The 133,167-nt window shown below is 49.7% G+C and overlaps 6 protein-coding genes, 3 non-coding genes and 1 pseudogene across 14 annotated transcripts; 3 read left to right on the top strand and 7 right to left on the bottom strand.

Annotated features, from left to right (window-relative positions):
* Positions 1-24,725: 24,725 nt before the first annotated feature.
* Positions 24,726-24,827, bottom strand: LOC115836453. Its single transcript, XR_004031536.1, has one exon. It is a non-coding gene; the product is annotated as a U6 spliceosomal RNA (small nuclear RNA).
* A 10,900-nt stretch (positions 24,828-35,727) lies between these two features.
* On the bottom strand, positions 35,728-36,851 carry LOC105740117 (annotated as a pseudogene).
* Positions 36,695-53,502, top strand: CCDC65 (coiled-coil domain containing 65). Its single transcript, XM_003252206.3, has 8 exons — positions 36,695-37,218; positions 37,693-37,860; positions 47,506-47,675; positions 48,510-48,648; positions 49,818-50,015; positions 50,226-50,444; positions 52,469-52,621; positions 52,707-53,502. Exons 1-8 carry the CDS (start codon positions 37,087-37,089, stop codon positions 52,980-52,982), a joined length of 1,455 nt encoding a protein of 484 aa, XP_003252254.1. The 5' UTR covers positions 36,695-37,086; the 3' UTR covers positions 52,983-53,502.
* On the bottom strand, positions 53,497-57,807 carry FKBP11 (FKBP prolyl isomerase 11). Of its 3 annotated transcripts, none has more exons than XM_030816652.1 (6): positions 56,839-57,807; positions 56,585-56,650; positions 56,100-56,187; positions 55,762-55,795; positions 55,318-55,388; positions 53,497-53,798 (listed from the first exon to the last, which is right to left on the bottom strand). In XM_030816652.1, exons 1-6 carry the CDS (start codon positions 56,965-56,967, stop codon positions 53,521-53,523), a joined length of 666 nt encoding a protein of 221 aa, XP_030672512.1. In that variant the 5' UTR covers positions 56,968-57,807; the 3' UTR covers positions 53,497-53,520. The 3 variants fall into 3 exon arrangements, with proteins under 3 accessions (XP_030672512.1, XP_030672514.1, XP_003252256.1); XM_030816654.1 differs by having other exon boundaries at positions 53,497-53,738; XM_003252208.4 differs by lacking the exons at positions 56,585-56,650; positions 56,839-57,807 and adding an exon at positions 56,313-56,578 and having other exon boundaries at positions 53,497-53,738.
* Positions 57,808-67,833: 10,026 nt separating this feature from the next.
* ARF3 (ADP ribosylation factor 3) lies at positions 67,834-89,819 on the bottom strand. 2 transcript variants are annotated; one of them, XM_003252207.3, is made up of 5 exons: positions 89,578-89,819; positions 72,590-72,830; positions 71,650-71,760; positions 71,305-71,429; positions 67,834-70,758 (listed from the first exon to the last, which is right to left on the bottom strand). In XM_003252207.3, the coding sequence occupies exons 2-5, from the start codon at positions 72,735-72,737 to the stop codon at positions 70,597-70,599; spliced, it is 546 nt and encodes a 181-aa protein (XP_003252255.1). In that variant the 5' UTR covers positions 72,738-72,830; positions 89,578-89,819; the 3' UTR covers positions 67,834-70,596. The 2 variants fall into 2 exon arrangements, with proteins under 2 accessions (XP_003252255.1, XP_030672511.1); XM_030816651.1 differs by lacking the exon at positions 89,578-89,819 and adding an exon at positions 88,366-88,792 and having other exon boundaries at positions 70,336-70,758.
* Positions 89,820-93,048: 3,229 nt separating this feature from the next.
* Positions 93,049-93,147, bottom strand: LOC115836525. Its single transcript, XR_004031597.1, has one exon. It is a non-coding gene; the product is annotated as a small nucleolar RNA U13 (small nucleolar RNA).
* A 4,477-nt stretch (positions 93,148-97,624) lies between these two features.
* On the bottom strand, positions 97,625-105,271 carry WNT10B (Wnt family member 10B). Of its 3 annotated transcripts, none has more exons than XM_030816649.1 (7): positions 105,125-105,271; positions 104,296-104,519; positions 103,757-103,905; positions 102,760-102,873; positions 102,393-102,655; positions 100,242-100,615; positions 97,625-98,832 (listed from the first exon to the last, which is right to left on the bottom strand). In XM_030816649.1, the coding sequence occupies exons 4-7, from the start codon at positions 102,831-102,833 to the stop codon at positions 98,374-98,376; spliced, it is 1,170 nt and encodes a 389-aa protein (XP_030672509.1). In that variant the 5' UTR covers positions 102,834-102,873; positions 103,757-103,905; positions 104,296-104,519; positions 105,125-105,271; the 3' UTR covers positions 97,625-98,373. The 3 variants fall into 3 exon arrangements, with proteins under 3 accessions (XP_030672509.1, XP_030672507.1, XP_030672508.1); XM_030816647.1 differs by having other exon boundaries at positions 104,296-104,893; positions 105,137-105,271; XM_030816648.1 differs by having other exon boundaries at positions 104,296-104,864; positions 105,137-105,271.
* Positions 105,272-107,838: 2,567 nt separating this feature from the next.
* Positions 107,839-107,942, top strand: LOC115836423. Its single transcript, XR_004031507.1, has one exon. It is a non-coding gene; the product is annotated as a U6 spliceosomal RNA (small nuclear RNA).
* A 2,703-nt stretch (positions 107,943-110,645) lies between these two features.
* Positions 110,646-114,952, top strand: WNT1 (Wnt family member 1). The gene is made up of 4 exons (XM_030816650.1): positions 110,646-111,078; positions 111,803-112,056; positions 112,759-113,024; positions 113,485-114,952. Exons 1-4 carry the CDS (start codon positions 110,975-110,977, stop codon positions 113,971-113,973), a joined length of 1,113 nt encoding a protein of 370 aa, XP_030672510.1. The 5' UTR covers positions 110,646-110,974; the 3' UTR covers positions 113,974-114,952.
* Positions 114,953-127,357: 12,405 nt separating this feature from the next.
* DDN (dendrin) lies at positions 127,358-131,624 on the bottom strand. The gene is made up of 2 exons (XM_030816644.1): positions 131,293-131,624; positions 127,358-130,880 (listed from the first exon to the last, which is right to left on the bottom strand). Exons 1-2 carry the CDS (start codon positions 131,499-131,501, stop codon positions 128,951-128,953), a joined length of 2,139 nt encoding a protein of 712 aa, XP_030672504.1. The 5' UTR covers positions 131,502-131,624; the 3' UTR covers positions 127,358-128,950.
* Between the last annotated feature and the right edge of the window lie 1,543 nt (positions 131,625-133,167).

Below are 133,167 nucleotides of genomic sequence, written 5' to 3'. Positions count from 1 at the left end.
TTAAACAAACCACTGATTGTCTGGGAATCAAGACCGTACAAATAAGGACTCCTGGAGATTTGTGATTGAAGGAAGACCATCTTTGGGCAAAATTAAGGGTAGTCCCTTTCCCTTGTCAAGCCCAGTGTCTCTGAAGCGTGACCTGGGCCTTGTTTCATCTGAGCTTTACTTTTTTTTTTTTTTGATACAGAGTCTTGCTCCTTTCACCCAGGCTGGAGTGCAGTGGCGCAATCTCGGCTCACTGCAACCTCTGCCTCCTGGGTTCAAGCGATTCTCCTACCTCAGCCTCCCGAGTAGCTGGGATTACAGGTGCCTGCCACCACACCCGGCTAATTTTTGTATTTTTAGTAGAGATGGGGTTTCGCCATGTTGGCCAGGCTGGTCATAAACTCCTAACCTTAGGTGATCCACCTGCCTCGGCCTCCCAAAGTGCTAGGGTTACAGGCGTGAGCCACTGTGCCCCAGCGTGAGCTTTACTCTTAATTCACAGTTGTTGCTGCCCCACCCAGGGATAGTTTCCCTGTGATAAAGGATGCTTGAAAGCCTTTCACAGACCCAAAGGGACAGATCTCTAAGAGTGAGATTTCCAGTGCCCACCACAGGCAGTAGGAGAGTGGATGTTGTTTTGAGAATACAGCCTAGCCAGTGTTCCTCCAGTCAAACCTCGTGGCTCTGGGGCAAAGGCCTACACGTGCTCTCCACCCATGTCCTAAGCTCCATTCACTTCCAGGGATGGGGAATGGCCTGAGGGAAACTTCAGGGTGGAAAGGCGTTATCCAGGTGTTGCCATTAGCTGGCTGCCGTCTCTCCCAGGCTTTCTGAAGGTTTCTGCCCTTTACCTCCCCTCATCCTCCACCCTCAGATAATGTTCTGTGGATAGAATTTGTCCTCTTCTTGCCCTTTCCAGCAGCCTGACAGCCTCTCTGAGCTGTCTATAAGTGGGATTTGGGAGAGTTCCAGGAACAGCTGTAAGATCATAGACTGCCTCAATCTGGAGTCCTTTCCCTCAGCCTGACCTTCTCCTTCTGTATCCTCCTGTCCCCTACCTTCAGTCTCATCTGGACTTAGTTCTGGAAGCATCAGTAGAGTTCCCATGCATCCTCTTTTTTTTTTTTTCGAGACAGAGTCTTGCTCTGTTGCTCAGGCTGGAGTGCAGTGGCACAATCTCCGCTGACAGCAACCTCCGTCTCCCAGGTTCAAGCAATTCTCCTGCCTCAGCCTCCCGAGTAGCTGAGATTACAGGCACGTGCCACCACGCCCAGCTAATTTTTGTATTCTTAGTAGAGATGGGGTTTACCCATGTTGGCCAGGCTGGTCTCAAATTCTTGACCTTGTGATCCGCCTGCCTCGGCCTCCCAAAGTGCTGGGATTACAGGCGTGAGCCACCACGCCCAGTCCCCCATACATCCTCTTAACCCTTAACTGAGGTCCCGCCAATCACAGCCCCACAGGTGTTAGCCTTCTCTCCATGTTCTCTACCAGCCTCCTCCTACACACACCATTCGTCCACCACTCCAAATAAACTTTCAGAATAAGTAAAAATTGTTCCTGCTAAGCAAACAGCTTCTTCTGGCTTCTAAGAACATTGCCATTCCTGAGCTCCTCCAAGACAGAAATTCTGAGAGCTGGTGCCAACACTGATTCTTCCCTGGGTGGCTGCATTTCAGGGTCAAGTAGCAGAAGGCCCCAGCCATTATACACAGCAGCCTCCACCGTGGCTGAGGCCCAAGATGTGTCTCCAAAGATATTTTGTGGGTCATATGTTTATGAGTTTTGGTGGAAAGGGTGTTATGTGTGTGAGAGCATGTGTGTTAGATCAGTGGGCAGGGAGGTAACAGGAAAAGGATAGAACTAAAGTTCAGCAGGTGTAGGCCTTGGACCTCGCTCTGCCTTTAACAAGCTGTGTGCCTTTGGGTAAGTTACTTCCCTCTCTGGGTGCCTATTTCCTTAAATGCAATGTGAAGGATTTAACTAGAGAAGGAGTTTTTAGATGTTATTTAGTTTATTTATTTATTTGTTTGTTTTGAGATAGAGTTTTGCTCTTGTTGCCCAGGCTGGAGTGCAATGGCATGATCTTGGCTCACCGCAACCTCCCCCTCCCAGGTTCAAGCCATTCTTCTGTCTCAGCCTCCTGAGTAGCTAGGATTACAGGCATGCACCACCACGCCCAGCTAATTTTTGTATTTTTAGTAGAGATGGGGTTTCTCCATGTTGGTCAGGCTGGTCCGGAACTCGAGACCTCAAGTGATCCACCCACCTTGGCCTCCCAAAGTGCTGGGATAACAGGCGTGAGCCAGCGCGGTTGGCCTAGATGTTATTATTATTATTATTTTTTAGCAGTTAGACTCGCTCCTCCAGATTGGTTTAAACCTCTTCTAAATAACTTTATTTCAAACTCCATAGCCAAGACCAGGTGTTGTGGCTCACGCCTATAATCCCAGGATTTGGGGATGCCGAGGTGGGAGGATCACCTGAGCCCAGGAGTTCAAAACCAGCTTAGGCAATAGAATGAGACCCCATCTCTACAAGAAAAATTTGAAAATCAAATAAAAGTCTGTAGCCAGATTAATACATTAAAGTGGCTCTTCCGGGCCAGGCGCAATGGCTCACACCTGTAATCCCAGCACTTTGGGAGGCCGAGGTGGGCAGATCACTTGAGGTCAGGAGTTCGAGACCAGCCTGGCCAACATGGTGAAACCCCATCTCTACTAAAAATACAAAAATTAGCCAGGCTGGTGGCGGGTGCCTGTAATCCCAGCTACTCGGGAAGGTGAGGCAGGAGAATAGCTTGAACCTCGGGAGGCAGAGGTTGCAGTGAGCCGAAATTGCACCACCGCACTCCAGCCTGGGCGACCGAGGGAGATGCTGTCTCAAAAAAATAAACAAGCAAACAAACAAAAAAAGGAAAGGTGGCTCTTCCCTATCAAGATCAGAAAAATTTCCAACAAGGTTATAGTTGAGAACATTATGCCAAGGTGGAAGAAGCCAACCACAAAAGACCATATAGACTGTGTCCGTTTATATGAAATGTCCAGGATAGGCAAATCCGAAAAGACAGAAAGTAGACTAATAGTTGCCTAGGTCTGTGGGGTTGAGGAGGAAATGGGGAGTGACTGAAAAACCATCGAATTGTATAGTTCAAACTGGTGAATTCAGGGTAGGCACAGTGGTTCATGCCTGTAATCCAACACTTTGGGAGGCCAAGGCAGGCAGATCGCTGGAGCTCAGGAGTTCAAGACCAGCCTGGGCAACATGGTGAAACTCTGTATCTACAAAAAATACAAAAATTAGCTGGGCATGGTGGCCTGTGCAGGTGGTCCCAGCTACTCCAAAGGCTAAGGAGGGAGGATTGCTTGAGCCTGGGGAGGTTGAGGCTGCAGTGAGCTGTGATCATGTCACCTCACTCCAGCCTGGGCAACCGAGTGAGACCCTGTCTCAAAATAAAATTTAAAAAATAAAATAAAGCTACTGGTCTGGATAATACCCTCTGGCACAAATATGTGTGTGTATACCACATGCTCAAAGTTCAGGGCTGCCCTATCTTTTTTGGTTCTGATTACTCTGATAAGTTCCCTATCTGGGACAGTGGCATAATATACAAAGATGTTCCGGGTTGTAACAAATTAAAATTCATGCTGACTTGTACTAGAGAGTACACAAGCCCCATACTTTCTCTGCCCTAGGGATTCTTTGCAAAGAGCCGGCAGGCACGCTGCCACCTGCATCTCCCAGAACAAGGTCCATTATCCCCTTCCCTTCATATGACGCAGGTGCTCCACTCCTCAGTCCTAAGCGATTACTTGTGATCTCAGGGGTCTCTGGTCCCTGGCACCTGGGAACACCTGACCTTTTGACTGCTGATCTTTTAACTGAGCACTCTAAGACACAGTCCTGCCTTGGGGGAGTTTACAGCTAAGCAGGGAGACAAGAAAGAAGCCGGTCAGGAGCAGTGGCTCACGCCTATAATCCTAGCACTTTGGGAGACAGAGGCAGGTAGATCACTTGAGGTTAGGAGTTCAAGACCAGCCTGGACAACATGGTGAAACCCGTCTCTACTAAAATACAAAAATTAGCCGGGCGTGGTGGTGCATGCCTGTAGTCTCAGCTACTGGAAGGCTGAAGCAGGAGAATCACTTGAACCCAAGAGGCGGAGGTTGCAGCAAGCCGAGATCATGCCACTGTACTCCAGCCTGGGTGACAGAGTGAGACTCCCTCTCAAAAAAAAAAAAAAGAAAAATCTGCTAATTTTTTTTTTTTTTTTGAGACGGAGTTTCGCTTTTGTTGCCCAGGCTGGAGTGCAATGGCACAATCTTGGCTCACCGCAACCTTCGCCTTCCAGGTTCAAGTGATTCTCCTGCCTCAGCCTCCCGAGTAGCTGAGATTACAGGCATGTGCCAACACACCCAGCTAATTTTGTATTTTTAGTAGAGAAGAGGTTTCTCCATGTTGGTCAGGTTGGTCTGGAACTCCCGACCTCAGGTGATCCACCCGCCTTGGCCTCCCAAAGTACTGGGATTACAGGCGTAAGCCACCGCGACCGGCTAAAATATCTGTAAAAGCACTTCAAAGCCTGGGCATGGTGGCTCACACCTGTAATCCCAGCACTTTGGGAGGCCAAAGCGGGCGGATCACCTGAGGTCGGGAGTTCCAGACCAGCCTGACCAACATGGTGAAACCCCAGCTCTACTAAAAATAAAAAATTAGCCGGGTGTGGTGACAATTGCCTGTAATCCCAGCTACTCGGGAGGCTGAGGCAGGAGAATCACTTGAACCTGGGAGGCAGAGGTTGCAGTGAGCCAAGATAGTGCCATTGCACTCTAGCCTGGGTGACAGAGCGAGACTCCATCTCGAAAAAACAAAAAACAGAACAAAAACTGGGTCTCAATTTGTCGCCCAGCCTAGAGTGATGCAGTGGTGAGATCATAGCTTACTACTACAGCCTTGAACTCTGGGGCTCAAGTGATCCTCCCACCTCAGCCTCCCAAAGTACTGTGATTAGAGGTGGGAGCCATTGTGCCTGGCAGACTAATTTCAATAAGAACACATGCCATGGTGGAACTGTGGCACATCCAATAAATGAGTGTTAGAAAAGACTTAGGATCTGAGCTTACATTTGGTGATTTGGGGAAGAGGTCAAGGAAGTGAGGCTTTTCTCAGGATTGGATGCTGGTCAGAAAGTGAGGTATCCAGGAGGCAGAGGCTGCAATAAGCTGAGATCGTGCCACTGCACTGTAGCCTGGGTAACAGAGCGAGACTCCATCTCAAAAAAAAAAGAAAAAAAAAGAAAAGAAAAAGAAAGTGGAGTATCAATAAATCTTCTGTCCTGTATAAGGTGGGAGGAATGAAGCAAGGCTAAGTGTGATTGGCAAAGAAGCAGCATTGGCTCATGTTAGCTTGGATGCATGGATGGTTGGTTATTCTTGTGGTTTGGACAATGTTCTTGTTTCTGTCTTTGTTCAGATATGATTACTGAGAGATCTTGTTTCTGTCTGGATCTCTCGAGGTCGGTCACAGCATTGCCTTGCCTGATGTTGGTATTCTGTGAAATGCTTACGAGGAAACCAAAGCATTGCTGAGACTGCCAGGCAAGTTCCTGGCTGCCGGGAGCTGCTTTCTCCTTCTCAGCTCCTCTTCTGTTTCTCTTCCTGGGAGCTGAGCATTGTTACATAAGTGGTGAGAGAGCTAAAGGAAAAACAAAAAGAAAGAGAATTTTCCAGTAAAACTTTCTGGAAAAAGTAGCACTGAGCTATGAGGCAAAGCAAGAATAGGATGCTGAGAGGTGGGCCAGAGTACAGGGAATGTTCTAGGAGAATGGGATGGCTTGGAAGCAGGAGAAGGAGGCCTGGGGAAGAGGACCAGTGCATGTGTGTGTATGCATGTGTGAATAGGAGGAGAAAAAACAAAACAAAACAAGCCACCTGAGCTGGACTAAGAATGAGGAGGGAGGCTGGGCGCGGTGGCTCATGCCTGTATTCCCAGCACTTTGCAAGGCTGAGGTGGGCAGATCACCTGAGGTCAGGAGTTTAAGACCAGCCTGGCCAACATGGAAAAACCCTGTCTCTACTAAAAATACAAAAATTAGCCAGGCATGGTGTGTGTGCCTGTAATCCCAGCTGCTCGGGAGGCTGAGGCAGGAGAATCCCTTGAACCCACGAGGCAGAGTTTGCAGTGAGCTGAGATTGCACCACTGCACTCCAGACTGGGCGACAGAGTGAGACTCTGTCTCAAAAAAAAAAAAAAAAGAGGAGAAGAAGAAGAAGAAGAGGAAGAGGAAGAGGAAGAGGAAGAAGAAGAGGAAGAAGAAGAAGAAGAGAAGAAGAAGAAGAAGAAGAAGAAGAAGAAGAAGAAGAAGAAGAAGAAGAAAGAAGAAGAAGAAGAAAAGAAGAAGAATGAGGAGGGAAGACTGGAGCCTTCTCAAACTAAAAAAAAAATTAGGAGGAAGGTATGGAGGTGGCCGAGGAAGGGGCCAGGTGCAGTGGCTCACACCTGTAATCCCAACACTTTTGGAGGCCAAGGCAGGAGGATCGCTTGAGCCCGGGAGTTGGAAACCAGCCTGATCAACCTGGTAAGACCCATCTCTACAAAATTAAAAAATGAAAAACTAGCCGGGCACGGTGGTGCATGCACCTGTAGTCCCAGCTACTCAGGAGGCTGAGGTGGGAGGATCACTTGGGACCAGGAGGTCAAGGCTGCAGTGAGCTGTGATGGAGCCACTGCTCTCCAACCTGGGTGACAGAGCAAGACCCTGTCTCAAAAAATAAAATTAAATTAAACAACAACAACAACAACAAAAACAGAAGAAGGCGGTGAAGACAGTGGTGGTGAAGAAGCCTGTGTTCTGTCTGGTTCTGGCTGAGTTGGGGGTTGGGAATGGAAGCACAGAGAGGAGCAGAGGGCAGCTGAAGGGAGCTCAGAGTAGCCACACTTGGAGTCAGGAGACTGGAGACCACACACACAGGCCTTCCTGCCTTCTCTTGCCACTACCCCAGGGCTTGGCCAAGACTAAGGTGAACACTTGCTGGGTGAGTGGGAGAGAGTAATTCCAAGGCAGGAAAGGACCTCGGGAGCACAGGAGTGAGTTGGGAAATGATGTGGACCCTGAGCCAGGCCTACTTCCTCTTCAGTTCCCACCTCCTCATCCTCCCAGGTAGCAGCAATTCCCTCACCTGTCTTACCCTCTTTTTTTTTTTCCTTCAGACAGTGTCGCTCTGTCACCCAGGCTGGAGTACAATGGCACAATCTTGGCTCGCTGCAACCTCCACCTCCCGGGTTCAAGCGATTCTCCTGTCTCAGCCTCCCCAGTAGCTGGGATTACAGGCAGGTGCCACCACACCCAGCTAATTTTTGTATTTTTAGTAGAGATGGGGTTTCACCATGTTGGCCAGACCGGATTTGAACTCCTGACCTCAGATGATCTGCCTGCCTTGGCCTCCCAAAGTGCTGGGATTACAAGCGTGAGCCACGGTGCTCGGCCTGTTTTACCCTCTTTGGATCCTCCTCCTTCTCACCCCCCGTGACAGCCTCCCTGGGGATGCTCTTGCATCTACTCTCCTGGGCCCCTCTGGGAGGTCTTTCTTGATCTGGCAAAGGTGGACATAGTCTAACCCTCCCCTGCCCATCCCTGGATTTCTTGCCTGCAAAAGTGAGGTAAACCAGCTATGGTAGGAAAATGGCTATAAGGAGATTTAGTTTCTCTATTTCTAAATGGCTAGGTTAAAAACAAACACAAGAGGCTGGGCACAGTGGCTCATGCCTGTAATCCCAGCTAAACCCCTATGAAAAATAAAAAATTAGCTGGGCATGGTGGCACGTGCCTGTTATCCCAGCTACTCCGGAGGCTGAGGCAGGAGAATCACTTGTACCTGGGGCGTCAGCGCAAGACTCTGTCTCAAACAAACAAACAAAGCACAAGAAACTACATAGATAATGTTCATCCTCTGCCTAAAGTATTCCTGTGGCATCAAGTCCACTTTTTTTTGAGACAGTCTCACTCTGTCACCTAGGCTGGAGTGCAGTGGCTTGATTATGGCTCACTGCAGCCTCCACCTCCCGAGCTCAAACAATCCTCCCACCTCAGCTTCCCAAGCAGCTGGGACCACAGGCATGCACCAGCACACCTGGCTAATTTTTGTATTTTTTTGTACAGATGGGGTTTCACTATGTTTCCTAGGCTAGTCTCAAACTCCTGGGCTCAAGGGATCTCCCACCTTGGCCTCCCAAAGTGCTGGGATTACAGGCCTAAACCACTTTGCCTGGCTTTTTTTTTTTTTTTTCAATTGAGTCAGGGTCTCACTCTGCCATCCAGGCTTGAGTGCAGTGGTACGATCATAGCTCACTGAAGCCTCAATCTCCTGGGTTCAATCAATCTGCCTACCTCAGCCTTCTGAGTAGCTGGGACTAAAGGCATGAGCCACCATGACTGGCTAATTTTTTTATGTATTTTTTGTAGAGACAGGGGTCTCCCTATGTTGCCCAGACTGGTCTTGAACTCCTGGGCTCAAGCAATCTGCCCACCTCAGCCACCAAAAGTGCTGGGATTACAGGCATGAGCCACCGAGCCCAGCCATCAAGTCCATTTTGAATAAAATCCAACTTGTTATCCTGGTTCCTAGAGCCATACATGACTTATGCTTGCCCCGTGGCTGACCTCATCTCCTGCAGTTCTTCTCTCTCCAGCCATATTGAACTTTTTTTTTTTTTTTTTTTTTTTTTTGAGACAGAGTCTCGCTGTTGCCCAGGCTGGAGTGCATTGGCTCGATCTCGGCTCATTGCAGGCTCCGCCCCCCGGGGTTCACGCCATTCTCCTGCCTCAGCCTCCCGAGTAGCTGGGACTACAGGCGCCCGCCACCTCGCCCGGCTAATTTTTTGTATTTTTAGTAGAGACGGGGTTTCACTGTGTTAGCCAGGATGGTCTCGATCTCCTGACATCCTGATCCGCCCGCCTCGGCCTCCCAAAGTGCTGGGATTACAGGCGTGAGCCACTGTGCCCGGCCATATTGAACTTTTAAAAATTCCTCCAATAATGGCTTTAAAACTTTTCTGTTCACAAGTCACAGTCAGAAATACATGTTATATCACAATCCAAAACATACACTCATGCTATATTTAGAGATATAGATATATGAATATATATCACACTATATATATATCTCTGCATGCATATATATATATATATATATATATGTCTCCTAAAGTTTCCTCAAACATTTACCTTTACAATGCATTCTGATATTTTCTTTTCTACTTCTTTTTCTTTTTTTTTTTTTAAGACGGAGTCTCGTTCTGTCACCAGGCTGGAGTGCAGTGGCTCACTGCAACCTCTGCCTCCCAGGTTCAAGTGATTCTCCTGCCTCAGCCTCCCAAGTAGCTGGGACTACAGGAGTGCGCAACCACGCCCAGCTAAATTTTTTATTTTTAGTAGAGACAGGGTTTCACCATGTTGGCTAGGATGGTCTCGATCTCCTGACCTCGTGATCTGCCCGCCTCGGCCTCCCAAAGTGCTGGGATTACAGGTGTGAGCCACTGTGCCTGGCTACTTCATTTTTTGAATGCTTGTCAGGACTCACTACATTGATTTCACTATCCACTGTGCTCACACACCAAGCTTATACTCAGGGCCTTTTCACTGGCTATTCCCTCTACCAACAATGCTTTTCCCTCTGACTGCCCCCATTGGCACCTTTTCATCCTTTACATCTCAGGTTAAGTGTCTCCTGTCTAGAGAAGTCACCTAGCCTGAAGTAGCCACCTGATCCTTCTCTTTCATGTTCTCAGTATGGCCTTTATCACTCTGATATTTTTCTAGTTTATGTTTTTTGTTGACCTATTTTTCTGTTGATTGTCTTTCTCCCTCACTATGATAAGGTGGACTCTGTAGGTGCCGTGACCTTCTCACTTTGGTATCATACCTAGAACAGTGCCTGGGAACAGCAGGTACTTGGTATTATGAGTAGGCTGTGGGAATGGGCCTAGTCAAGGGGCCTCGGCATTCTCCTCTATACAGTGTGAGGTCGGAGCCACTCCCCAAGAGCCCCTCCAGCTCTGTCAACCCAGTTTTCCAAGAAGCACCAGAGGATGTGCCCCAGAAACCCAGCGCTGGGCCAGTGGGTGGGACAGAGATGGCCAAGCAGTTAACTGAAGCCAGATACTGAGAGGGGGCCTTGCTTCCAGGCTGCTGAAGGCCAAGGATATAAACCCAGGCCCAAAACAAAGAATGGAAAGGCAGAACTGGGGCCAGCCAGACATCATGAAGACAACCGTGTTGATGTACTTCCCGTGTGCTAAATGCTCTGCCTGCATCGTCTCATTCAATGCTTGGTCCTCTGAGGGTGGAAGAGGTGGTACCAAACATCATGATGCATTCTGGCTCCGGAGTCAGCCAGATCAGATTCAAAACCTGACTACAACACTTGCAGACGCAGCACAGATGGAGGATACAGGCTCGGGCCACAATGCCTGGGTTTAAATCCTGGCCCTGCCAGTTACTACTTATATGACTTTGTATGACTGAGTAAATCACTCAGCCTCACGCTGTGCTGTTTTATTGAGACGGAGTCTCACCCTGTCGCCCAGGCTGGAGTGCAATGGTGCGATCTCAGCTCACTGCAACCTCTGTCTCCTGGGTTCAAGCTATTCTCCTCCTTGACCTCCCGAGTAGCTGGGATTACAGGCTCACGCCACCACGCTTGGCTAATTTTTTGTATCTTTAGTAGAGATGGGGTTTCACCACGTTGGCCAAGCTGGTCTCGAATTCCTGACCTCGTGATCCACCCCTGCCTTGGCCTCCCAAAGTGCTGGGATTACAGGCGTGAGCCACCATGCCAGGCCCTCACTGTGCTTTCTTATGTATTTTTCCTTTTTTTCTATTTTATTTTATTTTATTTTATTTTATTTTATTTTATTTTATTATTTTATTTTTGAGATGGAGTCTCACTCACTCTGTTGCCCAGGCTGGAGTGCAGTGGCGCAATCTCAGCTCACTGCAACCTCCACCTTCCAGGTTCGAGCAATTCTCATTTTTCAGCGTCCCAAGTAGCTGGGACTACGGGTGTGTGCTACCACGCCCGGCTAATTTTTGTATTTTTAGTAGAGATGGGGTTTCGCCATGTTGGCCAGACTGGCCTTGAACTCCTGACCTCAAGTGATCTGCCCACCTCAGCCACCCAGAGTGCTGGGATTACAGGCGTGAACCACAGCTCCCAGCATTAGCTTTCTTATGTCTTAATGGGGGTACATTCATTGCATTAACTCATGCTCTTTCCAGCACATCTCTGGAAAGCTTTCCTGGGGATTAGGAATGCTAAACAAACTTGGAATCTCCCACTGGCTTCCATCCTACCTGACCCTGTGGGCTGCTGGCCTCTGAGTACAGTTCGCCGGTTGGAAGGCTCAAAGCTGAGGTCTGAGTCCAGGGTTCGGCACTTAACTAACTTGCGACCTTAGATCAGCCACAGCCTCTGGGAGCCTCAGTTTTCTCACAAGCACTTAGGATTTTCTGTGCCAGGGTTTTATCCACAGCTGGAAAGTTCTGAGAGCCAGCCTCAGTTTCCCCTACCTCAACACTTTCTCTTCCCTGAAGGAGAGAAAACAGAATTGCCACAGAGAGCCCTAAACTCTGTTAGCATTAAGAATCTTGGCCAGGAGTGGTGGCTTGGCCAAGATTCTTAATTCCAACACTTTGGGAGGTCGAGGCGGGTGGATGGCTTGAGCCCAGGAGTTTGTGACCAGCCTGGGCAACATAGGGAGACCTTGTCTCTACAAAAAATAAAATAATTAGCCAGGCATGGTGGTGAGCACCTGTGGTCCCAGTTACTCAGGAGGCTGAGGCAGGGGGAATCACTTGAGCCCAGGAGGTTGAGGGTGCAGCGAGCCGTGATGGCACCATTGTACTCCAGCCTGGGTGACAGAGTGAGACCCTGTCTTGAAAAAAAAAAAAAAAATCTGCTGGGCTCGGTGGCTCATGCTTGTAATCTCAGCACTTTGGGAGGCCGAGGTGGGTGGATCACCTGAGGGTAGGAGTTCAAAACCAGCCTGGCCAACATGGTGAAACCCCGTCTCTACTCTCTACTGAAAATACAAAAATTAGCCAGATGTGGTGGCAGGTGCCTGTAATCTCAGCTACTTGGGAGGCTGAGACAGGAGAATCACTTGAACTGGGGAGGTGGAGGTTGCAGAGAGCCAAGATTGCGCCATTGCACCCCAGCCTGGGAGACAAGCGTGAAACTCCATCTCCAAAAAAAAAAGAAAAAAATCTTTTTTCCTCTTCCAGCTTTCTCCGGGTTGAATAATTAAAATCCTTTTTTTTTTTTTTTTTTTGAGACGGAGTTTCACTCTTGTCGCCCAGGCTGAAGTGCAGCGGTACAATCTCGGCTCAGGTTCAAGTGATTCTCCTCCCTCAGCCTCCCAAGTAGCTGGAATTACAGGTGTTGGCCACCACGCCCGGCTAATTTTTGTATTTTTAGTAGAGATGGGCTTTCACCATGTTGTCCAGGCTGGTCTTGAACTCCTGACTTCAGGTGATCCTCCCGCCTCAGCCTCCCAAAGTGCTGGGATTACAGGTGTGAGCCACTGCGCCCAGCCAAAAAATCCCTCTCTTGCCCTCACAAATCTAATCCTCAGTTCTTTCCCACATCTCTCCTTTGCCACCTCCCTGTATCACCTGTGTCTTCTGACACCGACAACACCAAGTCCAGCTTCAAACCCCTCTGTCTGGGCTTTGAACTGAATTGAGCAAGAGGGCTAAGAAATAACCCTGTGTCCCTTAGACCTCCCAGATCCAGGGAAACAATGGCTCCATTCCTGAGGTCTTTGCCACCTGGAAGTCACTGTGCTAAGTGCTGTTGGGGCTCAGAAACCAATATGCCAAAATACAGTGTTTTGTCATGCTGAACTGAAGAAGCCTCAAGGTCTCTCTGACCCTCTCCCCACCCACCGTCTCCCAAAGTGAACTTCCTTTATCTGCCTAAGATCCAGACCCACCAAAAGGAACAACTGTTTTTTCTTCCCCTCTCTGTAAGAACAAGAACCTAAGTAACCACACCTGAACAGACCCTTTTGCAAGATAATGCACAGGACAGTTTCTGTTCCCCAGATACATTCCTTCTCCCTAGAAATCTCCTCAACAGAATTCCTCTTCTCCTGCCTCCCATCCTCTGTTTTGCCAGGATGGGATTCAAGCTCCTGAATCCCACCAGGGAGTGGGCAATCACCGTGATTCTCCTCATGTACATGTGTTAAATACATTTGTATGCTTTTCCTCCAATTAATCTGCCTTTTGTGATTTGATTTTTCAGCGAACCCTTAGAGGAAGAAGGGAAAAGTTTCTCGTGGCCCCTACAGTGCCCTCCTTGCATGATCTCATATAAACCTTTCTGCAACTCTACTAAATATAATGCTATTGTATTAATGATGAAACCTAAACATAATCGGTGGGGTACAGGGTTCTAGGTTCATCTGACTCTGTTAGGGAAACAGCATAGGAGAACCAGGGTGACACCATTTAAAAATCAACTCCATATTAAAACTAGCCAGGCATGGACCAGGTGCGGTGGCTCACGCCTGTAATCCCAGCACCTTAGGAAGTCAAGGGGGGCAGATCACTTGAGGTCAGAGGTTAGAGACCAACCTGGCCAACACGGTGAAACCTCGTCTCTACAAAAATACAAATATGAGCCGGGCGTGGTGGCAGGCGCCTGTAATCCCAGCTACTTGGGAAGCTGAGGCAGGAGAATCAGTTGAATCCAGGAGGTGGAGGCTGCAGTGTGCTGAAATCATGCCACTTACTGCACTCCAGCTTGGGTGACAGAACGGGACCTTGTCTCAATAAATAAATAAATAAATAAAAATAGAACTAGCAAGGCACATTCCTTGCCAGTCACAACCCATGGTCATAAGATGTTTATGGCTAAGGAAGCAGCTTAATAATGCCTGCAAGGACAAACTCCTATCACAACAGAATGTCTAAATACCCTGAGACTGGATAACAATTATGCTTGTCAGATAGTCATGGTTATGCTTTTATGTACTTATGCCCTAAAAAAGGAATAATAATAAGGATAGTTTTCTTTAAATCAACAGAATAACACAATTTGCCATGCTATCAGTCCACCCGTATATAAGAAGAGCTGGCTGGGCGTGGTGCCTCATGCCTGTAATCCCAGCACTTTGGGAGGCTGAGGCAGGCGGATCACTTGAGGTCAGGGATTCGAGACCAGCCTGGCCAACATGGTGAGACCCCCGTCTCTACTAAAAATACAAAAAGAATTAGCTGGGCATGGTGGTGCACACTTTTAATCCCAGCTACGTGGGAGGCTGAGGCAGGAGAATCACTTGAACCCGGGAGGTGGAGGTTGCAGTGAGCGGGGATCATGCCACTGCACTCAGCCTGGGTGACAAGAGTGAAACTCAGTCTCAAAAAAAAAAAAAAAAAAGAGTCGGCGCATTCCTCCTCTTATTGCTTTCTAAGGATGCCCTACTCTGTAACTGAGTAACTTTCAACCAACTATCTCTTCTCACTGCACCCTGTGGCTTGCCTTGAATTCCTTCCTGCACGAGATCCAAGAATCCTCTCTTGGGGTTTGGATGAGGACCCCTTTTTCTGGCAACAACTTCACAGCTCATTTGAATCAGGGTGCTACTGCAGTGGGACAAGCCAGAACCACAGGGATAGACTTGCCTTTTCTGAAACAAGGGGAAAATGTCACAGTGGGAAAGGAGGAAGAATTTCTAGAAGGGAAACAAGACAAAAAGGATAAGGAACCCAGAGACTCAGAATTGTGTCACAATCTGCATGTATCAGTCCAGCCTGGGTGGGGATATACTCAGTACTGAGGGGACAGGAGAGACAGAGAGATGGGAGGAGGGTGGGGTAAGTCTGGGAATTCTCAACAGAAGGTAAGGGTGTGCTGGGGGGTGGGAGTTTGGGAACAGGAGACAGGGTTGGAGAAAGGTCAGGGGAAGAAGTGGCCCCACCCCCATGCCTGCGGAGAACCGAAAGATCAGGAAGGTGCTAGCGTGTGAAATGTGTTTATTTTTTCCAAAGGCTAAAAATACAGTGAAAAGGAAACACACACACAAACTAACCTAACCAGAAATGGGGAAAAGTGGTCAAGGCGACGGCTGAGAAATCTGAGACAAGAATTTCAGGAACTGGGATAACTCAGTGACCGGAGCTTGGAAATTCCACCCCATGAGGAGTCTCTGGAGAGCGACTGCTTCCCATCAGCGTCTGGAGCACTTTCCAGCAGGCTGAGGTGGAGCAGAGAGGGAAAAAGAGAAGGAGCCAGGAGGAGGTGAATGCCCCCTATTGAGAGGGCAGACCTGTTACCTCCAGGGAATGTGGGTATAGGATGGATAAGGCGGGGACCCTCTATTTAGCCCACTCTCAGAGTAATCATAACTGTCTTAACAACAACCCCTTACTAAGATGCCAACAGTCTTGTGAAGTAGTATCATCCCCACTTTACACAGAGACGCAGAGAGGTTAAGCAATTTGACTGAGGTCTCACAGCCGGCAAATGGCAGTGCTAGGAACCCTTCTGAGATCACAGAGCCCTTTTCTGGGGATCTAATGAAAGCTATGTACCCAGTACCTAGGAAAAAGCCTTATAATGAACTTACACGTATTACATTCAATTTCAGGGAGTTCAAAGAGCCCTGAAGCCCATTCCACGGCAAAGAAATCGGACAGTAGGCCAGTGTTGAATGATCTCCCACCCTTATCCCTGACCCCACAGTCCAGTAAACAAAGCGACAGTGCATATGGGGGAGGGGTGGCTTACAGCAATTGCACACCATCCCTTCCTTGGAACCTCTACTGGCCTGGGACCTGGGTTTTGCCCTAGCTGATCTGAGAGGCCTCCCCAGCCTGCTGTGGCATAAGGTGGTGATCGGGGTGGCAGCTGGGAGGGGGTAGGCTGGGAAAGCCATAACAGACTTTGTGGGGAAGCCGGAATTGTGCTATACTGGAGGACAACACTTCTTCCTCACCCCCTCAGGGTATCCTTTTTCGGGCTGAGATTTGGAACTGCCCGGCCTGGAAGATGAAGGCCTCTTCCCTTAATTAAATGCCCAGGGGTTGCTATGGAAACCAGAGCTTCCAAATCCTGGCCAGACAATGGGGAGAGGAGCTGTCTCCAGCCTAGACGAGTGAAGCTTCAGGGGCCTTGCTGGGGACAGGAATGGGGCCAGAGGGTGAGAAAAAAGGGGGTGCCAAATGAGAAGCTCAGCCTCCTCTCTCCCTGGAGCTCGGGGAGTGGGCCTGTCAGAGCCAAGGGGTCTGAGACAGGGGCAACCCTCCTGGAAAGGAGAGGCGATGGGGGCGGGTAGCTGGAGCCAGGCACTGCCCAGAACTGAACACCTCCTTTGTTCCCAGAGGAGAAAGCCAGCCAAGTTGCTAAACAAAGGGAAGAGGCCAGAGGGCAGACAGCTAAGCGATAAGGCCTGGGACCGCAGAGAGCTGAGTCACGGAGCCCCAGAGACGAGGGGAATCTCCATGGCCCCACTAACAGGCAGGACACGCAGCAGGCCTGCATACGTTGCCACGCTGACACACACAGTCACGGTGATCACACGGGACACACAGGTGTTCCTACAGAAACACGGATCTTTGAAGACACTCGGATCCCCTGCTCCTTTGTCCCCAGCCTCTCCTCTGGAGCCCATGAGTCTCCCTCCTTTGGAATGTTTATGGAAGGCAGAGGGCAGTCCTCGCTTTCATAAGCGTGGGCTCCCACAGGTGGGAGAGCTGCACGGAGGGTTCGGGGACGTCAGGTCATGGATCCTGTAAGTTCACTTTGAGAGGAGAGACCCCCGTTTGGGAAACATCACAACACAGATCATTCACTTACGTGCCAGGTACTGTGCTGAAGGCAATACAGTCTCTAGCTTAATGCCCCCTACAACTTTGTGAGGTAAAAAATGACTGTCCTCTTTTACTAGAGAGAGGAATCTGAGGGGAACTTAGGTAAATCAGGCACGCACTCACAGCCGGTAAGTGGAAGAGCTGGGATTAAACCCAGGTTTGTCTGACTCTTCCCATTTTTCCTACATTTGCTTCAAAAACTTCTTGGAAACTTTTCTGAGTGAGCCCACTCTGTTCTCTCCCTTCCCTCTCCCACTCGGTGTTACCTAAATACTTCTCTAGAAGCAGTTCCCAATTTGCAAGCTGGTTATTTAAAGGGTTTATATATAACTTGGTTGTTTGGAACCCAGACACATTTTTCCCAGAGACAAAATGTTAAATGGGCCTGGCGCGGTGGCTCACGCCTGTAATCCCAGCACTTTGGGAGGCCGAGGTGGGCGGATCACAAGGTCAGGAGTTTGAGACCAGCCTGGCTAACATGGTGAAACCCCATCTGTACTAAAAATACAAAAAAGTAGTCTGGAGTGGTGGCACGCACCTGTAATATCAGCTACTCGGGAGGCTGAGGCAAGAGAATCGCTTTAACCTAGGAGGCGGAGGTTGTGGTGAGCAGAGATCGCACCATTGCATCATTACAGCCTGGGCGAGAGAGCAAGACTCCATCTAAAAAAAAAAAAAAAGTTAAATGGGTCCAGAAAGGCCACTTGACCCAGAATTAGCTGACAATGCTACATCTAGTTCAGGATTAGCCTGGGGACCCAACCATCAGTAATAATAGTGTTTTCTGGGAAATATATCTGGTTACAAAGTGAGAAAGAAACAGCTTTTCTCATTTTCTCCTCCCTCATCCTGCCACATCTGTATTGCATTTACTGGAGTGCCTGGGGGAATGAGAATAGATGGCAAATCTGGTGCTGACCAAAGGGAGTTTCTTGAGAAGGGTAGAGAAGAAGGGTAGAGAAGAAGGGTAGAGGCCAGGCGTGGTGGCTCATGCCTGTAATCCCAGTACTTTGGGAGGCCAAGGCAGGCGGATCACCTGAGGTCAGGAGTTTGAGACCAGCCTGACCAACACGGTGAAACCCCATCTCCACTAAAAATACAAAAATTATCCAGGCTTGGTGGCAGGCACCTGTAGTCGCAGCTACTCAGGAGGCTGAGACAGGAGAATTGCTTGAACCCGACAGGCGGAGGTTGCAGTGAGCCGAGATCGTGCCACTGCACTCCAGCCTGGGCGACAGAGCGAGATTCCATCTAAAAAAATAAATAAATAAATAAAAATAAAATAAAAAAGAAAGAGAAGAAAGGTTGAGAAGGGAGTTTCTTGAGAAGGGGAGGAAAGGGTTGAGAATCCAAGCCTTCCTAAGCTGAAGGAACTGTTGAGATGGCACAGTGAAAGCTGAGGGCAGAGGGAGAGGCCAGCAGGACAGCTGTCTGTGCCTGTTTCAAGGACACAGGTCCAGAGGGCCAGTCTAGGAATGAGGGGTGATAGGTGGTCAGAGTTTTCTTCAATAAGAAGAACTTTCTAACTATTAAATCTCTCCAAAAGCAAACGGGCCTCTTGGTGAAGTAGTGAGTTCTCTGCTGCTGGGAATATTCAAGGAGAAGGTAAATAGCCTGTTGAACATATGGTGAAAGGAAAGAAGCATTGGACGAGTAGACTTCTAAGATTTCTCTAAATTTATAAACCCATTTAGCAAAATGTTATATAGTATCTCCATGTGCCCAGCACCAGGCCAGAAACAAAGTTTGTAGCAGGGGTTCTTGCCCTCATAGAGCTTATAGTCTAATGGGAGAGTCGAGCATTGAATAAACACAACTGATATATTTTTATTTTTATGTATTTATTTTTTAGTGACAGGGGTCTTGGCTATGTTCCCCAGTCTAGTTTCAAACTCCTGGCCTCAAGCAATCCTCCTGTCTTGGCCTCCCAAAGTGCTGGGATTATAGGCATGAGCCACCACCCCTAGCCCACAACTGAATATATAATTTCAAATTGTGGTACAGGTTACAATGGAAAATAATAGGGTACTACTATGAGAGACTAAGAGAAGGGATCTAATCCAGAGGGCTTGTTTGAGGAACTGACCGTGAGGCTGAGATCTGGAGGATGAGTGGGGTCAGCCTGGAAAAGGGCAGGTGTATGTGTATGCTTATAGGGAAGGGTTCAGGGTAGAAGCAACGTCAAGGAAGAAGGCCCTAGGGCAGGAAAGAACAGTGTGACTGGAAAATTGTGAGTGAGGGGAGAGCAGCGAGAGATGACATTGACAAGGGAGGCAGGGCTAGATCTCATAGGCGACAGTAGGAGCTTCCATGCTGCCCTAATACCCTGACCTTTTTTCTCTCTCTCTTTTTAATATTTAGAAATGTGGAGGGAGGGTCTCACTGTGTTGCCCAGGCTGGAATGCAGTGGCTATTCACAAGTGCAATCATAGCACATTGTGGCCTTAAACTCCTGGCTTCAAGCGATCCTCCTGCCTCAGCCCCCGAGTAGCTGGAACTACAGGCATGTGTCACTATGCCCAACTAGACCTTATCTCTTTTTTTTTTTTTTTTTTGAGATGGAGTTTCACTCTTGTTGCCCAGGCTGGAGTGCAATGGCGCAATCTTGGCTCACTGCAACCTCTGCCTCCCAGGTTCAAGAGATTCTTCTGCCTCAGCCTCCTACCTGAGTAGCTGGGATTACAGGCATGCACCACCATGCCCAGCTAATTTTTTGTATTTAGTAGAGATGGGGTTTCACCACGTTGGCCAGGCTGGCCTCCAACTCCTGACCTCAGGTAATCCACCTGCCTCGGCCTCCCAAAGTGCTGGGATTACAGGCCTGAGTCACCGCCCCCGGCCTGACCTTATCTCTTAACTATCTGTCCCTCTCCAGTCCTAGGCCTCTAGGCCTTGGTCTCCACCGGCTCCCTGCAGTTGCAAGGCCTCACCATTTCCCCATGGCTCCTCCCACTTCCCCAGGACCTCTTCATAGTAGCAGGTGCTCCTTGTACTTTATGAGTGTCCCCAGGAGGTGGAGTGGTAGAATTCTCATGTCTTGTGTGGGACATTCAGGTTCAATTCATTGCCTTTGCAAAGGCCTTCCCTCTCAAGAGGTAGCGTAGTTTGGTGGTGAAAGCACAAACTCTGGAGCCAGCCTGCCTGAGTTCAGACAGTGGCTTTGTCACTTACTTGCTGTTCGACCCTGCCAAGTTACTGAACTGCTTCATGCCTCATATGTAAAATGAGGATGACCATGCTTATCTCCTAGGAGTGTCATAAGGTAATATTTGCTAAGTGTTTAGGACAGAGCCTGGCATATAAGTACTAGAATAGCCCCCCCTTTATCTTCAGGGGATACATTCAAAGACCTCCAGTGGATGCCTGAAACTGCAGATAGTACCGAATTATATCTGGACCATGTTTTTTTTTTCTATACATACATACCTATGATAAAGTTTAATTTTTTTTTTTTTTTGAGATGGAGTCTCACTCTGTTGCCCAGGCTGGAGTGCAGTGGCGTGATCTCGGCTCACTGCAACCTCCACCTCCCGGGTTCAAGTGATTCTCCTGCCTCAGCCTCCCGAGTAGCTGGGACTACAGGCGTGTGCCACCACGCCTGGCTAATTTTTTGTATTTTTAGTGGAGATGGGGTTTCACCATGTTGGCCAGGATGGTCTCGATCTGACCTCGTGATCCGCCCACGTCGGCCTCCCAAACTGCTGGGATTACAGGCATGAGCCACCATGTCCGGCTTAGAGTTTAATTTTTAAATTAGGCACAGTAAGAGATTACCAACAATAACTAATAATAACTAGAACAATTATAATGATATGCCAGTATCACTACTCTTGTGCTTTGGAGCCATTATAAAGTAAAATAAGGGTTTTTGTTTTGTTTTGTTTTTGAGAGAGTCTTGCTCTTTCGCCTAGGCTGGAGTGCAGTGGCGCGATCTCGGCTCACTGCAACCTCTGCCTCCCGGGTTCAAGTGATTCTCCTGCCTCAGTCCCCCGAGTAGCTGGCCAGGTGTGTGCCACCACGCCTGGCCAAAATAAAGGTTACTTGAACACAAGCACTGTGATACCAAGGCAGTGGATCTGATAACTGAGATGGCTACTAAGTGATAATGGGTGGGTAGCATCTAAAGTGTGGCTAAGCTGGACAAAGAGATGATTCACATTCCAGGCAGCATAGAGTGGGATGGTGTGAGATTTCATCACGCTACTCAGAATGGTGGCAATTTAAAACTTATGAATTGTTTATTTCTGGAATTTTCCATTTAATGTTTTCTTTTTTTCTTTTTTCTTTTTTGAGACAGAGTTTCACTCTTGTTGCCCAGGCTGGAGTGCAATGGTGCGATCTCGGCTCACTGAAACCTCCGCCGCCCGGGTTCAAGCGATTCTCCTGCCTCAGCCTCCCGAGTAGCTGGGATTACAGGCATGCGCCACCATGCCCGGCTAATTTTGTATTTTTAGTAGAGACAGGGTTTCTCTATGTTGGTCAGGCTGGTCTCCAACTCCCAACCTCAGGTGATCCGCCCACCTCAGCCTCCCAAAGTGCTGGGATTACAGGCATGAGCCACGGTGCCCAGCCTCATTTAATGTTTTCAAACCATGATTGACCACAGAAGGCGAGACTACATACATAGACATATACAGTAGCCCCTTTTTATCTGTGTAACTGAAATCGTGGAAAACAAGACCACAGATAAGAAGGGGCTATGTATATGATTGTTTTTTTTTCTTTTTTTTGGAGGCAGGGTCTCACCATTTGCCCAGGCTGGTCTCAAACTCCTGGGCTCAAGCGATCGTCCTGCCTCGGCCTCCCAAAGTGCTGGGATTACAGGCATGAGCCACTGTGCCCGACTCAGAGTGTTTCTGAAACGAAATCACCAGCAATAAATCACTACAACATCTCCTGTTTTCCTAGCTCATCCCATGCTCTCCCAGTCCCATCCCTAGGTCCACAGCAGGGAGCAAGAGGCCCAGCTTGCTGTCATCTCTACTCACCACTTTTTTGTCCAAGGCTTCCTCCGGTCACAACTCTGGTACTTAAAAAAACAGCCAGGTGTGGTGGCATGCACCCGTGGTCCTAGCTACTCAAGAGGCTGAGTGGAGAGGATCGTTTGAGCCCAGGGGTTTGAGTTTAGCCTGGGCAACATAAAAAAGGGAATAGGTAGACCTGAGCTCATCCCCATCCAGCCCTCCTCACCCCCAGAATAAAAGCTGTTCCTAATGGAAGATTGCAGTCAGATCAAGGTGTATCGGTGACTCCCCTTCCTTCTCTCTCCCTCCTCCTCTCCCCTCACCTCTTCCCTCCAGCTGTTTTCAGGGTCTGAGAGTATTCTGAATACACTAAATAGATCACTGATCCACCTGCACCTGGAGCCCCGCATTCTGGGCCTCGGTCCTGATCCCCATGGCTGAATTCAGTGCTCATCCACATACCCGCATACCACCCAATGCTCATTCCCGATGTGGAACTTAACACTTCTGCATCATAACCACCAGTTTCTTGTCGGAGTCCTCGAGGGGAGCAGCTGTCTGCCTGTTCTCTGTTGCATCCCAGGGCCTACACATGGCACTTACCACTCTAGCCTCATTTCTCACCAGTCCTGCTCCTGGCATCTCTGAGCCAGCCACGAGGGCCTGCTGTCAGCTTCTCAGGTCTGCTGTTCCCTCTCAGGGCCTTTCCAGGTGCTTCCCTCCTGCCCAAAGCGCTCCTCCTCGCCTGGCCAGCTCCTACTTCTTCAGGTCTCTCAGCTTACCTGTCACTCCAGGAAGCCTTCCGTGAAGCCCCTGGGTCTAGGTAAGTGGCCCTCCTTTGGGGTCTTCCAGCACAGGCATTGGCGCTGTATTTTAAGCATCTCTTTGTGCCTCCCACTTGCCTGCAGAACTCAGGCAGGGCAGGGACCATGCTTATCTAATTTGCTGTTGCATCCCTACTGCCTAGCCCAGAGCCCAGCTCCAAATAGACCAGGGTTTATGCCCTGGGGCCCATGGATGAGCTGCCAGGGGTTCATGATGCTCCCAAAATCACAAAAAATGTTTGTAGGCTTATAGTGCATTCTTTTTGGGAGATAATCTGTATTTTTTAATATCATACTCTCAAAAGGTATGTGACACCCCTGCCCCCTAAAAAAGGTTAAGAATTAGTGTGTGTAAGCTTTCTGTAAATACTCGTTTTTGATTGGATGCATCCATTGTGACAATAATAGGTGATGCTCAATAAACATTATTGAATGAATGAATGAGCCTCCTCTTCACAATTACAGTGTTTTAAATGTTTTCAATGGATTGAGAAAAACCTCAGAAGAAACCTTTGCCAGAAAAAGTTAAAGTGCCCGTTGCTTCAGCCCCTGACTCTGTGGTCCTAAATACGCGGCTCCTCAGTGGGGCCCACAGCTTAAGACCAACGCTTCATAGGCTCACAGCCCCTGTCAGAACCCATCTCCTGCCCTGAAATCCACCTACTGCGACTTTGCAGCCTGTCAGCTGAAAATAATCCCAGTGAAAGCAGGGGCGAGGTGGAAGCAGAGGAAGCAGGCCCACACACGCCTTTAATGCGGGGGACTCTGCCCCCTGCTGGCTTCCCGGCTCCCCTTCAGCGCCCGGCCGAGAGCCCGGTGGCTCCGACTGAGGTCAGAGACGGGAGAGGAGAAGGAGGGAGCGAGGCGGAGGCGCCTCGGGAGGGGGCCATCGCCCACTGGGCAGTCTTCCCACCGACGATTAGGCCTTGTCTTCAAAACAAGTTAGAGGTGGTGGCTTCTGCTTTGGAGCCCCCTCGCTTCTCTTCCCGGCTCTCCCGTCTTCGACTTCCAAATTAGGAGCTTAGGGAGGGCAGGGGGCGTGATGGGGGTGGAGGTCCTTCTGGAGCTCAAGGGAGGTCCAGTCATCCAGACTTGGCTTTCTCATCGATCCCTTTCCCCAGAGCCTGGTTACTGCTGGCACCTTTGGATCCTCGGCCAATTCTCTGCTTCGCCTACACTTGGCGTGCGGTGTACCAGCTTCCCTGGATCACCATGGAAACAGGAGCCTCTGCATCCATCCCAGAGCTGATCTGTGAAGCTATGAGAAGAATCTGGAGGTTGTGTGTGTGTGTGTGTGTGTGTGTGTGTGTGTGTGTGTGTATTTGGGCGGGGGGGTACAGAGATAAAGGAAGGGCAAAAGGGAAAAGGTTCAGAGAAAATATGGAGAGAGAGAAAGAAATTTGGGCGAAGGGGCGGGATTGCTTTATAAGGGTTATTGAATAACTGGTACCCTGTGGATGTGGAGAGGGTCAGCTTCCCTGACAGACCATAATTGCAGTCCTCTCATAGTCAGTCCGAACTGGCCAAACCTCCTCAAGGACTGTCAGTTAGTAGCCATGTAACCTTGAGTGAGTGACTTAGCCCCTCTCAGCATCACTTTTCTTATCTGTAAAATAAAAATAATAGCAGCACTCCACAGGGTTATTGTAAAAATCAAGGAGGGGTGATTCATATACAGCACTTAATACAGTGCTTAGCACATAGTGAGTGCTCAAAAATGTAGTTATGGTTGTACATGCTTGTGTATCTTTAGTAACGATTTCTGTTATTTCTGTATTTTTCCTCTGCTGAATCAATCGCCAGCTCTTCAATAATAATACCTTAAAAATAATTTAGAATTTTTTTTCTCAGCTTACTGCAACCTCTGCCTCCTGAGTTCAAGTGATTCTCCTGCCTCAGCCTCCCGAGTAGCTGGGACTACAGGCACATGCCACCACACTCGACTAATTTTGTATTTTTAGTAGAGACAGGGTTTCACCATGTTGGCCAGGCTGGTCTCAAACTCCTGACCTCAGGTGATCCACCCGCCTCGGCCTCCCAAAGTGCTGGGATTACAGGCGTGAGCCACCACACCTGGCATACTTGGTAGAACTTTTAAAATCATGTCATCCTTGTGCAGGGACCATGCTAATCTCTTTATCATTCCAATTTTAGAATATGTGCTGCCCAAGTGAGCACTGCTTTACAATTTTCTTTCTCCTTCCCTTCCTTCCTTCTTTCTTTTTTTTTTTTTTGAGACGGAGTCTTGCTCTGTCGCCCAGGCTGGAGTGCAGTGGCGTAATCTCGGCTCACTGCAAGCTCCGCCTCCCGGGTTCACGCCATTCTCCTGCCTCAGCCTCTCCGAGTAGCTGGGACTACAGGCGCCCACCACCACACCCGGCTAATTTTTTTTGTATTTTTAGTAGAGACGGGGTTTCACCATGGTCTCGATCTCCTGACCTCGTGATCCGCCCGCCTCGGCCTCCCAAAGTGCTGGGATTACAAGCGTGAGCCACCGCGCCCGGCCCTTCCTTCTTTCTTTCCTTCCTTCCTTCCTTCCTTCCTTCCTTCCTTCCTTCCTCTCTCTCTCTTTCTTTTTCTCTTTCTCTTTCCCTCTCTGTCTCCTTTCTTTTTTTGAGACAGTCTCGCTCTGTCACCCAGGCTGGAGTGCTGTGGTGCAATCTCAGCTCACTGCAACCACCACCTCTGCCTCCCAGGTTCAAGCGATTCTCCTGCCTCAGCCTGCCAAGTAACTGGGATTACCAGTGTGTGCCACCACGCCCAGCTAATTTTCACATTTTTAGTAGAGACAGGGTTTCACCATGCTGGCCAGGCTGGTCTTGAACTCCTGACCCCAAGTGATCCACCCGCCTTGGCCTCCCAAAGTGCTGGGATTACAGGCATGAGCCTCCGCACCTGGCCTCTTTTCTTTTCTTTTCTTTTCTTTTCTTTTTGAGACAAAGTCTCACTCTGTTGCCCAAACTGGAGTGCAGTCAGTGGCGTGATCTTGGCTCACTGCAACCTCCACCTCCAGGGTTCAAGTGATTCTCCTTAGCCTCCCGAGTAGCTGGGACAACAGGCACGTGCCACCATGCCCGGATAATTTTTGTATTTTTAGTAGAGATGGGGTTTCACTACATTGGCCAGACTGGTCTCGAACTCCTGACCTTGTGATCCTCCTGCCTCAGCCTTCCAAAGTGCTAGGATTACAGGCGGGAGCCACCGCGCCTGGCCACTTTCTTTTTTTAAAGACAGGGTCTCACTCTATCACCCAGACTGGAGTGCAGTGGCGCTATCATGGTTCACTGCAGCATCGACCTCCCAGGCTCAGGTGATTCTCCCACCTCAGCCTCCCAAGGGGCGGGGACTATAGAGGCACGCCCCTATGCCTGGCTAATTTTTTGTGCTTTTTGTAGAGACAGGGTTTCCTCCTGTGGCCTAGGCTTGCAATTTTCAAGCGGCCAGGCGCGGTGGCTGATGCCTGTAATCCCAGCACTTTGGGAGGCTGAGGCGGGTGGATCACCTGAGGTCAAGAGTTTGAGACCAGCCTGGCCAACACGGTGAAACCCCATCTCTACTAAAAAATACAAAAATTAGCCAGGCGTGGTGGTGCAGGCCTGTAATCCCATCTACTCGGGAAGCTAAGGCAGGAGAATCACTTGAACTGGGAGGCGGAGGTTGCAGTGAGCCCAGATCGTGCCACTGCACTCCAGCCTGGGTGACAGAGACTCTGTCTCAAAAAAACAAAAACAAAAACAACAATTTTCAAGGTGCTTTTACACACATTTTCTCACTTGGCCCACTCCAATCCTGAAAAATACGAAGGGGTTACTCACCCCACTTTGCGGATGAAGATAGAAATTCAGAATTTAATCTTGTTCAAAGGCTTGTCTCTGACCTGGTGCTAAATCTTAGGGTTCTATAGAGCCAGGATTCAGTGCCCCATCCACTTACATCCTTTCTGTGTCTCTGTTCCCAGCATGGTGCCACAAACAGCACCTCATCATTGTTTGGTACCAGTCAGCACCTCATTGTTTGGTGGCATTGATTCTGTGGAGCAGACCTCTCAGGGAAGAGCTAATCCTGAAATGTGGGCACTTGGGTTTGACCATGAAGGAAGGAGAAAATGCTTAATTAAAAAAAAAATAAATATATATATATATATATATATTTTTTTTTTTTTTGAGATGGGGTCTCGCTCTGTTACCCCGGCTGGAGTGCAGTGGTGCAATCTCGGCTCACTACAACCTCCGCCTCCCAGGTTCAAGCAATTCTCCTGCCTTAGCCTCCCCAGTAACTGGGACTGCAGGTGCCTGCCACCACTCTCAGCTAATTTTTTGTGTTTTTAGTAGAGACACAGTTTCACCATGTTGGCCAGGCTGGTCTCAAACTCCTGACCTCAAGTGATCCACCCGCCTCAGCCTCCGAAAGTGCTGGGATTACAGCTGTGAGCCACTGTGCCTGGCCGGGAATATTTTTAATATATATATTAATATTTTAATATTAAGATATTTTAATTATAGATTTAATAGCCTTTGTGAAAGAGTGAGACTCCGTCTCAAAAAAAAAAAATTCCCACAGAAGGGGAATGACTGACTGCTAATGGCTAAGATTTCTTTCTGTTCTAAATTTGAAAATGTTCTAAATGTTGTAAGTTTGGTTGTGGTGATGGTTGCACAAGTGTGTGAATAACTAAAAATCACGAAATTGTACATTTTTTCCATGCCTCTGAGACAAGTTCAGGAATCGTACATTTTAAATGGGTGAATTGCTTGGTATGTGAATTATGTCTCAATACAGCTGTTATTTTTTAAATTCACACACATCAAATCCCAGGCCCAGATGTGGCACCAGTGGATTCTACCAAACATTTAAGGAAGAAATAATGCCAACTGGACATAAATGCTTGCAAATAATAGAAATAAACAGCTGGGCCCAGCGGCTCATGCCTGTAATACCAGCTCTTTGGGAGGCCAAGGCAGGTGGATCACTTGAGCCCAGGAATTTGAGACCAGCCTGGGCAACATGGTGAAACCTCATCTCTACAAAAAAATACAAAAAACTAGGCAGGCAAGGTGGCATGCACCTGTAGTCCCAGCTACTTGGGAGGCTTGAGGTGGGAGGAGTGCCTGAGTAGGGGAGGTTGAGGCTGCAGTGAGCCGTGATTGTGCCATTGCACTCCAGCCTGGGTGACAGAGTGAGACTGTCTCAAAAAGAAAAACAAAAACAAAAACAAAGAAGCAGAAGACAGAAAAGAAAAGAAAGGCTACTCTCTTCAATTCATTTTATTAGATAAACATAACCTTGATGTTAAATCCCATAAAGACATTATAAGAAAGAGGGGTAGGCACAATGGCTCACACATATAATCCCAGCACTTCAGGAGGCCTAGGCGGGAGGATCGCTTGAGACCAAGGGTTCCCAACCTGGGCAACATAGTGAGACCTCATCTCTACAAAATATTTTTTTTTCTAATTAGCCAATTAAAAAATATTTTTAGGTTCAAGTCTACAGTCCTAGCTACTTGGGAGGCTGAAGCGGGAGGATCTCTTGAGCCCAGAAGTTAGATGTTAGTGAGCTGTGATCATGCCACTGCACTCCAGCCTGGATGATAGCAAGACCTTATCTCAAAACAATAAAATAAATAAATAAAAATTTCTGCAGAGACACATTCAGGTAGGCAGATTCATTGGCTGGCTTCAATTTTATTCTTTTTTTTTTTTTTTTTTTTTGAGACAGAGTCTCTGTCATCCAGGCTGGAGTGCAATGGCACCACGGTCTCGGCTCATTGCAACCTCTGTGTCCGGGATTCAAGCGATTCTCCTGCCTCAGGCTCCCTAGTAGCTGGGATTACAGGTGCTCGCCACCACACCTGGCTAATTTTTGTATTTTTAGTAAAGACTGGGTTTCACCATGTTGGTCAGGCTGATCTCAAACTCCTGACCTCAGGTGATCCGCCTGCCTCAGCCTCCGAAAGTACTGGGAATACAGGCGTGAGCCACTGCACCTGGCCAATTTTATTCTCATATGTCCGCAACAAACAGAACTTTGTAAAGATACCATTTACATTTGAATAAAAAATATCAAGTACCTTAGAATAATTCTAACGAAATATGTTTAAGATATCTAGCAGAAAAACTTTACCAGGCGACACCAGCCTGACCAACATGGAGAAACCTCGTCTCTACTAAAAATACAAAATTAGCTGGGCATGGTGGCACATACCTGTAACCTCAGCTACTCGGGAGACTGAGGCAGGAGAATCGCTTGAACCCGGGAGGCAGAGGTTGCAGTGAGCCGAGATCATGCCATTGCACTCCAGTCTGGGCAACAAGAGCGAAACTCTGTCTCATAAAAAAGAAAGAAAGAAAAACTTTACCATGCTTGGCGGTGGCTCACGCCTGTAAGTAATCCCAGCACTTTGGGAGGCTGAGGCGGGCAGATCAGCTGAGGTCAGGAGTTTGAGACCAACCTGGCCAACATAGTGAAACCCTGCCTCTACTAAAAATACAAAAAATTACCTGGGCCTGGTGGCACACACCTGTAATTTCAGCTAGTTGGGAGGCTGAGGCAGGAGAATCGCCTGAACCCAGGAGGCGGAGGTTGCAGTGAGCTGAGATTGCGCCATTGCACTCCAGTCTAGGTGACAAGAGCAAGAGTCCGTCTCAAAAAAAAAAAAAGGAAAAGAAAAAATTTGTAAGAGGCCGGGCACAGTGGCTCATGCTTGTAATCCCAGCACTTTGGGAGGCCAAGGTGGCAGATCACTTGAGATCAGGGGTTCGAGACCAATCTGGCCAACATGGTGAAACCCCATCTCTACTAAGGATACAAAAATTAGCTGAGCGTGGTACTGCACGCCTGTAATCCCAGGTACTGAGGAGGCTGAGGCAGGAGAATCACTTGAACCCAGGAGGTGGAGGTTGCAGTGACCCAAGATCATGCCACTGTGCTCCAGCCCGGGCAACAGAGCAATACTCTGTAAAAAAAAAAAAAAAAAAAAAAGAAAAAGGCCAGGCGCAGTGGCTCACGCCTGTAATCCCAGCACTTTGGGAGGCTCAGGCGGGTGGATCACAAGGTCAGGAGTTCGAGACCAGCCTGACCAACATGGTGAAACCCCATCACTACTAAAAATACAAAATTAGCTGGGTGTGGTGGCGTGTGCCTATAGTCCCAGCTACTCAGGAGGCTGAGGCAGAAGAATCTCTTGAACCCAGGAGGCGGAGGTTGCAGTGAGCTGAGATCACGCCATTGCATTCTAGCCTGAGCGACAGAGCAAGCCTCCGTCTCAAAAAAAGAAAAAAAGTAGGTCAATGGGATAGAATAAAAAATCCAAACACAAACCCACACATAGATGTACACTTGATTTATGACAAAAGGGACGACAGTGTAGAGCAGTGAGGAAGTATCTCCAAGGCATATATAAAATCACAATAACAAAAATCAACCCAGGTAAATTGTACATATAAATGTAAAAGGCAGAACAAAAAAGACTCTAGAAATAAGGTAGAAACCTACCTTCATGACTTTAGGATAGAAAAAAGACATTTTTTTTGGAAAGACTTCTTAAACAGTATACAAAAACCAAATAGTAAGCTTAAAGAAAAAGACTGATACACTTGACTACATTTAAAAATTATTATTTTAAATTTTTGTGGGTACATAGTGGGTGTATATATTTATGGGGTACATGAACTGTTCTGATACAGTCATGTAATTGACTACATTAAAAGTTTTAAATATTCTATTAGCCCAAACCAAGCAAAACGCTATTAAAAAGGTGAAAAAAACGGTTGAATATTATGGTATGTGAATTAAATTTTTGAAAAAGAAAATAAAGTGAAAAGGTAATCCATAGACTGGGAAAAGAAATTTGAAACACATATACTGATAAAAGACTTACACATCCAGAATACTGTATAAAATGAACTACTAGAAATCAGTAAAAGACATACAATCTAACATAAAAATTGGCAAGAAACTTGATTAGATATACCACAAAAGAGGATGTTCAAATGGCAAATAAACATGAGAACGAGCAAATCCGGATTTGTCTTCTCTATACTCAATGCTTCTGCCAAAACTACCATCCACGGATTTACAGGACGTTTCATTCACCTTCATGGTGTTCCACACAGCATTGCTTCTGATCCGGGAATTCATTTTACAGCAAATGAAGTGTGGCAATGGGCCCCTGCTTATAACATTCACTAGTCTTACCATGTTCTCCACCAACTTGAAGCTAGTTTGACAGAATGATGGAACGACTTTTTTTTTTTTTTTTTTTTTTTGAGATTGAGTTTCGCTCTTGTTGCCCATGCTGGAGTGCAATGGCATGATCTTGGCTCACCGCAACCTCTGCCTCCCGGGTTCAAATGATTCTCCTGCCTCAGCTTCTTGAGTAGCTGGGATTACAGGCACGCGCCACCACACCCAGCTAATTTTGTATTTTTGGTAGACATGGGTTTTCTCCATGTTGGTCAGGCTGGTGTCGAACTCCTGACCTCAGGTGATCCGCCCACCTCGGCCTCCCAAAGTGCTGGGATTACAGGTGTGAGCCACCGTGCCCAGCCTGGAATGACCTTTTGAAAACACATTTATGCTATCAGCTAGGTCACAACACCTTGCAAGGCTGGAGCATGGATCTCGTCTTTTTTTTTTTTTTTCTAATGGATCTTTAGAAGACTGTCTATGTTCTGAATCAGTGTCCAATACATAGGGCTGTTTCTTCCACAGCCAGGATTCATAGGTCCAGGAATTAAAGGATGGAAATGGGAATGGCACAATGCACAATTACCACTAGAGCCCCACTAGCAACATTTTTGTTTCCTGTTCTTCCAGTCTCATGCTCTGCTGGCCTAGAGGTCTTAGCTCCAAAGGAAGAATGCTTCCACCAGGAGACACAATGATTCCATTGAAATGGAATAGACTGAAGCCTGGCCACTTTGGGATCCTCATGGCTCTGTGTCGGCAGGCGAAGAAAGAAGTTACTGTGCTGGCTGGTGTGATTGATCCTAACTAGCAATGAAAAATTGGAGGTCGGGCATGGTGGCTCATGCCTGTAATCCCAGCACTTTGGAAGGCCAAGGCAGGCAGATCACCTGAGGTCAGGAGTTCACGACCAGCCTGGCCAAAATGGTGAAAACCCATCTCTACTAATTACAAAAATTAGCCGGCCGTGGTGGCGCATGCCTGTAATCCCAGCTACTCAAGAGGCTGAGGCAGGAGAATCATTTGAACCTGGGAGGCAGAGGTTGCGGTGAGCCGAGATCATGCCATTGCACCTGTAATCCCAGCTACTCGGGAGGCTGAGACAGGAGAATCCCTTGAACTGGGGAGGCGGAGGTTGCAGTGAGCCAAGATCACACCACTGCACTCCAGCCTGGGCGACAGAGCAAGACTCCATCTCAAAAACAACAACAACAACAAAAATAAATAAATACACAAAAATACAAAAATTAGCCAGGCATGGTGGTGCACACCTCTATTTCCAGCTACTCAGGAGAATCACTTGCACCCAGGAGACCAAGGTTGCAGTGAGCTGAGATTGCACCATTGCACTTCAGCCTGGGTGATAGAGTGAGACTCCAACAAAAAAAAAAAAGAAAAATTGGAATATTACTTCACAATGGAGGTAAGTATGAGTATATCAAGGAGATTCCTTGATATACTAAGGAAGATTCCTTAGGTCATCCCAGTATTACTGTGACCTGTGATTAAGGTAAATGGAAAACTAGAACAAAACAATCCAGGACTACTAATGGCCCAGACCCTTCAGAAATGAAGCTTTGAGTCAGTCCATCAGGTAAAGAAACAGGTAAACACCTGTTAAGGTGCTTGCTGAAGGCAAAGGGAATATAGGATAGTAGTAGAAAACGGTAGCTATTAATACCAGCTATGACCACGTGACCAGTTATGGAACCTAGGACTATGATTGTCATGAGTATTTCCTCGTTTTGTTATTTATATGTTTATGTGTGTGTATATCAAGCAAATATCTTCGTTTTCTTTTCTCTTTTATTCCCTCATAATGTAACATAAGATGTATTAACTTTATGTCATAGTTTTAAGTATTATTAATTTTACATCATAATATTTGAGTTATGGGATATGAAGAAGAGTAAACGTCACTCAAGGATTTTACCTCCTCTTCTGAGGAAGGGGTTAGTGTTTTATTTTTCTTTTTAAGACAGGGTCTTGCTCTGTCACCCAGGCTGGGGTGCAGCATGAATGCAAAGCTTCAAAATGCAGGCTCAAGTGATCCTCCCACCCCAGCCTCCTGAGTAGCTGGGACTACAGGTGTGTGCCACCATGCCCAGCTAATTTTTTTTTTTTTTTTTTTTTTTTTTTTTGAGACAGAGTCTTGCTCTGTTGCCAAGCTGGAGTGGAGTGGCGCGATCTCCGGCTCACTGCAACCTCCGCCTCCCGGGTTCCAGCAATTCTCCTGCCTTGGCCTCCTGAGTAGCTGGGACTACAGGTGTGTGCCACCACGCCCAGCTAATTTTTATATTTTTATGAGGGGTTTCACCATGTTTACCAGGATGGTCTCGATCTCTTGACCTCGTGATCCACCTGCCTAGGCCTCCCAAAGTGCTGGGATTATAGGCGTGAGTCACTGCGCCCGGCCCGTAATGGTTAATTTTATGTGTCAACCTCACTGGGCCATGGAGGGCCCAGACAGTTGGTCAAACATTAATCTGGAGGTCGCGCACAGTAGCTTGTGCCTGTAATCCCAGCACTTTGGGTGGCTGAGGTGGGAGGATCACTTGAAGCCAGGAATTTAAGACCGGCCAGGGCATCATAGCAAGACCCAGTCTCTACAAAAAAATTAAAATAAAAAAAGTTGGCTGGGCACGGTGGCTCATGCCTGTAATCCCAGCACTTTGGGAGGCCAACGTGGGTGGATCACGTGAGGTTAGGAGTTCCAGGAGTTCGAGACCAGCCTGGCCAACGTGGTGAAACCCCGTCTCTACTAAAAATACAAAAATTAGCTAGGCATGGTGGTGGGTGCCTGTAATCTTAGCTACTCCGGAGGCTGAGTCAGGAGAATTGCTGAAACCTGTGAGGCGGAGGGTGCAGTGAGCCAAGATTGTGCCATTGCACTCCAGCCCAGGCTGACGACAGCAACAGCAAGACTATGTCTAAAAAAAAAAAAAAAAAAAAAAAAAAAAAAAAGCTGAGTATGGTGGTGTACACCTGTAGTCCCAGCTACTCAGAAGGCCGAGGTGGGAGGATCCCTAGAGACCAGGAGTTCGAGGTTGCATTGAGCTACAGTTCCATCACTGTACTCCAGCCTGGGTGATAAAATGAGTTTTCTGTCTAAAGAAAAATATACAAAAAAAATTATTCTGGTTGTGTCTATGAGGGTGTTTCCAGATGAGATTAACATTTGAATTAGATTGAGAATTAATTAGTGGTAGATTGAGTAAAGCAGATCGCCCTTGTAACATGGGTGAGCCTCATCCAATCATTGAAGACATGAATAAAACAAAAAGGCTGAGTAAAAGCAGCTCCTCCTGACTAACTGCCTAAGCTGAGGTGGTCTTTTCTGGCCTTCTGACTCAGACTGAAACACTGACTCTTCTTGGACCTTGAGCTGACTGGCTTTTAGTCTAGAACTACACATCGGTTCTCCTAAATCTCCAGCTTGCTAATTGCAGATCTTGGGATTTCCGAGCCTCCATAATAACACCGATTGCTTATAATAAATAAATACACACATCCTATTGATTCTGTTTTTCTGGAGAGTTCTGAGTAATGTATTATATTTCACATTTAAAACAACTTTTTTGGGGCACATGTTGCATATCACATAATTCGCTTTTTTTTTTTTTTTAGATGGAGTTTCGCTCTTGTTGTCCAGGCTGGAGTGCAATGGCACGATCTCGGCTCACCACAACCTCCGCCTCCTGGGTCCAAGCGATTCTCCTGCCTCAGCCTCCTGAGTAGCTGGGATTACAGGCATGCGCCACCACGCCCAGCTAATTTTGTATTTTTAGTAGCGATGGGGTTTCTCCATGTTGATCAGGCTGGTCTCGAACTCCCGACCTTAGGTGATCCAACATGGTGAAACCCCATCTCTACTAAAAATACAAAAAATTAGCTGGGTGTGGTAGCGGGTGCCTGTAATCCCAGCTACTTGGGAAGCTGAGGCAGGAGAATCGCTTGAACCTGGGAGGTGCAGGTTGCAGTGAGCCGAGAGCCGAGACTGTGCCACCTCACTCCAGCCTGGGCAACAGAGAAAGACTCAGTCAAAAAGCGGGGCGGGGGGGAAGAGAGGGAGAAAGAGAGAGAGAGAGAGAGAAGGGAAGGGAAGGGAAGGGAGAAGAAAAGAAAGTAATCTACTTTCTGTCTTTATAGCTTGGCCTTTTCCGGATATTTCATATAAATGGAAGCATACAATACGTAATCACTTGTGTCTGGCTTATTTCACTGAACATAGGGTTTTTTTGGCTGGGCGCGGTGGCTCACGCCTGTAATCCCAGCACTTTGGGAGGCCGAGGTGGGTGGATCATTTGAGGTCAGGAGTTTGAGACCAACCTGGCCAAGATGATGAAACCCTGTCTCTACTAAAAATACAAAAATTAGGCAGGCATGGTGGTGCACACCTGTAGTCCCAGCTACTCGGGAGGCTGAGGCAGGAGAATTTCTTGAACCCGGGCGGTGGAGGTTGCAGTGAGCCGAGATCATGCACTGCACTTGAGCCTGGGTGACAGAGTGAGACTCCAGTCTTAAAAAAAAAAGGGGGGGGGGGCGTTTGTTTGGTTTGTTTTTGTTGTTGTTTCTTTTTGAGACAGGGCTGCTCTGTCACCCAACTGGAGTGCAGTGGCTTGATTATGGCTTGACCTCGGGGGTTCAGGTGATCCTCTCACCTCAGCCTCCTGGGGTAGCTGGGACAACAGGTATGCACCATCACGCCCAGCTAACTTCTTTTGTATTTTTTGTAGAGAAGGGGTTTCGCCACATTGCTCAAGCTGGTCTCGATCTCCTGGGCTAAAGCGATCCTCCCGCCTCGGCCTCCCAAAGTGCTGGGATTACAGGTGTGAGGCACAGCACCCAGCCTGCATATTCTTTTTGAGGTTCATCCACATTGTAGCTGGTATCCATAGTTTGTTCTGAATAATATTCCATTGTATGGACGTAGCATATTTTGTCTACTCATTCACATGTTAATGGACATTTAGGTTGTCTCCAATTTTTCCAATTGGGCTATTATGAGTGAGACAGATAAGAAAATTCCTGTGCAAGTTTTTGTGTGTATACATGCTTTCATTTCTCTTAGGCAGATCCCTAAGAGTGAAATTATTGGGTCACATGGTAAATTCATGTTTAACATTTTTAAAAATTGCCAAACTGTTTTCCAAAGTGGCTACACCATTTTACATTTGTACCACCAATATATGAGGGTTCTCGTTTCTCCACATTCTCTCCAACACTAATCTTTTTTAAAAAAGTTTTTGTTGTTGTTTGCAGTTTTTACAGTTTTATTTAAACACAAAACATGCACATGAGCTGTCTACTCATTTTCTTTGCTGCGCAGCCTGGGATTGGGGTTGGTGACTCCGATGGCCAGCTGGGCAGCTCTTTTCTACGATGGCTTTGCAGTTCTTGGAGGAAACATTGTGAGCGATCTCAGCACAGTAAGATTTGTTGCACAACAGCGGCACTTGCAGCTCCTTGACATTGTGGACCAGGAACTTCCGGAAGCCACTGGGCATCATGTGCTTTGTTTTTTTGTTGCTCCTATAACCAATGTTGGGCATCAAGATCTAACCCTTGAACCTTCTACGAACCCTGTTGTCAATACCTCTGGGTTTCCGCCAGTTACGCTTGATTTTGACATATCGGTCAGACTGGTGCCGGATAAACTTCTTGGTTCTCTTTTTGACGATCTTGGGCTTCCCAAGGGGTCTGAGGAAGGTTTATAGAAGTGCACTGAAGGGAGGCTGAGACAGGAGAATTGCTTGAATCCGGGAGGCGGAGGTTGCAGTGAGCCGAGATCGTGCCCAGCCTAGGCGACAGAGCGAGACTCTATGTCAAAGATAGATAGATAGATAGATAGATAGATAGATAGATAGATAGATAGATAGATAGATAGATAGATAAAATGCACTGAGGAGACAGGTTTTTGAGAGTTAAAAGGACCCTCTCAAAAACCGACCGCGGTCCTCCACTGGGTAGGGGGCGCTCCAAGACAGGGACTCTTCTAGCCCGTTGCCTCTCCATATTAGCGAGATCCTCGTTGCTAGGAGATTAGACGCGTCTCACCGTGGGAGAGCTCAGCCTCACTGATAGCCGTGGGTCTCTCTTGTTCAAGGGCTGAGATCTCAGGTCCCACAACCGCCCACAACGAGGGGCAGTTCTGGAAAGCCCCTTTCTAGGGACATTTTTCTTCTACGCTGTATAACGCGGGCCGAGGCAGGCCGAGGCTTCTTTCCCGGATCCAATCCCCTGCCCCTCCATGCCTAAGAAAGAAAAAATGGCCAAGACGCCCCTGTCCGATGAGGAGCAGCTGCTTCTGTTTCAGCAGAAGTTGCTGGCAGAGGAGGAGATGGCCAAAAAGAAGGAGAGGCTCCTCAGCCAGTTCTTGAAGGTGATGGCCTTTTGCATTATGTCCTGCTCAACCCATCCACCCCCTGCGCTGGCCCTGTCACTGAGGAAACCTCATTTTCATCCTGACCTTCCCTCCTCCGGAAATCCTGAGACCCAGATATACTTAGATTTCAGGCAACATTGTTTGGGAGGCGGGAGTGTTCTCTGCGAAGCATGGAGGGGGTGCGTGGTGTACAGCTTGGCAATCTCTATTGAATCCCAGAACTGGGACCGTAGGTCCTGTCAGCTGTCCCAGCTGTCTGGAATGCTGATATTCTCCCTGGAGATGGGTCATTACAAACAACATCCTACTCTGATGCTCCCACCCTGAAGGAAATTCACCCTTGCCCTCCCTAAATGCCATCAGGCCGTTCCCATTGAAAAGGGGTAAGGTGTCAGCTGACTTAAAGAGTGATCTTGTTTGTTGTACTGAAAGGCCCTGACTTCCTGGAGGTATATTTATTCCTTCACACAGGACAAGCTGGCCAAGGAGGAACACAACAGTGCTCTGAACCTTAATAAGATTAACACACAGTGGAGAACTGTCCTTCGGGAAGTCAAGACCAGAGAGCTTCATAAGGACATTGAGATCCTCAGCCAAACATTTGAACGAGTGGTGGACTGTAAGGACAATGTCATCAAGGTAGGCACTCTTTCCAAGGAAACCTTGAGTGTGGCTTCCTGACCTCTTAATAGAATGGGCCTAGTGAATTAATCCATCTTAAAGCCCTCACAAGACACAGGCTGTGAGAAAGCCAGGCTATTGGTAATAACGGTTTTCACAGAAATAAAAAATAGAATATTGGGCTGTCTTTCATCCCTCTCTCTCTTAGAGGAGCCACTCTCCTTGTCATCTATTGCCCAAAACCAGTACTATCCAATAGTAGAGTCATAAGGCACAGTAGACATCACCCAGTGACTTGAAATGAGTCCCACACCTTCATTTCAATGTCAGAAGGCTCAGTTCCAGAGGGGAACTGACTTGCCCAAGGTCACATAGCTAGTCAGTGAGAGAACCAGGACTCCAGCATGTGTTTATTGATTCCCACTGCAGTGCTCCATTCAACTAAATTGTTTGGCCTCTTGATTCAACTTCAGTGGCCCTGGATAAAGTTGAGAAGATCTCCATGGGTAAGAGCAGTTCAGGATTTCTAAGCAATTCAATCAGCCATCCTTATGCTCTTGAGAGGTTCTTGAGTTCTTGATTCCATCCTATCTCTTCTTCTAAGAGATTTTCTGTACCCCTTCTTTTGTCTTACTTTTAATATTCTGCCTCCATTTACTGCCTTCTCCTTAGTCTTTTCCTTTATTTATTTATTTATTTATTTATTTGAGACGGAGTCTTGCTCTGTTGCCAGGCTGGAGTGCAGTGGCACAATCTCGGCTCAGTGCAACTTCCGCCTCCCAGGTTCAAGTGATTCTTCTCCCTCAGCCTCCCGAGTAGCTGTGACTACAGGTGTGTGCCACCACGCCTGGCTAATTTTTTTATTTTTAGTTGAGATGGAGGTTTCACCGTGTTGGCCAGGATGGTCTCGATCTCCTGACCTTGTGACTCACCCGCCTTGGCCTCCCAAAGTGCTGGGATTACAGGCATGAACCACTGCGCCCAGCCAGTCTTTTCCATTTTAAACAAAACAAAGCCCACAGTAACAGCAAAATATACATTGCCAACATGGTATTCCCCCTCTAGAAAACACACATTTCTCTTTCATAGCCTAACCCCTGGGGAAAAAGCTCAGAAGATCCTGGGCAGCTTCCAGAGATAAATATTAAGAGTCCTCAAATTTGCAATAACCATTATTCATTAGAAGTCCACACCCCACCAGTTATACCTTATGGATTTTTTTTTTTTTTGAGGCGGAGTTTCACTCTTGTTGCCCAGGCTGGAGTGCAATGGCACGGTCTTGGCTCACTGCAACCTCCGCCTCCCGGGTTCAGCCTCCTGAGTAGCTGGGATTACAGGCATGTGCCACCATGCCCACTAATTTTGTATTTTTAGTAGAGATGGGGTTTCTCCATGTTGTTCAGGCTGGTCTTGAACTCTCGACCTCAGGTGATCCGCCCGCCTCGGTCTCCCAAAATGCTGGGATTACAGGCCTGAGCCACCACGCCCAGCCACTGAGGAGTTTCACTCTTGTCACCAGGCTGGAGTACAGTGGCGCGATCTCGGCTCACTGCACCCTCCGCCTCCTGGGTTCAAGCGATTCTCCTGCCTCAACCTCCTGAATAGCTGCGATTACAGGCATCTGCCACCAAGCCCAGGCAATTTTTGTATTTTTAGTAGAGACGGGGTTTCACCATGTTGGCCAGGCTGGTCTGGAACTCCTGACCTTAGGTGATCCACCCGCGTAGGCCTCCCAAAATGCTGGGATTACGGACGTTAGCCATCGCACCCAGCCCATACCTTACGGATTTTTAAGAGGCTTTTTCAGACACTTATTGGAAGTTATCAAACACTTGATAAGAGGCAGGCACGGTGGCTCAAGCCTGTAATCCCAGCATTTTGAGAGGCCGAGGCAGGCGGATCATGAGGTCAGGAGATCAAGACCATCCTGGCTAACACGGTGAAATCCCGTCTCCACTAAAAATACAAAAAATTAGCCGGGTGTGGTGGTGGGCGCCTGTAGTCCCAGCTACTCGGGAGGCTGAGGCGGGAGAATGGCGTGAACGTGGGAGGTGGAGCTTGCAGTGAGCAGAGATTGCGCCACTGCACTCCAGCCTGGGCGACAGAGCGAGACTCCGTCTCAAAAAAAAAAAAAAAAGAAGCACTTGATAAGAACAGCAGTGTTCATTGCCTAGTGTTCCATTATTGTAATGCTAAGTTTGTGGGAGTTATATATCTCGTACTGCTCAAGGTCATCGCCAAGATCTGATTTTTCACAAAAAATATTTGCAACCTCAGGCATGAATGGGTTAAGGGAAGCTGAGTAGTTGGCCAGGTTCACCCCGAGACAATTAACTTCTTCCTACACAGCAGCCTCACAGCTTATGATAACAGTTCTTGCTTAGGTAAATCACACACTGTTAATATTAACCACCTTCAGGGTCATTCCTGAATAAGACTACACATATTAAATGTGGAAATGTTAGTGATCCTCACTATCTCTACTTCTTCACTTCCATTTTACCCTGCATCCCACAACATCTGATTTCTACCTTTCTCTAGGAAACTGCTCGGGTAAAGGCCACTGGTTCAGAATTGTGGCTAATTTTCATCATTTAGTCTTTATCTAACCTAACCTCTCTATGGCACTGACATTTTTGGTCATGCCCTGGGTCTTGAAATTCTCCTTTGGCTTGCATGACACCATTCTGTCATTTTTCCTACCTCTGGGACATAAATCATTCACTCCAGTGAGTTTATCTTCCTCTCTCCATCCTCTGAACTTTAGCATTCTCCGGATTTCTGAGTCTGGCCATCTCACCCTTTAACCAGTTCTCTAGGGCCAGACAATCTTACACATTACCCTGGCTTTATTTTATTTTATTTTTTGAGACAGAATCTCACTTTGTTGTCCAGGCTGAAGTGCAGTAGCACGATCATAGCTCACTACACTCAAGCTCCTGGGCCCAAGTGATCCTCCCACCTGAGCAGTTGGGACTACAGGCTCTCACTACGACTGGCTAAACTTTTAAATTATTTTTTAAATTTTTAGTAGAGACAAGGTCTCACTGTGTTGCCCAGGCTGATCCTCCCACCTCACCCTCTGGAGTAGCTGGGACCACAGGTACACACCACCTCACCTAACAAATTTTTAAATTTTTTATAGAGATGCAGTCCCGTTATGTTGCCCATGCTGGTCTTGAACTCCTGGCCTCAAGCAGTCGTCCCACTTCGGCCTCCCAAAGTGCTCGTATTACAGGCATGAGCCACTGGGCCCAGTCCATCCTAGATTTTGCATCTATCCCTGACCTCTGTTACTAAGTGTTGTATAAGTCGTCTACTTTAAAGTAGTTTTCAAAGCTATACCCTGCTGTCCTTTTCCACTGTCCTCCTGTAGTTGAGACCTGGGCATCATCTCTAACCTAAACTATTCGTAATAGTTTCCTGTTTTCCACCCTTCACATTGAACTGCCTCTGGATTCTCTGCAGAACTACCAGGATGATGATGATGATGATTATTATGATTATTATTATTATTTATTTTGTTTTATTTTTAGACAGAGTCACCCAGGCAGGAGTGCAGTGGCACAATCTTGGCTCACTGCAACCTCTGCCCCCTGGGTTCAAGTGATTCTCCTGCCTCAGCCTCCTGAGTAGCTGGGATTACAGGTGCATGCCACCACGTCCAGCTAATTTCTGCATTTTTAGTAGAGACGGGGTCTCACCACGTTGGCCAGACTGGCCTCTAACTCCTGGCCTCAGGTGATCCACCTGCCTCGGCCTCCTAAAGTGCTGGGATTATAGGCATGAGTACCAGGATTATCTTTCTAATGCAGAAATCTAATCCTGTCACTCCACTGCTTAAATCTTAGTGGTTCCCCCATCTATAGGAAAAAATCCAAACTCCATAGTAAAAACATCAAAGCCCTCATGATATGGTTCCTACCTGTACTTTTCTTTTACTTTCTTTTCTTTTCTTTTCTTTTTTTTTTTTTGAGATGGATTTTTGCTCTTGTTGCCCAGGCTGGAGCGCAATGGTGTGATCTCGGCTCACCGCAACCTCCACCTCCTGGGTTCAAGCAAGTCTTCTGCCTCAGCCTCCCAAGTAACTGGGATTACAGGCATGTGCCACCATGCCCAGCTAATTTTGTATTTTTAGTAGAGATGGGGTTTCTCCATGTTGGTCAGGCTGATCTCGAACTCCCCACCTCAGGTGATCTGCCTGCCTTGGCCTCCCAAAGTGCTGGGTATTACAGGCGTGAGTCACCGCACCTAGCCTCTGCCTACCTGTACAGCCAGCCTTGTTTCTTACCTGTGCCTTTGCACATGCTATTCCCCGTATCTGGAACTCTCATCTCCATTTCTTCTCCAGTCGTCCTGGCAAACTTTCTTATTATTTTTATTTTTATTTATTTTTTTGAGACAGAGTCTCATTCTGTCTCCCAGGCTGGAGTGCAGTGGAGCGATCTCGGCTCACTGTAACCCTCGCCTCTCGGGTTCAAGCGATTCTCCTGCCTCAGCCTCCCAAGTAACTGGGATTACAGGCGCGCACCACGACACTCAGCTAATTTTTGTATTTTTAGTAGATACGGGGTTTCGCCATGTTGGCCAGCTGGTCTCGAACTCCTGACCTCAAATGTTCTGCCCACTTCGGCTTCCCAAAATGCTGGGATTACAGGCGTGAGCCACCATGCCCAGCCCCGTTTTTTTTGTTTTGTTTTGTTTCTGAGACGGAGTCTCACTCTGTTGCCCAGGGTGGAGTGCAGTCGTGCAATCTCTGCTCACTGCAATCTCCACCTCCCAGGTTCAAGTGATCCTCCTGTCTCAGCCTCCTGCGTAGCTGGGACTACAGGTGTGCGCCACCATGCTGGCTAATTTTTGTATTTTTAGTAGAGACGGGGCCTCATCATGTTGGCCAGGTTGGTGTGGAACTCCTGACCTCAGGTGATCCACCTGCCTCAGCCTCCCGACGTGCTGGGATTACAGGAGTGAGCCACCATGCCCGACCATCCTGGCAAACTTTCATTCCTCCTTCAAGAGTTGATACAAATGACATCTCTTATGAAGCCTTTCCCAGTGCTTAGTCAGATGTAGGCACTCAGTCCTTTATATCTCATCATCACTCAATAAATCATCAACCTTAGAGCAATTTCCATGTTATGTTGTGATTTTCTATTTATGTAACTCTTCCTACTAGACTGTAACCTCCTTCGGGAGCAGTGGGCATATCTTTTTATCTCTGAATCCTCAACATCCAGCCCAGTGCTGGTGCGTAGCAGGGGTTAGGTAAACATTTGTTGAGTGAGTGAATAGTCTTCCATTATCAGAACCTATTTCATAAGATCCTTTTATCATTGTAAACGTATAAGGTAAAAGCTATCTCTGTGTAGAGGTCATGGTAGTTTACAATGAGTGGACTCAAGGTGCCTGGATCATGTGGGCAATTCCGTAAATGCTTTTCTGTTTAATCTTGTTTTACTTTTTTGAAGGTAATACACTCACATGATTCAAAATTCAAAAGAAAAAAAGGTTATATAGAGAAAAGTTCCTCCCCACCAGTGCCTTCCAGGTACCCAGTGTTCCTTCCAATAATTCTAGTTTCATAAGGAAACTTTTTTCTTTTTTTACATAACTGATCATATTATATACTATTCTGCACCTTGCTTTTTTCACTTAATAATACATCTTGGAGGCCGGGCACAGTGGCTCATGCCTGAAATCTCAGCACTTTGGGAGGCCAATGCAGGCGGATCGCTTGAGCCTAGGAGTTCGAGATCGGCCTGGGCAACATGGTAAAACCCTGTCTCTACTAAGAATATATAAATTAGCCGGGCATGGTGGCATGTGCCTATAGTCCCAGCTACTGGGGAGGCTGAGGTAGGAGGATCACCTGAGCCTGGGAGGCAGAGGTTGCAGTGAGCCAAGATTATGCTCATATATATATGAGATTGTTCCATATTTTCCTGTAAAGAGCTTCTTATTTTACAACTGCATAGTATTCTGTATTGCAGTTTAACACATTACTTTGTCTTCTGTATTTTTATTTTGGTAATTGGATTTAGATGCTTAGCGATGTTGTATCAAGAGGCACATATGGCCTAGCTCTCTTTTTGTGATGTTAGCAGCTGTTGATCCATTAAATCATTGGGAGATGCAAAAATGCTTATTTTTAAAATGTTTAAATTTTATTTTAGAAATAGAGATGGGGCCAGGCACAGTGGTTTATGCTTGTAATCCCAACACTTTGGGAGGCTGAGGCAGGCGGATCCTTTGAGCCCAAGAGTTCGAGACCATGGCCGGGCATGGTGGCTCAAGCCTGTAATCCTAGCACTTTGGGAGGCCGAGGTGGGCGGATCACGAGGTCAGGAGTTCAAGACCATCCTGGCCAACATAGTGAAACCCTGTCTCTACTAAAAATACAAAAAAAAAAAAAAATTAGCTGGGCGTGGTGGCAGGCGCCTGTAGTCCCAGCTACTCGGGAGGCTGAGGCAGGAGAATGGCATGAACCCGGGAGGCAGAGCTTGCAGTGAGCCGAGATGGTGCCACTGCACTCCAGCCTGGGGGACAGAGCCAGACTCTGTCTCAAAAAAAAAAAAAAAAAAAAAAAAAAAAAAAAAAAAAGAGTTCGAGACCAGCCTGGGCAACATGGCAAAAACCTGTCTACAAAAAAACTTAAAAATTAGCTGGGCATGATGATGTGTGCCTGTAGTCCCAGCTACTCAGGAGGCTGAGGTGGAGGATCAATTGAGCCTGGGAGGTTGAGGCTGCAGTGAGCTGTGATCATGCCACCGGACCCCAGCCTAGGTGACGGGACAAGACCCTGACTCAAAAGAAAAAGCAATAGAAATAGAGATGGGGTCTGGATGTAGTGATCCAGTAAGAAAAAAAAAGAGAGAAAAAGAAATAGAGATGGGGGCCTCACTCTTTTGCCCAGGTTAGTCTCAAACTCTTGGCCTCAAACCCTTGCTTCAGATGATCTTCCTGCCTCAGCCTCCCAAAGATCTGGGATTACAGGTGTGAGCCACTGTGCCTGGCCTGATTTTCTAATAGTATTATTCATTTTTTGTTCATTAGCTTGAGTATTTCTGAAAAGAGATACTTCCCCTCATTTTCTATTCAATTACTCAGAGCTATAGTTTATATAGGAAAGGCAAGATAAATGCTTGATTCTTTCTCTTGCCTTTACCAGTTTTTTAAAAAATTGGTTGTCTGGTATCCTCCAGTGATAACTGATTAAAAAAAAACAAAACTTCTGGCTGGGCACGGTGCCTCACACCTGTAATCCCAGCACTTTAGGAGGCCGAGGCTGGCGGATCACAAGGTCAGGAGTTTAAGACCAGCCTGACCAACATGGTGAAATCCCATCTCTACTAAAAAATACAAAAAATTAGCCAGGTGTGGTGGTGTGTGCCTGTAATCCCAGCTACTCTGGGAGGCTGAGGCAGGAGAATCACTTGAACCTGGGGGGAGGAGGTTGCAATAAGCCGAGATTGCACCACTGCACTCTGGCCTGGGCGACAGAGTGAGACTCCATCTCTCTACTAAAAAATACAAAAAATTAGCTGGGCATAGTGGCGGGCTCCTGTAGTCCCAGCTACTCAGGAGGCTGAGGCAGGAGAATGGCGTGAACCCAGGAGGCGGAGCTTGCAGTGAGCCAAGATCGCGCCACTGCACTCCAGCACTCCAGCCTGGGCGACAGAGTGAGAAGCCGTCTCAAAAAAAAAAAAAAAAAAAAAAAAAAAAAATTCATGTGCACTTGGCTTCTCACAGCATGACTGTTAGGCTCCTGGAGGGACCATCCTAAGAACAAGCATTCTAAGGGGCAGGAAGCAGAAACTGCCAGGCCAGCCAAGGGTTATGCCTGGGACTGGCATAGTGTCACTTCCACCATATTCTATTGACCCATGTAGTCATAGGGTCTGCCCAAATTCAAGGAGCTGGAAGAAGAGACACCACCTTTTGATGGGGGAGTGGCAAGGTCACATAGCAGAGAATTGTAGGATGGGAGATATTGCTGTGATTTTCTTTGGAAAATCTGCCTCAGTGAGGCACTTCATGTTGGTTCCTGGGTCCTTCTGACATGACCCTTTTGGTCTTTTATAGTTTCTTTGCTATCTTTTATGGTAAGATACCCCAGGTTCTGCCGGGCGCAGTGGCTCATGCCCGTAATCCCAGCACTTTGGGAGGCCAAGCCGGGCAGATCACAAGGTCAAGAGATCGAGACCATCCTGGCCAACATGGTGAAACCCTGTCTCTACTAAAAATGTAAAAAATTAGCTGGTCGTGGCGGCATGCATCTGTAGTCCCAGCTACTCGGGAAGCTGAGGCAGGAATCGTTTGAACCTGGGAGATCAAGGTTGCAGTGAGCCAAGATCGCGCCACTGCACTCCAGCCTGGTGACAGAGCAAGACTCCATCTCAAAAAAAAAAAAAAAAAAAAGATACCCCAGGTTCAACTTATTTTCTGCATCAGACCTCAAAGCACCCATTTCTCCAAGAATCCCTGATTCCTTTCAGTGGTAGCTACATCACTATAAATGTTAGTCGTCCACAGGACACTGGCTGGCTTCATGGGGCTCTTTGCTATCACTTTTTTTTTCTTTTTTGAGATGGAGTCTCACTCTGTCGCCCATGCTGGAGTGCAGTGGCATGATCTCAGCTCACTGCAAACTTGGCCTCCCGGGTTCAAGCGATTTTCCCGCCTCAGCCTCCTGAGTAGCTGGGATTACAGGTACGCGTCACCGTACCAGCTAATTTTTGTATTTTTGTTATTTATTTATTTATTTATTTTGAGACAGAGTCTCGCACTGTCACGCGGGCTGGAGTGCAGTGGCACAATCTCAGCTCACTGCAACCTCTGCCTCCCAGGTTCAAGCAATTCTTGCCTCAGCCTCCCGAGTAGCTGGGATTACAGGCGGCTGCCACCGTGGCCGGATTTTTTTTTTTTTTTTTTTTTTAGTAGAGATGGGGTTTCACTATGTTGGCCAGGCTGGTCTCGAACTCCTGACCTCATGATCCACCCGCTTTGGCCTCCCAAAGTGCTGAGATTACAGGCTTGTGCCACCGTGCCCAGCATTTTTGTATTTTTAGTAGAGACAGGGCTTCACCATGTTGGTCAGGCTGGTCTTGAACTCCTGACCTTGTGATCTGCCCACCTCGGCCTCCCAAAGTGCTGGGATTACAGGTGTGAGCCACCGTGCCCGGTCTTTTTTTTTTTTTTTTTTTTTTTTTTTTTGAGGCAGGGTCTTGTTCTGTCACCCAGGCTAGAGTGTAGTGGCATGATCACAGCTCACTGCAACTTTGAACTCTTGGGCTTAAGCAATCCTCCTGCCCAGGCCTTGTGAGTAGCTGGGACTATGGCCTGGGTAATTTTTATGGGTTTTTTTGTTTGCTTGTTTTTGTAGAGATGGGGGGGTCTCACTATGTTGCCCAGGCTAGTCTTGAGCTCCCAGGCTCATGTAATCCTCCCACCTCGGCTACCCAAAGTGTTGGGATTACAAATGCGAGCCACCTTGCTCAGCCCTTGCCATCACTCTTGCTTTACACAAGAGTGAGGAGGACAGCCAACATTCTTAAAGCCAAAGAATTGGCATTAGGAACAAAGAAAAATCTGCCAGCTGAATATATTTTTATTTTCTCACAGAGATGCTATTCAGCTGGAATGGTAACTCTCTTTCTGGCCTAGTCTTTAGCTAAAGACCTGTCCGAAGCCGAGGAGCAGTACGCCCGTGCCCTGCGCAGCCACTTGCACAATGTTGACCAGCTCTTGGCCCTGCAGAGGCGCCGGCTCAGTCTCCTGGAGGAAAGTTACAACACGGAGCTGGAAGCCCTAACCAAGGAGTTTGAGACAGAAAGGTATGGGGGGCCTAAGAGAAGATGGGGAATTGAATCCAAGGGAGTGCCCAGAGTCTGGGTCAAGGAGTTGCCTGTAAGCAAGTGGCTAGTATCTTGGAGCATCCCACATTGATTATCACAGGACCCCCAGCAGAGAATATCTTGGTTCCTTTTTAAAAAACTCGGGCTTAAGTTTGCAGCTCTAGCTTCCCTTTACTCACATCAGGCCCCTGTCTGTGTGCCTTCACCACCCACTTTCTTCTTTTTTTTCTTTCACTATTTTTTTCTTTATTGTTTTTTTTTTTATTTTGTTTTGTTTTTTCAAGACAGAGTGTCGCTCTGTTGTCCAGGCTGGCATGCAGTGGTGCGATCTCAGCTCACTGCAACCTCTGCCTCCCCGGTTCAAGCAATTTTCCTGCCTCAGTGTCCCCAGTAGCTGGGATTACAGGTGCGTGCCACCACACCTGGCTAAGTTATTGTTTTACTTTTTTAAATAACTTTTTTTTCTTCTTTTTAAATTTAACTCCTCAAATTCCTTTTACCAACTACCCACTTTCAACTATGAAAATCCTATCCATTTGGCAGGGAACAGGGATGGGAGAGAGACTTCTCACTGTAACCTTTTGTACTTTTTTTGTATCACATGAATGTATTACCCATTCAGAAATCAAAATAAAATAACCTTATTCATTCTTTCTAGCCCTAAAAAGAATAGAGCCTTCCCTCTCTCTTTTCTCCATCAGTACCTAAGGGTTTGTACCATTCACATAGATTTATTACATACTGCTTTGAATTGTCATTATTGGTCAATATCCCGTATCCCTCAGAGCAGGGACAGTGTCTTGTCTCCTACAGGAAGACAATTATTGACCAACATGAGAAAGAGATTCACTATCTACAAGATATCTTCATGGCCATGGAGCAGAACTATATAGATTCTGAGTATGAAAGCAAGCTGGAGTTCCAGAGCATGTGGAATGATCTCAAAAACATGGTATGAAGGGAGAGTAGATAGGCAAGAAGTGGGAGGAGGTGATAGAAAAATGCTCAAGGAGGCTGGGCACAGTGGCTCACACCTGTAATCTCAGCACCTTGGGAGGCCAAGGCAGGAGGATCACTTGAGACTGGGAGTTCAAGACCAGCCTGGGCAACATAGGCAGACCCCCCCCATCTCTACCGGCCCCCCCCAAAAAAGAAAGAAAATAGCCAGGCATGGTAGTGTGCGCCTATGGTCCAAGCTACTTAGGAGGCTGAGGTAGGATGATCGCTTGAGCCCAGAAGATGGAGGCTGTAGTGAACTGTGATAGCAACACTGCCCTCCAGCCTGGGGGAGGGCAGAGCGAGACCCTGTCTCAAAAAAAATTAAAAAAGAAAAAAGAAAAATGCTCAAGGCTACTAGAGGTAGAAGAGACCCCTTTAGCCAACACAGTCAATATAACATCTGTTGCCCCTGTAGGTATCCCTACTGCTTTTTGTAATTTTGTGAAAATTGGTTGGGAGGGAGGACCATTCTAAAATGTCAAGGGAATGCATTTTAGAGCTAAAAAGCACCAAGGAGATCATCTGGCTTCACCCCTGTGATTTTCAGATGAAGAAAGTAAGGCACAAGTAAGTAAAATGATGGGCCAAAGTCATGCTGCTGGCTTGTGGTAGAACCAGGAGAATCTAGGTCTCCTGCCCTTTGATCCAAAGTACTTTCCACTGTCCTCGAGGCTGCAATCTTAGCCAGCCCACAGACCTAGGTTTGGGTATGGAGTTCTTTGTTTTTATTTACCCCACAGTGTTTTATAAAATTTTTTGAATAAGCATCCTACACTTAAAAATTGGAGATTTCATAAAAACATCTAAATTTTCAGCTCCCCTTGAAAAATTTAAAGATCTGGCAACACTGGGCCACATTTCCAAATGGCAAGGCTCACGTGGAGCTCAGTGGCTGCCCCTCCTCCTCCCAAATGCAGCATTTCCTCTCCAGTTCACCACAGGCCCCACCCGGCCCACAAAACATATTTATATCATCTGCCTGGTCTTGTGTAGGCATTTTCACTGGAGACCTCTGTACTAAACTATGCTACAAACAGTTCAAGAGGGTGAGATTCCTGGTGGAAGTGAAAGGGCACTAATAAGGTAATTCCAAACATTTGCTATTTTGGGGTCACTTGCTAGAATTTAGAAGAGAAGCACTTTCTAAGACTGCACCTGGAAAACACAGTAGAAGATCTGTGGAGAAAGTTCCAGGATGTACTCAAGAATTACACTGATGCCACGGAGGATCGAAAGGCTGCCTTTGAGACCCTGCAGGTGAAGGATGAGAAGAGCTCCAAAGAGATTGAAGTACAGATGAAAAAAATACAGAAACTACAGGTTAGTGTAGCCACCTGGAAGTACTCACTGCTTTAACTGCTCTATTATTCCCTCTTTTGCTTCCCCTCATTTCTCCTGGGCCTCATCACTGATCATTGGTTGGGAAAAGATGATATGCTCTGATTTCAGTCCCCAGGCACCCCTTTTACCTGTCTCACTGAAGACCCTCAGTTGGTCAAGTGTTTCCCCTAATCTACTCTGTTCCTCTAGGATGCCATAACTATTTCAAAAGGCAAGATCATGATACACAGCCGTGAGAGTGAAGATGAGAACCGGTATATCCATAATGACAAGGAATTGGTCCTTGTACAACTGCGAAAACTTAAGGCCCAAAGGACTCAGGCCCGGGCAGCATCCCAGAAGAACTTAGTCAAACTCACCCTGGAAAGTAATGCCACCCTCAAGGCCCTGAGAAAGATTGTTGATAAGGTAACACAGGGGAGAGGACAATCAGAACAAAATCAAGGAACCTGCCTCCCTGCAAAGTGAAAGGGATTTGGAAAGGATAGTGGGGGCTTCTTCCTGCTTCCTGGCTGAGTGGACACTTGGAATACCTTTTTTATTCCATGTTTCCTCCCCTCTTACATTAAATTAAGTTTGTTTATTTATTTATTTATTTATTTATTTATTTATTTATTTATGTATTTCTACAGATGGGGTCTCACTGTGTTGCCCAGGATGGTTATGAACTCCTGGCCTCAAGCAGTCCTCTTGCCTTAGCCTCCCAAAGTGCTGGGATTAAAGGCATGAGCCACCCTGGTGAGCCCCTTCCTACTTTTTTTTTTTTTTTTCTTTTTGGTGAGACAGGGTCTCACTCTGTCTCCCAGGCTGGAGTGCAGTGGCGCCATCTTGGCTCACTGCAACCTCTGCCTCCTGGGCTCAAGCATTCCTCCCGCCTCAGCCTCCCCAATGCACAGCTAACTTTTGTATTTTTTGTAGAGATGGGGTTTCGCCATGTTGCCCAGGCTGGGTCAAACTCCTGGCCTCAGATGATCTTCCCACCCTGGTTTTCTAAAATGCTGGGATTACAGGCATGAGCCACTGCATCAAGCCCCCTCTTACATTTTAATTAATTATTATTATTATTTTTTTTGAGACAAAGTCTTATTCACTCTGTTGCCCCGGCTGGAGTGCAGTGGCGTGATCTTGGCTCGCTGCAACCTTTACCTCCCCAGTTCAAGCAATTCTCCTGCCTCAGCCTCCTGAGTAGCTGGAATTACAGGTGCGCACCATCACGCCGGGCTAATTTTTGTATTTTTAGTGGAGACAGGGTTTCATCATGTTGGCCACGATGTTCTCGAACTCCTGACCTCAGCGATCCACCCACCTTGGCTTCCCAAGTGCTGGGATTATAGGCGTGAGCCACCGCGTCCGGTCTACATTTTAAATTGAAATGAACTGGCCAGGCATGGTGGCTTATACCTGTAATCCCAGCACTCTGGGAGGCCAAGGTGGGAGGATTGCTTGAGCCCAAGAGTTTGAGACCACCCTGAGCAACATAGGGAGAGCCCATCTCTACAAAAAAAAAAAAAAAAAAAAAAAAGCTGGGCATAGTGGCACATGCCTGTGAGCCCAGATGCTTGAGAAGCTGAGATGGGAGGACCACTTGAGCCTGGGACATTGAGGCTGCAGTGAGCCAGGATTGCACCACTGTACCCCAGCCTGGGTGACAGAGTAAGACCCTGTCTAAAAAAAAAAAAAAAAAAAAAATTAATAATGAATGAGTTTTGGCTGGGCGCAGTGGCTCACACCTGTAATCCCAACACTTTGGGAGGCCGAGGCAGGCGGATCACCTGAGGTTGGTAGTTCGAGACCAGCCTGACCAACATGGAGAAACTCCATCTCTACTAAAAGTACAAAATTAGCCGGGCATGGTGGCACGTGCCTGTAATCCCAGCTACTCGGGAAGCTGAGGCAGGACAATGGCTTGAACCCTGGAGGCAGAGGTTGCGGTGAGCCGAGATTGCGCCACTGCACTCCAGCCTGGGCAACAAGAGCGAAACTCCATCTTTAAAAAAAAAAAAAAAATGAGTTTTTAAAGGAATGAATTATTAATAATGAATGATTTTTTTCTTTTTGAGACAGGGTCTTGCTCAGTTGCCCAGGCTGGAGTGTGGTGGCACCATCTCGTCTCACTCCAACCTCTGCCTCCTGGGCTCAAGTGATCCTTCCATCTCAGCCTCCCCAGGCATGTGCCACTATGCCTGGCTTTTAAATAATTTTTTGTAGAGATGGGGTCTTCTTATGTTTCCCAGGCTATGAATTAATTTTACAATAAGAAAATACTTGGAATAGTGTGTGTTACATGGCAACCTCCGTTTGCTATATGTATTTATTGCTATTGTTTCCCACTTGGATGAGTAGCTTCCCTGGGTTCAAACAGGAGAACCAACTCCACTAGCTTCCCTCTCCACTCCCTTTCCTAATATAAACTCTCTTCCTGCTTCAAATAGGGTGAAAAGATCCTTAAACTTGCTGAAATATGTAGGAAATTTGAAACCGAGGAAGAAAAAGTGCTGCCTTTTTATTCATCAGTATTGACTCCTAAGGAGCAGGAGGGGATTCGGGAGAATAATCTAGAAGAGCTTACTGAGGAGCTCACCAAGGTAAAGCCTGGGGGATGGTGGGGCATTGGGCAGCATTTGCTAATAGGTCTCGCTGCACACCTTCTCCCTGTAACTCCACTCCCAGGTGATGGTGGACTACATAGGAATGGAGAATTTCTGGAAAAGGTACAACAAAGTGAAACTGGAGCAACTGAGCCTCCAACACAGACGAGCCCAGCTGCTAGATATCAATGGGAAGCTGCGGGAGATGCTGAAGCAGTACTTGGATGGCATCTCAGTGAGTGACGAAGTGCTGAGCCAGCTCAACCCACTCTTCATAGTCAACTATCAAAGCAACTTGCCCCAGCCCTTGTCCATACGTATAGCCCATCCAAGTGATAAACAACATCCAACCACTTAAAATATAATTGAAGCTGCCCACGTGATCTTCCACAACCTGTGATCTAAGGAAAAAAATCTTTCAACTCCCAAAGATTTTTTTTTTTTTGAGAAATGTAGGGATGTTGCTATTAAAAATTTCCATGGAGTTTATGAGCTCCTTATATCTTTTCCATATTGGACAGAGCAGTTCTCTTTGAGGACACTAGGAACACTGTGGTCCCAGGCAATAGAGAGAACAGCTAGGCAACTACCAGGAGACTCACTGCTCAATTAAGCATCCCTCCTCAGAATCAGGGCACCATGAGAGCCAAAACCCATACCTTAAGGACCTAGAGATCCTATAGGAAGACTCAAGACCAGGTCCTTAAAGTCAGTTAGGACAGCAAGAGGAGGCCAGGGGAAGAGGTGATCCAGGGCCTACAACCACCCCCATGCCAGGCAAGATGCAACTCACAATGCTTTTTTCCTCAGCCCTTTACCTCATTCTCACTTTCAAAGGCAGTCTCGGAAAGTATCAGATGAAGAATGCAAAGAAGTTTTTAAAAATTTATTATTTATTATTTCTTTTTGCTCTTGTTTCGTTTCTCTTCCTTGAGCTTCTTTTTGGAGACTTTGGGTCTATTGGCCTTTCTGTATAGGTGATACCCAATGAGGCCCAGGAGGGCTGGCACCATGGCCATCCCTACCAGAGGCAAAATACCCTTCACCAGCTTTAGCCAGTAGTTGGCTCGGATTAGTGCAATCAGCTCCACGTCATACTGCACCACTGCATCCGCTGGAGAGGCAGAGGGGTGGAGAGGGTTAGACTCTCTGCATTTTATCCAGGGCTCAGAATCTGAATGAAAATAGGGAGGGTAGGCCACAGCAAAGCCAACAACTATGAAGCTGACAAGGTTTAAATGTGGGGTTGAATTCCTTTAGACAAGAGTAGAGGAGGATTACGAGCAGAGTCCAGTGATAATCATGTTGACCCCAACTACACATGTGGCTTGGGTCCAGTGACAAGTCTTTGAATGCAGGAAAACTTTCTGTGAATATGAAACGTACAGGCTCTTCTCCATTTGTAAGTGGGAGAACCCTCTATACTAACTACTAAGTTATCGTATTTCCAAATAACCACACGGATAGCGTCTTTGCAGGGCTGAAATTAAATGGATTTAAACTAGACTTTTAAAAATCAACCAACCAATGAGCACATTCAACGTGATTATGAGATAAGAGGAGTTTCAACATAAGAGCTGAAGAGGAAGAAGGATGAGGATGCTGCTTAAGAAGTAAAGGGGCAGGTGGAACAGAAATGAGTGAGCAGAAGAGGTGCAAATAAGCAGCACTGGGAATGGGGAGGTAATAGGGCTTTGGGTAAAAGAGTTTCTCCTTGGTCCCCCTACCCTCCTTCCAGGCCTTCCTCTAAGCTGGAACTAGGATAAGAATTACGAGCCCAGCCAGGCACAGTGGCTCATGCCTGTAATCCCAGCACTTTGGGAAGCCAAGGCAGGCGGATCACCTGAGGTTGGGAGTCTGAGACCAGCCTGACCAACATGGAGAAGCCCCATCTCTACTAAAAATACAAAATTAGCCGGGCGTGGTGGTGCATGCCTGTAATCCCAGCTACTTGGGAGGCTGAGGCAGGAGAATCGCTTGAACCCGGGTGGCGGAGGTTGTGGTGAGCGAAGATTGTACCATTGCACTCCAGCCTGGGCAACAAGAGTGAAACTCCGTCTCAAAAAAAAAAAGAAGAAGAATTATGAGCCCAGTACTCTGTGGAGTACAACACATTTTAGCTAATAGAACATTTGTTAGAACTGAAAGCAAAAGATATGCATCTTGGGAAATCTGTCCATCTCAACCCTTCAAAAATAGACATCAGCAGTGACCAATGATGGCTTTTAAAGTTATGGGGTAGACTTGGCTTTAACAGTTGCTTTTTGTTTTGAATTACTTGACTGTGATTATTTTTACTGTCTTCCCTGATGGAGGCTGAAAGGAAGAAGGGGGGTGGCTGTACAGCTGACACAGCATAGAGTTGTAGAAAAGGGCAGGAAAGAAGTCCAGTGTTCTGGGAAAGGTGGTGGCACAGGCAGCAGACCCATGTGGCCCAAGCAGGGCTCTTCCCTAACAAGTTACTGGCTGCTGGAGGTCATGCCAGGTGGCCTCATCAGGTTATTTGTCTTTAGTCCCCGTTGGTGGTATGAGGAGGAAAAAAGTGGCCGTGTAGATGGAGGCCCTAGCCACTCCTATCTGTCTAAACAAACTTGGTCTGGACCTTCTCAAGCATCAGACAAAGTATATAGCTCCTTATAGCTCTTAAGGACTGGGTATTCTGATGGCCTGAGAGAAAGTCCTAGTCAGATTACCTGGGACAGATGGTGGAAATCCCCGTTTTCCATAGGCCAAGTGAGAAGGAATGATTGCCCTTCGCTTCTCTCTGAGGGAAGGAATGTCAGTCACAGCCAGAGGCAGGAGAGGTAGGCCAGCAGCCTCAGTCCAGCTGAAGCTCCTCCAGCAAAACCCCCTGGATCTTCACACCCAAAACACGAACTTTTCCACCTGAACACCAAACGGGCTGGACAGCAAAGGTGTCCATCTCCCCATGTGCCTCAACTCTCCCAACAAAAGCAACAGCACAAGAGGCACAGAGGCTTTGAATGCCCTCAGGGGTCCCACTGACTTGGACCTGTCCAGTGGGAAGCAGGGTCCTTTATTCCACATTCTCCTGCTTCTTAAGGAGCGAGGATGGCAGAGAAAGCCTCTACCCATGCAAAGAGGGTACCCAGGCCCACCCCTGCCCAGATACTCACCCCACACACATGTCTAGAAGACTCTGCTCCAGACCTTGAGGAAGAAGACACAACAGAACTGGAAGCTATCCACCTTCCCCAAATCCCATGACATGAAGATCAAAGTCTTCCTCCTCCATCCTCGATTGGCCTCTCCCTCACTTCTTAAATCTCTGGCTTCCAATAGTGTATGGGACAAGTAGAGTACTAGAAGTGAGGTTTGAACCTCAGGAGGTAACTGGTAGAGCCCTAGGGTCTTACTCATTTCAGGGGGGATTTCTAGGGCAGCTTGGGAGCTGAAGAGGCTAAGAAAGGGCTTAGGTTGGGAAGAGGTGGAACGGGAGGCACAGGTCACATACCTGGAATCACCTGCTTTTGGCCAAGTTCTATAACCAGAGGGTCTCTGGTCAGGGAGGTGTCAATAATACGTCCATCTACCAAGCTTCCCTGGGGGGAGAGAGCATCAAGAGCATACACCTAGCACCCTCTCCCTCCCAGCAGGCGCGCAACACACACCTGGACCGCTGGGCGGCGGCAGCCCCCTTAGAGCGGCAGCCTAGCGTTCCCCTTACCGCTGTAAGGAACAGGAAGCCCCAGAAGGCTGGCGCTTCTCGGAGATCTCTCCACCCTGCACTTCTCCGTGCCAGGTAGGAACTGGCAGAAAAGCAAGGAGGGAAAAGAGGCACGGAAGAGCAACGTCTCTCCCCTCGCCACGTGCTCGACGACCCCAGAGCCCCGAGTTTCTTCTCCCGAACCGCTTGCCACGTGTCCAAGCCAAAGCTGACGTGTTCCAGCAGGGCGCCGCCCCCTCCCAGGCCCCGCCCCGGCCCCCCAGACCCCTCACCGTGTAGTGTATGTGAAGCGTGTCTCCGAAAGCAGCGGGCTCGGCACATGGTTCTGGGGGCTCCACCTACGATCGGACTACAGGGGTCACGGATGCTCTCCCAAAGATCCCGTTCTCGCCCCTAGACCCGGCACCACCCCCAACTCAGTTCCCGCACTTCCTCTCCTCCCGGCTCCCAGGTTCGTTGAGACCCCAGTATTACCACCCCACAAGGCTCGACCCACTGGGGCTGAGGGTCGGGACTATCTCCTCACCAGGGTCTCCACTTGGAGGGTCCGGACGGGACTTTCGGTTTCGAGCCCAGCCTCAGCCCGGCACACCGCCGCACTGAGCAGCAGCAGCAGCAGCAGATGGAGCGGGAGGAGTGAGGGGCGCAGGGTCATGACTGGGCGCGGGGCAGGGAGCCGGGGCACCAGAACAGGCTGTTCGGGTGGCGGCAGCTAGGACAGCGTTCCCGCGGCGCCCAGGCCAGACTGGACGGGACGGGGCGGGGCGGGTCGCGATGCTAGAGCTCCTCCTCCTGCAGCCCTTCCTCCACCTTGTCCCCACCTCCGAAAGGGAGGAGGCCGAGGGGCGCCCTCTGTACCCTCCAAGATCCGGAGGGCGCAGGTTCTGACGCGTCCGTTAGACGTTCTGTCCTATAACGTGGGTTGGGCCAAATAGTAGCACCCATTTACGATTACCTACTGTGTGTCAGGAGCTAGTCTCTAATCCTCAAAACCACCCTGAAAGGTCAGCATAATTGTTTCCATTTTACAGATAAGGCACAGGGTGCTCAGGATGTGCCCAAGGTCATCAGGCTAGGTGGTGACAGAGACAGGATTCAAACCCAGAACTGCCTGAGTCCAACGTGGTTGCTGTCTGCTCTACCCTCTAAGTTGTCTCCTTGTGGCTATCCTGGCAGTGTCTGGCTGGCAGACCCCACCCAGGCAGTTGTCTCATTCCTCTCCGACCTCCAACTACTTCAGCTTGAATTTCTGGAGGTTATAGATCCAAATATCCGAAAGAAGGCAGGGGGCTGTCCTGTCCTATCCCTGTCCTTTGAAAAGCTACCTGAAAAGAGCAAGGAGCTGTTTTCCTGTAAGAACGGGGTAAATCCCTGATCTTTTCCTCTGGTGCTACTATTTCCTTTCTCCTTCATCAACAAACTTCTCAAAGGGCAGCACACGTAACCCATTTATGTTTGTGTAAAGACTTCATTTTTTTTTTTTTTTTTTTTTTTGAGACGGAGTCTCGCTCTGTGGCCCAGGCTGGAGTGCAGTGGTGTGATCTCCACTCACTGCAACCTCCGCCTCCCAGGTTCAAGCGATTCTCCTGCCTCAGCCTCCCAAGTAGCTGGGATTACACCTGCCACCATGCCCGGCTAGTTTTTGTATTTTTAGTAGATAAGGGGTTTCACCATGTTGGCCAGGCTGGTCTCAAACTCCTGATCTCAGGTGATCCGCCTGCCTCGGTCTCTCAAAGTGCTGGGATTACAGGCGTGAGCCACCAGACTTTTTTTTTTTTTTTTTTTTTTTTTGGGAGGAGTTTCGCTCTTGTTGTCCAGGCTGGAGTGCAATGGCACGATCTCGGCTCACCGCAACCTCTGCCTCCCGTGTTCAAGCGATTCTCCTGCCACAGCCTCCCGAGTAGCTGGGATTACAGGCATGCGCCACCATGCCCGGCTGATTTTGTATTTTTAGTAAAGACAAGGTTTCTCCATGTCTGTCAGGCTGGTCTCGAATTCCCAACCTCAGCTGATCCACCCACCTCGGCCTTCCAAAGCGCTGAGATTACAGGTATGAGCCACCATGCCTGGCTCACTTTTTAAAACAGTTTTTGTTGTTGTTGTTGTTGTTTGTTGAGACGGAGTTTCACTCTTGTCGCCCAGGCTGGAGTGCAATGGCACGATCTTGGCTCACTGCAACCTCCACCTCTCGGGTTCAAGCGATTCTCCTCTCTCAGCCTCCCGAGTAGCTGGGATTATAGGCACCCACCCCACGCCTGGCTAATTTTTGTATTTTTAGTAGAGGTGGGGTTTCGCCATGTTGGCCAGGCTGGTCTCAAACTGCTGACCTCGTGATCCGCAGCCTCAGCCTCCCAAAGTGCTGGGATTACAGGCGTGAGCCAATGCGCACAGCCAACAGTCTTAACTGTACTCATTCTTCCAATCCATCTGTAACAACCTAGACTTCCTCCCTATCTCCTGTTTCTGTTAGTGGCTCTGCTACCAGCATTCATTCTTCTCTCATCTCCCACATCCAACGGGTCTACTCTGGATTCTCCTTCCACAGACTCTCCAGCTCTTTCCTTCCATTCCCATAGCTACAACCCTCCCACCTCAGGATAAGAAGCCTTCATTATCTCTCATTTGTATTGTTTAAAAAAAAGTAGTCCCCTTAGCAGGAGGGAATTTCTAGGGGTGATGAAATGCTCTATATTTTCAGAGGGATGTGGGTTACATGGCTGTATGCATTTGTCAGAACTTATCAAACTGTATACTTATGATCTGTGCATTTCACTGTTTGCGAATTATGTATCAAGATATTTTTTAAGTTAAACAAAAAAACCATAAAACTCCATCTCCAAGTCTCCCTTAAAGCTGGATATGGCCAACTGACTAAGTTGTGGCCAAGAGAACATAAACAGAAGTGTTGGAAGTATTGTCTTGGACTTCCAAGAAGGCCCTTTAAAGAGTTAACTAGAAAGCGTCCTTCTGTGCTCCTCTCTCTCCCCCTAATCATCTTTCCTTCCTTCTGTCTGCTATCTGGAATGTAGATGAGATGAATTAAGCTGTAGAAGCCATATTAGACCATGAGATGACCATAAGGATGGAAGCTGCACGCTAGGATGGTGAAGCAAAAAGAAGCGTTAAGTCCTTGTTAATTGCAGAGCCACCATGCCAGCTTTGGATTGCCTACCACCAGACACTTTTATTTTTCAGTTGTATCTGAAGCCCCATTCTTTGTGGGGGGAAAAAAAAAAGACTAGTCAAGTGCAGTAGTGAGAAGGGGGAAAGAGTAGTTCAATCTGTAACTGGCCGTGAACAACTGAGATGCCTAACTTCAGACCAGCCGCCAGATACCTTTTTTTTTTTTTTTTGAGATGGGGGTCTCTGTCATCCAGGCTGAAGTACAGTGGTGCAATCTCGGCTCACTGCAACCTCTGCCTCCTGGGCTCAAGTGATTCTCCTGCCTCAGCCTCCCAAGTAGCTGGGACCACAGGGGCATGCCACCACCCCCGGCTAATTTTTAAATTTTTTGTAGAGATGGGGTTTTGCCATATTGCCCAGGCCTGGTCTCGAACTCCTGGACTCAAGTGATCTGCCCCCTTCGGCTTCTTAAAGTGCTGGGATTACAGGCATCAGTCACCATACCCAGCTCACCATTTTTTTTTTTCTTTTGACAGAGTCTCGCTCTGTTGCCTAGGCTGGAGTGCAGTGGTGTGATCTCGGCTCACTGCAACCTCCGCCTCCTGAGTCAAGCAAGCATATCTGGCTAATTTTTGTTTATTTATTATTTGTTTATTTATTTGAGACAAAGTCTCACTCTGTCTTGCCCAGGCTGGAGTGTAGTGCTGCGGTCTTGGCTCACTGCAGCCTCCGCCTCCCAGGTTCAGGCAATTCTCCTGTTTCAGCCTCTGGAGTAGCTGGGACTACAGGTGTGTGCCACCACACCACGCTAATTTTGTATTTTTAGTAAAGATGGGGTTTCACCATGTCGGCCAGGCTGGTGTTGAACTCCTGACCTCAGGTGATCCACCTGCCTCGGCCTCCCACAGTGCTGGGATCACAGGTGTAAGCTACCATGCACGGCCTCCAGACACCTTTTAACTGAGGCAGAAATAAACTTCTATCTTTTTTTTTTTTTTTTTTTTTGAGACAGAGTCTCACTCTGTTGCCCAGGCTGGAGGGCAGTGGCGCAATCTCAGCTCACTGCAAGCTCCGCCTCCCGGGTTCATGCCATTCTCCTGCCTCAGCCTCCTAAGTAGCTGGAACTACAGGCTCCCACCATCACGCTGGGCTAATTTTTTGTATTTTTTTTTTTTAGTGGAGACTGGGTTTCACCGTGTTAGCCAGGATGGTCTCGATCTCCTGACCTCATGATCCGCCTGCCTCGGCCTCCCAAAGTGCTGGGATTACAGGCGTGAGCCACCGCGCCCGGCCTTTAAACTTCTATCCTGTTTAAGAAAAGAAAAAAAAAAAAAGTCTTGATGTGGTGGCTCACACCTGTAATCCCAACATTTTTGGGAGGCTGAGGCAGGAGGATTGCTTGAGGCCAGGAGTTCAAGACCAGCCTGGACGACATGGCAAGACCCTATCTCTACAAATAATTTAACAATTAGCTAGGTATGGTGGTGTGCACCTGTGGTCTTAGCTATTCAGGAGCCTAAGGTGGGAGGATCACTTGCATCTAGGAGGTCAAGGCTGCAGTAAGCCATGATCACACCACTGCACTCCAGCCTAGGTGACAGAGACCTTGTCTGAAAAAATAATAAGCCCCTCATTCCTAGCCTCTCCCTACTTTGGACCACTATGTATACTGCTGCTATCTACAGTTTCAGTCCTATCATCTGCCCACTAAAAAGCCTACCATGGCTTCACATTGCCCATGTGAATAAAATTCCAACTCCTTGACATGACAACTGAAAGCTTGTCATCCAGCCCTAATCTGCTTTTCCAAACTTGGCTTTTATTCCATTAAACTGAATCCCTTTTAGAGACAGGAACCTCATGTTTCTCGTTTCTAAATCTTCATTGCTAGTATAGTGTCTGACACATCAATGCTCAGTAAATGTCTGTGAATTGAGCCAAATTCCCTTCCTGCTCATGGACTGTGGTCTGGCATCAGACAAACCTACATCTTCTGTTTCCATCTCTGTGCCTGAACTCATACACTTCTTTTACCTGTCAAGCTCCCTCCAGGCTAAGCTCAAATATCATTTCCTCTGTGAAGTCCTGATTCTCTTAGCTAGGAGCTCCAGGCATACACGTGTAGACATTATTATATTTTTCCTTTTGTTGCAGTTATTTGTGTATGCCCCATTCCTCCCTTCCTATCTCCCCCAAAGAGCCAGCTAACTGATGGCAAGGCCAAGGTTGCAATCATGTCTAGAGCTAAATACTAGCTACACGATACCCTCCAAATAATAGATTCTAGACAGTGTGTTTTATTTTGAAGAAATTATACTATGAAATACTGAGAAGCCATTAAAAGATCTAATTATACTAATATAGAAAATCTCTAAGACAAATGTATATATACCCTAAGTAAAAAAGCAAGTAGCAGAATAACAGATGTGATATGAGCCCATTTATATTTTAACCCCTCCACAAACGTGTCAGCACATATATTTAGAAAAGGAACTAGAAAAATGCACATCAAATAGCTGAGGATGGTTACATTTGGGCATGGGAGAGAGAATAGTAGAGGGGAATGTCCCACATGTTGCTCTGTATATTTTTGTATTGTTTGGATTTTTTACAATAAAAATTACTTTGGTTATAAAAATAATTTTTTTCCTGCTCAGTTGTTACTTCTCAGGTTATAAAAATAATTTTTAATATTAAATATTACACGAATAAACAAGATATATAGCAATACAAGGGAATGAGTGGGAGGTGTTAAATGAGTTGTGCTAACAGAGCTAAAGGAGCCAACGTGGGGAAAAACCATAAAAGTCCTTGTGGTTGCAGAGGGCACAGGCAGCTTTGTGGAGGAGGTGAAACTTGAGCTAGATCTTGGAGTGGGATTTTTAAACAAGTGAGAAAGTAGGTAAAGGCAGAGGGCCAGATGTTTGGGAAAAATGAATGGACTGATTTGGCTAAAGTAAGGGATTTGGCCAGAGACTAGAGAGAGGTGGCTGGAGAGGGAATTAAAGGCTAGTTGTAGGCTGGGTGCGGTGGCTCACGCCTGTAATCCCAGCACTTTGGGAGGCCGAGGCGGGCGGATCACGAGGTCAGGATATCGAGACCCATCCTGGCTAACACAGTGAAACCCCGTCTCTACTAAAATTACAAAAAATTAGCTAGGCGTGGTGGTGGGCGCCTGTAGTCCCAGCTACTCGTGAGGCTGAGGCAGGAGAATGGCGTGAACCCGGGAGGCGGAGCTTGCAGTGAGCCGAGATAGCGCCACTGCACTCCAGCCTGGGTGACAGAGCGAGACTCCGGCTCAAAAAAAAAAAAAAAAAAAAAAGGCTACTTGTGAAGAACGTTGAATGTCAGACTAAGGCAATGGGAACACATTGGAAGTTTCTAAGCAAAAGGATGGCACAGCATACTGCTCTGATGTATCAGCAGACTCGAACAGTGTGGTGAAGGTGGAAGGCTATTGTCTTATCCAGGTCTGAGGCTCTGTTCAGGAACCTGAAGGGGAAGAGGAGTAGAGTAGGAGAGGGTGGTAGTAGAATGGAAAGGGCAAAACTATTAAACACAATATCCACCCACAGGCAGCACAAGCCCATCTGCACCCTGGAGGGACCAGAGAAGGAGCTTTTTCCTTGGATCAAGTTAGAAGAAATCCAAACAACAGAGAAAGGTGAGATGATTCTTGGAAAGACAGGAGAGTTGGCCCACCCCTGGCTGGAGATACAACTTAATCACAGAACCATTGCTAGAAAAGCCTCCACACTCAAAGGTGTCTCTGTCAGTGTGTAGGAGAAACCCTACCACAGTACCTGGGCTTCCAAGACTCATGGGGCACCCACCATGCCCAGCTTGATTAAAGACAATGGTGTTTATTAATTCATCCATTTATTCATCAAGGTTGCATGACTATTATGTGCCAAAGAATAAGCAGAACACTGCTCTTTAAATGTTCTTAAGTGTTTATTTATCACAGGTTGTTAATAAAGTAAAAGCCTGAGTTGGCATATACAAATCTGGGTTTAAAATCTGATTTTTGTTGAGACAGGGTCTTGCTGTGTCACCAGTGCGGTGGCACAAACACGGCTCACTGCAGCCTCAACCTCTCAGGCTCAAGCAATCCTCCTGCCTCAGCCTCCTGAGTAGCTGGGACCACAGGCACGTGCCACCATGCCCAACTAATTAAAAACATTTTTTTTGGCCGGGCACAATGGCTCATGCCTGTAATTCCAGCACTTTGGGAGGCTGGGGTGGGAGGACTGCTTGAGCCCAGGAGTTTGAAACCAGCCTTGGCAACATAGTGAAATCCCATCTCTATTTTTTTTAAATAAAAGTAAAAAAAAAAAAAAAAAAAAAATATATATATATATATATATATATATATAAACATGTAATTGTATATATATCATATACACACCTAATTTTATATATATATTATATATATATATATATATTTTTTTTTTTTTTTTTTTTTTTTTTCCTTATAGAGATGGGGCCTCACCATGTTGCCCAGGTTGATCTCAAACTCCTGGACTCAAGCTATCCTCCCACCTCAGCCTCCCAAAGTGTTGAGATTATAGAATTGAGCCACCATGCCTGGCCTGGTGTTGTATTTTCAAGGGTATGCATACCCCCAGCTGACTAGATGTTTTCTTTCAGGTATGTTTATGCATATATTCATCCAAGAATGAAGCACTTCCTTCCTTCCTTCCTCCACTCTTCCCCTATGGCTGTTCTAACCAAAGAGGTATCATCCCATCAATGCAAGATTTGGCAAAGACAAGAACAGATTCCCCATCTCCTACCTATAACCTAAAGCCAAGAGTGCCCTTTATTACTATATTCAGAACTCAGAAAGAATTCCTGTGGGTTAAAGACCCAAGCTAAGCCCTCCAAGCGTTAAAAGTCCTTGTACTCAATTCTGTGCTGGGAGGACCCTGAACGATGTATGGGCTGGAGGGGTGAAGGTAGAGGTGGGAGGAAGCAGGTGCCAGGCGGACAAGCCCATTCTCACACCTGCTGCCTCGCCTGGATTGACTGCCAGATAGCTCTCAATATGCCTGGTTTGTGAGGAAGGGTGGGGGAAGGAAGGGTACATGGGTAGAACTGGTCAGCCCTCTGCATAGATAGCCAGGGTTTTGGATTGAGTATCCTCTCTGCTCCACCATGTTCAGCTCAGAAGCCAGAAGTGCTCCTCAACTAGAGGCCAGATACTGTCTTCTGCAACTCACAGCCAACATGACACACACAAACAGACACTCATCTTCAAGCCTTGATGGTGAATGGTCCCAAACCAACTTCCTCACATCTACACCTCCAACCACTGCCTTCGGTGGCTTTGCTCCCTTTACCCGACTAAATGATTCCATTTCCTCTGTCCTAACCCTCTTCCCTTTTCTCAGGAATTCAGAGTCATTCTTACCCATACCAGCAATCAGGGTCAGGAAACCCAATCAGAAAGAAAAACTTGAAGAGGAAGGTGGGCATCCGGATCCTATCACTCCCCAGTGACCAGCATGACACTCTCTCTCCAACTACTGGGTTGGAAAGTGAGAGAACTGGATTCTGGCTTTCCTACCTTCACACTCTTCAGAACTGGAAAAGAAGCTTTTCTGCCAGGCACGGTGGCTCATGCCTGTAATCCCAGCGCTTTGGGAGGCTGAGGTGGGCGAATCACTTGAGGTCACAAGTTCAAGACCAGCCTGGCCAACATGGTGAAACCCCATCTCTACTAAAAATAGAAAAATCAGCTGGGCATGGTGGCGCATACCTGTAGTCCCAGCTACTCGGAGGCTGAGGCAGGAGAATTGCTTGAACCTGAGAGGCAGAGGTTGCAGTGAGCCGAGATCACGCCATTGCACTACAGCTTGGACAAGAGTGAGACTTCGTCTCAAAAAAAAAAAAAAAAAAAAAATTAGGGAGTTGTGGTGTGCACTCATAATCCCAGCAACTCGGAAAAGGCTGAGGCACAAGAATCACTTGAACCTGGGAGGCAGAGGTTACAGTGAGCCGAGATCACGCCACTGCATTCTGGCCTAGGTGACAGAGACTGTGTCTCAAAAAAAAAAAAAAAAAAAGCTTTTCTTAATAATATTACTGCTGCCCAAAGACACCACTCCCTACACTAAGCAGCAGCAATGGAAGGGGTGTCCCCCAACTCTCATTACCCAACGTGGTACACTACAGATATCCCAAAAGGATTCCACAGCATCCCGGAAATGGATCCCCAGACCCCTCCCTGAGTTCAGTGGTTTGACCTACTTTTAGCAGATGCCTAAAAACATCAAATATACTAAATACATACTTGTCAACTTCCTACTGTAACCAACCTAGGCGCTTGAACTGGAAGTGGTGTATGCAGTGAATCCCCAGAGCCTTCAGACCTTATACCTCAAGGCTGAGAAACCCACACGTAAGTTCATTCTCTGTCACTGCCCCCATACTCTGCAATGAAGGGCAGGGTTTTGCCCTCCATCCCACCTTAGCCAACCTAAGCCCTCCCACTGGCTTTCTACAGGCTCATTTGGGAAGCTCCCTTGCCCAGATTATCCTGAAGTGGACCCTGGGTCCAAGTCTTCCGCCAGTCCATGACTGATGCTATGCATGTTCTGGAAGATGGGATTGCTGTTTGTCCTAAGAGCTGGGTGCTAAGCATTTACCTCCCAGGTTCAGTCTCCTCTTCATCCCGTCCCCTCAAAAGAACTGGAAGGTTTCAGCAACTGCCACAAGAGGGCTCCCCTCTACTTCCTTCCTGGCATTCTAAATTGAGTACTAAGGGACAGATGGGAATAGGTCATCCTCTTCCCCAAGTTGTTCAGGGGTCCAAAGACCCCCCCCCACTGGCCCACCATTCACCTAAAGTCCTCTCCATTATCATTATGAGAGGTTGTAGCTCTGAAAGACATCTATTTGCTAATATAGAAATAAAACACCTGGCCAGGCGTGGTGGCTCACGCCTGTAATCCTAGCACTTTGGGAGACTGAGGTGGGCAGATCACCTGAGGTCGGGAGTGCAAGACCAGTCTCACTAACATGGAGAAACCCATCTCTACTAAAAACACAAAATTAGCCGGGTGTGGTGGCGCATGCCTGTAATCCCAGCTCCTCAGGAGGCTGAAGCAGGAGAATTGCTTGAACCCGGGAGGCAGAGGTTGTGGTGAGACGAGATCATGCCATTGCCCTCCAGCCTGGGCAACAAGAGCAAAACTCCGTCTCAAAAAAAAAAAAAAAAAAAAAAAAAAAAAAGAAAAGAAAAAAAAAAACACTTGGGAAAGATACTCTTATCAGCACCCTGTCACCAAGCAGAACTTTGGAGAAGCCTGGAAGGAGGAAAGTGTCATCTGATCTTGAGGAGTAGGTGGGTAATGTTCAAAGTCATTGGGATTGATAAGACGTGTCTGGTTGGAGTAGTTTGAGAGTTATATATGGGTAGAAGCACTGGTCCTTGAGGGTGATGGCCTATTAATAACAGAAGTGCTGAAAAGGAAAATTGGCAGGGGAGGCAGCAGGGAAGTAACTGAATACAAATTATATGTTTCACACTGGTACTTGGGGCTCTCAAACTTATTATATGCCTAAATCCTATCCCTTTCCCTCAACAGCAGGCTGGGAAGACCTCTGTCCTCAAAGCTTAAGAAAATATTAAGATTGGGGAAGGTTTGCCTGGCTCACCCAGACCTCACCCACCCTAAAGGTAGCACCATCCCTTTTTTTGCCTGGAGCCAGACACTGGTAGCAGGGGAAGAACAGAATAGTGGTGGGAGTGCGATGGGAGGATGGAGGCTTTATGGAAAAGGTCTATTCCTCAAGACATTTGTGGGATCTCTGGATGAGGCTTGGCATCCTGACAATGAAAAACCACACGCCTGAAGTAGAGCTGATGCAAGGCCATCAGTTTTAAGAAGGATCAAGGTCATTACATTGCCCAGACGTTTATCCTTCATGTTTATTCACTGCCATAGTCCAGAACTAGACTAGTGAGGGGGTCTCTGTTCAAACTAGAAGCACCTCATGTGCAAGGCTGAAGAGATCTGAGAGTAGAGGCACATGGGGCCCTCCAAGTTCAGGGCCCTTCAGCCAGTGAAGTCCATACAGTCTACCGACAGGTTAGAAATACAGCTGATTTCAGGTTTAAACCCTTTAGAACTAGAGGAGGAAAGTCACAAAGCCCTCAAACTCTGGTGCCCAATTCATTTGGGCTCCCCACCGTGGGGTATGATGGGAAGAAATAACCAGTGTGGAGTGGGACTAAATTCCTCCATAACCTTACTCTCGATCAATCAAGTGTGCCTTTTACCCCTTTGCTGAAAGAAGGAGCACTATGGAGAGAGGGACCAGAAACAGGACTCCCCTCACCGTGAAACTACTGTTCCACGGCTGCTGCACAGCAAAGATGAAGGTCTGCTCCAAAGCTGCATAAAACAAGTTTAATTTCCAACCAGGGTCACAGTCATCGCGTTATCCCACATTTTGAGCAAGGATAGAGAAGGTGAGTTATTAAACATATACAGTCTACATTCCAGAGGAGGAACTGCAGTTACCACTATAACACCACAGACAAACTTTGGGGTGGGGGGAGCAGGGAGTCCTCAGGAAGCAGAAAGCTGGAATAAGGGAAAGCATAAAATTAAACCTACCAGAGGAGAGGAGAGGGAGTGGGCAGAAATGGAATGAAACACCCAATCCCAAAAGAGCTGTTAAGTGAATGGGAATGTAGAAAGGACTACCCCTGCCAAGGGCTTAGCAGCCGGGGATACTACCAAGATCACTTACTGCCCCCTGCTGGACAGATCTGGGGCAGCACCAAGGCAACCTCCTAACATTTTCAGCCCCAGATTGGTCCCTGGAGCCCCCCAAAAAACAAGGTAAGGGGTGAGGCCTGAAGTGAGGAAAACCTATTTAGGACTAGCATCTAACTAGAGAAAGTCAGGGAATGAGGCAGGAGAAGAGGCAAAGTCCTCATGAACCACAAAGATAGAGTGGAAAATCCTAAGTAGGAAAAAATACATGGAAAAGGGCAAATGAGCAACAGCAGTGAATGGGTTGAGATTGAAAAGGAAAGAGTTCAAGGAAGGAGAGGCAATGGGGCAGGACAAAATAAATCTGAGGAAACAGAGCAAATAAAAAGTATGGAGGGAAGCATCTGTGGGGCCAGGGAAATGAATACATTTTTAAATGAAATAGAACCTCCAACACCCCCCCTACAACAACCACACACAAACACACCCACACCCATACACACACACACACACACACACACACACACACACGCCTAGAGAGCAAGATACCTGCACACACCTGCTGCATCCCGGGTAACACATCATCACTAAGTAACTGGCACTGAGGGAGATACCCCTGGAACCTCTCTTTCACAGTTCAATCTTGGATGGGGTTACTAATATTGATCCACCTGCTATCGACAAAAGTGGCCAGGAAACCTGGCTCCATGGAGTGGAGCTTGGGACAGCCCTACTGGGAAGGGGTCCCTCAGCCATGCTGTGGGGTGCCCTGGGCCCTGACCTTAGCAGAAAGGTTATGGGCAGCCGTCTCGGAGCTCAGGGCGCAGCCAGCACACACATGAGCCCACAGGACAGCCACGTCTTCACAGAAACTACAGAAGTCAGGACCCAGGCCAGGACCTCAGGGACAAGTGCCCCCTGCAGACAGAGAGATGCAGTAGCAGCAGCTTCTGAACAACTACATAATAATGCGGGGAGAACCCTGAAGACCACTGCATCCTACAAGCACTGACAACCACTTCAGGACTTTATTTCCTCCACTCTAACCCCCAGATCCATTTATGAGAAGTGGGTGAGGAGGGCAGGGGCATGGAAGGTGAAGGGACAGCAAGGATGGTCTGATGGCCTGGAAACAATAGAAAATCTGCATCCTTTAGCATATCCTGGACTAGAAAACAAGAGTTGGAGAAGAGGGGGGTTGATACTAAGGTCAGCTATGTCACCCCACTTCCCAGCTCCTCATTAGAACACCTAGTCAGCCCTGGTCAGGCCAGTAGGAGTACTAGGGTGAGAAAATTCTGACCAAGGACAGATGAACCATCCAACCCCCAAGATCAGAAGGGTGGTGGGGCACTGGAAGGCAGGAATGGGATTGGTCCATGCCTCACCTTCTCCTAATAACAAAAGAGAATGAAGATGGAAAACCTGAGGCCTTCACCTCCCTTCCCCCAATGCCCTGGGTCCCTAACACACACCGCGGACTTGCCATCCCCACCCCTCAGTCAAGCTCCAGAGGAACAGATCTGAGGATGGTGGGGGAGGATCAGTTGAACACTCTAAGCTGATAAGAGTGAGTGGGTTCCTCTCTCCTTCCCAACAGTAAGGCAGAGCAGAGTGGCATCTCCTTGGGAACAGTCATCTAGAGATAAATGCCACCCTCCAGCCCTAAGAAGGGTAGAGAGAAGAGTACAAGGAAAATGGTGGTGGAGAATCCATCATCTGTCCTATCATCCAGAAAAACCTACCTGCAGAGAGGAGGGTAACCAGTCAAAGACTGGGGCAGTCCGGCCTGACTAATGCCCTCCCACCTTCTTCCCTTAATCTCACCAACACGGAAGGGGCAGATGACAGGCTCCAGTGGGCAGTGTCCTGGCTGCAAGCCCTGAGCTTCACTCCACCCCCTCCCCGCTCCCCCCGGCCCCCACAAATATATCTCTCTATACATGTATATACAGGCGCACACATGCACGCAAACACAGAGTGGCCCGTGCAATTTCCATGTAGAACAGGGAGAGGGTGGCGAAGGAAAGGTAAACAGGGAGTGGGGACAGGGCTTGTGGGGACAGGGAAAGGACTCAGGTGCCAAGAGGACAGCAACCACTGCCAAACAAAGAGAATACCCCACTCAACCTCCCGAAACCCAGAGGGTGAGAGAGAGAGGGGCCACCCCATGAAACCGTAACAACTTTGTTTTTGTTTTAAATCCAGTAAATTGGAATGACTCATCATCAGGACAGCAATTAGGGATTGGTCATATAGGTGGACAGGAAAAACGAGGGGAAGCAGGGGAGGCAAGGCTCTTGCTGGGCATGCGGACATGATACCCAGGGCCCTGGCCACACTTGCAATGGAGAGGAAGGGGTAGGACTGGGGCAGGGTGACAGTAGGTATGTCAGGGGTGGGTGGGGTGCTTGGTTAGGGCTGTCTGGCTCTCACTTCTTGTTTTTGAGCTGATTGGCCAGCCAGTCCAGGCCTTCGTACAGCCCGTCCCCGCTGGTGGCACAGGTGGCCTGAATGTACCAGTTACGGTGACGAAGGGAATGCAGGCCCAGCTTGTCTGTGATCTCAGCAGCGTTCATAGCATTAGGCAGATCCTGGAGCACGTGGGAGACACATAAAAAGAAGCCTCAGGATTTTTTAAAGGCTTCTAGAACACCCATCTACCAAAGAAATGTGTACCAGCACCTTCCCCTCCTCCTTTATTTTAGGAAACCCAGAACAAGATCCTAAGGAGCTACTTTGGATTTAGTCACCTAGAACTCAAGATCCAAAGCACTAGAGGTCACTGTACTGAAGAATTGGAAACCAAATACGAGGTTGGTGGGGAAGCAAGAGACGTGATTCAGACTGACCAAAGAATCAGGTCTGTCTGACAGCAGGAGTGAGGCCAATTCTCCTAAAGTAGATAATAGGCAAGATGAAAGAAAGATTTGAGGCAATTCCTGAGGACTGAAATGTTGCTAAATAAAGCTTGGGGTAGGGCACAAGAAGAGGGGCATAAAGAAGCCAAGTGCTCAATTTCCCACACTCCTAACATTGACAGCATACTAAAAGGGTTAACCATATAATAGGCCCAAGAGCCAACAATTTCCACAGCCAGTTTGCTGTCTCCCAAATTCAGGGGTGGGAAGAAGTCTCACCTGTTTGTTTGCAAAGACAAGGAGTACAGCATCCCGGAGCTCGTCCTCCGCCAGCATTCTCATCAGCTCTTCCCGGGCCTCATTTACTCGCTCCCGATCATTGCTGTCGACCACAAATATCAACCCTAGGAAGGCAGAGCATGGGCTGCACTAAGATGGCAGGTAACCCCCTCCCCCCAACCAAAAGACCACACCTGCCTGACACCCTCTAAATATTTGCTCCCTTTCCTCCCTTTCTTCTGCCCCCAGGAGCTGCAGCAGGGTAACAGTTGGCCACCCATAAACAAGAAAGACAGCCACACTCTCTGCTCATACCCAACCAACCCACGCTAGGCCTGGGCATACCTTGGGTGTTCTGGAAGTAGTGTCTCCAGAGGGGTCGAATCTTGTCCTGGCCACCCACATCCCACACTGTGAAGCTGATGTTCTTATACTCCACTGTCTCCACATTGAACCCTTTGGAAAAAAAACAGGCAATGGCCACTTGGCCTCAAACACTAGCCCCGCGAACACCACCACAATGAGTTTGGTTCTGCTTTCCCCCAGTGGTGGCCATGACACCAACAATGGAACAAAAGCTAAGGCTTCCTCAGACCTGATAATCGTTAACCTAGCAGCCTGAAGGCCAAAATGAAAACCTAAGAGAAGTCAAAGAGGATGAGGAAGGTTGGTTGAGAGGTTCACAGTTGCCTAGGTAACGTGGGCCAACTTTCCTGACTTTTCCACTCAGTCTTTGGTGCTCCCTCCTACAAAATGACTCAGCCCTACTCCAGTACTTTGGCCACCAGAGTCGGCCTCAGCTAAGATGTGGGGCCTGAGAGGCAAAGTGAAGAAAGGGAAGTAAGCTGGCATCCTGGAGTCAGCAGAGCCAGCTGACAATGCTGACTGGAGCCCCCATCTACATGGCAAATGTTCTCCCTCCCTTCAGCAAACTGTAACCAAGATTGGCCACCAAAGATCTAAACCCAAGTAAATCCAAGCCTTTGGCAGGAACATCAAAGCCTTTTACCTGCTTTCCAAACAACACAGAGAACAAACCAACTCCATGCCTGAGGGCAACTGTTGAGTGCCAGGCCATGGAAGTTCCCTCATCAGAGCCAGGTTAGGTGGGCAAACAGCAGCCTCAGCACCTGGTAGTAAGCTAAACAACACCGCCCTCTTTTCTGAACCCCACAAATTGTATGGACTTGCCTGGGGAGAAGAGGCCAGGTGGGGGAACCAGGAATAGGACCCTGCCCTGCCTCAGCTGCCGGCATGAAAGCCCACACCCAAGCTGTGCTCTTACCAATGGTAGGGATGGTGGTGACGATCTCCCCCAGTTTCAGCTTGTATAGGATGGTGGTCTTTCCTGCGGCATCCAGGCCCACCATCAGGATGCGCATCTCCTTCTTCCCAATCAGGCTCTTGAGAAGGTTTCCAAAGATATTGCCCATGATCACAGCAGCTGCTTTCTGGGGACAGTGGGGCCCAAGTAGGGGCAGTGGCAGTCTGGTTTTGGCCTGGTCCCTGGTATGGAAGACTTGATCCTAGACAAAGGAAATGTAAAATCATACCATCATTTGCTTGTCAGGACTTCCAAGTAAATAGAATTTCCCAAGGTCATGGCTAGAGTTCATTCATGACAAACCGAGAGCCTGAGGGGACTATAAATACCAAGGCCCACTCAGATACATACTGAGTCTTTGGGAACAGAGACAAAGCAGTAAACACTAAGGATCCCTGCTCTGCCAGTAATCTAACCGTGTGACTCTGGGCAAGTTACTTCACTTTTCCATATCTGCACCTGTAAATGGAAGGGGGATTGAACTAGATGATTTCTGAAGTCCCTTCAGTTCTGACATTCTACCCTATACCCCAAGGCATTGCAAGATCATTAATGCCCCTCCTTCCCCTAACCTTACTTACCCTGAGACTTCTGGCAAGGGTGGGAGAGGAGGGAGTGGAATGAGGAGTGGCTCTCTGTGACTCCTGACAAGGTTCAGGCTTGCCAGTTTCCCAAGGTTTATGCTCTCTCCTCTAATCAAGAGACTCTGCCTCTTCCCTTCCTATATTTTTGCAACTCCATCTTTCTTTCACACCAAAATAAATGAGGAATAAGAAAGCCGCACTCTTAAAAGAGGCTGATCCTTTACACTCTGTGGAATGCCAGCTGCTAAAGTTGTGCCCTGTTCAAACAACAGTGCACTGGGAGTAGAGAGGCGGGGTATGGCGGGGCTACCCCTTTACTCCTCAACTAGGTGCATCCTCGGCTTACTGTGGCCCGTCCAAGGAGGGGGCTGTCCCACATGGTCGCTGCAATGAGGCAGTCATCTCATTGGTTCTCTGCTTCTTCCCTAAGCCTTTCGGCCTATTCTCCATATAGCATCTAGGGTGATTTTAAAACCAAACTCAGGTCATATGTTTCCTTTGTTCAAAACCCTCTCGTGGCTTCATAGCTCCTTTTCAGTAAAACCCAAGGCCCAAACCATGGCTTAGAAGGTCCTACATGACCTACACTCCCCTACTTCTCTTATGAGATCTACTACTCTCTCTTTGCTTACTCCACTCCAATTCCCCAACACTTTCCTTTCCTGCCTCAAAGCTTTTTTTTTTTTTTTTTTTTTTTTAAAGAGGCGGGGTCTTACCATGTTGCCCAGGCTGGTCTCAAACTCCCGGGTTCAAGCAATCCTCCTGCCTTAGCCTCCCAGGGAACTGAGATTACAAACATGAGCCACCATGCCTGGCCCAAAGCTTTCATATTTGCTATCACCTCTGCCTGGAATGCTTCTCTCCCAGATAACCATCACAGATTACTCCTTCACCCCCTTCAGTTAGTTGTCTGTTTCAGTGTCACCTACCAAAGAGGCCTCCCACAACCACATGTATAACACACACACACGAAGACACACACCACTCCCTACCCCATTTATCCCACTTTACTTTCTTCATAACATTTATCACCATCTGATACATTATATATTTATTTCTTGCTGATCGTTTTATTCTGCCTAAGATATCAGCTCCTTATGTGTTTTGTTCACTGCTCTGTCTCCAGTACCAAGAATAGTGCCTAGCACACAGTACTTGAAAAACTGAACTAATCCCCAGGGTCTCTACTGACTTTACTGACAGCTCACTCAGACTGGATGCTATGCCTGGTATATGGTATGCACGTAACAAATACCTGCTGAGGCCAAGCGTGGTGGCTCATGCCTATAATCCCAGCACTTTGGGAGGCCGAGGCGGGTGAATCACCTGAGGTCAGGAGTTTGAAAACAGCCTGGCCAACATGGTAAAACCCCATCTCTACTAAAAATACAAAAACTAGCCGGGCGTGGTGGCACACTCCTGTAGTCCCAGCTACTCGGAAGGTTGAGGCAGGAGAATCGCTTGAACCTGGGAGGTGGAGGTTGCAGTGAGCCGAGATCATGCCACTGCACTCCAGCCTGGGTGACAGAGCGAGAATCCATCTCAAAATAATAATAATAATAACAACAACAAATGCCTGCTGAAAGGATGAACAGGACCAAAAGAATCATTATGAAGGTATAAAATGTCTATCTGCTCACCCCAGCCATTGCCCCAACAGACAGAATCAAAGATTCATTCATTCATTCCCTTTCTTCTTCCCTCTCTTCTCTGTGGCACAGGATAGCCACAGAAATGCATCTTTGAAACAATAATAAAATGAGGATTCAGAATCACCCATACAAGCCAGTTCTCTGTGCCTGCAGGAGGCATGTGTCAGCGGGCAGCTTATTCAGCAATCACCACATGCCAGCTGCTGGCATTCTCTACAGAGTCTGGGAACCAGAGACACACACACACCCCAAACTCAGCAGCCAAAGGGACAGGTCAAGACAAAGTGCACCCAAACCCAAGAATGTGAAAGGTGGACGGGGAGGAATCCTATTTACAAGCTAACGCATGGGGGTTTGGTGGGAGTTTGGTTGTTTTTACAAAAACTTCTGACATTTCCCCCACCACCCTTCTCAGTTTGCAGCAAATTCCAGACTAGTGCAACTGAGCCAGATCAACAGTCCCTGAAGACCAAAGTACTAGTTTGTCCGAAAAAACAGAAACAATGAGTGCTTATGAAGTGTTTCATCTTCAAAAGGCCTCCCCAGACAGCCACTAATGAGCCAGGCGTGGCACTCTCAGTAGGTTCCCCAGATGAGCCCCACCCCTGACCTAGAGGGTTCACACACCGGGAAGAAGGGCTAGCTCAACCTTAGGGTTCAACTTCAGCCAAGCCACCCGCTAGCCTTCCTCCCTACTCTTCCTGCCTCAACCCACCCAGGTGGACAGAGTCCTGAGGACCCCTGAGCGACCTACCCAGCTAAGAACAGCTCTCACCAACCTTGGCAATTTGTAGTAGTGATTTCTGGTTATGCCACTAACACCTCATGACATTTAAACCTTTCCCAAGTTCTCCCTAGTCTTCTAGCCTTTATTCTGCCTCTTGCTCAGGCAGCCTTTCCTTCAGCTCCAGATGACACTTTGCTTTAAAGGTTTGGTATCAGGCTTTGGCCCAGATTCTGAATTAAATTTATGCCACACATTTATCTTGCTGTCCTTTAGGACTGAAACTATTGCTGATTAAATGCTTACCAACTGTGAGTATAGTGGTGGCTGAAAAAGATATAAGTAGCCAATATGCCTTGCCCCAGAACACGGGTACACTGTCCTTTGATTTGCTTCTTTGTTTGGCTGTCATGCTGAAGTCCTGGTTCAAAAACTGATCCCAGTGTTACACCTATTATTTCCTGGCATGCCACATCAAGGCCTTACTTTGAATGACCTTAACCACTCAATGTGGCACTTACTACCTTGTGGAGTTTTTCTTCTTTTATAAGTCTGTGTATTTACTGTCTCCCTCGTTAAACTGTGTATTCCCTATGTGCAAAGACTATGTCTACTTATTTTGAATCTGTCCTCCCTCTAGTGCCAAGTCAACTGCGGGAGTTCAATTAAGCACATTGGCTGATTTAAGCCTCATCTGAGGATGTCCTTATATTATTTCTTCTGTCCAGTAGGATTTGGTATCTCTATGTAATGCACAGAGAGTTGCTTAGCTATCCTGTCCATTCTCAGCCATTTTCCACACAGATTTGACCCAGGACTGGTTTGGGAACAACATAAAAGGACTAGAAGACTAGAATTGGTGGGATTCTCTCTTGCCATTTAATATACAGTGGGACTGATGAATAACTGATAAAATATCTAAATAGCTGGCCGGGCATGGTGGCTCATGCCTGTAATCCCAGCACTTTGGGAGGCTGAGGTGGGCGTATCACCTGAGGTTGGGAATTTGACACCAGCCTGGCCAACATGGTGAAGCCCCATCTCTATTAAAAATATAAAAATTAGCTGGGCATGGTGGTGCGCACCTGTACTCAGGAAGCCGAGGCAGGAGAACCACTTGAATCCAGGAGGCAGAGGTTACAGTGAGCTGAGATCACGCCGCTGGCACTCCAGCCTGGGTGACAGAGGGAGACTATCTTTAAAAAAAAAAAAAAAAAAAAAAAAAAAATAGGGCCGGGCACAGTGGCTCACGCCTGTAATCCCAGCACTTTGGGTGGCTGAGGTGGGTGGATCACCTGAGGTCAGGAGTTCGAGACCAGCCTGGCCAACATGGTGAAACCCTCTGTCTATTAAAAACACAAAAATTGGCCAGGTGCGGTGGCTCACACCTGTAATCCCAGCACTCTGGGAGGCCGAGGCGGGCAGATCACGAGGTCAGGAGATCGAGACCATCCTGGCTAATACAGTGAAACCCTGTCTCTACTAAAAATACAAAAAAATTAGCCAGGTGTGGTGGCGGGCGCCTGTAGTCTCAGCTACTGGAGAGGCTATGGCAGGAGAATTGCTGGAACCCAGGAAGTGGAGGTTGCAGTGAGCCGAGATCATGCCATCACACTCCAGCCTGGGCAGACAACAGCAAGACTCTGTCTCAAAAAAAAAAAAAAAAAAAATTAGCTGGGTGTGGTGGTACATGCTTGTAGTCCCAGCTACTCCAGAGGCTCAGGCAAGAGAATCGCTTGAACCCAGGAAGCAGAGGTTGCAGTGAGCCGAGACTACGCCACTGCACTCCAGCCTGTGTAACAGTGAGACTCCGTCTCAAAAAATAAATATCCAGTAGCTATCATGTGTCTCCCTGGCACAGCCCAGGGCCTTGAAACTAATGGACGTTATGACTCCTCTTTATTTATTTTTTTGAGACAGAGTCTCGCTCTGTCACCCACACTGGAGTGCAGAGGCAGAGGTTGCTCACTGCAACCTCTGCCTCCCAAGTTCAAGTGATTCTTGTGCCTCAGCCTCCCGAGTAGCTGGATTACAGGCATGCGCCACCACGCCTTGCTAATTTTTATATTTTTAGTAGAGACGAGGTTTTGCCGTGTTGGCCAGGCTGGTCTCAAACTCCTGGCCTCAAGCAATCCACCTGCCTCGGTCTCCCGAAGTGCTGGGATTACAGGCATGACCCACCACATCTGGCCATGACTTCTCTTTAAGTATAATCTGGAGCTTGACTTAAATGAGCATTTCAAAGGGGATGCTGGCTTTCTTGTCTTGGTTTTCCCTGTCCCTTGCTAATACCAGAGAGCATGCTGCCCCACCACCAAGATGGTAGCAGCTTTCAGCTTTGTGCCATGAATACCAATCTTTGGCTATACAGCCTATTCTCACTTTCACAATACATTCCTAGAAAAGCACTAGGAAGCAGAATGGCAAAGCAAACAAACCGTGAATTGTTTCTCCATGTATTATATAGCCTATAGTTACTCTCTTTCACCACAGATGGTACTCCTGTGTTGACAGGGCAAAATGCCAGGGTTCCATTGGCTGTTGGATACCAACAGTCAATCAGCAGTTAAGACTGAAAGTGAGTGGCTCAAGATGAAAAATGGAATATACTAACATCTCTATTAAAAAGAAGATATCTCCAGGTTCTGTTTTACAGTCAGAAACTTTATTATCACAGGTAAAAATAACAATAGGAACCCGAATATGTGCTCTAGTACAATATGTGTGGGACACTGCAGGAATTCAGTTAAGCACATCAGTTGATTTAAGCCTCATCTAAGGATATCCTCACTTGAGGACAACTCACTGTTCCCACCTCATCCCCCCGGGAGAAGCAGGCTGTTGCTGTAACTGGCTACTCAGCCATCTTTCCTTACACATGTTGCAGGAACGTGTCTGCCTCAATCTCCAGGTGCTTTTGAGAGTCACACATCCCAGTCGGCCACACATACTCCCTCTACCTGATTCCAGTGAATGATCCAAGAATGTGCTATGAGACACCTCTGAGGGGACTCCTAAGCTGGCACTACCTCCTCCTCTTCAGCATCCAGAGGAAGGAAGACCAGGGTCTCCCAAACCCTCTGCTGCCAGGCAGAGTGCAGTAAAAACAGCTTTGTTCTTAGATAATTTTCAAATTGAAATATCACTAAGAGATGCTGTTTTTAGCACAGCTAACCAAATAGACCAATACAATTTAAGGAAACAAAAGCAGAGTATGCTTGTACTGAGTTTTCTTGGTGCAGCTGGCTTGTGACCTGTGTAAACTCCAAGTTTTTGTCTCAAAAGCACTGAAATCAGAACACAAGAACTCCTAGATTGTATCTTAACGATTTCTACTAGACTTAAAGATTTCCCAAAGTTAAGAAATAGCTTCTGATACCAGCTTTCATCCATTCATCAAACTTTTTTTTTTTTTTTTTTTTTTTTTTTTTTTGAGACAGTTTGCTCTGTCGCCCGGGCTGGGGTGCAGTGGCGCAATCTCGGCTCACTGCAACCTCCGCCTCCCAGGTTCAAGCGATTCTTCTGCCTCAGCCTCCCGAGTAGCTGGGACTACAGGCGCATGCCACCACGCCTGGCTAATTTTTTGCATTTTTAGTAGAGACAGGATTTCACCGTGTTAGCCAGGATGGTCTTGATCTCCTGACCTTGTGATCTCTCACCTCTGCCTCCCAAAGTGCTGGGATTACAGGCGTGGGCCACCGTGCCCAGCCTCATTCATCAAACATTTATTGGGCATACTGAACTAGGGATACAGAGAGGGAGACAGTTTCTGCCTTCATGAAACTCAGTCTTTAATGGAAAAGACTAGTAAAGACAGGATTACAACAGTGTGAGAGTAAGAGTAAAGCACATAGTATTATGTGGACAGAAAGCTGGAGCAGTATATCAACACTGAAGGGTAAAGGGTGATTCCAAAACATAATTCTCAGGTCACACCTGAGCTGGCTCCTAAAGGAAAAAGAGGAAGTAATCAGACAACAAAGAGGGAGTTGGACAGGGGAAGTGTGTGCAAAGGCATAAAGACTGAGCCAGGCACAGCAGCACACACCTGTAATCCCAGCACTTTGGGAGGCTGATGCAAGAAGATTGCCTGAGCCCAGGAGTTCAAGGCCAGCCTGGGCAACATGGCAAAAGCCCACCGCTACAAAAAAAAAAAAATAGCTGAGTGTGGTGGTGCGTGCCTGTAGTCCCAACTACCCAGGAGGCTGAGATAAGAGAATCGCCTGAGCCCAGGAAGTTGTGGCTGCAGTGAGTCATGATCACGCCACTGCACTCCAGCCCAGGCAACAGAGTGAGAGAATATGTCTCAAAAAAAAAGGAAAAGAAAAAAAGACCTAAGTTTCAGATAGCACTTTTAAAAAAATTTATATAATTTTTTTTTTTTTTTTTTTGAGACGGAGTCTCGCTCTGTCGCCCAGGCTGGAGTGCAGTGGCGCAATCTCGGCTCACTGCAAGCTCTGCCTCCCAGGTTCACGCCATTCTCCTGCCTCAGCCTCTCCGAGTAGCTGGGACTACAGGCGCCCCCACCACGCCCGGCTAATTTTTTTGTATTTTTAGTAGAGACGGGGTTTCACCGTGGTCTCGATCTCCTGACCTCGTGATCCGCCCGCCTCGGCCTCCCAAAGTGCTGGGATTACAAGCGTGAGCCACCGTGCCCGGCCAATTTTTTTTTTTTTTTTTTAAGAGATGAGGTCTCGGCCGGGCGCGGTGGCTCACGCCTGTAATCCCAGCACTTTGGGAGGCCGAGGTGGGCGGATCACAAGGTCAGGAGATCGAGACCATCCTGGCTAACACGGTAAAACCCCATCTGTACTAAAAATACAAAAAATTAGCCGGGCCTGGTGGCGGGTGCCTGTAGTCCCAGCTACTCAGGAGGCTGGGGCAGGAGAATGGCGTGAACCCGGGAGGCGGAGCTGGCAGTCAGCCGAGATGGTGCCACTGCACTCCAGCCTGGGTGACAGAGCAAGACTCCGTCTCAAAAAAAAAAAAAAAAAAAAGAGATGAGGTCTCACGTCTCACTCTGTCACCCAGGCTCACTGCAACATCCAAATTCTGGGCTCAAGCAATCCTACTGCCTCAGCTCCCCGAGTAGCTAAGACCTACGGGCCCAAATCATCGTGCCGCAGCTAACTTTTTTATTTTTATTTTTGGTAGAGACAGAGTCTCACTTTGTTGACCAGGTTGGTCTCGAACTTCTGACTTCAAACGATCCTCCAGTCTCAGCCTCCTAAAGTGAAGATTACAGGCAAGGTGTGGTGGCTCACGCCTGTAATCCCAGCACTTTGGGAGGCCGAGGTGGGTGGATCACGAGGTCAGAAGATCAAGATCAGCCTGGCCAACATGGTGAAACCCCGTCTCTACTAAAAATAGAAAAATTAGCCGGGTGTGATGGTGTGGGCCTGTAATCCCAGCTACTCAGGGTGCTGAGGTAGAAGAATTGCTTGAACCCAGGAAGCAAGAGTTGCAGTGAGCCAAGATCACATCACTGCACTCCAGCTTAGGTGACAGCGTGAGACTCGGTCTCAAAAAAAAAAAAAAGAAAATGATGGGGGATGGGGCTGGAGAGATAAGCAGGGACTGGATCATGAAGGGCTTTAAAGGCCATGCTGAGCAACGTGACCAGGTATGTGCTTTAGAAAGACCATTCTGGCAGAAGTTTCAGGAGTAAATTAGAAAGGGGAAAGACTGGAGGCACAGAGACTGCTTAGGAAGTATAGTAATACAGGTGAGAAATCACAAGTTCTCAACTAGAGGTGGAGATAGAGAGGAGAGGACAGATTTGAAACATCAAAATGGTAGAATCCACAGGATTTAATGAGTGCTTAAATGTAGGCAGAAGAGCAGAATAATCAAAGATGATTCCCAGGTTTCTGGCCTAGGGACTGGGTGGCATTTCTTCAGAAAGAAAATACGAGAGGAACAGATCTGAGGGTGAACATGTTTGTTTGTTTGTTTGTTGTTGTTGTTGGTTTTTGAGACGGAGTCTCGCTCTGTCGCCCAGGCTCACTGCAAGCTCTGCCTCCCGGGTTCACGCCATTCTCCTGCCTCAGCCTCCCGAGTAGCTGGGACTACAGGCGCCCACCGGTACGCCCAGCCAATTTTTTGTACTTTTAGTAGAGACGGGGTTTCACCATGTTGGCCAGAATGGTCTCTATCTCTTGACCTCATGATCCACCTGCCTCAGCCTCCCAAAGTGCTGGGATTACAGGCATGAGCCACCGCACCTGGCCTGAACATGTTTGTTTTTATTATTACTGTTGTTTTTAGAAACAGTCTCACTCTACCACTCAGACTAGAGTGCAGTGGCACGATCATGGCTCACTGCAGCCTCCATCTCCTGGGCTCAAGAGATCCTCCCACCTCAACCTCCCAAGTAGCTAGAACTACAGGCGTGCATCACCATGCCTGGGTAATTTTTAAAGTTTTTTTGTAGAGACGAGGTCTCGCTATGTTACTCAGGCTGGTCTCGAACTCCTGACCTCAAGCAATCCTCCCACCTCAGCCTCCCAAAGTACTGAGATTACAAGCATGAGCCACTGTGCCTGGCCCCTCAATCTTCGAAAAGGACTTATGGCAATGTTCTCTTGTCCAGCCTTTGGATGTTGATGATGTAGAAGGATGAGAAGCTAGAATAATCTAGAGACCATAAAGAGAGGGAGACAGACATTAAAAACTCCAGGATGTCAGAGCAGAAAAATGGAAAAAACTCAGTTGGGTCCTTAATTACAATACCAAGCTGGTAAATTACACTTTTTCTTTTTTAGAGATGGGGTCCCACTATGTTGCCCAGGATGAAGTACAATGGCTATTCACAGGTGCCCTCATGGTGCGCTACAGCCTCAAATTCTTGGTCTCACGCAATCCTGAGTTACTGGGACTGTAGGCATGCACTACCATGCCTGGCTTCTTTCATTTTCTGAGATGGGTCTTGCTCTGTCACCCAAGCTGGAGTGCAGTGGCGTGATCGTGGCTCACTGCAGCCTCCACCTCCCAGGCTCAAGCAATCCTCCCACTTCAGCCTCCGGAGTAGCTGGGACTACAGGTGTGCACCACCACACCTGGCTAATTTTTGTTTAATTGAAGTTTCGCCATGTTGCCCAGGCTAGTCTCGAACTCCTGGGCTCAAGTGATCCGCCCACCTCGGCCTCCCAAAGTTCTGGGATTACAGGCATGAGCCACTGTACCCGACTGGCTATTTTTTTAAATCATAGTAAAATATACACAAAATTTACCATTCTAACCATTTTTTTAAGTATACAATTCAGTAGCATTAAGTACCTTCACACTGTAGTGTAACTATCACAACTATTCATCACCTGAACTTTTTAATCTTCCCAAACTGAAACTGTACCTGTTAAACAGAGGATCCCCAATCCCCCTGCCCCTCCAGCCCCTGGCAACCACCATTCTCCTGTCTCTATGAATTTGTTACTCTAGGTACTTCATAGAAGTAGAATTGTACAATATGTGTTCTTTTGTGTCTGCCTCTTTTTTTTTTTTTTTGAGACAGAGTTTTCGCTCTTGTTGCCTAGGCTAGAGTGCGATGGTGCAATCTCGGCTCACTGCAACCTCCACCTCCTGGGTTCAAGCAATTCTCCTGCCTCAGCCTCCCAAGTAGCTGGGGGATTACAGACGCCTGCCCCGATGCCCGCCTAATTTTTTGTATATAGTAGAGACGGGGGTCTCACCATGTTGATCAGCTGGTCTCAAACTCCTGACCTCAAGTGATCCACCTGCCTCAGCCTCTCAAAAGTGCTGGGATTACAGGCCTGAGCCACTGCACCCGGCCTATGTCTGCCTTTCTACTAGATGTCTTGCTATATGATTTAATAAATCCTCTCAGCCTTTTAGACACATGTGTTTTCTATTTTTGCAACTAATACATCCTAACTGATATATCTAGGGATAGTGTACACAGTGGGATAGAAGAAAAGGGCAAAGGCAGAAACCTGCCTGACATATCAACATTTAAAGTAGTGGGAGCCAGGCGCGGTGGCTCACAGCTATAATCCCAGCACTTTGGGAGGCCAAGGTGGGCAGATCACCTGAGGTCAGGAGTTCGAGACCAGCCTGGCCAACATGGTGAGACCCCATCTCTACTAAAAATACAAAATTAGCTGGGCATGGTGGGACATTCCTGTAATCCCAGCTACTCAGGAGGCAAGACTGGAGGATTGCTTGAAGCCAGGTGGTGGATGGAGGTTGCAGGGAGCTGAGATTGCACCATTGCACTCCAGCCTGGGTGACAAGAGTGCAACTCCATCTCAAAAAAAAAAATAAATAAATAAATAAATAAATAGGCCGGGCGTGGTGGCTCATGCCTGTAATCCTAGCACTTTGGGAGGCCAGGGCGGGTGGGTCACCTGAGGTCGGGAGTTCGAGACCAGCCTGACCAACATGGAGAAACTCTGTCTCTACTAAAAGTACTAAATTAGCCGGGCATGGTGGCACATGCCTGTAATCCCAGCTACTCCATAACCTGAGGCAGGAGAATGGTTTGAACCTGCGAGGTGGAGGTTGCTGTCAGCCAAGATCGCTCCATTGCACTCCAGCCTGGGCAACAAGAGCGAAACTCCGTCTCAAAAAAAAAATTAATTAAAATAAATAAAATAGTGGGCAGAAAAGCAGGCCAGGAAAGAGTAAGAGGCAACCACTGGGGCAGAAGGGAAATCAAGAGATCAAGACATCATAGACACCAATGGGATAGAACATACAAAAGAAAAGGGAGGCTCCAAAGCTAGAGTTTTGGTATAAACTAAAACATATCTAACTAAATAAGTTCCTATTAGCTCAATTAGTGGCGTTTAGGCTCAGGCCAGAATTGTTATGCCAGCTTCCCATCTAGGCAAAGAACAATCCTGGAAAAGACTCCAGGACACACAAACCTGAAGGACGCCACAGCTGTGAAGTGAAGAAGGATCCCGAACTGCCCTGTCTGATGGAGACCCAAAACGCCTGGGAAGGGTCTGGCTTTTACCATGGACAACCCTCAGCAAGTGAGTCAGAACCGATGACAAGGTCTGTTATAGAGTCCTAGCCAGATAAAACAGTGACGAGATAAAAACCAGACTCATTTGTTTCTTTGGAACATTCTGTGGTACTGCCCTCTGCCCAAAAATTTCAGCTTGCCTTATTCTTAGAATCTGACCAGCTTACAACCACTACAGCTCCTGATATTCTATGGCTGTACCAATCCAATGCCCACCTCTACAGTCTTGGATACCCAGAACACTATAAATTCCTAATTACAAAACCACTGAAAGTCCATCAATAGCCTAGACTCCTGATAATCTTCTGCCCCTAATCTGGTCCCACTGTGCAAGTCAAGATGGAGCTGACAATAAACTGCTTAAACAGGAAGACATGATGCGGACAAGGCCAACCATTATACAGAGCAGCCTAAGGACACAGAGGAACAGAGAACTGCCTACTTGGGGAATAAGAGTTATCTGCGATCCCTCAGCATCCCAAACACACTTCTACTCTAGGACTTGCTGCAGTGTTCACGTTTGTCTGTTTTGCTTTCCAGAGCTGAACTGCCCAATGTGCCTCTAGTGCATTACAGGTCAGCTGGAGATACTGATCCTATCAGCCACTGGATGGCTGGGCAGGGCTTGGGGTGGCTACAGCCCTTGGGCCAGCCATCTCAGATTTCAAGTCTCACTATTACCATTTTTTGTGTATACCATGATGGGAAAAAGGCTGGAAAAGACCTCACTAGACTGTGGGCTCTTTGTCAGCACAGACTATGCCTTATTCATATTTCACATCTCCAGCATCCAGAACCAATGACTGATCTATAGCTAGTGACTGACATGCATGTTGAGAACGGTTCTACTGAGGGTGGCAAAACACTTGTGAGGTTGAGGAAGACCGTATTCTATAGGCGGTCTCTGATCCTTTTCCCTGTATCTGACAAACTGAAGAAATGGTTTCCATGTCCTCAGAGCCCACGGGTTCTGCTTGAAGAGGGGAGAGATCATGTGAGGAGCTGTAATTACACCCCACCCCCATTTTCCACCACCAGCAGAGAGTAACTCCACTTTTGTCCATTTTATGTATTAGAATTCAAATAAAATTTTATTTAAGGTTTGACTGCTTTAAAAAAAAAAAAGGACATAAACCATTGCAACAGAGAGCAAATGCTCTTCTACATCTTAAGCTCATGCTGAAGTTTAAACATTCATGCTTGACACTCCTGTGCATAAGCTAATAAAGGAAGGATTATGCCAGGCTTTCAGCAGTAATGGGAGAACTAAAAGGTACCAAGAGACCTGCCACACCCAGTCATCTCAACTTTCTTCAGGAATATGGTAATAATGGTGGATCTCTAACATTCTGAGCCATTTCCTTCCTGGTCCACATGGTGTGGCAGATCCTTTGCATAAGTCCATGGCAAAGCTCTAACACATTCACGAAATCCCTACTTTAGTCAGTTCTTTACCAGACTATAATATGAAGCCTTCAAACATCTGTGGGACTTTTTCCAAACGCTCCCCATGTCTTTTCATTATCAAATAGTTTTATTAGCACTCTATATTTGCAACAGATGTTGGAGTGAAGAAGGTACGGACAATTATACAGATATCACAATTTCTAGGCCATGATATTCTGAAACAGATACTCAAAAGCAGACATTTTTTATTAAGATTGGACTAAATGAAAAGAGTGGACTAAATGAAGATCCCCCAATACTGACTGAGACCTAAAATAAGGGGATCTAGGAATCTAAATCCCTGACCTAGGTCATCAGGGTGCTCTTTTCTGGAAGAATGAACCATAATCTCAGAGTCACACTGACTTTTCTAATATGAATATTATTCTTGTGCCCCCATGTCTTCACCCTACATCCAAATTGATGGTTCAGGGCCCCTGCCTTGCTCCAGCTTCACCTCCCACTCAGGCAGCAGGAGCTGTCTCTGCGATGCTGATGCTGAAAAAAGATTTCACTGCTCATAAGCCTACGGCCAGCATAGAAACTCATGGTAACAATCATCCCTCTACACAAGCACCTCAGGCAGCAAGTTGTTCTTCTGTAAACCTCTTTTCCTCTAAGGCAGCCCTGAGTGTTCATATTATTAGTATTATGATAATAGATTATTAATAGCAGCTAACAGTTATTTGGTACTTACTATATGCTTTGTACAATACTAGGTGCTTTACATTTATCTCATTTAATTCTACTGACAACCAAAAAAATAATAATTCTCTTGAAAACCATATATCATTACCTTCTTTACAGATGAAGAAAATAAAGATAAGAGAGGACAAGCAATTTTACAAGAAACATGCAACTGGTAATTAGCAGAAGCAGAATTTGAATCTAATTTTGTCTGATTCCAAGATCCACTCTTAATTACTATACCATTCTGCCTCTAAATTTACCTCAACAAAAATGGTGAGAAGAGGTCAGGCATGGTGGTTCATGCCTGTAATCTCAGCACTTTGGGAGGCCAAGGTGGGAGGATACATTGGAGCCAGGAGTTTGAGACCAGCCCTAGCAACATAGTGAAATCTCTACAAAAAGTAAAAAAAAAATTCACTGGGCATGGTGGCACACGCATGTGGTCCCAGCTACTTGGGAAGCTGAAGTATAGGATGGCTTGAGCCCAGCTCGAGGCTGCAGTGAGTTATGATCACACCACTGCCCTCCAGCCTGGGTGGATAAAAAATAAACGTATATAGGGAAGCAGATTCTACAATTTCCTTCAGTTACATACTCAGCTTTAACCAACCTGGTTTTAAAGAAGTTCTTCCTTCTAACCAATAAATCCCACCCTCTATCCTGAGTCCATTTCCTCTTGCTATGACTCTAGTGTAAAAGAGTAAGATGGATGAACACACACTACAATATGACTCTTTGTGCACTTAATATTTCACTCACTTCCACTCTTTCCAGGCTGCTCTCCTTTATACTTGCATTCAGTATAATAATAGCAGCTACCATTCGCTGGTACCAATTCTGTGCCTGACACCACACATATACATACATTGGTCCCTCCTCCAAACTCTCCAGGATCCCAATTCATATACAACACTTTGAAGGACTTAGGTCTGATGGAGAGACCCCTTTGCCCACAATGGGGAAGCAGGAAATCTACAGATAATGACTGCAGATAATGACTCTGTGTTCTAGTAATATTTTTCTTTTTGGGTCTTAGTTTCCATTATCTATGCCTATTCTGTGCCTCTTAGGAAGGCAGAGACACCAAAACTTCTTAATTACAAAAGCTAAGGGTCTTTGTACCCTTGCTAAGCCATCTCCAGGCACTTTTGCTGACAGCCAAGCCATCTCTTGCCCTTTCCTTAAACTACAGTTAGAAAGCTTGTTGAGTTCTATCCATTTACATTCTAAATTCATCATAGGTACCTACTGTTTGCCTGGGCATTGTGGAAGAGGAGATGAAATCCAGTTCCTGCAGTCAAAAAGCGTCTAGTCTCTTTGGAAAAGCAAGATAAACAACTATAAAAATTCTAACTATGCAAGGTAATAATTCTATGCTGGGAAACAGGACACATGTGAATATGTGATACATGGGAGCCCTTCCTGGCTGAATCCAAGGTCAATCATTCATTCTGTGAAAAGCTGAACCTTAATGGATTAGTTTCTTTCTTAGAATGAACTTTTACAGACATGTTTTTCAAACTCAAGTCTAATGGGCTATGATAATCCACTGTCCCATAACACTGTCCCATGTCCCAAGTCATGGCAAGTGGAGACACCTACCCCAACAACAAGCCCAGGACAAAATGGCAGCAAAGACTGTTACTACCTACCTGATTGAGGACAGGGAAGGAGGTATGCAGCGACTAGATTCTGTCCTGTTGCACTGACCCAAGCAATCAGACTCTTGCAGCAGATCTCCTCCCAATAAAACTTTCATGCCATAGACCAGGGGTGACCCAATCCAACAACAGCAGAGACAGGTTTTAGGTTACATTTCTCCCTCACCAGGATGGCCTTACTATTTCTTCTCACTCCTGACCACACACCACAATCCTCCAACTCCACCACCACACTCCTCCTGGCCTGGAAAGATGGAGACCCGCCTTAATGCAATCAAGAAGGGAATTCCCCCAAAATAACAGCTACCACTTTGCTAATCAAGTGGCCCGTTTTAACAGGGAACTCCACCTCCCCAACCCCCGCCCCTCCCCTCAAACGATTCGCGTAAGCAATGGCTCCATTTTCTGTTCCGGGAATCCTGGTACTTCCTAAAGAAAGAAAGCGGATTGGAAGACACAAACTGAGGGCCAGTGACAAGATGCTCCCTCCTCCTGTGAGACCGCCCCCGCTCCGCCTGGGGAGGAAGGCCCCACCTCTCTTCTCCCAGGAAGATCAGATCCCCCTCCCCCTTCTCCTGCCTCCTCTCCACCCTCTCCCCACCTGCTGCCCTCTTCCCAACCTGCGGTTCCCTAGACTCGAAAGCGCAACCTCTACCAGAATAGCGCCCATGTGGTGCCCCAGCAGCCTGCCCTGTTGGCTAACCCCCAAACCCCCTACGCACCCCTGCCCTATGATGGGGGAGGGGGTGTAACCACAGCAAGGCTTCTCTCTGGTCTCCTATTGCTAAGGTGGGGGAGGGAGAGGGAGTAGAAGAAAGCAGCATTCCCTAGCCCTTTAACAGAAAAGATACAAACAGCCATCACCGCCCCCGCATCACCTCTCCTCAGACGGTTTTCCTCCCCCTCAACAGCCCACCTCCTGCAGGCGACAACCTAACTGCTGCCCAGGTCGCCCCCTTGAGCGAGGCGAAGGACAAATCCGTGTGCGCCCCCCCCCCCCACCCCAGCTCTGCGTCCTTCAAATGCGGGGGCAGGCGTGAAGCTGGCCCGACGCCCCCTCTCTGAGCTCTCGGGTGGGAAGGATCCCACCGCCCCACGCCAAGCAGTGCCGGGCGGGGCCCGGGAGGCGCTCTATCTCCTCAGCCCTCACCCTGACCAAGCCTCTTCTCTACCGGGACCCGCCTTCCCTTCCCAGCCTCTCACCTGTTCCTGCTATCAGCTGCGCCGCTGCGGCCGCCGCCTCCGCCCCGCAGGTTCCGCTCCGCTCCCTCTGGCTCCCCAAGCCGACTTCAGCCCGGTTGCTGCCCTGGCCCACTCCCCGGCTCCCGCCTTCCTCCCCTCCACCTAGCACCGGAAGCCGCGACGGCGACTGGAGCTGTGCGGCGTACCCCCACCCCCAGCCCGGGATATTTCCCACCTCCCCGATCGCGCGAGAGCTGCGCGGTAGCTAGCGGCAGTTCTCGCGAGACCCATCACCATGGCAGCGGCTGCAGCACCGGCAGCCGGGCGCTAGAGCTGGAGTCAGGGCGGGGGCAGGTGTGGGGGCTGTGGGCGGCGGAGGCGGGAGCCGGGAATGGGGATGAGACAGTGAGGACTGAGGTGAGAATCCCAAGCTCCAGGGTTGTGCCTGGAATTTAAGGACTGAGGCGGCAAGTTGGCTGCGTTGGAGACGGGCTGGGCTGAGGGGCCCAGGGGCTCCCTGGGCAAAGCCAGCATCGGGATATGGGTGAAGAGTCGTTGCTGTGGCATGCCTTACCCAGCCAGACTTCATCTTTATTTCTTAATCTGGGCTAGCTGCAATTCCCTGAGAGCCCTCACTGCACCATTGTTGTTGCTCACTATTCCTGAGACTAGATTACTGTGGGGTCTGAATCAAGAGATCCTTTCCCATAAGGAAGAGGAAGGAGAGTGATGAACTTAAGAGGCTAAAGGAAAACAGCTGGACTCTGAGCCAGTTAAGTTGGAACTTGAAAGACGGAGAGTGGAAGCCTAATATTCAGAAGTGTGATTTGAGGAAGTGTGCCTAGATGAGTAGGGATTTTAGAATCCCAAGGAAAGGTGAAGGACTTTGCACCCATATTTCCTGCTTCCTACCCACTCCTACTTCCCTCACACTCCGTTTTGCACCTGGTCTAGACATGCAGAACTGCCTTGAAACAAAAATAGCTGTGATAGAAGGGCATTAGTAATGCTAAGAACAGAAGGTTCCTTTTTTTTTTTTTTTTTTTTTTTTTTGAGACGGAGTCTCGCTCTGTTGCCCAGGCTGGAGTGCAATGGCACCATCTTGGCTCACTGCAACCTCTGCCTCCCGGGTTCAAGCGATTCTCCTGCCTCAGCCTCCAGAGTAGCTGGGATTACAGGCGTGAGCCACCGCGCCCGGCCAACAGAAGGTTCTCTAAGTGACCTCTCTCCACATTTACAGCAGTATAAGGGAACGAACACATGGCTCTTCCCTAAGGCTTGAGCCAAAATTGTTGCTCTTATGAATGTATTGCCTTGATTGGTTTTGTTTGTTTTCTTGCTTCCAAGAACTAAGCTGGGGCCAGGCCCTGTGTTCACACTTGTAATCCCAGCACTTTGGCAGGCTGAAGTGGGCAGATCACTTAAGGTCAGGAGTTTGAGACCATCCTGGCCAATATGGTGAAACCCTGTCTCTACCAGAAAATACAAAAATTAGCTGGGCATGGTGGCACACACCTGTAATCCCAGCTACTTGAACTGAGGCCAGAGAATCGCTTGAACCTGGGAGGTGGAGGTTGCAGTGAGCCAAGATCGTACCACTGCACTCCAGCCTGGGCGACAGAGCAAGACTCTGTCTCAAAGAAAAAAAAAAAAGCTGGTAGATGCCATATATGTCGATCTCCTTGTCCTCCTCAATCCCTGGTGTATGCACTTACCAGTCCCTTAACCCAGTTTGTTTTCTCTCTTATGTTAACCTGATAACATGACCCTAGAATGTCAAGCCAAGAGGACCTTAATTTAAGATGGTAAGGGATGAGATGGATGACAAGGAACCTGTTTATAACAAGGAATTATATCTGTCCCGGGCACTGCTATTAAGGGCTGCTGCCCTGCTAATCTCTGTGGGTTGTTTTTTGTTTTTGTGTGTTTGTTTGTTTGTTTGCTTGTTTGTTTTTGAGATGGAGTCTCGCCCTGTCACCCATGCTGGAGTGCAGTGGTGCAATCTCAGCTCACTGCAACCTCCGCCTCCCAGGTTCAAGCGATTCTCCTGCCTCAGCCTCCCGAGTAGCTGGGACTACAGGCGTGTGCCACCATGCCCGGCCAATTTTTTGTATTTTTAGTAGAGACAAGGTTTCACTGTGTTAGCCAGGATTGTCTCAATCTCGACGTCGTGATCCGCCCGCCTCAGCCTCCCAAAGTGCTGGGATTACAGGCGTGAGCCACATCTCTGTGTTTTTTTTAAGATATGGGGTCTCACTATGTTGCCCAGGCTGGAGTGCAGTGGCTATTCACAGGAGCAATCATAGCACACTTCAGTCTTGAATTCCTGGGTTCAAGTGATCCTCCTGTCTCAGCCTCCTGAATAGCTGGGATTATAGACATGTTGCCACTGTGCTGGGTAGTTCTGTCGGGTATGTTTTTGTTGGTGGTTTTGTTTGTTTGTTTTTTACTTTTTTTTTTTTCTGTTTTTGAAACTGGGTCTTGTCGGGGCGCGGTGGCTCAAGCCTGTAATCCTAGCACTTTGGGAGGCCGAGGTGGGCGGATCACGAGTCACGAGGTCAGGAGATCAAGACCATCCTGGCTAACACAGTGAAACCCCGTCTCTACTAAAAATACAAAAAATTAGGCAGGCGTGGTGGCAGGCGCCTGTAGTCCCAGCTACTCCAGAAGCTGAAGCAGGAGAATGGCGTGAACCCAGGAGGTGGAGCTTGCAGTGAGCCGAGATCACGCCACCGCACTCCAGCCGGGGCGATAGAGCGAGACTCCATCAAAAAAAAAAAAAAAAAAAAAAAAAAGAAAGAAAGAAAGAAAGAAAGAAAGAAAGAAAGAAAGAAAGAAAACAAAACAAAAAAACAAACTGGGTCTTGCTGTGTTGCTGAGGCTGGAGTGCAGTGGCGCAATCGGCTCACTGCAGCCTCAACCTCCTGGGCTCAAGTGATCCTTACCACCTCAGCCTCCCAAGTAGCTGGGACTATAGGTGCACGCCACCATGCCTGGCTAATTTTTTTTTTTTTTTTTGAGACAGTTTCGCTCTTGTTGCCCAGGCTGGAGTGCAATGGCACAATCTCAGCTCACTGCAACCTCTGCCTCCTGTGTTCAGGTGACTCTCCTGGTCTTAGCCTCCCAAGTAGCTGGGATTATAGGCATGTGCCACCACGCCTGGCTAATTTTTATATTTTTAGTAGAGACAGGGTTTCACTATGTTGGTCAGGCTGGTCTTGAACTCCTGACCTCAGGTGATCCACCTGCCTCGGCCTCCCAAAGTGCTGGGATTACAGGCGTGAGCCACCATGCCCAGTCACCCAGCTAATTTTTATGCTATTTGTAGAGACAGGGTTTTGCCATGTTGCCCAGGCCAAACTTGTGAGCTCAAGCAGTCCTCCCTTCTAGCCTCCCAAAGTGTTGGGATTACAGGCATGAGCCACCGCGCCTAGCCCAGCTCTGTGTTTTTAAGGGCAAAAGACACCTCCAGTATTTTGTTGTTGTTGTTCATGTCAAGTGGATAGTGTGCCAATGTAACAAGGTTTGAGGGTGGCACATCTCACATGTGTGTAAACACCCAGTCATTATGCTTATGAACTACAAAAGGATCTTTCTCCAGTATTATTACTCCTAGAGTGGGTTTTTTGATATTTCCATGTGATTACTCTTTCATTTCCTTCTCTAGAAATTCTAGTGACACTCCACCAGGTTATCCCACCACGCTGTCCACCAAAACTATGCTTTATAAAACCTCCCTAGTGCCCTTACCACGTGCACATGCCTTGTGGAACTCGGACAAGGAGGTGGAACCTGTTGATATTCCTGCCCAGTGCTTCAGATCTTCTCAAGGTCGTATCCCCAGTGCAATAGAAGGATGGAAATGGTGACAGTCTAATGTAGGAAGCAGCAGGTACCATGGTATGTTAGTCGGGACTGATTAATGGGACCAGAGAATCTCCCAGCGCTTCTGTCTTTCACCTGTCTGGAGTCTGAAGAAGAAAATGTCTGCTGCAGCATCAGAGTGGGCTGCCCATGGAGCAAACAGGAGCAGAGATAGGAGGAGTGCTGCCCAGCTGGCAATTAGCTGGCCACTGCCCCTCCCTAACTTCCCAGCCACTTGGTAAATGCCAGCAGGAGTAGAACTCATCTGGAGCTGAAGAGGGACAAGAGGCCCGCCTTACAGTTAATCAGCCTTTCTCCCTCCCTCTGGCTGCCATTGGAGCCTAGTAAAAGCTGAAATTGTAGCCACCAGCTCTGTGGGTTGCATACTCCAACCCTGTCACTGACCCCAGCACATGTGCTAGGAGCAGGGATAGGGAGTGGCGAAGGGGTGTGTTGGCCTTGCTGACAAAATCCATTTGGAATTTGTCAAGGTTGTGGTTTGGGGCTTAAGTTTGCCACAGAGTGTGTCTGATGAAAGTAGAGGGAATGCTAGAAAGGAAAGAGGGACCCAAAGTACAGAGGAATGAAACAGGAAAAAGCTGAAATAATCATGCTGTGACTCTGTTAGAGATTCTCCTTTCTCGTCCTGAGTGTGAGAAATTCTGATTATAAATATTCTTTATCATTATTCTCTTATATCCTATGCCCATTCTAAGTGCATCCCCTCTTCCTTCCACACACACTAGGTTCAGTAAGTGCCTGAAGTAAGGATGGGATTTCTCCTGTCTCCATCAAATTTCCAAACCCAGAATTCTCAGTGCTCAAGTGGAAATCCAGGACATAAAATTTGGCCATTAAGTTCTGCCCTAGAGCCCAGTGTCGTGACTGAAACCTGTAAATCCCAACACTCTGAGAGGCTGAGGCTGGAAGATCACTTGAGTCAAGGAGTTCAGGGCTGCAATGATCTTGCCACTGCACTCCAGCCTGAGTGACAGAGCAAGACACTGACTCTAAATTAAAAAAAAAAAAAAAAAAAGTACTGGCTGAACACAGTGGCTCACACCTGTAATCTCAATACTTTGGGAGACCAAGGCAAGAGGATTGCTTGGGTCCAAGAGCTTGAGACCAGCCTGGGCAGCATAGCCAGACTCTGTCTCTTAAAAATAAGACAAAAAACAAACAAACAAAACTGTCCTATGGCCAGGCACAGTGGCTCATGCCTGTAATCCTAGCACTTTAGGAGGCAGAGGAGGGCGGATAGCTTGAGTCCAGGAGTTCGAGACCAGCCTGGATGACATAGCGAAACCCCATCTCTACTAAAAATACAAAAATTATCCGGGCCTGGTGGTGCACACCTGTATTCCCAGCTACTCAGGAGGTTGAGGCAGGAGGATCGGTTGAGCCCAGGAGGTGGAGGTTGCAGTAAGCCGAGATCACGCTACTGCACTCCAGCCTGGGTGACAGAGAGAGACCCTAAGACCCTGTCTCAAAAAAAAAAAAAAAGTACTGCCCTAACCTAATACTCCTCAAAATGTCCTCGCTACCTTGGTACTACTCTCATTTCATCTGATCTTGAGGGTAGCAGAAGTGTCTATTGTCTAGAAAAATGGAGAGAACTATTTCTACATTCTCTGGCCAAAGAAATAACCTGTTAGAGTCAGCATCTGGCAGCTGCATAAGTGTGCAGTCATTTGTGAAGTTCTAAATGTGTGATGCACCTTCCTTTTCTGCATTGAATCTTAGAAAGATAACAGTTTAGGCTGGGCTTGGTGGCTGACGCCCATAATCCCAGCACTTTGGGAGGCCAAGGCAGATGGATCACCTGAGGTTAGGAGTTCAAGAGCAGCCTGGCCAACATGGCAAAACCCTATCTCTACTAAAAAATACAAAAATTAGCTGGGTGTGGTGGCCAGCACCTGTAATCCCAGCTACTTGGGAGGCTGAGGCAGGAATCGCTTGAACCTGGGAGGCAGAAGTTGCAGTGAGCCAAGATTGAGCCATTGCACTCAGCCTGGAAGACAGAGCAAGACACTGTATAAAAAAAAAAAAAGAAAGAAAAGAAGAAAGAAGAAAGAAAGAAAGAAAGAAAGAAAAAGAAAAGAAAGAAAGAGAAAGGAAATAAAGGAAAGAAAGGAAGAAAACAGTTTATGTATGTATGTATTTATTTATTTATTGAGACGGAGTCTCGCTCTGTCACCCAGGCTAGAGTGCAGTGGCACGACCTTGGCTCACTACAAGCTCCACCTGCCGGGTTCACGCCATTCTCCTGCCTCAGCCTCCAGAGTAGCTGGGACCGCAGGCGCCCGCCACCATGCCCGGCTATTTTTTTTTTTTGTATTTTTAGTAGAGACGGGGTTTCACCGTGTTAACCAGGATGGTCTTGATCTCCTGACCTCGTGATCTGCCCATCTCGGCCTCCCAAAGTGCTGGGATTACAAGCATGAGCCACCGCGCCCAGCCCAGTAACAGTTTATTTTCAGATGTTGGGCTAGGGCCAGGCACAGTGGCTCATGCCTGTAATCCTAGAACTTTGGGAGACTGAGGCGGGTGGATCACCTGAGGTTAGGAGTTTGAGACCAGCCTGGCCAACATGGTGAAACCCCATCTCTACTAAAAATACAAAAATTAGCCAGGCACGGTGGCACGCACCTGTAGTCCCAGCTACTTGGGAGGCTGAGGCAGAAGAATTGCTTGAATCAGAGAGGTGGAGGTTGCAGTGAGCCAAGATCACACCATTGCACTCCAGCCTGGGCAACAAGAGTGAAACTCCACCTCAAAAATAAATAAATAAATAAAAATCTTGTTCTGTTTAGTTGATGTTATCTCTTACAAGATAAAGGAATTATTTTACTAAGATGACATACAAAAGAGCTCTAAATGAGGAAAGTCATGGGAAGCTGAGACAGGCAGATCGCTTAAGGTCAGGAGTTCAAGACCAGCCTGGGCAACATGGTGAAACCCTATTAATACAAAAAAATACACACACACACAAAAATTAGCCAGGTGTGGTGGCATGTGTCTGTAGTCCCAGCTACTCTTGGGCCCAGACTTGAGCCCAAGAAGTGGAGTTTGCAGTGAGCCAAGATCACGTCACTGCACTCCAGCCAAGGCAACAGAGCGAAATCCTGTTTCAAAAAAATAATAATAGGCCGGGCACAGTGGCTCACACCTGTAATCCCAGCACTTTGGGAGACCAAGGCGTGTGGATCACTTGAGGCAAGGAGTTCGAGACCAGCCTGGTCAACCAACATGGCGAAAACCCATCTCTACTAAAAATGCAAAACGTAGCCAGGCGTGGTAATGCATACCTGTAATCCCAGCTACTCGGGAGACTAAGGCACAAGGATTGCTTGAACCCAGGAGGAGGAGGTTGCAGTGAGCCAAGATCTCACCATTGCCCTCCAGCCTGGGTGACAAAGTGAGACCCTGTCTCAATCAAATAAATAAGGACAAAAAACATGCAAATAATTCCATGAGAGAACATGCTGGTTTTGCTGGTTTTCAGAGAGAAAAACTCCCATTTCAAGCATATGAATCTCTTTTATATGTTTCCCATCAGTCTTGCATCTACATCCCACGTTCACTCCTTTGGAATCAGAGAAAAAAGTACCTGTTCTTTTGGGTCCAAGTTCAGTGTTGAGATACATTTAGGACTGAAAAACTCCAGAACAAAGGCAACCTCATCTAGAACGAGGGTCAACAAACTGCAGCTAGGGGACCAAATTTGGTCTTGCAGCCCATTTCTGTGAATGAAGTTTTACTGGACACTGCCATGCTCATTCATTTATGTGTGGTCTGTGGCTGCTGTTGATCTATAACAGCAGAGTTGAGTAATTGCGGCAGAGTTGAATAGTTGGGACAAAGACCACAAGCGTAATGTATTTACTATCTAGCCCTTTATAGAAAAAAAAAAAAATTGCCAGCCCTTGTTCTAAGGCAGTGATCAAGGTGAAATCTGGAGTTGAGGCACATAGTCAATAGGGCCTACATCTGGAACTCTAGCCCTTCCCACATAGTCCTTCCTGGTTTTACAAAGGAAAAGTTGCCAACAAAGTCACTGAGATTCATTTCAAATCCTTCGCGGAACTCAGCAGGATATACATAAAGTCACTGAGTGTAGGACGGTAGGAGAATTCACCTAGAAAAGAAGCTATGGACTGGGATCCCAAGTGTGGGTACATACATCACCATCTGCATCCACCAGTCCAGTAACTTAATTTATTTTAGTTTCAAACAGGAACCAAGAAAAAGTCTCAGTAGATAAATTATCCATTCCCACCCTTCCTGCTGAAGAAGGAAAAAGAGGCTCCAAGAGTCATGGGAAAACCCCTTCCTTTGGAGGGTCCCCATTAACATCTGAATGGAAGGAGACAACTTCCCTAAGGGCCTGGACAGACAACTCTCTGAGGATTCAGGGGCGAGTACCCCTCAGCACTCTGTCCCTTTCCCAAGAAGAACCTCTCTACCACTGTCCCCCATTATCCCACAAGAGGGAGCCCAGGCTGCAGGAGAGGAGTTTGGGGATAGTACATAGGAGTGGATGATCGCTTTCTAGATACAGATCTTACGGCTCCAAACAGTGCCTGGGGTTATCCCTCAAGGGAGAGGAGTGGTGAAACTATAGGGACTCCCCAGCCAAAAGGAGTATGAATCAGGGTTAAAGGGGCTCTGGAGTTGAGAAGTGGGAGGAGCAATACAGTACACTTCATCTTAGTCCATTCAGTCTAAGGAGCAGAAGAGGGGTGGCAGCTTCCCCTCAAGACCCTCCAATTGTTGGGGAGAAGGCTACACATCCCAGAGTCCACCTGACCCCCACTACCCCTAAAGCTGTTTCCAGGTAGATACTTTAAGCTTCCAGGGACCAAGAGTGACCTTGGAAGGAAATCAGAGCAAAGGGCTGAAAAGGCGCCCCTCTCACAGTCCTCTTCCCCAGCCCCAAGGTGAGGCTGACCCTCACTTACACACATTCACCCACTCTGTAACCTTGCACTCATCACACAGCACATAGCAGCACCAGTGGAAGCGGCAATGGCAGCGCTCAACCCGTGTCTGCCGGAGCACGTTGTGCCCACGGCCACAGCACAAGCTGCCACAGCCATCCAACAGGCGGCTGGTCTTGTTGCAGGCCCGGCCCCTTGTCCCTGGGGAGCCCATAGTGGGGTCTCGCTCACAGAAGTCAGGAGACCTCTCAAAGTAGACCAGCTCTCCTGAGAGGCGACGGGGACGCAGACGGGGCTGGAAGGCTCCAGAATTGCGGTTGTGTGTATCAATGAAGATGGCCCGGCCCAGCCGCTCCCTCAACGCTGCCCCCACTGCCCGGAACTCTGGGGCCGCCCTCCAGCATGTCTTGAACTGGCAGCTGCCTGACGTGCCATGACACTTGCATTTCCGCTTCAGGTTTTCAGTTACCACCTAGAGCATCAGAGGGAGAAGAGGTGAAGCGGAGGGCAGCAAATGGACAGAACACAGTGACACAGGAGAGGAAAGGGAACAGAGAACACAGGGAGGGACAAATGGAGGCAAGAATAACATGGCATATCAGAACAGAAAGGACACTGCAGTTAGCTAATAGCCAACTTCCTCGTTTTATGATGGCAGAATTGAAGACAGAGCAGTGTGATTTGTCCATCTTCCATCAACAGCTGGTAATAGAGCCAAGACTCAACTCTAGTTGTCCTGACTCCCAATCCAGTGCTCTTTCCAATGTAAGCACTTATAAAATTGGGAATCTGGCCCACAGCACGCCTAAATTCTGTAGGGAAGGTAGCTGTAATAAGAGCTACTATGCGGTCAGCCAACGATGAGGCACTATGCTGGGTATACTATTTGCTAGCTCAGTCTGTTTTTTTTGTTTGTTTGTTTATTTGTTTGTTTTTGTTTTTTGAGACGGAGCCTTGCTCTTGTCGCCCAGGCTGGCACCATCTTGGCTCACTGCAACCTCCGCCTCCCAGGTTCAAGTGCTTCTCCTGCCTCAGCCTCCTGAGTAGCTGGGATTACAGGCGCATGCCACCACGCCAGGCTAATTTTTGTCCTTTTTTTTTTTTTTTTTTTTTTTTTTGAGAGGGAGTCTTGCTCTGTCACCCAGGCTGGAGTGCAGTGGCACGATCTAGGCTCACTGCAACCTCTGCCTCCCGGGTTCAAGTGATTCTCCTGCCTCAGTCTCCCCAGTAGCTGGGACTACAGGCACATGCCACCATGGCCGGCTAATTTTTTGTATTTTTAATAGAGATGGGGTTTCCCATGTTAGCCAGGATGGTCTCGATTTCCTAACCTCTTGATCCACCCACCTTGGCCTCCCAAAGTGCTGAGATTACAGGTGTGAGCCACTGCACCCGGCCTAATTTTTGTACTTTTAATAGAGATGGGGTTTCTCCACCTTGGCCAGGGTGGTCTTGAACTCTTGACCTCAGGTGATCTGCCTGCCTCAGCCTCCCAAAGTGCTGGGATTACAGGCATGAGCCACCGCACCCGGCCCAATCTGTTTTTATATATATAATTTTTTAAAATATAGAGATGGGGGTCTCACAACATTGCTCAGGCTGTTCTTGAACTCCTGGCCTCAAGCAGTCCTCCCCCCTCAGCCTCCAAAAGTGCTGAAATTATAGGCGTGAGCCACCACACTGGCCTGCTAGCTCAGTCTTAATAACATTGTAAGATAAGTATCATTAGGTTCTTGACAGATACAAAACTGAGGCTGGGTGACTTGCTGATGGTGAGTGTCAGTCACTCATCACACTTTATCCTATCATTTCCCTGTGCCTCTCAAACTCTAACCAGGCCTCAAAAGCTGGGGAGACCCAGGACAAGATGTACACACATACCTGACGCCCCACCCTGTTGTTGTGGATTCGCATTCGTGCCTGGATGTCCCGGGGAGCTTCCCTGGAATCCAAGAAATCCCGAGAGAACTTCTCTCCAAAGTCCATGTCATGGTTACAGCCACCCCATTCCCATGTGTCCTGGGGGCCAGGGCTGGGGCTTGAGCCAGGGCCAGGGCTGGGCAGAGAGTGGGGGAAACTCTTGCCTCGGGACAGTGCCTGCAGCTGCAGCAGTTTGGCCCTCAGCCGATCCTGCTCACCACTGCCCTTCCAGCCACAGCCACAGCTCACCAGCTTGCCCAGGCTGCAGGCTGTGGCTACTGCGTGCATGACCCCAGCAGCCAGCATGGAGAAGGAAAAAGCACTTTCTCGGAAACCTGGGGATGAGAAGGGTGTGATGGCGGAGGTAAGGTTGACAGGCAGCTGAGAGTGTGGCGGCAGAAAGAAATAAACAGCCCCCCTCCAACTCCAGAAATTCCTGACTGAATCCTGACCCTGCCATTCACCAGCTGAGTGATTTGGAGGAAAGTCATGGGACAAGGAAGGGTACAGAAAGCACAGAGCCTCAGATTCTTCATTTCTAAAGGGAGGCGGGAGATGATGGGTCAAGATGATCTCTGAGGCCCATTCTCATTCTGTAAGTCTGTGATTTTCAGGTGTAGATGAAAGAGCTAGCCCAGAGGGAGAGACCCCTGGAGTCGGGAGATGACTAAGAGGGAGTCCCTGAGATCTTTGAAGATGTGTACAACTGAGTTCTACATCTGAAAGCCTTAGAAATTCCCCCAACCCTGCAGGGAGCTTGGGTGGGTGAGATGGGAGCAGAGCCTTTTTGGTTCTGTTTTTTTGTTTTTGTTTTTGTTTTTTTAAATTCACTTCAGGGTTAATCAGTCTTTTAACAAACCTACCTTCCACCATCCTAGCACCCCCAAAGCACTGGAACTATGGAGCTGCCCTTCCGCTTCCCAGGATGTAGTTTTATATTTGCCCTTCAAGACTGCCCTTTTTATGTTTATCCTAACCTGCTATTACCCTATAAAACACTGAGAGGAGGAGAGAGGTGGGGGAGTGATTTTCCCTAAGGCCCTCTTAAAGGGTTGGCTTCTTTGTTATGTTTTGGGGGTCACAGAAGCTCAGGATGCCAAGCCTTTCCCAGACTTAAATAAACATGCTCACCATTTGGGTGTCGAAGACTTCCCCTACACCAGGCCCTGTGGGGAAGGAGGGGGACCCTCACTTCATTTTAGGCAGGGGCTCTCCGGAGCCCTGAGAAGATGAGAGACAGCACCCCCTGAGAGACCAGGCCTCTCCTACCCCAGGATCCAGGGCTCCTGGGCCAGCCTTCTGATCCCCCCAACTCCAACCCTCCAGGGGTGAAGCTGTTTGCACAAGTCTTGGGAATTCCCCTGCAGATGGCAGCTGCCTATTAACCCCATAGTCCCCAGAGCACTGCCCCCATCTCTGGGCTGAGCCCCCATGGGTCTTTACACCTCAGGGAGTGAACTCCAGCAGGGAACGGGGAGAGGCAGCCATGCCTCCCAGACCAGGCCAGCAGTGACCTGTTCTCTGCCTCTCCAGCCGTTCTTCACCTGCTCAGGTGAGCAACACCTGGAGCCCCCACAGCACAGAGGAGGGGTCTGGCTCCCCAGCTTCAAAGTCATCAGGGTCTTTGTTCCCAGCTTTGGCTCCTGGGAACCCCAGCAATTAGGGGAGCAGATTTAACCCTTAAACGGTTGGGGGCGTCACCCCACCCCCGCTGAGACACTGGGGACACCAGCCTGGGCTTGTCCAGCCAAGATGGGGGGAGAGAAAATGGGGGAGGGAATGGGGGACGTTTGAAGCTTCCAGGACTGGGGGCATCTCTTGTTCACAGGTGCAACCCAGATTAAGCTGAGCGGAGGCAGGAAAGGGGGGCCCTAGGGTAGGAGAGTAGGGACCCAGCTGCCTCGCCGGCAGCACGCAGGTGGAAGTTAGGAGCGCAGGGGCCCAGACGAGTGGCCAGACCTGGCTCAAAGCGGCTCCGGGGGCGGGGGCGGGGAATTCCAGGAGAGGCCCCTCCCGGAGCCGCGAAACCATCCCTTCCCGCCTCCGCGCGCCTCGCCCTGCCCCCCGCCCCCTAGCCTCGGCGGCAGCGCCGACCCGCCCAGCCAGGCTCACCGCGCCTGAGGATGGCGCTGTGGTGCGGCAGGCGGCCACCGCCCTCGAGCGCGGAGCAGTTCCAGCGCTGGTCGCGCAGCTGGTGCTGACACTCGTGGACCGCGATGTGCAGACCCTGAAGCGCGGACGCCGTCACGTCGGGGTTGCGCAGGCACAGGCCTAGCTGCCGCTTGCTCAGGCCGGACAGCGTCAAGCACACGGTGTTGGCCGTCAGCGGCGGCTCGCCAGGCAACTTCAGGCCCAGAATCTCATTGCTTAGAGCCCTGGGAACCAAGAAGGCGTCTGGGGTCTGCGGCCCAGACCCCTCCAACTCTCCCCACCCCGGGTCGGTGCTTCTATGGCCTGGGAGACAAGGGAAACTGCTCACCGACTGCACAACACCAGGAACAGGAGACCCGCGAGGCCCGAGGGCGGAGGCCGCGGCCGGGGCTCCTCCAGCATGTCGAAGCCCGGAGGCTCCGGTGGGCAGATCGATCAGGACCTGCGGGACAGGGAGACTTGATGCGGGTTCAGGAATAGGGCGGCTCGCCTGGGGAACCAAGTGATGCCCTTCTTCGGGCTCCTAACCCACAGGTGCCACCCTACTGACCCTTCTCATTCCTTCTCAAACAAAGCAAGAAGAATCACCCCTTGATTCCCAGAGTCCCTGAGGCTTGGAGGTCTTAAGAAGAATAGTCAAGGCGTTGTCCCAGCTCAGGACTCAAGCGAGCACCCCTGGAACCCTGCCCAATCAGACACAACGCCTGGCACACAGACACACACTCACTTGCAAACTCAGACACACAGACTCACAAACACTTGCTCCACAACCTCGCCTACTGCTCCCTTTTCCAGGGCCCCACAACTAGCTTCCCCGCCCTCACAGGGCTAGGGAGAGGGATAGGGAGGAGGTTCCCCACCACCTAAGGGGGTTTGTCACCTCCAGGTGTCATCAACGGCAAGTAGGCTCCATGAGAAAGGTCTAAGAATGAGTTCCCCACCCACACTGCCCCCTCCCTGAGCAGCAAGGAAAGAGGAGAGGCTCCAGGTGCAGGGAAGATGGGGAGGAGAGCCTGGCTCCCTCCTAAAAGGGACCGTAGCACAGACTGAGTCCTCTTCCCTATCCCCCACCTTGCCTAACTACAAGCTCCCCTCCTCCATAGTCGCCCGTCTGGTCCTCACCCCTTGGCTCTCACATTCATCGCTTTCTAAATCTGGGGGCACTCCTTTATTCTCTGTGTCTTTATCTCTAGCAATATCTCTGGCTCTCTATGCGTCTCTGTGCTTCTGTGGGTGGATGCGTGTCTGTCTGTCTGACTACACACGTGCCTGTCTCTTCCCCGTGTGCACGTCCCTGCCCTCCCTGCTTTCCCAGGTCTAATTACCTCCAGTGGTTTGGGTGCGGGGTCCGAGACGGGCACGGTTGGGTTGCCTGGGCTTCACTAGTGCTGCTTAAACCGTGGGGAGACTGCGTTGGGTTCTGTCCCCTTGTCAGAGCCGCATTCTTCCAGGGCCGGGCCACTCCTCTTCACCGCTTCCCCAGCGCCGCCGCGGCCGCCGGGAGGAAGGGAGGGAGGAAGGGAGGGAGTGATCGAGAGAGCTAGTAAGCCGGCAAGCAAAGGACTGGGGGCTCTGGCTTTGCTCTCACCGAGCTCATGGTGGCTCTGCCGGGCTGACGGAGCTGCAGCCCCTCCCTGAGCCTGGGGCTTCCCCACCCTACCCTCCACTCCCAGCCTTGACCAGGCAAATGCAGCCTCCCCCTCCTCCCAGCGCGCGCGCGCGCGCGCGCACACACAGACACACACACACACACACACACACACACACACACCTCTCTCTCTCTCTCTCTCACACACCCTCTCCCCCGACGCCTGGGTTCAGGCTTGGCCCCACTGAAGAAGGAGGTGGCCAGAGTTCCTCTCACCTGATCTGGAGTCTCCAAGGCTGCAGGGAGGGTGTAGTAACCTTCCTAGGGAGCCAGAACGGGGCCCAAGTGGCCACATCTTTCATCACTTTTCTTTGCGTCAGTTTCTCCACCAAGATCAGGGTGGCTGGAAGGTGCCTTTGACAAGACGAGGATGGAGCCGGACAGTCTTTGGGCTTCTCGGTGTAGGACAGTCACATGTGGCACCCACAGTCTGAGCGCACCTGGGGTACTCAGAGCGGGCAGGAGAAGCACACGTCTGGGCAGCTTGGTTCCCACCCACCTCCAAGCCCTGCGCCTGCCCCTTTGGAGGGGTCAGCTTTGGCCTCAGAGTTTGGCCCTAGCCGAGGTTCAGGTAGCACCAAAGATCGTCAGCCTGCCCCGATGCTTCCTTGCCTGGCAGGGATGCTTGCCAACAGAGGTATCCTACCCTTCTCGGGATTCCCCGGTCTGCACTTTGGGTGGCCTGGACTCCTGCTCCAAGCTGTAGACTTGCTTCTTATGGGATGAGGAGGGCCTTGGGATCCAAAATTGAGCCAAGCCCAAGGGCAGCCGGGAAAGAGCCTGGTCTTGAGGTGCACAGGCAAAGGCAAACCGCCTTAGGGAGATCCAGTGGCAGCGAAGGGGTTAGGCACCACCGTGCTCCCGCCTGACTCACCCTCGAAGCTCTAACCACTGCGGGCTATTTTTGCCAGAGAGGGGCCCCAGGCTTTCCAGCCGCCCCCCGCCCCTGCCAGACCGCAGCCCAAGGCACGGCTGGCCCCACGCGCCCCAGGCACATTGACTCAGACTGCCCCCAAGCAAGCAGAGGCACAGGGATGATACCCACAACCACAGTCACCTCTTCCTTGGTGGTGGCGTTGCAGCTCTGCTGGGCAGCCAGCCTCCAGTCTGTGCTGCTGGAGGTCTTGCCCGTGCTGCGGGGTCACTGTTGGATAGCGGGCACAGCAGTCAGACAGGAGATCGAGCGAACTTACATCTGTTGGGATATTTACAGATCACCTTTATGTGCCAGGCTGTGAGCAGTCTGGGGAGGTGAAAGTGCCATGGTCCCTGACACTGGACAGCCTGGACCAGGCTGCTTTTCTCTGATTCCCTACCTCTGGATGGGGAAGAGGGAGCACTAGAGTTCCTGACCCTCCTTCCCATTTAGAGGACAAGAGCCAAACCATGTGTGGCTTTGGAGGTCACCAGAATCTGCAAGCCCCATCTCATAGTTTTCATCCTTACACCTGGATTCATGATCCCTGCCAGTGTCCTTATCCTTTTTCTTGCAGTCAGCCTGGGATTCCTGCCAGGTCCTTGGAAGAGGGGAATGAAGTTGCCTAAGCCTCTCTTCTCCATGGGGACCTCATGGACATTTGTATTTCTCTGTGTGTCTCTGGGTCCCCCTTAGGTTTGGGATTATTTTTTGCCTTCTGATTCTACCCTTGTCAGGCTCCAGCATACAGCCAGGTGCCAAGAAGGGGCGAGGGGCAGAACTACTACAATAGATTTCAACTTCCTGGTGACCCCAGGTCTCCCTAAGCAGGACTGTTCCAAATCCAAGGACCCAGAGTCCTGCTCCTTCTCCCTACTGAAGCCCAACTCTGGGACAAGAGGCCATAGGCCGGCAGACTGGGTGGCCTGAGCTGGCCCGCAGTGCCCTCAGCCCGACCGGCTGGCCTGAGCACTGACCCGCAGGCGGCTAGAGGGCGGTGGGACAGGCGGGGCCTGGAGAGGGCTGTGGGTGCACACCCATTGCCTAATACCCCAAGCACGCAGCCAGCTCCAAGAAAGGGGAGGGACGGGAACCAGAGAGACCTTGACGTGGGTCGGGGCCAATGACAGGAGGGGGAAAGTGGGGGGCTTTCATCACTGCAGGGAAGGACTAGGAGCAAGCTGGTTCCCCTTCCCCTCAATGAGAAGAGTGGAGGGCTGCCCTTCCCATCCTAGGGATGGAGGGTGTAACGAGAGCAATGTGGGAAGAACACTGGGGCCCTGGAGGGCGGGGGTCAAAGAAAAGAGTGGGGGCCCCTGGAGATTGGGGGATGTCGAGCAACTGAGGCGGTGGCTAAAGCCTCAGAAGCCTCCTCCTCCTCCTCCCCCCATGTTTGCCTTGGCCCGGGGTCCCGGGTGACTCATCTGTTGCTGAGCCGCTGATAGGGGTGGCCAGACCCGGGGAACCCAAATTATAGGCCCAGGAGGGATGGATGCACCCGTGGCGGTGAGCTCAGCTGCGCTGCCCACCCTCTGCTTAATGCGCCTTCTGCTGCAGCACCGTAGGCCACCACCTGGAGGCACCAAAGGGTCTGTGGGCCGACTGTATACTGGACTCTCAGGAAGGCCCCACTTTCAGCAGTCCACCCCAACAAATCCATGGGATTACCTTAGACAGAATTTTGCCCCCTTCTCTACTCAGGCCTAATGGATGGGCTGTGCCTTCCCAGCCCAAGGGGGCAGTGCTGCCTGTGGGTGCTTCAAAGGAGGGTGGGCTCCTCTGCCCACAAACTCTAAACCCTTGTGCCCTGCTTCCTCTCCAGATCCCTAAGTCAAGGCAAAGCCCCTCTCTCCTCTAACATCTCACCTCTAACCCTGTTCCAGGGGGGTGGTTTGCTACTGATTTTCAACTTCAAGCCTTTAAAGTCATCCACGGTCAAAATTGATACAGAGAAAAATGAAGCAGGGTAAAGGAGATTAGTAGTGGGATTCTATTTTATAAAGGGGGAGGGAAAACAAACTGAGGGAACAAATACATGGAGAGAGCTGAGGAAGAGCATTTTAGAAGACAGAAAAGCAGGTGCACAGACCCTTAGAAAGGAGCATGCTTGGTTCAGAGGATTAGAAAAGAGGCCAGTGTGGCTAGTGGGGAGGAATTCACAAGGAAGACAGTGGTAGGCAATGAAGCTGGAGGGCTAGGAAGGAGGCCTCTGTAAAGATTTTGGCCTTTACTTTGAGTGAGATGGGGACTCCCTGGAAAATTTTGAGCAGAGAAATGAACTAATCAGACTTCTGTTTTAGGAAAGATGGCTCTGGGCTGGGCGCAGTGTCTCATGCCTGTAATCCCAGCACTTTGGGAGGCCGAGGCGGGCAGATCACGAGGTCAGGAGTTTGAGACCAGCCTGGCCAACATGGTGAAACCCTGCCTCTACTAAAAATACAAAAATTAGCTGGGAGTGTTGGTGGGTGCCTGTAATCCCAGCTACTCGGTACGCTGAGGCAGGAGAATTGCTTGGAAGGTGGAGGTTGCAGTGAGCCGAGATCATACCATCTTGTGCTCTGCACAAGAGCAGAACTCCATCTCAAAAAAAAAAAAAAAGAAAGAAATTGGCTCTAGTAATTAAATCAACCCTTTTGATTTTTGCAGTAAAATGGAGCACTGAAATGGAGCAATCTTGGGCAGTAATGTGGGGTCTAATGAAGTTTTTGGGTTTTTCAGATGGGTACTATTGCAGCACGTCTGCATGCTTATGTGTATGTTCCAGGAGAGAGATAAGTGGATGATGCACGAAAGAAAGAGGGGACAGTTGATATCATGATTATTTGATCTAAATAGAAATTTGGGTGCTTGTTTTGGCAGCACATATACTAAAATTGGAATGCTACAGAGATTAGCATGGCCCCTGCACAAGGATGACATGCAAATTTGTGAAGCATTTCATATTTTAAAAAAGTAAAGAAAAAGAAATGTTAGCCAGGTCATAAACAATGTGACCCAGATCTAGGGGCCTTACCCTCTTCCCCCCTACTCCTGGTGGGTGGAATGTTGGAACAAAGCACAGTGGCTCCTGCCTCTCTTCCCACCTCTGCTTGACAACAGTGGTCAAAGACAGGGCTTCCATATTTTCCAGCCAGCCTCCCACCCTCACGATGTTGTATCAATCCACCAGGCCAAAAGATGTGACCCAGGCCCCAGTGGGAAGAAACTCGTAAGGGATAAAGGACAGGCTCCCCATGGTACATTGTCCATTTACTTGAGCCATCTATGCTGGGTGCTTTCTGCAGGGACTACTGACTTTTGGATCTATGGAGGATGCTGGACCACTACACCTTTTCCCTCCGGGGCGGATCCTTGGAAGGGCCAGATATACTAGGCTGGGCAAAAAGGAAGAAAAAAGGGAAAGAAGGACATTTCTTTCTAAAATAACTTCCATCAGGCTTCATTTGGGTTAATATACATCTCATTTAAAACACAAGTGCCCAGGAATATTAATGAAACTTATCTGGCATTTATTCCTTAGAGTGATTTCCCTGCCTTAGAAGGGAATCCTAGTCATTTCTGGGACTTGCGACTTTAGGTTCATGCCTGGGGAAATTTCTCAGTCAGAAGGCATCCTAAAAGACAAGAGAGATGAAAAAAAATGAGAGCTAGGACTCAAAAGGGAGGCAGGAAGGCCCTAAAAATTATTTTTACCCATCAATTTTGAGAAGGGTTCCCAGCCTGTAATTGCTGCACACTGGCAGGCAGCTGGTAAGGTCAAAAGAGCATGGGCTTTGAGTCAAATTGGTCTGGGTTTTAATCTCGCTCTACCATTGATTCATTTATTAGATGTGGACCTTGGACAACTGCCTGATCTATTTTTAATTCTGCAAAATGGGGAGAGAGAAGAGACCTTCCCTCCTTCCAGGGACCATGTGTGTGGTGGTGGGGCATGATAAGCAGGCTGGCAGTGCCCCCTATTCCCCATATAGGGAAAAGCAGCCACTTCTTTTTTTTTTTTTTTTTTTTTTTTTGAGATGGAGTCTCTCTCTGTAGCCCAGACTGGAGTGCAATGGCGTGATCTCGGCTCACTGCAATCTCCACCTCCCAGGTTCAAGCCGCTCTCCTGCCTCAGCCTCCCGAGTAGCTGGGACTACAGGTGCATGCCACCACACCCAGCTAATTTTTGTATTTTTATTAGAGATGGGATTTCACTATGTTGGCCAGGATGGTCTCGATCTCCTGACCTCGTGATCCACCTGCCTCGGCCTCCCAAAGTGCGGGGATTACAGGCATGAGCCACCGCGCCCAGCCTGTCACTTCTTCAATAGGAGGCCAAAGTGGCCTTGAAGCTGAGTAGGAGTCCCTGGGAGAGAAGAGAAAAGTGTACAATGGATGAGATGGTCACAGGCACCCTGGGTATCCCAGTGTGGTGGGAACCAGAGCTTTGGGGGAAGACAGAAACTTGGCAGAAAAATCCAAAGAGAAGCAAACACACGGAGGCACAAGTTTCCTAATCTAGGTTCAATGCAGCCAGCAACCCGTGTCTTCCCAGTCCTCTCCATCACCATACATACATTGGACATCCACAACACTTCCCATCCTTTCTGAGCCTAGGCCTCAAAGACTTAGCCACTCCAGCCTGGGTTCACCTCAATATCATCTTGGTTGTAGGCTCGGCTCTCTCCCCCAATGACATGCACTGGTTGACACATACCACAGTGTGACACACCATAGGATGCCACAAGGTACAAAGGGCAACAGAATGACGAATACACACATATTTCATCTTCCCATGCACATGCTCATCCACCCACTCCACACACAGTCCAGACACTCTGCATCCCTCAATCATGCTTCTGAGTCTCCTGTCGACAGTCGCCACCTCCTTCCTGACACACTGCCCCAGGCGGTGACTGCGACAAGGTGACTCCATGACCCTTTCTGACTTGAGCTAAATTCCAAAATTCTTTGGAAAGTTTCCTAACATCCTTCGCCAGAACAAGGAGTTTCTGCAGGTACCAACACACAGGAGGATGCACCCTCAGAACAAAGCACATTCTCACTCCCACCCATATTCACGTTGTCCCACTTCACACACACACACACACACACACACACACACACACAGCCACTTGTGCGCTTCTTCTGGCCCACATGAGCAAACTGCCTGTTGCTTTAGGTTTCTCTCCACCGCTAGGCTCCTTTTGGTTAGCTCACCCCCACAACTCATCCCCGGGATTTCCCTGACCACAGCCGCACTCACGCCCCCGTCTCCCCTTTTTCCTTCTCTGTCCAGCCATCGGGGGTTCCTGGGCGGTTAAGCGTCTCCCCGGAGTTGCTGCCCAGAACCACAGCTTTCCTTCCGACACTTAGGATGGGGGAGAGAGGGCATGTCGGAGGGGCCCGGGGTGACGTCGAGGGGACAACCCCACCGCGGGCGGCGAGGCGGGCTGGGTCCCTGGCGGGCTCTCCCCGCAGCACACTCTCGCCGCGCCCCCTGGCGGATGCTAGTCCCCGACGGGCTCCGGACGCTCAGCTGAGTGAGGCGGGCGCGCGTGGGAGGGTGTCCCAAGGGGAGGGGTCCGCGGCCAGTGCAGGCCCGGAGGCGGGGGCCACCGGGCAGGGGGCGGGGGTGAGCCCCGACGGCCAACCCGTCAGCTCTCGGCTCAGACGGGCGGGAACCACAGCCCCGATCGCTGCCCATTGTCTGCGCCCCTAACCGGTGCGCCCTGGTGCCACAGTGCGGCCCGGAGGGGCAGCCTCCTCCCGTCACTTCAGCCAGCGCCGCAACTATAAGAGGCGGTGCCGCCCGCCGTGGCCGCCTCAGCCCACCAGCCGGGACCGCGAGCCATGCTGTCCGCCGCCCGCCCCCAGGGTTGTTAAAGCCAGACTGCGAACTCTCGCCACTGCCGCCACCGCCGCGTCCCGTCCCACCGTCGCGGGCAACAGCCAAAGTCGCCGCAACTGCAGCACAGAGCGGGCAAAGCCAGGCAGGCCATGGGGCTCTGGGCGCTGTTGCCTGGCTGGGTTTCTGCTACGCTGCTGCTGGCGCTGGCCGCTCTGCCCGCAGCCCTGGCTGCCAACAGCAGTGGCCGATGGTGGTAAGTGAGCTGGTGCGGGGTCGCCACTTGTCCCGAGGCACAGAGCCAGGGGCCAACCCTACCCAGCTCCCACGCTCTGGGATCCGTCTGCAGACAGGCTCCCTCCCTGCTCTGACTTCCCTCCGCGACACCGAAGGGCGCTCTGGCATGGAGCTGCCCCAGACTCCAGCTCTGTACAAGTGGGGCGAATGATCCGCCCGCGGAGGCCTAAGATACCCCAGGCAGGGAGCCCACTCTCATCTAGCACCGCCCTTCCCCTTTGAGCGCCAACTCCAGCCTCACGGCGGTGGCCTCACCACAGGTTTCCCCACCTAGGGAAGTGAAGGGCCAGGAGTTCGCCTAGAAAGGAAGGGAGAAGAGGGTGGGACTCCTAAGCATTTCACGCCTTGGGTGGGCAAGAACTGCAGGCCATGATTATCTCGCTCAGGCTGACCGGAAGAGGCTCGGAGATTCAAGGTAGACACTCGGTCTCCGGGTACCTCTTCTGTCCAGTCTCCGGACCTAGGGCTCAGGCGAGCAGCCCTGGGACTACTGGGCACACACAAGTCTGGACGCCCAGTTCTTTCAAATTAGTGAGCCTGGGAGAGCGGGGTCATTAGCGTATTATTAATCTCCCGCCACTCTCTCCAGCCACATACCCCCAGGAAGAGGACCGGGTGGCACAGATTTTATGGTTAGGGTACGGATCCCCTTCCTGAGCCTGAGCTATCATACGTCCCACCAGGGGTATTGTGAACGTAGCCTCCTCCACGAACCTGCTGACGGACTCCAAGAGTCTGCAACTGGTACTCGAGCCCAGTCTGCAGCTGTTGAGCCGCAAACAGCGGCGTCTGATACGCCAAAATCCGGGGATCCTGCACAGCGTGAGTGGGGGGCTGCAGAGTGCCGTGCGCGAGTGCAAGTGGCAGTTCCGGAATCGCCGCTGGAACTGTCCCACTGCTCCAGGGCCCCACCTCTTCGGCAAGATCGTCAACCGAGGTGGGTGCCCAGGAAGGCGACGCTTCCGGGAGCAGGGGAAACGCGGGGTCACCCCCAGGGCATGGGCGGGCGAGTTCAGAGAAGGTGTCCCAGGCGCCTGGAGGGTCACACAATCAACCTTGCCAAGTGCCTCGCGCCCAGCGCCAGCTCGGGGCCAGACTTCTACCAGGTGTTTTCCAGCCGTGCACCCTGGAAACGAAGCTTAACTTTTCTGAGCTACTGCCCCAGATAAAGAAAGTTTTGGGTCGCCGACGCCGGCTGACCGCCGCTTTTCCCCAGCCTCTCTCAAAAGCGCCTGGGAAGCTGCTGTCTGCAGGCGTGTGTCTGGCCTCTCGCCCAGCAAGGCTTGCATCGCCAAAATGGGCCGAAAGTTTTGGGCTGCGAAGAAGTCTTGGGGATGTATGGTTCTTCTGCTCCCCTCTCTTCGGTTTGTCTCTCTGGGGCTGCTCCACTTCCGCTATCGAGCCAAAATGCGCCCTGGAACTTCCCAGTAAGGTGTGATTACGCCCGTGGACGTGGCTGCGTGCCCACGCACCTGCTTTCTCTACTAGCCCTAGAGACCAGCTTTCCAGCACTGCCAGCCCTGGCTCTCAGGACTCTAAGTGCGGAGTCGGGGGTGGGATTCCGGTCCCAAGCCCTTCATGAGGGTGCTGGCCGCGCCCCGCGTACCCCCTCGCTGATCCCCGCTCCCTTCTCCCACAGGCTGTCGAGAAACGGCGTTTATCTTCGCTATCACATCCGCCGGGGTCACCCATTCGGTGGCGCGCTCCTGCTCAGAGGGTTCCATCGAATCTTGCACGTGTGACTACCGGCGGCGCGGCCCCGGGGGCCCCGACTGGCACTGGGGTGGCTGCAGCGACAACATTGACTTCGGCCGCCTCTTCGGCCGGGAGTTCGTGGACTCCGGGGAGAAGGGGCGGGACCTGCGCTTCCTCATGAACCTTCACAACAACGAGGCAGGCCGTACGGTGAGCTTTGAGAGGCTCCGCACCCTAAGCGGAGCGGCAGGGGCCAACATCGGGCTGGGGAAGTGACGGTCGGTGAGATAAGGCAAGGGGCACCAGGAGAGGGCGTCCTGGGAGAGCCGGAGGCTTGGAACGAAGCCGGAGAATAGAGGAGACGGTGGCTGAGGGCAAAGGGATGCCTGGCCCGCGGACAGGTAGAAGAGGTTACAAATCAAGCACAGTCTCTTCGCTGTACAGATTCGAAAAATAAGCCCGAGAGGCCGAGACTGACTCGCCGCCGCGGAGCAGGGTTGGGCAGGGTTTCCAAATCTCAGCGGAACATTTCGCGCCTGAGCCCCTGGGCTCAGCTAGGCCTGGGCCTTTGCTGAGATCCGGCCCCCGTGGCGTCCGGGAGAGGGCAGTGTCTGAGAGGGTGACTCTGGCCAGGTGCCCTGGGACACTCTTTCTTCCCCTATCCCCGCAGACCGTATTCTCCGAGATGCGCCAGGAGTGCAAGTGCCACGGGATGTCCGGTTCGTGCACGGTGCGCACGTGCTGGATGCGGCTGCCCACGCTGCGCGCCGTGGGCGATGTGCTGCGCGACCGCTTCGACGGCGCCTCGCGCGTCCTCTACGGCAACCGCGGCAGCAACCGCGCTTCGCGGGCGGAGCTGCTGCGCCTGGAGCCGGAAGACCCGGCCCACAAACCGCCCTCCCCCCACGACCTCGTCTACTTCGAGAAATCGCCCAACTTCTGCACGTACAGCGGACGCCTGGGTACAGCGGGCACGGCAGGGCGCGCCTGTAACAGCTCGTCGCCCGCGCTGGACGGCTGCGAGCTGCTCTGCTGCGGCAGGGGCCACCGCACGCGCACGCAGCGCGTCACCGAGCGCTGCAACTGCACCTTCCACTGGTGCTGCCACGTCAGCTGCCGCAACTGCACGCACACGCGCGTACTGCACGAGTGTCTGTGAGGCGCTGCGCGGACTCGCCCCCAGGAACGCTCTCCTCGAGCCCTCCCCCAGACAGACTCGCTGGCACTCAAGACCCTGTTATTCGCCCACCCGAGTACCTCCAGTCACACTCCCCGCGGTTCATACGTATCCCATCTCTCCCACTTCCTCCTACCTGGGGACTCCTCAAACCACTTGCCTGGGGCGGCATGAACCCTCTTGCCATCCTGATGAACCTGCCCCGGACCTACCTCCCTCCCTCTCCGCGGGAGACCCCTTGTTGCACTGCCCCCTGCTTGGCCAGGAGGTGAGAGAAGGATGGGTCCCCTCCGCCATGGGGTCGGCTCCTGACGGTGTCATTCTGCCTGCCCCATCGCGCCAGCGACCTCTCTGCCTGTCTTCTTCCCCTTTGTCCTGCGTTTTCTCCGGATCCTCCTAGGTCCCTTCCTATTCTCCTGCCACGGGTGCAGACCCTGAACCCACACCTGGGCATCAGGGCCTTTCTCTTCCCCACCTGTAGCTGAAGCAGGAGTTTACAGGGCAAAAGGGCAGCTGTGATGATGTGGAAATGAGGTTGGGGGAACCAGCAGAAATGCCCCCATTCTCCCAGTCTCTGTCGTGGAGCCTTGAACAGCTGTGAGCCATGCCTCCCTGGGCCACCTCCTACCCCTTCCTGTCCTGCCTCCTCATCAGTGTGTAAATAATTTGCACTGAAACGTGGATACAGAGCCACGAGTTTGGATGTTGTAAATAAAACTATTTATTGTGCTGGGTCCCAGCCTGGTTTGCAAAGACCACCTCCAACCCAATCCAATCCCTCTCCACTCTTCTCTCCTTTCTCCCTGCAGCCTTTTCTGGTCCCTCTTCCCTCCTCAGTTTCTCAAAGATGCGTTTGCCTCCTGGAATCAGTATTTCCTTCCACTGTAGCCATTAGTGGCTCCTCGCCCCCACCAATGTAGCATCTTCCTCTGCAGAATAAAATCTCTATTTTTATCGATGACTTGGTGGCTTTTCCTTGAATCCAGAACACAACCTTGTTTGTGGTGTCCCCTATCCTCTCCTTTTACCACTCCGAGGCTTGGAAGCTTACCTCTCTCAAACAAATAGAATATGCTGTTGGGGGACTGGTTTCCTAACCTTGCCAGAGGACCCTGAGATTCTGACCCTTGAATGACCCTAACAAGGCCACTGGGAATCCAGCTCTCCTGAGAGAGGAACTTGGTCAGTAGCCAAACAACTCTGCAGGGTTCTTCTTCCTCGTGGAACAGCAACTGGCTGTGTGATATGGACAAGTGCATATACTTGGTGAATGGGGGTTAAACAACCTCAGTGCCTGCTTTTCCTGCCTGGAACAGCTATTGAGAAAATAGCTACTATTGAATGACAACTGTGATCATCTTCCAAAAAGTAGGAAGAGAAACTAAAGCAGAGTGCTGCTGCCCCTGATGTGGAGCTATTGGTCCCTGAAGCTTGGCTTCTTCAGCTGTGGTCAGGGCATTGGACAAGGGTGAAGCCCTTCCACCACCAGAAAAGCAAATACTGGCCTGGGGCAGTGGCTCATGCCTGCAATCCCAACACTTTGGGAGACCGAGGAGTGTAAATTGATTCAGCCCAGGAGTTTGAGACCAGCCTGGGCCACACAGGGAGACCCCACTTCTACAAAAAAAAAATATATATATATATATATATATATGTGTGTGTGTGTATACTATTAGGTATTATATATGTGTATATATATATATGTATATATATAAATACCTTATTAGGAGCCCCACTCCCAATCTTGGGCTCAGGGGGTTCCAGATAATAGGTGATGAGCCTGGTGCTGGACCGAGAAGCTCAGAGATGCTGGTGGGAGAGAAGGGAGCAGGTAGGCTAGAATCCAAATGCAGGCTAGGCTTAAACCGATGTAACCAAAGGAAACCCTCATGTGGTCCATAACCAAACCACTAAGCTAGCCATTCCCATAAAGAACCAGAATGAGGATTTTGTTACTAACACCAATGTGATGCCTCTGTGTGCACATTCGCCAGAGTCAGCGGGAGTTCTAATCCTACCCACGGCCCTAAACCTATCTCTAACTCTAATCCTCTTCCTGTCCCTAGGTCTAGGTTGAACCTTAGCCTTAACCCTAACTTCGGACAAACACTAACCCCTTCTAAGCTCTAAGGTCTATCCCTAATTCTAACCCCTCCCCACAGGGGAGGATCAGAAGGGCAAAGGGAGCTGTGAAACACCCCACCTATCCCCTAAGAGCAACAACTGCTCCCAGTCAGCTTGAGAATTTCCCCTTCTCCCCTATTCTCTCCCCTCTTATTCAGGCCTCTTCTGCTGTTGGTGCCTCCCACCTCTCCCTGGATGTGTGACCTGCTGTGGGCCTTTGGGATATGTGTAGGGGTAGGGGAATGGAGCCAGGAACTGCTCAATCCTGCAACGACATCCCTTTCCCTTTCTTTCCACCTGCCAAGCTAGCACCATCTCAGCTCTGATTCCTCACCCTAGGGGGAGAAATAAAAACCTATTGATCCTGGGGAAGAGGCACCTGAAAAGCTTTGGGTTTCCATAAAGAGCACCCTGCAGAGAATGCCCAGTCTATAAGCCAAAGAGCTATTAGATCCCTCAACTCCCCAAATAAGAAGTTAATAGCCAGAGGTGGGAGGGGGGGCTTGGGCTCCTGCTGGACAGTGCCCAGAGTTGGGACGAAGCAGCAGGGTAGAGTCAAAGCATTGGCAGCTGTCTCCAACTACTTTCGCCTAAATTCAAACTCCAAGAATTGGAGTCCGTATCAGCTTTCAGGCTTGGAAGCTGGGGCACTCTGAACCAGGTTGACAAACAGGAGCTGGAGTAAGAGCAAGGGAAAGTGGTGAATTCTTTTCTGCCCCTACCCAGACTTTCAACAAATCTCATACTTTCTCAGACTCAGTTGCCTTGCCTATCAAACAGGGATGGTTATTGTTACTTAACCTTTCAGGGAGGTGATGAGGTTCAGATGAGATGATGTACATGAAAGCCTGGGTCATTTGAATACTCACTGACACCTCTTCTATACCAGGCATCTGCCAAATGCTGGCAATACAATGATTTATAAGCCATAGTGCCTGCTTGGAGGAGGTTGACAGTCTGGCCAGGGGATCAAGCACATCCTCAGATATTGTTAGTATAGTGGAGGGAGTGCAATGAAGGCTCAGTGAAGTGTAAAGCCTTCTGCACATAGATGAAGTTTAAGGGCAGACTCCCATACTCAAGCCCTCAGAATGGAGGCTCTTCTCTTCCAAGGGCTGGAATTTCAAAGGTGATGGTGCTGGGAAGTACAGAATTAGGCTGGGCCCTCAATGGGCGGTAATAAAACACACACACACACACACACACACACAAGTAAGGGCGGAGGGAACTGCAAAGCACTACATAAAAGCTAGTCATTTCGTTATTGTGATCATCTATGCTATCCTCACACAGGGCTGCAGCAGGTACATCCTGGGAAGAACAACTGTGCCTAGAAAGAAGACTCACGAAGATTTCAGGGGCCACAGTAGGCTCAGGGTGGTGGCCATAGGATGGTGTCATCAGGACTGTGCCTGATGCACCACCTCTCACCCCTCTGATCTTCAGGTGCCAGGACCCTGGATACAGGTTGGCCTGAGCAAGTGAGGGAAAGACTAGTCCTGAAATATCCTGGGGGGAGTGGAAAAGCTGAGAAGAAAGGCAGGCTGTGCACAGTCCCCAGGGGGTCAGCAAGCCAGCACCACACACACCCTGCCACACGCACCCTGGAAAAACCCTGTCAGTGGGGCTGCAAATACCCTAGGGTCCAGCCTCCCCCAAAGCCTCCCCCCTCGCCCCAGGCTGGCTCAGTCCTCCTCTCCAGCGCAGAGGGAGAAAAATAACAAAACGAGGAGAAAATAAGCTGTTTGGCTGTGGTGTGAGCAGGAATATCCATGCAGGGCTGCCCACCACTCACCCTTACTCACTCTTTCCACACCCAGCCGGGGCGCCCAGCATGAGACAGACCACCCCCCTGCCCCCTCCCCCGTCTGGTCTAAAAGCAGACTCTGGTGAGCGAGCAGCAGGTTATAAATATGCCCAGGGAACTGCCGCCAACTCGCTCCCTTGTCATCCCCTGGGAGGGGCAGGGTGGGGTGGCTCCCAGGGAGGAGCCAGGGCTGCCCTGTTCCCTGAGGCCCAGGAGGAAGTGGGGCTTCCTACAGGCTACCATATTTTCCCCCTTTTCAAGGCGAAGGAACCACTGCCACTCCATTTTCCCTGAATATTTGCTCATCTCTTCAGAGATGGGGTCCCTACCCTCCCTGGGCCCTGGCTGGAGGCTCAGAATGAAAGGGCCCAAAGTACTCTGTGTCATGGCGCAGCCCCGGTGCTACTTCTCTTCTTCACACGCATTTGCTCTCAGCAAAACAGCAGTTCATTCATTGATTCGACAAGCATTAACTGAAAGCCAGCTGAATGCCAGACCCTGTGCACAGGCCCACCTGCGTGCACAATGTCTGCACACACAGGTGCAAGCACACACAGCTGCCCCTGCTCCATGTGCTCACATCACCTCCAGCCCCCACTAAGGACTTCCTGGCTTCAACCTGGCAGGCTCATCAGGAAAGCAAAGCTTCAGGCTCCTGGTTGTGCCTCAGAGTAGGTTATGGGGCATGGGGCAGGGGGTGGCTGAGAACAGGACCCCAAACACTTCTGCTTCCACTACTTCCCCTGTAAATGAGGGGGTCCTTTCTCCCCTTCCTGCCCAATCATCCTCCCTAAGTAGGTGCCACGTGACAAAGAAAGAGCCATTCTTGGGATGCTGAGGGTACCTGTCCAGGCCGCCAGAGCCTCCCACCTCCCAGCCACTTGCCAACTAGGTGCCAAGCTGGGGCAAGAGGGGGCACTTCCACCCTGTGAAGCTCCCAGCTCTCCTCCCCCAGGGCTGAACCCCTCCCTTTTCCCTCCTCCCTATTAATCCTCGGAAGTTAAGGGGCCGTCCCTGGCGGCCCCTCAGCCCTATTGTGGCCCCTCACCCTCCTCGGCTGGCGTCTAATTAACTCCTCCTGCCCCTGGTTTTGTGTGCCCCCCTTACCCCACCTTGTCGGCCCCGCCCCTCTGCTCGGCCAGCTCCCCCCCACGGACATTCCAGCCAGGCCGGGCCAGTGTGCCAGGGCAACCAGGGCCGGACCGAGGCCTAATCCTCCCGCCGCCTGGCCCGGCTGGGGGAGCCCCACTCACCTCCCCGCTCTCTGGGGGCTGCCCGGCTCTGCTGTGGCGGAGACACACAATCGGGACAAAGGCACAGCCCCCAGGGGGCTAACTCAGCCTTCACGCCCAGGTTGTGCGGCATTTGGGGAGTTTAATGAATTGTCCATCACGCCTTTCAGGGCCCGCCCGTCAGCCTGGATTAATCTTCGGAGCCCTGGTGGGGTAGGAGACACTAAGCCTGTATTTATTACTCTCCCATTGTCACTAATTGAGGTAATTATCTGTGACTCTGGCCTGGCCAACAATGCGGCATTCACTCCTGGGACTTCGATGGGCCTGGCTCCCACTCTCCGTACCAGCCCTCCCCTGCCTCCTCTTCCAAACCCGCCAAGGGCTACGATGGGCCCTGGAGCATGTTGGGAAAGTGGACAGTGTCCCACAATGCCTCACCTCCCCACCGGCGTCTCCCATAGCCATCACTACAGAGCTGTCTCCTGGTCTCCCCAGAGAAGGTGAGAAAAGAAGGCAGCCTCTGCCAGGGGATGGAGTTGGCTGGCAGAGCCCTCAGGCCAGAGAGGGACCTGTTTCTGAGGACTTTGGTTTTCTGGACTCTCCAACTCCTCATCTCCAGATGCGTGACACCAGGGTCTCACAGGGTGCTTTTGCGGATCCATCCTCATGTCCCTATAGCCTCTAGGGTGTTAGGAGGCTCTAGCCTGTATGAGGCCTACTCTGGGGAGGTCCCTAAATCTACCAGCGCTGGCAGAGTGGCTGTGGATGTGATGGGAGATGCTGAGAGAGACAGCAGGAAGGGTTCTGCCAGGGGAAGAGCAAAAGGAGCCACGTCAAGAAGGAGCAGTCGAGAGTCACAGCATTCCCAGGGGTCACACTAATGTGGCCATGCAGCGACTTCGGGGAGAAACTTGGATTTGGAGGGGCAAGAGTTCCAAAGAGCGGATTTCACGTGGAGACAGCTTTCTGGATCAAGGTGGTTGGCCCTGGGGAGCAGGTGTGTGTGTGTAAAAGAAAGACAGAGAGAGCTAAGAAAGGAAGATTTAGGCAGAACTAGACTGCGAACTCCCTGAGGGCAGGAACTATGTCTTTGTGTCTTGGTCACTGTTGCTTTTATGAGAGCTTAACATTGTGCCTTGCACGTAATAGGCACTGTCGAGTGAATGGATGAATACAGATGAAGCCGGTACTTGCTTTAAAACTGGGATCTGTGAGCTATTCTCTTCCACAGCTGCACTCAGGCTCCTCATTCTCTCAGGACTTGCTGGAAGGAGATGCCTATACCATCCCTGGACAGTCAGGGGTGGGCACTTCACCAGCTGTAACACGACAGACCCTGGCCGAACTCAGAGCGGTAGTTGGGATAGCGCCACCTTGTGGTGACTCTTGGGAGAGCTCCCGGAGAGACGCTGGCAAAGAAGGCAGGGTCATCTCTCAGGAGCAGGGGATCACCCCAGGCCGCAGCCATCCTTCTTCCTGTATGTCTGAACTGCATTGTTATGCCAGCGGTCCTGTGGCACAGTTTTATCATTTGTTCCTTCTTTATTCCAGCATTTTCTGAGAGCCTGCTCCACGCCAAACTTGTTGGGTATACAGAGCTAAATCACCTCCAGCAGCTCATGGTCCAGCAGGGGATTCCACAAGGTAACAAGACCAACGAGGTTAGGATCAAGCCGCAGGAAAAAAATTAATCCAGGTGTAGAGGAGGCACTAGAACATTCCCAGCTCAAAAACTCCATCATTCACCTCTCCTTCAATTCCTCTCACCGAAGTGCAAATGTTTTATCTTCATTACCAAGAAACAGTCTGGGCATGGTGGCTCACAGCTGTAATCTCAGCACTTTGGGAGGCCGAGGCGGGTGGATCACTTGAGATCAGGAGTTCGAGACCAGCCTGGCCAACATGGTGAAACCCCTGTCTCTACTAAAAATACAAAAAAAAAAAAAAAATTAGCCGAGCGTTATGGCGCCCACCTGTAATCCCAGCTACTCTGGAGGTTAAGGCAGGAGAATCGCTTGAACCCAGGAAGTGGAGGTTGCGGTGAGCAGAGATCACACCACTGCACTCTAGTCTGGGTGACAGAGTGAGACTCCATCTCAAAAAAAAAAAAAAAAAAAAAAACACCCAAAAAACAAACAAACAAAAAAACAAGAAATACTTCAAGTTCTGGCTCCCACACATCTTTCTAGGATTCACACTTCTGCCCCTCTGCATTCCCTAATGCCTCTGTTCCCTGTGAAAGCCACATATTTTCCCACCTCTCTGCATTTTCCCACATCCTAGAATGTCCCCCTTCCCTGTCTCCCACTGTTGAAACCCATCTCAGATGTTCCTTCCTCCATGAAGACTCTTCTGATTTCCCTTGGTAGAGTGGTCTTGCCTGTTCCAGCTCCTGAAGCACCATGTTGGTTTGGGCTTTCATCAGCAGCACATACTGGGTGTCCCATTGGTGGTTGTCTGTGTATATTACTCATCCTCCTACTAGGCTAGCCCTCGCAGCACTGACCTGGGAATATCATATGCCTTTGTTAAATGGTGAATAGATGGATACATGAATAAATGGATGCATGGACAGAGGAATAAATTGATGGAAGTATAAATGGGGCTGGGCACGGTGGCTCATGCCTGTAATCCCAGCACTTTGGGAGGCCAAGGCAGGTGGATCTCCTGAGATCAGGAGTTCAAGACCAGCCTGGCCAACATGGTGAAACCCTGTCTCTACTAAAAATACAAAAATTAGCCAGGCGTGTTGGTGGGCACCTGTAATCCCAGCTACTCAAGAGGCTGAGGCACGAGAATCGCTAGAACCCAGGAGGCAGAGGCTGTAGTGAGCAGAGATCTCACCAATGCACTCCAGCCTGAGCGACAGAGTGAGATTCTGTCTTAAAGAAGAAAAAAAGGTAAAAATGGCCAGATAGATGACAAATAGGTTGGTGGATGGGTAGATAAGTGGATGTGGAATGTATAGATGGATGGGTGGGTGGATGGATGAATAGATGGATGAATGGAAAATCTATCCATAAAAGACTCACAAAAGGCTATGTAGGCTGAGTGCAGTGGCTTACACCCGTAATCCCAACATTTGGGGAGGTCAGGATGGGAGAATCGTTTGAGCCCAGGAGTTTGAGGTCAGCCTGGGCAACGTAGGGAGACCCCGTCTCCACCAAAAAAAAAAACAAAAAAAATTAACTAGGCATGGTTACACGTACCTGTGGTTCCTGCTATTCAGGAGGCTGAGGTGGAAGGATCACTTTTGCCGGGGAGGCTGAGGCTGCAGTAAGTTGTAATCATGCCACTGCACTCCAGCCTGGGTGACATAGCAACATCCTGTCTCAGAAAAAGAAAAAAGAAAAAGAAAATGGCCAGATGTGGTGGCCCATGCCTGCAATCCCAGCACTTTGGAAGGGTGAGGCAGGTAGATCGCTTGAGATCAGGAGTTCGAGACCAGCCTGGCCAACACGGTGAAACCCTGTCTCTACTAAAAATACAAAAATTAGCTGGGCGTGGTGGTGCGCGGCTGTAATCCCATCCACTCGGGAGGCTGAGGCAGAAGAATTATTTGAACCCGGGAGGTGGAGGTTGAAGTGAGCTGAGATCGCACCACTGCACTCCAGCCTGGGTGGCAGGAAAGAAAAGAAAATTTTAAAAAGCCTAGGTAGCACCAGAGGCTTCAAAGGAGGGAGCTCACCCCATGCCAGGATATGCAGAGGCAGAGGTAGTATCCAGGCCAAACTTTCCTTCACTAACATCTGCACTCTCAGCAACTTGTCTCCCAGAGGCCTAGATACATTCCACTCCCCATAAGAAGTCAGTCTGGGAGCTGCTCCTCTTTTCATCCTCCCTGGTCCCTCAGGAATGCTTTCATTAACGTATATGATGCCATCTTCCTGCACCGCAATGACTGTGGGTTTCCTCTTCCACATCTCTTTCCCTGTATCATACACACCCTAGCTTGTGAGCTCCCTGAAGGGAGGAAGCATGCCTGAGTCTCTTTTGTGTCCCTAGCACCTGGCATATATGTTTAATGAGTGAGTAAACAAATGAACAACTGAGTAAGTACTGCCTCTTCCCCATAGACACATTTTACACACTTCCTGTGTCCTCATGTTCAGTTATCTGTCCTGGCCCTCTCCTCCTCACACACATCACACTCACACTCCTGACCTTGACACTCTGAAATTCCACAGTTATATGCTGGGGCTTGGTTTCCTTACCTATTTGTGGCTGATCTAGGGAAGTCCCAGCCCTCCTCTGAGAGTCTGAAAGAGATGGCTCTTGACTCCTCTAAAGCCATATTAACTGGGTCCCATGGAGGGCAGAAAGGGGCTTCCCTAGGAAGAAGCTCTCTATTGGGAGGGTAGCAGGATCCTGCACTAACCTGAGGTCTGCTGCCCCAAATTGACCACATCCTCCTGTGTCTGCTGTCCATACTCCTGACCAGTGAGGCTGTCCCAAGGTAGGGGGTGGTTGTGGCCTCTGTCTCAAGGCTGGCTGGCAGACACAGCCAGATTTAGAAGTCATTTTCGCAGCAGGGAGCCTCCAGTGTCCCACCCACAGAGCCCTGGAGGGTCAGTCTGTGATATGGCTCACCAGGGGCTGGCCCCTAGACCGGGAGTCACTCCTTCCCTTCTTGTCTCTCTCCTTTTTTTCCCCAGAATTTTGGCAGCTGGTGCTGACTCTATCCTTAGGCAAAGATGGAGTAACTTCTGGGAGAAGGGGTGTGCTGCACTGACACTCTAACCACCCAAGCACTGCCAGGGCACCATTCGCCCAGGCACTATTCGCCCAGGCACCATTCACCCATTAAAAGGGCTGTCCATACCCACCCCAGGTTTCCCTCTCCTCTCCACTGGCATCTGCTGCCTGATTCTCCTCCTCCCCTACTTTTTTTTTTTTTTTGAGACAGAGTCTTGCTCTGTGGCCCAGGCTGGAGTGCAGTGGTGCGATCTTGGCTCGCTGCAAACTCCGTCTCCCGGAGTCAAGTGATTCTCCTGCCTCAGCCTCCCAAGTAGCTGGGATTACAGGCATGCATCACCACACCCAGCTAATTTTTGTATTTTTAGCAGAGACGAGGTTTCACCATGTTGGTCAGGCTGGTCTCGAACTCCTGACCTCATGATCCACCCACCTCTGCCTCCCAAAGTGTTGGGATTACAGGCGTGAGCCAGCGCACCTGGCCTTTTTTTTTTTTTTTTTTTTTTTAAGATGGAGTCTCGCTCTGTAGCCCAGGCTGGAGTGCAGTGGCCTGATCTCGGCTCACTGCAACCTCCGCCTCTCGGGTTCAAGTGATTCTCCTGCCTCAGCCTTCCGAGTAGCTGGGACTACAGGTACCTGCCACCACACCCGGCTAATTTTTGTATTTTTAGTAGAGATGGGGTTTCACCATATTGGCCAGGCTGGTCTTGAACTCCTGACATCATGATCCACCGGCCTTGGCCTCCCAAAGTGCTGGGATTACAGGCATGAGCCACCACACCTGGCCGTCCTCCCCTACTTCTAATTCTCTCTGTCCCATCCTCCTGGTCTCATACCCCAACACTAATAAAATAGCCCTAGGTAGAAATAATAATCAGAGCTAACACTTAGTCACCTACTATGTACCAGGTGTTGTTTTTTCTTTTCTTTTAATTTTTTTTTCTTTTTAATTAAATAAATTTTTAAAAAAGAGAGAGAGAGACAGGCTCTTGCTAATTTGCCCAGGCTGGTCTCGAACTCCTGGGCTCAAGCAATCCTTCCACCTCAACCTCCCAAAATGCTGGTATTACATGGGTGAGCTACTGTGCCTGGCCAGTTGTTCTGTGTTTTACATATTGAATTATTTACTCCTCCCAACAACTCTAATAGAAAAGCACATTGTTTACTTATTTATTTATTTATTTATAGAGACAGGGTCTTGCTCTGTTGCCCAGGCTGGAGTGCAGTGGTGTAATCATAGCTCACTGCATCCTCAAACTTCTGGGCTCAAGCAATTCTCCCACCTCAGCCTCCTGAACAGATGGGACTACAGGAGAGTGCCACCACACTCAGCTAATGAAAAGCACTTTTAATAACCTCAGTTTATAACTGAGGACACCAAGGCACAGAAAGGTTGAGTAACTTGCCCAAGGTCACATAGCTAGTATGGGGTAGAAGCTCCAGAAACCATATTCTAAACACATTAGTCAAGTTGTTTGACTATGTTAGCAGTGTGGGTGAGATTTTAGAAACTGGCTTCCTGTGTGTTCAACCTCAAAGGGGCTCAGGCAGGATGGTAAAGCCCACCCTCATAGGGCCAGCCCTTCCACTGTTGCATACAGCTCACCTCCTCTACCAGTCCCAGAGCCCTACAGCCCTTTGGTTGTAGAAAAATCTAGGCAGATGCTTTCATCCCTGCCCTGGTCTCTCTCAACTTTCTTTTTTGTTGTTTTTGTTTGTTTTTTGTTTTTTGTTTTTTTAAGACAGAGTCTCACTCTGTCACGCAGGCTAGAGTGCAGTGGTGCGATCTCGGCTTGCTGCAACCTCCACTTCCCAGGTTCAAGTGATTCTTGTGCCTCAACCTCCCCCGTAGCTGGGATCACAGGCATGCACCACTACACCCGGCTAATTTTTGTATTTTTAGTAGAGGTGGGGTTGGACCATGTTGGCCAGGCTTGTCCCGGTCTCAGGTGATCTGTTCACCTCAGCCTCCCAAAGTGCTGGGATTACAGGTGTGAGCCACCACACCCCGCCCTTCCTCAACTTTCCTCTTCAGCTGAAGTCCAGCCTCTTCCCAAGCCTGAAGGTCCAAGGCACATACTCCTCAGCTGTTCCAGGCTTACCCCAATCTGGTCTCAATTTTCACTCTTGCCTTATCTTCTACAGCTGCCATAAATGTACTGTCAACTGCAGGCAAATCAGACCATTGAGCAATTTCCTAAACATATCCTGCTTACCTGCATCCATGCCTCTATTTTGGCTGATCCCTCTACTTGAAATGCCTCTTCACCAAATTCTACCACTGAGGGCATCTCCTGCCCTCCATGGAGCCTTCCCTTATCTCACAAAATCCATACAGTGTCCCTCGTTTGACTCATGGTAATACTTAACACATTGCTTACCTTCACCCCATTGTTGGAAAGGCCTTACTCATCCCTATCCTGGAATCCAGCACAGTTTCTTGTTCCCAGTAGGTGCTCAGTACACGCTCATAGTTAGAATTGGTAGTAGGTAGATAGAATTGTAGGTGAAAGGGAGACAGATCTCAATAACCTTTGTTTGTTTGTTTGTTTGTTTGAGATGTGGTCTGGCTCTGTTGTCCAGGCTGGAGTGCAGAGGCCCAGTCTTGGCTAATTGCAACCTCCTCCTCCCAGGTTCAAGCGATTCAGCGATTCTCGTGCCTCAGCCTCCTGAGTAGGTAGGATTACAGGTGCGTGCCACCACACCTGGCTAATTTTTGTATTTTTGGTAGAGACGGAGTTTCACCGTGTTGGAGGCTGGTCTGGAATTCCTGACCTCAAGGGCAGATCTCAGGAACCTTTGATCTCTGCCAAAGGTGACACTCCTCCAGCTAGAGCTACCTTGAAGCCTGGCAGTCTGGGTTCCTGGAAGTCTCTGGGATGAATCTTCCTGGATAGCTCTGACCAGTGTCTTCCCTCCGGTTCAGAAACCCAAAGAGGAGACCTTCCTCCACTGAACCAAGGCCAGCGGCCCAGCTCCTGTCAGATCGTCGCCACCCCCCACCCCAGGCGGTCCTGCCCCACTCCGAGTTCTGCTCAGAGTCCCCCTGGGTGCGGGCGGGAGTTAGGTCGAGATAATTGGAGACTAAAGCCGTAAGTGGTTTGAGAGCGGCGTTGGGGACCTGAACGCTGAGCGGGAGTTGGAGTTGACGGGTCTCGGTTGGAGTGGGAGCAGAGGCGGGCCGGGGGCCGAGCCCCGGGGCAGGACCGGGCGACTGAGTCTGGGAGAAGCCCCCGCGCCCGCGGAGCCGGCTGCTAAATTTACCCCGGCTGACTCAGCCCTTGCCCGGAATGGGGGCGGGAGGGCGGGGGGAAGAGCCGACAGGGGTGGCCTGGGGGCAAGGAAGGGAGAGTCCCGGCTGGGGGAGAACAGAGGTGGGCCAGGAGCTCCCAACGAAGAAAGCAGCCCCCTCCCCGTCACACAAAGCGGGAAGTAGCAGAGGAGTCCCAGGGGAGCGCCACTGTGGGGAAAGGGTCAGTGAAAGGAAGACGATGCCAAGGCTGGATAAAGGGAAGCTTAGATTTATTGAGCGCCTACTGTGTGCCAGGCAGTGTGCAAGGCGCTTTACATACATTATCGCATTAAATCCTCACAACAACCCTGCGAGGTAGGTGTTTATAAACCCCCATTTGACAGATGAGGAAACTGAGGCTCAGGGAGGTGAAGTGATGCGGCCAAGTTCACATGGCTAATAAATGGCAGACAGAGGAGGTGTCCAAGGATCGGAGAGAAAAAAAAAAAAAAAGACTTCGGTGTCTGAGTCCCAAGCCGGCTGGGGTGGATGAGTACAAAGATGGGCCCGGAGGGCTCCAGAAGTCTGGGAGGCCGGAGGCCTGCTCCCGGCCCCGCACGGCTGGAGACTGCAAGGCGGGGTCCCGCGCTCGGAAACCAGGGATCGGATTGAGTGGCAGAGCCGGGATTAGCAGCTGGGGAGATCCGCGACCTGCGCGCGCCCTGTAGTGGCTGTAGAGAGTATCACACCCCACGCCTACTAGCTTCTGGGGACCGGCCTCTTTCCTTGCCTGGCCGGTTTCTGGAAGAGGCCAAGATGGGAGAAATTCTCAGGATTTTTTCAGGTGGGCGATACCACCTGGGAGGGAAATCGTGGCCACGCCTCAGAGCATCACTAAGGAGCATTGGGGTGGAGGAAAAGGGGAAGGCCTAAAGAGGTCCCAAGCTGATTCATTGGTGTCCTTCCCTCCCCAGCTCAGACCACCACAGGCCAGGGTCAGTGACAGGGCCGCTATCTTGCCCTGCCTTGGGGAGCCCTCACCTAAACCTGGGAGACTGGGATAGTAGTGCCTCACTCCCTGACCTCTTCTGCAAGCCTTGGGCAGTCTCCTGAATTGATCATGACTTCGGGTGACAAGGAGCCCTCCCAGAAACGCTCAAACTGTGTTCACTTATTCCCAACTCTCATTGTGGCTTGTCGAGGGGAGGATGAGATAGAGTCCTTTCCAAAGATCTCAAAATGTCAGAGATAGAAGGACGGACCTTAGAATACCATCATTTTATATACCAGGAGGCCTGCAGGCCTGGAGAGGGAGAGTGACTGGCCTCAGTCAACCAGCAAGTCAGTGGCAGAGCTGGGATTGAAATCCAAGACTTGTGACACCAAGGTGAGCCCTCCTTCTGCTTTGTTGGTTGTTGCTGGACCTATGCCTCTTCTGCCAAGAACCCCTCTGTCATCTGGTCACTCTGTCACTGGGTCCAAAGCCACTCCTTCACTTTTTCCCTCCTCCTCAGAGGCCCTGCCCTACCCTGCCCTCCTATGGCTGCCACCATCCCTGCCCTCCTGCCTGATCCTGGTTAGGCCTCTCTGCTCAGCTCCACACCCAGTGCATCAGCCCCTGCGAAGAGCTCACCCTTGTGCCCTGACCATAACAGACATTAATTAAATCTGCTCATTCTCACCTCTCCTGAAACAAAATCATTAATGGGCATATGCTTCCCTTCCTTTCATTTATATTTTAAGGATGGGAACAGGTATGGGTAAAGATACAAGGAAAAGAGAAGCAAAGGAAGTCTGTGGGGAAGAATGGGGACCAGTGGACCCAAGGATGGATGTGTTGGGGACACAAATACAAGAAGGGGCCTCTCACTGCCTCTTCCTATTTCCCTGTTGGGTCCCTCTGATGTCCCTCACCCCGAAGAGGACCTCCTCGGTTTGGCTCATGACATCTAGGATCTCCCCGACACTGTCGCTCAGTTCCGCTGTCTTCCCATCTTCCTCTGGCGAACTGTTTCCAACCCCGGGCAGGGTCCTCTCATTCCGCCAGGAGGCGCCCGGGGCTTCTGTGTCGCTTCCATCAGAGGAGCCGCTATGGACGCTGAGCTCCTCAGCTTCGTCCGTGTCCGAGTCAGGGGCGGTGTGGCGGCGGATACGGGACACGGCTTCTCGCAGGGCCCCGGCGTAGGGCGCTGGGGTCCGCGCCCAGACCCGGCCGGCGCGCCGCTGCACCACCGCCACTCCCGAGCCCTCGGCTGTGCCCTGGGTTCCCGAAGCTGCTGGGCCTAAGGCTTGGTGCTCTGGGCTACCTGGCTGCGTGGGGGCGTCCCGCAGGTTTACTTCGGGGGCCGGGAGCCCCAAGATGCGGGAGGTGCGCTCCTCCAGTGAGGAGTCCTCCGGCCTCCCGCCCTCAGCTTCGCCCCCGCGGCCCCCGCCGGGCTGGTGTAAAAGGCGACTGCTCGACAGCCGCTTTTGGCAAGGGGAAGGAAAGACTGTGGCCCCTTCTCCCTCCTCCTTGCCGGGCTTCGATTGGCTGGGGGAATCCCCCACCACGCGTGTCACCCCAGAGGGCAAAAGCTGCACCTGCTGGGTTCGGGGGGTTGGAACATATTGGGATCGTATCACTACGCACGTGGCGTCAATGACAAAGACGCCTTCCCCACGGGACGGGCCCTGGGAACTGCGGGGCAAGGTGTGGGCACGGCGGGTCGCCTTCCAACCCTCCAGGGTCTCCGGTCCTGCCCCCTCTCCAAGACCCAGAGATTCTCTCCATCCGGTGCCTCCGGGAGCCCAGGGTCTGGGGAGTGTCTGGCTATGGCGGGGCGGTTGCTTTTTAGGGGAGGGAATCCAGCATTTGGGAAACCAGATCTGTTCCCTTCCTTCTTTCCCCTCCCTCGAGCCCTTGAGGTGGTGCCTGGATCTGGGAGCCGGACGCGGGGCACAGGGAGCCGCAGTTCCAGACCCCGCAGGAGCTATCTCGGTGCCTGCGCTCCCTGTAGCCTTGGCTTGGGGATGGCTGTCGCTACCACTGTTCAGGTCAGCAGCAGCCAGCCCCAGGCTTTTCTCCACGACCCCCTTGCTGGGCTCTGGCCTTGCTCTGGCCGCTCCACAGCCTGGGGATCCCCCCAAGAGACCTTGCCCCTGTCGGAGACCCCAAGCCCCAAGGACGTCCCGGTAGATCCGAGGATCCAGCCTCTTCTTTGTGCGCCCTCCCTCTGTCCTGGCCGGATTCGGAGCTGGGGCTGATGAAGTGGGCACCTGAGAGTGCCCGGGGCCTCGCTTAGTCCCCAAGGTCCTATGGGGGCCTTCGTAAGAAGGTGGAGCCACATAGGGTGGCGGCCGGTCCCAGCGGCGTCGTAGGGCCGTCCCGGCAGAACCTCTCAGCAGCAGGTGAGCCTCGTAGCTTGGGGGCCCGGGCCGCCGACCTCCCCAGGGCCCCGCCCACGCCGACCCTGGGTCGCTCTGCGGCTGCGCGGATGGACGGGGCGCTCGCCCCACAGGCGCCAGGCGCTCCGGCCGCAAGGGAGCAGGGAGCCCTGCCAGCTGGGCCGCCCGAGGGGCGTTGCGGGGCTCCGGGCGGGGCCGACCCGGGGGGCTCCGTCGGGCCCCACCAGCCTTCCGCCTTTTTCGCTCGGTCTCCTTGGCCTCCCGCTCCTGCGACGCCGCTTTCCTTTTCTCTTGCTCCCGAGCTCGGACCTCGGCCAGGGGCCCCGCCCGCCAGTTGGTCGCCTCCTGCAGCACCCTGGAGGCCCAGGGCCGGCGGGGCGGCAGCTGTGGGGATCCCGGGCGCGGCCCACACCTGGGACAATGAGCAGGAACCCAGGTGAGCAGTTTGTGGGGGAAGGGAGCCGAGGTCCGGGGAGCTGGGAGCACTGGAGACCACTTGGGGCAGCCATGTGAAGGGGTGTGTGTGAGTGTGTGCGCGTGTGCACGTGCGTATATGTTAGGACTGAAGTCGAAGCGGGACTCCTCGCCATCTCTCCATGCACACTGTAACAGCGTCTGCCCCATCTCACCTCCTGCCCTTTCTCACACCCACTCCTGTTCCCCCAGACAACGGGATGAGTCAGGCCCAAGCCCTCGGGAGCGGGCAGGGGTGGGAGGCGTGGGAAAGAGAAGGGGGACCAGCAGTGCTCGCTGGTGCCTGCGGGGAGGTCCGGACCCCACTCCCCGCCCCACCACTCTCTTCCCCTCACCCCTGCTTCACTCACGTGCGGTTCTGGAACCCGCGAGCCCAGTGGCTGGCCTGGAAGTCCATGGGCTGTCGAGAAGGGGCGCGGCGACTATAATGACAGGAAATAGTCTTCACTTCTATCACCAATAGCTTGGACTTCTGCACCCAGAGGCAGCTGCCAGACTCCTCATCCTGGAGCTCCCGGGGGCTGTCAGGCCCCTCGGAGAACAGTGGGCCATCCAGCATCCTGCCCCACCCCACCCCGGCCCCCCACCCTCCCACCCGCCCCAGGAGCCCCCTCCCAGCCCAGGGAGCCGGCGCCCACTGCAGAGCCGCGGGCCCGGGGACTGGGAACTATATATACCCGGGCACACGTGTGTGTGCCTGTCTCTGTGTGTGCGCGCGCATGTGACACCGCGCGGACTGCTCCGCGCTGCTACCTCCCCCATGTGCACGGCCGCCCCCTGGGGCCCGGGATTGGACGCCCCTTCCCACTGCTGTTGTCCCCCAAGCCTGATGGGATCGCACGAGTGGGCGGGGGAGGGGCTTATGATTCTTGCCAAGCTGACAGTGCCCCCTCCCCCGCCCCTATTTCTTCAACCTTCCTGCCGTTTTAACCCTTTACTCTCCTGCTTGTCAGGTTGCCTGACCACCAGGGTTCTGCCCCTGGCTTCCTGCCTCAGATTTCAGTTTCCCCAACATAGAGTGATGAGAATGGAACTCAAGGTCTCTGCCTGCCACTCTGCTGGTTTCCATGGGGTTGGGGTGCAGGAGGGGCTGGCCCACGGCTGGGGGGCTATTTTTAGCGGCAGTGGCTGTTCGGGTGCAGAGATGAGATGAGTAACCAGCTCCCATGCGGTGGAGAGAGGAGGCGGTGGCTTTTACCAAGCTTTTGTGCGACTGAGGGAGAGCTGCCTTCCCTAAGCTCAAAAAGGGTGACCCCTACACCGGTATCTCCTCGTCAGCTCAGTGCTGCAGCCTAGGACTGCTGGTACAGCACGACACAGGCGTCTGCCTTGGCCATCCAAACTGCCCTACCAGTTCCATTCTACATGTTTGTCCTTGGGCAGCCAGGGAGCCCTCCCACAGCAGCAGGCTTTCACCTCCAATCCAGAGGCCAGGATTCGGGGGTTATATTGTTCTGCACCCACACAGCCTGCCCAGCTTTATGGAGGACCAGAGTAAGTGCTTATGCACTCTCACCCTTCCAGAGGGGGGTGGAGGAGGAATGATGTGTTTGTTGGCAAAACTAATCCCCTAGCAACTGAAATGATAAAAGTAGCCTTTATTTTTTTCAATGTAGAACTCCGCCTCACCACCACCATAAAGCCTAGTTCACTCAGCCCCCGCCTTAAGTGGTGCTCCAGATGCTCACCTTTTGGGCTGCCTCTGTCCTGGGGGGCTGTTGCTTATATCCACATGATCCCTCCTCCTAAGCTTATACCAGGTGTCCCCTGATTCACCATGGTAATGTTAGTGGCAGCACAGCCCACGCCAACCCTTCCATGCAGAGACTTAGCAACCATGCCTGGCAACCATGGCAGCAGCTTCAGTGGAGGGGAGGGGTGCAGAGAGAGGGGAAAGAGAGTGTGTGGGGCATGGTTCCTCGGGAAGAAGGGATAATTTGCCTCTCTGGAGAGGAAAAGGTAAGAATAGAAGCTTGTGAGTCTCCCAGATTTTATCCCTTGTCTCTCCCTCAGCTTCATCCTCACACTGAGACTGATAGGTTGGGTTTTAGGGGGAAATGGGAGAAGCAAGAGTTCCCATTAGTTTTCCACTAATGTACATGGAGCCCTTTGGGTCCAGACCCTTCCTTTTAAGGGGATGGGGAACAACCAGAAAGGTTGTTGTGGGGCAGAGACTGACTGACTGAGAAACAACTCAACAAAACCAGGCCTCTGCTCCCTAACAC

This window comes from Nomascus leucogenys, chromosome 8, assembly GCF_006542625.1.
Source record: "Nomascus leucogenys isolate Asia chromosome 8, Asia_NLE_v1, whole genome shotgun sequence".
Lineage (NCBI taxonomy): Eukaryota > Metazoa > Chordata > Mammalia > Primates > Hylobatidae > Nomascus > Nomascus leucogenys.
This window is presented reverse-complemented; position numbering and strand designations above follow the sequence as displayed.

Bases quoted from the DNA above. Each gene is read 5' to 3' on its own strand.
- WNT10B (XM_030816649.1), bottom strand. From the start codon at position 102,833: ATGCTGGAGGAGCCCCGGCCGCGGCCTCCGCCCTCGGGCCTCGCGGGT. The intron at 102,656-102,759 runs GTGAGCAGTTTC...CTTGGTTCCCAG, and splicing joins TTCCTGGTGTTGTGCAGTCG to GGCTCTAAGCAATGAGATTC. The intron at 98,833-100,241 runs GTATGTGTGTAC...CTGATGCTCTAG, and splicing joins ACAACAGGGTGGGGCGTCAG to GTGGTAACTGAAAACCTGAA.
- FKBP11 (XM_030816652.1), bottom strand. From the start codon at position 56,967: ATGACCCTGCGCCCCTCACTCCTCCCGCTCCATCTGCTGCTGCTGCTG. The intron at 56,188-56,584 runs GTGAGGGGTCTG...CTCTCCCCCCAG, and splicing joins CGCTTCACATACACTACACG to GGAAGCTTGGTAGATGGACG. The intron at 55,796-56,099 runs GTATGTGACCTG...TTCTTCCTCAAG, and splicing joins CCAAAAGCAGGTGATTCCAG to GTCTGGAGCAGAGTCTTCTA.
- ARF3 (XM_003252207.3), bottom strand. From the start codon at position 72,737: ATGGGCAATATCTTTGGAAACCTTCTCAAGAGCCTGATTGGGAAGAAG. The intron at 71,761-72,589 runs GTAAGAGCACAG...TTTTTTCCAAAG, and splicing joins CACCACCATCCCTACCATTG to GGTTCAATGTGGAGACAGTG. The intron at 71,430-71,649 runs GTATGCCCAGGC...CTGCCTTCCTAG, and splicing joins CTACTTCCAGAACACCCAAG to GGTTGATATTTGTGGTCGAC.
- WNT1 (XM_030816650.1), top strand. From the start codon at position 110,975: ATGGGGCTCTGGGCGCTGTTGCCTGGCTGGGTTTCTGCTACGCTGCTG. The intron at 111,079-111,802 runs GTAAGTGAGCTG...ACGTCCCACCAG, and splicing joins AACAGCAGTGGCCGATGGTG to GGGTATTGTGAACGTAGCCT. The intron at 113,025-113,484 runs GTGAGCTTTGAG...CTATCCCCGCAG, and splicing joins ACAACGAGGCAGGCCGTACG to ACCGTATTCTCCGAGATGCG.
- CCDC65 (XM_003252206.3), top strand. From the start codon at position 37,087: ATGCCTAAGAAAGAAAAAATGGCCAAGACGCCCCTGTCCGATGAGGAG. The intron at 47,676-48,509 runs GTATGGGGGGCC...TGTCTCCTACAG, and splicing joins AAGGAGTTTGAGACAGAAAG to GAAGACAATTATTGACCAAC. The intron at 48,649-49,817 runs GTATGAAGGGAG...GTCACTTGCTAG, and splicing joins GGAATGATCTCAAAAACATG to AATTTAGAAGAGAAGCACTT.
- DDN (XM_030816644.1), bottom strand. From the start codon at position 131,501: ATGCTGGATGGCCCACTGTTCTCCGAGGGGCCTGACAGCCCCCGGGAG. The intron at 130,881-131,292 runs GTGAGTGAAGCA...TCATTGTCCCAG, and splicing joins CGCGGGTTCCAGAACCGCAC to GTGTGGGCCGCGCCCGGGAT.